Below are 144,179 nucleotides of genomic sequence, written 5' to 3'. Positions count from 1 at the left end.
ATTTTAACTTCTCTAGGGTAGGGGGCAGTATTTTGACGTCCAGAGGAAAGGGGTGCTCAAATTAAACTGCCTGCTACTCATGCTCAGAAGGTAGGATATGCATATTAGTAGTAGATTTGGATAGAAAACACTCTGAAGTTTCTAAAACTGTTTGAATGATGTCTGTGAGTATAACAGAACTCATATGGCAGGTAAAAACCTGAGAAAAATCCAACCAGGAAGTGTGGAAATCTGAGGCTTGTAGTTTTTCAAGTGATTCCCTATCCAGTATACAGTGACTTAGGGTTCATTTTGCACTTCCTAAGGCTTCCATTAGATGTCAACAGTCTTTAGAACGTTGTTTCATGCTTCTACTGTGAATATGGAGCGAACAAGAGGGTCTGGAAGTTGGTTGATGAGTGAGAAAATGACATGAGCTCAGAGGCGAGCGCTCACGTGACTAAGTCAAGTCAGTAAGGGGGATAGAGTTATGGTCAAGGACATGGTAGGCACTGAAGGCAGCAGCCCTAACTAGACCACCCCAGGCCATGATTGAACAGTTGATTCATAAACTTAGGGTCCCTAGAAACCTTAAGATGTCCTCCTTTACAATAAGAAATACTGTAGATAAAAAATATATATATGTTTTTTGGGGGGTTTCAAAATCTGAGTCGCTCTCTTTCATACCATTGCATTCCAATCTGAGGGCTACCTCATTATTCTCAATTTCATTGTCTTTAAATCTGATATTATAGGCCTCTGTGTGCAATTACACTGAAGAAAAAAATGGTGTTTCGTGGGACCAAAAATGAGCTCAAATAAAAATGTCAGAAAATGTCCATAAGCACAAAAACCTTATTTCTGTCAAATGTGGTGCACAAATCAAATCAAATGTAATTTGTCAGATGCGCCGAATACAACAGGTGTAGACCTTATCGTGAAATGGTTACTTACAAGCCCTTAACCAACAATGTAGTTTTAAGAAAATAGAGTTAAGAAAATATTTACTAAATAAATGAAAGAAAAAACAAAAATGGAATACAAAATAACAATAATGAGGCTATATATACAGTGGGTACCGGTACCGAGTCAATGTGCTAGGGTACAGGTTAGTTGAGGTAATTTGTACATGTAGGTAGGGTGTAACGCCCTGGCCATAGAGAGGTTTTTTTTTGTTCTTTATTTTGGTTAGGCCAGGGTGTTACATTGGGTGGGTGTTCTATGTTTTGTTTCTATGTTCTGTTTCTATATTTTTTGTATTTCTTTGTTTTGGGCCGTGTGTGGCTCCCAATCAGGCACAGCTGAAGTTCGTTGTTGTTGATTGGGAGTCACAACATAAGTGCATGTTTTTCCGTTGGGGTTTTGTGGGTAATTGTTTCTGTCATTGTGTTTCACCTGACAGGACTGTTTGGCTGTCAGTTTCTTGTTTTGTTTGTAGAGTGTTCTGTCTAGACGTTCCGCTAGCGGAACACCTGCTCCAATATCCAATGATAGGCGTGGCGCGAATTACAAATTCCTCAAAAATACAAAAACTTCAATTTTTCAAACATATGACTATTTCACAGCATTTTAAAGACAAGACTCTCCTTTATCTAACCACACTGTCCGATTTCAAAAAGGCTTTACAGCGAAAGCAAAACATTAGATTATGTCAGCAGAGTACCAAGCCAGAAATAATCAGACACCCATTTTTCAAGCTAGCATATAATGTCACAAAAACCCAGAAGACAGCTAAATGCAGCACTAACCTTTGATGATCTTCATCAGATGACACACCTAGGACATTATGTTATACAATACATGCATGTTTTGTTCAATCAAGTTCATATTTATATCAAAAAACAGCTTTTTACATTAGCATGTGACGTTCAGAACTAGCATACCCCCCGCAAACTTCCGGAGGAATTTGCTAACAATTTACTAAATTACTCACGATAAACGTTCACAAAAAGCAAAACAATTATTTTAAGAATTATAGATACAGAACTCCTCTATGCACTCGATATGTCCGATTTTAAAATAGCTTTTTGGTGAAAGCACATTTTGCAATATTCTAAGTACATAGCCCGGCATCACAGGGCTAGCTATTTAGACACCCGGCAAGTTTAGCCTTCACCAATATCAGATTTACTATTATAAAAGTTTGATTACCTTTTGTTGTCTTCGTCAGAATGCACTCCCAGGACTGCTACTTCAATAACAAATGTTGGTTTGGTCCAAAATAATCCATCGTTATATCCAAATTGCGGCGTTTTGTTCGTGCGTTCCAGACACTATCTGAAAGGGTAAATAAGGGTCGTGCGCATGGCGCAATTCGTGACAAAAAAAATCAAAATATTCCATTACCGTACTTCGAAGCATGTCAACCGCTGTTTAAAATCCATTTTTATGCCATTTTTCTCGTAAAAAAGCGATAATATTCCGACCGGGAATGTCCATTTAGCTAAACAGAGGAAAGTAAACAAAGCTTTCGGTCGACGCGGGCACGAGCCTGAGTCTCACAGTACTGTAACCAGCCACTACCCAAACGCGCTACTTTTTTTCAGCCAGAGCCTGCAAAGCCACGGTTCAGCTTTTTACCGCCTTCTGAGACCCTATGGCAGCCGTAGGAAGTGTCACGGGACAGCTAAGATCCTCACTCTTCAATAAACAGAGACAAGAAGAACGACACCTTGTCAGACAGGCCACTTCCTGCATGAAATCTTCTCAGGTTTTTGCCTGCCATATGAGTTCTGTTATACTCACAGACACCATTCAAACAGTTTTAGAAAATTTGGAGTGTTTTCTATCCAAAGCCAATAATTATATGCATATTCTAGTTACTGGGCAGGAGTAGTAACCAGATTAAATCGGGTACGTTTTTTATCCAGCCGTGAAAATACTGCCCCCTAGCCATAACAGGTTAATTAAATATGATGAACACTAACTCCGCTGTGTTTTGGTCCACTCTCTCTCACGGCAGTCGTTACAGAATTACCCACCACAAAAGGACCAAGCAGCGGAGGAAGGAGCAGCACCAGGAGAGCAGCATGATGGACTCATGGACGTGGGAACAAATACTGGACGGAGAGGGACCATGGACTCAGGCTGGGGATTATCGCCTCCCGCAGTGGGATATCGAAGTGGCGAGAGCGGAGAGGCGATGGTATGAGGAGAGAGAGCGCAACAGGCACGAAAGGCAGCCCCAAGATTCTTTTTGGGGGGGGTCACACGGGACAGTCGGCGGTGCCGAGGTCGGAACCAGAGCCAGTCGGGTTGACGTTGGAGGTGAGCGAAGGGTGGAAAGCAGAGACAGTGAAGGAGTTGATGGGGAGATTGGAGGAGAGAGAGAGATGAGAGACCTGCTGGTTTGGTGCATAAGGCACGGCATTCGCCCTACGGAGCGTGTCAGTGAATTGATGTCACCTGAGTCAGTTCTCAATACTCGTCCTGAGGTGCGTGCTGGCCGTCTGTTGAAGACTGTGCCTGTGCCCAGAAACAGGCCTCCTGCATGTCTTCCCAGCCCTGCACGTCCTGTGCCTACGCCCAGAAACAGGCCTCCTGTATGTCTTCCCATCCTGGTCAGTCCTGTGCCTCCTCCTAGGACCAGGCCACCAGTGGGTCTCCCCATCCTGGTCTGTCCTGTGCCTGCTCCACGGACTAGGCCTCCAGTGGGTCTCCCCATCCTGGTCTGTCCTGTGCCTGCTCCACGGACCAGGCCTCCAGTGGGTCTCCCCATCCTGGTTAAGCCTGTGCCACCTCCCAGGACTAGGCCTCCAGTGGGTCTGCCCATCCTGGTTAAGCCTGTGCCTCCTCCTCGGACCAGGCCTCCAGTGGGTCTCCCCATCCTGGTCTGTCCTGTGCCTGCTCCACGGACCAGGCCTCCAGTGGGTCTCCCCATCCTGGTCCGTCCAGTGCCACCTCCCAGGACTAGGCCTCCAGTGGGTCTCACCAGTCAGGAGCTGCCAGAGCCGCCCGCCAGTTCGGAGCTGCCAGAGTGGCCCGCCTGTTCGGAGCTGCCAGAGTGGCCCGCCTGTCCGGATCTGCCAGAGTGCCCCGCCAGTCCGGATCTGCCAGAGTGCCCCGCCAGTCCGGATCTGCCAGAGTGCCCCGCCAGTCCGGATCTGCCAGAGTGGCCCGCCGGTCCGGATCTGCCATCGCCGCCCGCCAGCCGGGCGCAGCCATCGCCGCCCGCCAGCCGGGCGCAGCCATCGCCGCCCGCCAGCCGGGCGCAGCCAGGGTCGTCCGCCAGCCGGGCGCAAATAGGGTCGCCCGCCAGCCGGGCGAAGTCAGGGTCGCCCACCAGACCTTCGGCGCGGCCAGGTGCGCCACCTAAGAGGGCGACGCCAAGGGTGGGGCAGAGGCCACGTCCCGCACCTGAGCCGCCGCCGTAAGAAGGCCCACCCGGACCCTCCTCTTCAGTGTCAGGTTTTGCGGCCGGAGTCCGCACCTTGGGGGGGGTACTGTAACGCCCTGGCCATAGAGAGGTTTTTTTTTGTTCTTTATTTTGTTTAGGCCAGGGTGTACATTGGGTGGGCGTTCTATGTTCTGTTTCTATGTTCTGTTTCTATGTTTTTGTATTTCTTTGTTTTGGGCCGTGTGTGGCTCCCAATCAGGCACAGCTGAAGTTCGTTGTTGTTGATTGGGAGTCACACATAACTGCATGTTTTTCCGTTGGGGTTTTGTGGGTAATTGTTTCTGTCATTGTGTTTCACCTGACAGGACTGTTTGGCTGTCAGTTTCTTGTTTTGTTTGTATAGTGTTCTGTCTTAATTAAATATGATGAACACTAACTCCGCTGCGTTTCGGTCCACTCTCTCTCACGGCAGTCGTTACATAGGGGTAAAGTAACTATGCATAGATAATAAACAGCGAGTAGCAGCAGCGTAAAAACAAAGGGGGGGGGGGATGCAATAGTCCAGGTAGCCATTTGGTTAATTGTTCAGAAGTCTTATGGCTTGGGGGTAGTAGCTGTTAACCTGTTAGGGCTAGGGGGCAGTATTTACACCGCCGGATAAAAAACGTACCAGATTTAATCTGGTTACTACTCCTGCCCAGTAACTAGAATATGCGTATAATTATTGGCTTTGGATAGAAAACACCCTAAAGTTTCTAAAACTGTTTGAATGGTGTCTGTGAGTATAACAGAACTCCTATGGCAGGCCAAAACCTGAGAAGATTTCATGCAGGAAGTGGCCTGTCTGAGAAGTAGTGTTTCATCTTGGCTCTTTTTATTGAAGACTCAGGATCTGTGCAATAACGTGACACTTCCTACGTCTTCCATAGGGTCTCAGAGCCCGGGAAAACGTTGAACGATATCGAGGCAGGCTCTGGCTGAAACACTTTATCGCTTTTGGCAAGTGGCCACTCAGAGTACTATGGGCTTAGGCGCGTGCCCGCTTCGACCGAATGCTTTCTTTTCCTTTGTCTGTTTATCTAAACGCAGATTCCCGGTCGGAATATTATCGCTTTTTTATGAGAAAAATGGCATAAAAATTGATTTTAAACAGCGGTTGACATGCTTCGAAGTACGGTACTGGAATATTTAGAATTCTTTTGTCACGAATTGCGCCATGCTCGTCACCCTTATTTAGCCTTTAGGATAGTGTCTAGAACGCACGAACAAAACGCCGCTGTTTGGATATAACGATGGATTATTTTGGACCAAACCAACATTTGTTATTGAAGTAGAAGTCCTGGGAGTGCATTCTGACGAAGACAACAAAGGTAATAACATTTTTCTTATAGTAAATCTGACTTTGATGAGTGCTAAACTTGCTGGGTGTCTAAATAGCTAGCCCTGTGATACCGGGCTTTCTACTGAGAATATTGCAAAATGTGCTTTCACCGAAAAGCTATTTTAAAATCGGACATATCGAGTGCATAGAGGAGTTCTGTATCTATAATTCTTAAAATAATTGTTATGCTTTTTGTGAACGTTTATCGTGAGTAATTTAGTAAATTCACCGGCAGTGTTCGGTGGGAATGCTAGTCACATGCTAGTCACATGCTAATGTAAAAAGCTGGTTTTTGATATAAATATGAACTTGATTGAACAAAACATGCATGTATTGTATAACATAATGTCCTAGGGTTGTCATCTGATGAAGATCATCAAAGGTTAGTGCTACATTTAGCTGTGGTTTGGGTTTATGTGACATTATATGCTAGCTTGAAAAATGGGTGTCTGATTATTTCTGGCTCGGTACTCTGCTGACATAATCTAATGTTTTGCTTTCGTTGTAAAGCCTTTTTGAAATCGGACAGTGTGGTTAGATTAACGAGAGTCTTATCTTTAAAATGGTGTAAAATAGTCATATTTTTGAAAAATTGAAGTAATATCATATCTAAGGTATTTGAATAACGCGCCACAGGATTCAACTGGCTGTTGAGTAGGTGGGACGCAAGCGTCCCACCTAGCCCATAGAGGTTATGATATCATCTAGTACGTTGAGCGTGGCTGAGGCGCACCCATGACCAGCTCGGAACCCAGATTGCATAGCGGAGAAGGTACGGTGGGATTCTAAATGGTCGGTGATCTGTTTGTTAACTTGGCCTTCGAAGACCTTAGAAAGGCAGGGTGGGATAGATATAGGTCTGTAACAATTTGTGTCTAGAGTGTCACCCCCTTTGAAGAGGGGGATGACCGCTGCAGGTTTCCAATCTTTGGGGATCTCAGATGATACGAAAGAGAGGTCGAACATGCTAGTAATAGGGGTTGCAACAATTGCAGCGGATAATTTTAGAAAGAGAGGGTCCAGATTGTCTAGCCCGGCTGATTTGAAGAGGTCCAGATTTTGCAGTTTTTTCAGAACATTAGCTATCTGAATTTGGGTGAAGGAGAAATTGGGAAGGCTTGGGCAAGTTGCTATAGGGGGCGCAGGGCTGTTGACTGGGGTAGGGGTAGCCAGGTGAAAAGCATGGCCAGCAGTAGAAAAATGCTCATTGAAATTCTCAATTATCGCGGATTTATCGGTTGTGACAGTGTTTCCTAGCCTCAGTGCAGTGGACAGCTGGGAGGAGGTGCTCTTATTCTCCATGGACTTTTCAGTGTTCCAGAGCTTTTTGGAGTTTGTGCTACAGGATGCAAATTTCTGTTTGAAAAAGATAGCCTTTGCTTTCCTATATGCCTGTGTACAGTAATTTGGTTCCTAACTTCCCTGAAAGTTGCATATCGCGGGGGCTATTCGATGCTAATGCAGTACGCCATAGGATGTTTTTGTGCTGGTCAAGGGCAGTCAGGTCTGGAGTGAACCAAGGGCTATATCTGTTCCTGGTTAAAAAATGTTTGAATGGGGCATGCTTATTTAAGATGGTGAGAAAGGCACTTTTAAAGAATAACCAGGCACCCTCTACTGATGGAATGAGGTCAATATCCTTCCAGGATATCCGGGCCAGGTCAATTAGAAAGGCCTGCTCGCTGAAGTGTTTTAGGGATTGTTTGACTGTGATGAGGGTTGGTCGTTTGACCGCAGAACCATTATTACATTTACATTTACATTTAATTCATTTAGCAGACGCTCTTATCCAGAGCGACTTACAAATTGGTGCATTCATTATGATATCCAGTGGAACAACCACTTTACAATAGTGCATCTAAATCTTTTAGGGGGGGGGGGTAGAAGGATTACTTTATCCTATCCCAGGTATTCCTTAAAGAGGTGGGGTTTCAGGTGTCTCCGGAAGGTGGTGATTGACTCCGCTGTCCTGGCGTCATGAGGGAGCTTGTTCCACCATAGGGGTGCCAGAGCAGCGAACAGTTTTGGCTGGGCTGAGCGGGAACTGTGCTTCCTCAGAGGTAGGGGGGCCAGCAGGCCAGAGGTGGATGAGCGCAGTGCCCTCGTTTGGGTGTAGGGACTGATCAGAGCCTGAAGGTACGGAGGTGCCGTTCCCCTCACGGCTCCGTAGGCAAGCACCATGGTCTTGTAGCGGATGCGAGCTTCAACTGGAAGCCAGTGGAGAGAGCGGAGGAGCGGGGTGACGTGAGAGAACTTGGGAAGGTTGAACACCAGACGGGCTGCGGCGTTCTGGATGAGTTGTAGGGGTTTAATGGCACAGGCAGGGAGCCCAGCCAAGAGCGAGATGCAGTAATCCAGACGGGAGATGACAAGTGCCTGGATTAGGACCTGCGCCGCTTCCTGTGTGAGGCAGGGTCGTACTCTGCGAATGTTGTAGAGCATGAACCTACAGGATCGGGTCACCGCCTTGATATTAGTGGAGAACGACAGGGTGTTGTCCAGGGTCACGCCAAGGTTCTTAGCACTCTGGGAGGAGGACACAATGGAGTTGTCAACCGTGATGGCGAGATCATGGAACGGGCAGTCCTTCCCCGGGAGGCTCCGTCTTGCCGAGGTTCAGCTTGAGGTTGTGATCCGTCATCCACACTGATATGTCTGCCAGACATGCAGAGATGCGATTCGCCACCTGGTTATCAGAAGGGGGAAAGGAGAATTGTGTGTCGTCTGCATAGCAATGATAGGAGAGACCATGTGAGGATATGACAGAGCCAAGTGACTTGGTGTATAGCGAGAATAGGAGAGGGCCTAGAACAGAGCCCTGGGGGACACCAGTGGTGAGAGCACGTGGTGCGGAGACAGATTCTCGCCACGCCACCTGGTAGGAGCGACCTGTCAGGTAGGACGCAATCCAAGCTTGGGCCGCGCCGGAGATGCCCAACTCGGAGAGGGTGGAGAGGAGGATCTGGTGGTTCACAGTATCAAAGGCAGCAGATAGGTCTAAAAGGATGAGAGCAGAGGAGAGAGAGTTAGCATTAGCAGTGCGGAGAGCCTCCGTGACACAGAGAAGAGCAGTCTCAGTTGAATGACCAGTCTTGAAGCCTGACTGATTGGGATCGAGAAGGTCATTCTGAGAGAGATAGCAAGATAGCTGGCCAAGGACGGCCGCTCAAGAGTTTTGGAGAGAAAAGAAAGAAGGGAAACTGGTCTGTAGTTGTTGACATTGGAGGGATCGAGTGTAGGTTTTTTGAGAAGTGGTGCAACTCTCGCTCTCTTGAGGACGGAAGGGACGTATCCAGTGGTCAAGGATGAGTTGATGAACGAGGTGAGATAAGGGAGAAGGTCTCCGGAAATGGTCTGGAGGAGAGAGGAGGGGATAGGGTCAAGCGGGCAGGTTGTTGGGCGGCCGGCCGTCACAAGTCGCAAGATTTCATCTGGAGAGAGAGGGGAGAATGAGGTCAAAGCATAGGGTAGGGCAATGTGAGCAGGACCAGTGGTAGAAAGTGGACCAGCGGTGTCGTTTGACTTAACAAACGAGGAGTGGATGTCGTCAACCTTCTTTTCAAAATGGTTGACGAAGTCATCCGCAGAGAGGGAGAAGCGGGGGGGAGGAGGATTCAGGAGGGAGGAGAAGGTGGCAAAGAGCTTCCTAGGGTTAGAGGCAGACGCTTGGAATTTAGAGTGGTAGAAATTGGCTTTAGCAGCAGAAACAGAAGAGGTAAATGTAGAGAGGAGGGAGTGAAAGGATGCCAGGTCCGCAGGGAGGCGAGTTTTCCTCCATTTCCGCTCAGCAGTGATCTGAGATCCTGGTTGAAGACAGCAGAGGTGTATTTGGAGGGCAGGTTGGTTAGGATGATATCTATGAGGGTCCCGTTTTTACGGATATTGGGTTGTACCTGGTAGGTTCATTGATCATTTGTGTGAGACGAAGGGCATCAAGCTTAGATTGTAGGATGGCCGGGGTGTTAACCTGTTAGGGCTAGGGGGCAGTATTTACACCGCCGGATAAAAAACGTACCCGATTTAATCTGGTTACCACTCCTACCCAGTAACTAGAATATGCATATACTTATTACATATGGATAGAAAACACCCTAAAGTTTCTAAAACTGTTTGAATGGTGTCTGTGAGTATAACAGAACTCATTTGGCAGGCAAAAACCTGAGAAGGTTTCATGCAGGAAGTGGCCTGTCTGACAAGGTGTCGTTCTTCTTGTCTCTGTTTATTGAAGAGTGAGGATTTTAGCTGTCCCGTGACACTTCCTACGGCTGCCATAGGCTCTCAGAAGGCGGCAAAACGCAGAATCGTGGCTTTGCAGGCTCTGGCTGAAAAAAAGTAGCGCGTTTGGGTAGTGGCTGGTTACAGTACTGTGAGACTCAGGCTCGTGCCCGCTTCGACCGAAAGCTGTGTTTTCTTTCCTCTGTTTAGCTAAATGGACATTCCCGGTCGGAATATTATCGCTTTTTTATGAGAAAAATGGCATAAAAATGGATTTTAAACAGCGGTTGACATGCTTCGAAGTACGGTAATGGAATATTTAGATTTTTTTTGTCACGAATTGTGCCATGCGCACGACCCTGATTTACCATTTCAGATAGTGTCTGGGACGCACGAACAAAACGCCGCTATTCGGATATAACGATGGATTATTTTGGACCAAACCAACATTTGTTATTGAAGTAGCAGTCCTGGGAGTGCATTCTGACGAAGACAACAAAAGGTAATCAAACTTTTATAATAGTAAATCTGATATTGGTGAAGGCTAAACTTGCCGGGTGTCTAAATAGCTAGCCCGTGATGCCTGGGCTATGTACTTAGAATATTGCAAAATGTGCTTTCACCAAAAAGCTATTTTAAAATCGGACATATCGAGTGCATAGAGGAGTTCTGTATCTATAATTCTTAAAATAATTGTTATGCTTTTTGTGAATGTTTATCGTGAGTAATTTAGTAAATTGTTAGCGAATTCCCCGGAAGTTTGCGGGGGGTATGCTAGTTCTGAATGTCACATGCTAATGTAAAAAGCTGGTTTTTTATATAAATATGAACTTGATTGAACAAAACATGCATGTATTGTATAACATAATGTCCTAGGGTTGTCATCTGATGAAGATCATCAAAGGTTAGTGCTGCATTTAGCTGTCTTCTGGGTTTTTGTGACATTATATGCTAGCTTGAAAAATGGGTGTCTGATTATTTCTGGCTTGGTACTCTGCTGACATAATCTAATGTTTTGCTTTCGTTGTAAAGCCTTTTTGAAATCGGACAGTGTGGTTAGATTACCGAGAGTCTTGTCTTTAAATAGCTGTAAAATAGTCATATGTTTGAGAAATTGAAGTAATAATCCATAGTTATATCCAAATAGCGGCGTTTTGTTCGTGCGTTCAAGACACTATCCGAAAGGGTAAATAAGGGTTACGAGCATGGCGCATTTCGTGACAAAAAAATTCTAAATATTCCATTACCGTACTTCGAAGCATGTCAACCGTTGTTTAAGGAGCCTTTTGGACCTAGACTTGGTGCTCCGGTACCACTTGCTGTGCGATAGCAGAGAGAACAGTCTCTGACTTGGGTGACTAGAGTCTTTGACATTTTTTGTGCCATCCTCTGACACAGCCTGGTATATAGGTCCTGGACGGCAGGAAGCTTGGCCCCAGTGATGTACTGGGCTGTACGCACTACCCTCTGTAGTGCCTTATGGTCGGATGCCGAGCAGTTGCCATACCAGAGGGTGATGCAACCGGTCAGGATGTTCTCGATGGTGCAGCTGCAGAACTTTTTGAGGATCTGGGGGCACATGCCAAATCTTTTCAGTCTCCTGAGGAGTAAAAGGTGTTGTTGTGTCCTCTTCACGACTTCCTTGGTGTGTTTGGACCATGATAGTTTGTTGGTGATGTGGACACCAAGGAACTTGAAACTCTTGACCGCCTCCACTACAGCCCCGTCGATGTGAATGGGGGCGTCCACGATCATCTTAGTCTTGCTCACGTTGAGGGAGAGGTTGTTGTACTGGCACAACACTGCCAGGTCTCTGACCTCCTCCCTATAGGCTGTCTCATCGTTGTCTGTGATCAGGCCTACCACTGTTGTGTCGTCAGCAAACTTAATGATTGTGTCGGAGTTGTGCTTGGCCACACAGTCTTGGGCAAACAGGGAGTACAGGAGGGGACTAAGAATGCACCCCTCAGGGGCCCCCATTTTGAGGATCAGCGTGACAAATGTACTGTTGCCTACCCTTACCACCTGGGGTCGGCCCGTCAGGAAGTCCAGGATCCAGTTGCAGAGGGAGGTGTTCAGTCCCAGGGTCCTTAGCTTAGTGATGAGCTTTGTGAGCACTATGGTGTTGAACGCTGACCTGTAGTCAATGAACAGCATTCTCACATAGGTGTTCCTTTTGTCCAGCTGAGAAATGGCAGTGTGGAGTGCAATTGAGATTGCGTCATCTATGGATCTGTTGGGGAGGTATGCGAATTGGAGTGGGTCTATGGCTTCTCGGGATGAGGGTGTTGATGTGAGCCATGACCAGAATTTCAAAGAAATGTGTCTACATCTCTATTAGTGAGCATTTCTCCTTTGCCAAGATAATCCATTCACCTGACAGGTGTGGCATATCAAGAAGCTGATTAAACAGCACAATCACTATACAGGTGCACCTTGTGCTGGAAACAATAAAAGCTACTCTAAAATGTGCAGTTTTGTCACACAACAGAATGCCACATATGTCTCAAGTGAGGGACCGTGCAATTGGCATGCTGACTGCAGGAATGTCCACCAGAGCTGTTGCCAGAGAATGAAATGTCCATTTTTCTAACATAAGCCGATGTTTTAGAAAATATTGCAGTACATCCAACCAGCCTCACAACCACAGACCACGTTTAACCATGGCAGAACCTCCACATCCGGCTTTTTAACCTGCGGGATCATCTGATGAAACTGGGTTTGCACAACCCAAGATTTTCTGCACAAACTGTCAGAAACCATCTCAGGGAAGCTCATCTGCATGCTCATCGTCCTCACCAGGGTCTTGATCTGACTGCAGTTCGGCGTCGTAACCGACTTCAGTGGGCAAATGCTCACCTTCGATGGCCACTGGCACGCTGGAGAAGTGTGCTCTTCATGGATGAATCGTGGTTTGAACTGTACCGGGCAGATGGCAGATAGCGTGTATGACGTTGTGTGGGCGAGCGGTTTACTGATGTCAACGCTGTGAACAGAGTGCCCCATGGTAGCGGGGGGTTATGTTACGGCAGGCATAAGCTACGGACAATGAACACAATTGCATTTTATCAATGTCAATTTGAATGCACAGAGATACCGTGACGAGATCCTGAGGCCCATTGTCATGCCATTCGTCCACCGCCATCACCTCATGTTTCATCATGATAATGCACAGCCCCATGCCTCAAGGATCTGTACACAACTCCTGGAAGCTAAAAATGTCTCAGTTCTTCCATGGCCTGCATACTCACCAGACATGTCACCCATTGAGCACGTTTGGGATGCTCTGGATTGACGTGTATGACAGCGTGTTCCAGTTCCCGTCAATATCCAGCAACTTTGCACAGCTTTTGAAGAGGAGTAGGACAACATTCCACAGGCCACAATCAACAGCCTGATCAACTATGTAAAGGAGTCGCGCTGCATTAGGCAAATTGTGGTCACACCAGATACTGACTCGTTTTCTAATCCACACCCCTACCTTTTTTTTTAAGTATCTTTAACCAACTTATGAATATCTGTATTCCCAGTCATGTGAAATCCATATTAGGCCCTAATGAATTTAATTCAATTGACTGATTTCCTTCCTGATTTGACTGAACTGTAACTCAGTAAAATCTTTGAAATTGTTGCATGTTGCGTTTATTTTTTTGTTTGTGTATTTTTAATAGTCTAAAGTAGGCTATAGTTTAGGTGCATTACACTTGACACTTGTATGTCGTGGAAACCAATATTGGTCTACTGTTATTAAGCTATATAAAACGACGGTTGTTGATGTGTTTGGATGCATTTGAGATACATTATTGTATGCTTGAATGTTGCACTAATAGGACCATAGGCCTACAGTACTGTAGCAGGAGGACATTTATTAATATTCTGTCTGGTGTTTTTAGCGTTTGAGCAAGCGACAGGGAGGATGATTTTGATAGCTGGCACTGGTCTGAATGATTTGACTGCCCCCGCATGGAGAGAAAGAGAACTGCGGGTTTTCAATTGTGCGCTACCCTATGGGACTCCCAATTATGGCCGGATGTGATACAGCCTGGATTCAAACCAGGGACTGTGGTGATGCCTCTTGCACTGAGATGTAGTGCCTTAGACCACTGCGCCACTCACACAAGGCTCATTTGAATTTCCTGATGCCCAGGAAAAAAAGTGCAACAAAAGAGTGAGCAAATTAAGATCCAACATCTGTAGGAAAGGTGGGGGTGGTGGGGGGGGTAGATCAAATCAAAGGAGCAGGTTGTCTAATAAAGATGCTATGAAACACACCAGATGCCCAGAGCCTGACTTCTAACATGGACACGTTACACAGCTCATATAAATTAAATAATGCCGGAGCAATTAGTGGCTGTGGAGCCAGGAGTGTGTGTTTGTGCATGGTGTTTGTGCATGGTGCGCACGTGTGTGTGAGAGAGAGAGAGAGAGAGAGAGAGAGAGAGAGAGAGAGAGAGAGAGAGTGTGTGTGCCAATCTGTGCATGTGAGTGTGTAGATGAAACAGCAGCTGGTGGATATAAATGCACATTTATTAGCATTTTCATTTGAGTTGGAAAAAAGGGAGGTCCTTCCTTGCTTCCTTCCTCTCTACTTGAGATTTCTCTAATGGTTTTTTTTTTCGAGAGGAGAAGAGTAAAAAAAGAGAGGCTGTAAAAATAGAGGAACGGGGGAGAGGATAGAAGAGAAAAGGAGAGGATAGGAGAGGAAAGGAAAGGAGAGGATAGGAGAGGAACAGGAGGAGAGGATAGGAGAGGAAAGGAGAGGATATGAGAGGAACGGGATGAGAGGATAGGAGAGGAAAGGAGAGGATAGGACAGAAGAGGAGAGGAGGAGTCATTCATCAGAGTTGATAATGGCTGTTGTCCAGCCAAGCAGAATAGATGGCGCTTTTTGGGAAGATGGGATTTTCTACCCACAAGTCTCTGGGGTCCTCTTCAGAGCCTAAACAATCAACACACACACGCACACACACACACACACAGTTTGTCTGTTCTCATTTGACCCATGATGAAGGATAAACCTATTAAGTATGCGTCATTAAAAGTACAATTATACTTGTTTCGCTTCTCTATTTGGAAAGTTAATGACACACGTAAAAACCCTACCAGGCCTGCTTGGATGATAAATCATTGTTGAATTCACTGAATAAGTCAAGTGTCTATCTCTTGCTTAGGATTGTCCTCAGAATTCCAGGAAACAGTGAGTCATAATCTGACAGAAGTATGTGTCAATGCAAGGGTGAAGTGGATTAGTCTATCTATGCACAATAGTTCAACAGTGTTAGCTAGCCTACTGAACAGTAGTATTTGGGGAATTATAGGGTCAACTCAGACACACTCTCAAATCACTTTCAAATCAAATCTTATTTGTCACATGCTTCGTAAACAACAGGTGTAGACTAACAGTGAAATGCAGAGATGCAGAGAAAAAAAGAGAAATAACAGAAAAATAAAAACACGAGGAATAAATACACAATGAGTAACGATGACCTGGCTATATACACAGGGTACCGAGTAGATGTGCAGGGATACAAGGTAATTGAGGTAGATACTGTATGTACAGGTGTTGGTTCCACTTTTCTGGGCTCCGTTATTTACTTAACAAATAAGGAACACTCAAAATGTGCATATATAAAATTAAGATATTTTAATTAGAATACAGCTGTAGACAGAAGTCAAAGATCAAACATCAGACATACAACTGATGTATCTCCTGAGTTCTGCCCCGAACAAAAGAAAGACAGGATCTTATATACAAAGATCACACCTTATCTGCCCTTGTTTCAGAGAAAAACAGACACTGTCTCTCTGTGTCTCGCTATCACCCTCAGTCCCTTTCTCACCTTCTCTCACAGACGCACTATACAGGGGTGCCACTTTCACTGGGGATGGGGGGGGGGGGGGGGGGGTAATGGCCACCCCACATTTGAAATTTCATTTTTGCCCCTCCTAGTTTTATTATTGCAATGTGATACAAAAAGCGGCAACGGTGTGCTTTAAACGGTCTTTGAACCACGCGGACGGTCTTAGAACCACACGGACAACACAGAGTAGGCTGACAAGCTGTGTGAACTGCGAAGGCAAAGCTTCTAGAAGGCTGGCTGGACCAGCATGGGAGAGTTGAGCATAGTTCAGTGTGTATGTGTTGTGCTCTTTCACCGAAGTTGTAAAAGCAAGTAGAGCAGAAACTGGCTACTCTTTAGTTGACTGATGTAGCTGGCAAGGTAACTGCTGTTTAACTTAACAGAAAAAACTAAACTAGTGTTTATTCACAATGCTGAGCTAGTATTGTAACTGACATGAAACGTTAACTAATGTTTCATCCCCTCTCGACTGAGGTGAATGAATAAGCTACACTAGCAAGTAGCTACCACAGCCAGGTCAGCTCTAGCCTCTAGTTATCTGTCAGAAAGAGATATGAGGTGGCAATTATTACTATCTAACAGCTGTTGTTTGTATGGAAATGTTTAGTAGCCTTTGTCCCGTTTCAGAAGTAAATGAACTTGGCTAGCTTTCGCCAGTTTATGTACCGTTAGAAAGAGAGCTGGCCAAAAGTTGGCTAATGTTAGCTATTATTTTTGCTTCAATCACACTAGACCTGAATCAAACGATGAAACCATCGGCCAAACGATTTAAGATTGATATTAAGACGTTTTTTTCAGTGTGAGTTTTATTACTCAGTATGTCAATGTAACGTTATTGATCTGTCAGTTTCCCCAGCTAACTCCCTTCTTTTCACACTTACGCAGTAATAAACCGCTCTAACGTTACAGGCTTCACTGTCATGGTGCACAGTATGGGTGATCAATATTTAGGCGTATTTCTAGGCAATGTAGTAAACTATAGCCTAATCATAGGCCTATTTAGGAAGTACATTTCCTTGGAAAGATAACTGCCCCATTCTTCTCCAACCATGCATAGTCTGTATGCTACTCCATTTAATTGAGATCACACGCAAACCTGATCTCGCAGGTATGGCTACTGAACTGGAAGCAGCAAGAATGATGACAGTGACACTTCGTTTTGCATAGTCCTATAGGATATAGGCAACCTTTTAGGAGGGACGATTTACAGTCAGAGACAAATAAATGGGTAATCATTACTTATTGAAAATGAAAAGGCTCAACGCTCGTTCACCATAGTAGCCTAACCTATGTGTGCGTTGTGCCTTTTCCTTTTCAATGATTGCAGTTTTGGATTGCACTTCGACTCACGTTGGTTGACAGCGCCCTTCCCTTCTTCCCATTTTCCGTGTTTATTTACAGACACTGTAGTAAACTACAGTCTAATCATATTTAAGGTAATTTCATATTCAAGTTAACTGCCACGTGATTCTCCACCCATGTAGGCAGCCTACTCTGTTTCAATGAGACCACACATACTAGGCGCACTTGAACTCTCACGCCAAACTAGGCGAGGTAGGCTACTGAAGTTGAGTGTATGAATAATGCGAAAAATACGTGATTTTAATACAATAGGTAGGCTAACGCATACAAAGCAAAAAGAGGACCTTTTCCAAATAATCTGTGGGACCAAAAAACATTTTCATCCCAAAGTCGTCTGTCTGACGACAGCTCCCACCCGCAGAATGAAAAATTCAGTGCAGTCAGTACACAACACTATGCTCATCATATTTGAACAGGATCAGATGGTGACAGTTGTCCCAGCAAGGTGAGACAGCCAGGGAAGCCCAGTCTATGGAGCTCAGATGAATTTTGCAGTATATTAACAATATCAGTGGATGATACAAAGATACAAAATCTTTGATGGGGAGACCTACAGTAGCTACAGGACAGCAGCTTAAACTTAAAGCTACAGTCTGGGATATTGGAGTAATGGTAATTTCAATTATTGAACCATTGATTATATTACTGGGTAAAATAACGTACACCAAGGTAATTCTTTATCATGCCTCATTTTAGGAGGATCAGACAGGGGTCTCAGCACTGTCAGGCAGACAGGGAAGACCCGTCTGTGACAGAGGTGAGGTGAAATTTTGCAGATACAACACTTTATTCTCTCTGTGCAGCAAACACTGGACAAGCCAGATGCTATTTTAAGGCAGTCTGACAAACCTCCAAAGTTGATTTCCAAACTGTATCAAGGGTTGATAGAGTCTTTTACAGGGCTCTAACTCCTCTGGCTCCACAATGACATAGGGTGCAGGCCAGACAGCAGGCTGTTAGTCAGCCTGCCTGCTTAGTGGAGTCTGCCACTTGCACAGTCAGTGTAGTCAGCTCAGCTATCCCTATTGAGACCGTGTCTGTGCCTTGATTTCTGATCATAATCTTGATGTGACTGGCCTGATTGAAACATGGCTCAAGTCTGATGAATTTACTGTGTTAAATGAGGCCTCTCATCCTGGTTACACTAGTGACCATATCCCCTGCGCAGCAAATTTCAATTCCCCCCCCAAAAATGACTGAATTTTTGTATTTTGAGCTTCTAGTCATGATATCTATGCAGCCTACTCAGTGTTTACAGGCCTCCTGGGCCATATACAGCGTTCCTCACAGATTTCCCTGAATTCCTATCGGACCTTGTAGTCATGGCAGATAATATTCCAATTTTTGGGGACTTTAAATATCAACTCAGTGGGTTTTGTCCAACATGTCTCCGAACCTACTCATTGCTACAGTCATACCCTGGATCTAGTTTTAATAAATATTGTGGATCTAAACGCCTTTTCTCATAATCCTGGACTATCGGACTACCATTTTATTACATTTGAAATCGCAACAAATAATCTGCTCAGACCCCAACCAAAGATCATCAAAAGCCGTGCAATAAATTTTCGGACAACCCAAAGATTCCTAGATGCCCTTCCAGACTCCCTCCACCTACCCAAGGACGTCAGAGTACAACAATCGGTGAACCACCTAACTGATGATCTTAATTTAACCTTGCGTAATACCATTGATGCAGTCGCACCCCAAAAGACAAAAACATTTGCCACAAGAAATGTACTCTCTGGTATACAGAAAATACCCGAGCGCTGAAGCAAGCTTCCAGAAAATTGGAACAGAAATGGGACTCCACCAAACTGGAAGTCTTCCAACTAGATTGGAAAGACAGTAACGTGCAATATCGAAGAGCCCTCACTGCTGCTCGATCATCCTATTTTTACAACCGAATTGAGGAGAATAAGAACAATCCCCCCCCAAAAAAATTTTATACGGTTGCAAAGCTAACTAAAAAGCAGCATTCAACAAGAGAGGATTGCTTTCACTTCAGCAGTGATAAATTCATGAACTTCTTCGATGAAAAGATCATGACCATTAGAAAGCAAATTACCGACTCCACTTTGAATCTCTGTATTTCTCCAAAGTTCAGTCGTCCTGAGTTTGCACAGAACTGCCAGGGGTCAATGGAGACACTCTTGACACATTCATGAAAATAGTCATGGCCTCTAAACCGTCAAGCTGCATACTGGACCCTATTTCAACTAAACTACTGAAAGAGCTACTTTCTGTGCTTGGCCCTCCTATGTTGAACATAATAAATGTCTCCCTATCCACCGGATGTGTACCAAACTCACTAAAAGTGTAAGTAATAAAGCCCCTCTTGAAAAGCCAAACCTTGACCCGGAAAATGTAAAAAACTATCTGCCTATATGAATCTCCCATTCCTCTCAAAAATTTTCGAAAAAGCTGTTGCACAGAAACTCACTGCCTTCCTGAAGACAAATAATATATACGAAATGCTTCAGTCTGGTTTTGACCCCATCATAGCACTGACACTGCACTCGTGAAGGTGGTAAATTACCTTTTATTGGCGTCAGACCAAGGCTCTGCATCTTTTCGCGTGCTCCTAGACCTTAGTGCTGCTTTTGACACCATCTATCACCACATTCTTTTGGAGAGATTAGAAACCATAATTGGTCTACATGGACAAGTTCTTGCCTGGTTTAGATCTTATATGTTGAAAATATATCAGTTCTTCTCTGTGGATTGTTTGTCCCCTGACAAATCAATTTTAAGTTTTGGCTTTCCTCAAGGTTCCGTTTTAGGACCACTATTGTTTTCATTATATATTCTACCTCTTGGTGATGTCATTCGGAAACACAATGTCAACTTTCTCTACTAAGCGGACGACACACAGCTGTACATTTCGATGAACATTGGTGAAGCCCCAAAATTGACTACCCTGGAAGCCTATGTTTCAGACATAAGGAAGTGGATGGCGGCACATGTTTTACTTTTAAACTTGGACAAAACAGAGATGCTTGTTCTAGGTCTCAAGAAACAAAGAGATCTACTGTTGGATCTGATAATTAATCTTGATGGTTATACAGTCGTCTCAAATAAACAAGTGAAAGACCTCGGAGTTACTCTGGACCCTGATCTCTCTTTTGACGAACATATCAAGAATATATCAAGGACAGGTTTTTTACATCTTCGTAACATTGCAAAAAACAGAAACTTTTTGTCAAAAAATGACAAAAAAGTGAATTCATGCTTTTGTCACTTCTAGATTAGACTACCACAATACCCTACTCTCCAGCTACCCAGATAAAGCACTAAATAAACTTCAGTTATTGCTAAACACGGTTGCTAGAATCCTGACTAGAACCCCAAAATTTGATCATATTACTCCAGTGCTAGCCTCTCTATATTGGCTTCCTGTTAAGGCTGGGGCTGATTTCAAGGTTTTACTGCTAACCTACGAAGCATTACATGGGCTTGCTCCTACCTATATCTCCGATTTGGTCCTGCCGTACATACCTACACGTACGCTACGGTCACAAGAAGCAGGTTTCCTTATTGTCCCTAGAATTTCTAAGCAAACAGCTGCAGGCAGGGCTTTCTCCTATAGAGCTCCATTTTTATGGAATGGTCTGCCTATCCATGTGAGAGAGGCAGACTCGGTCTCGACCTTTAAGTCCTTTGTGAAGACTCATCTATTCAGCAGGCCCTATGATTGAGTGTAGTCTGGCCCATGGGTGCGAAGGTGAATGGCAAGGCACTGGAGAGACTACCTTCCCTTGCTGTCTCTGCCTGGCTGGCTCCCCTCTCTCTTCTGGGATTTTGTGCCTCTGACCCTATCACGGGGGCTGAGTCACTGGCTGAGTGGCTGAGTCACTGGCTAAAAAGGGCTTTATAAATAAATGATTAATTTTCCTGATGACACGTGAGGAAGACCTGGTAGAAGCTATTGATGATGATGCATGGATACAGATATGTTTGAATGCCCAGTCATGTTCATATCATCTCAGACATAAATTACTGCAGTTGAAGACCATCCATAGAACGTACTATATATGTCTGTGAAAAGGAATTACATGCACTCAGAAATGTCATTCCTCTGCTGGAGGTGTAAAAAACAAAAGGGGACATATTTCCATATGTTATGGTCTTGTCGATGCTGGCTGCATTCTGGCAAAGAGTATGTTATTGTATCACAGATTCTCCCTTCTCCCTGTTTTTGTTTGCTTTGAAATATTGATACTGGAGACTTTTATCTGAAGAAACTGTGTAACCAAGCATTTATATCGGCTAAGCAATCCATTGCCATTAATTGGAAGGTTGGATATCCTCCCACAATGTCAAGGAATACAGTTGAAGTCGGAAGTTTACATACACCTTAGCCAAATACATTTAAACTCAGTTTTTCACAATTCCTGACATTTAATCAAAGTAAAATGTCCCTGTCTTAGGTCAGTTAGGATCTCCACTTTATTTTAAGAATGTGAAATGTCAGAATAATAGAGAGAATTATTTATTTCAGCTTTTATTTTCTTTCATCACATTCCCAGTGGGTCAGAAGTTTACATACACTCAATTAGTATTTGGTAGCATTGCCTTTAAATTGTTTAACTTGGGTCAAACGTTTCGGGTAGCCTTCCACAAGCTTCCCACAATAAGTTGGGGGAATTCTGGCCCACTCCTCTGGACAGAGCTGGTGTAACTAAGTCAGGTTTGTAGGCCTCCTTGCTCGCACACACTTTTTCAGTTCTGCCCAAAACGTTTCTATAGGATTGAGGTCAGGGCTTTGTGATGGCCACTCCAATACCTTGATTTTGTTGTCCTTAAGCCATTTTGCCACAACTTTGGAAGTATGTTTGGAGTCATTGTCCATTTGGAAGACCCATTTGCGACCAAGCTTTAACTTCGTGACTGATGTCTTGAGATGTTGCTTCAATATATCCACATAATTTACCATCTTCATGATACCATCTATTTTGTGAAGTGCACCAGTCCCTCCTGCAGGAAAGCACCCCCACAACATGATGCTACCACCCCCGTGCTTCACGGTTGGGATGGTGTTCTTCAGCTTGCAAGCCTCCCCCTTTTTCCTACAAACATAACGATGGTCATTATGGCCAAACAGTTCTATTTTTATTTCATCAGACCAGTGGACATTTCTCCAAAAAGTACAATCTTTGTCCCCAATGTGCATTTGCAAACCGTAGTCTGTCTTTTTTATGGCGGTTTTGGAGCAGTGGCTTCTTCCTTGCTGAGCGGCCTTTCAGGTTATGTCGATATAGGACTCATTTTACTGTGGATATCGATATTTTTGTACTTTTTTCCTCCATCATCTTCACAAGATCCTTTGCTGTTGTTCTGGGATTGATTTGCACTTTTCACACCAAATTACATTTATCTCTAGGAGACAGAACGTGTCTCCGTCCTGAGGGGTATGACAGCTACGTGGTCCCATGGTGTTTATACTTGCGTAATATTGTTTGTACAGATGAACGTGGTACCTTCAGGCATTTGGAAATTTCTCCCAAGGATGAACCAGACTTGTGGAGGTCTACCATTTTTTTCCGAGGTCTTGGCTGATTTATTTTGATTTTCCCATGATTTCAAGCAAAGAGGCACTGAGTTTGAAGGTAGGCCTTGAAATACATACACAGGTACACCTTCAGCTGACTGAAATGATGTCAATTAGCCTATCAGAAGCTTCTAAAGCCATGACATTTTTTTCAGGAATTTTCCAAGCTGTTTAAAGGTACAGTCAACTTAGTATATGTAAACTTTTGACCCACTGGAATTGTGATATAGTGAATTATAAGTGAAATAATCTGTCTGTAAACAATTGTTGGAAAAATTACTTGTGTCATGCACAAAGTAGACTATAGTTTGTTAACAAGAAATTTGTAGAGTGGTTGAAAAACAACTTTTAATGACTCCAACCTAAGTGTATGTAAACTTCCGACTTCAACTGTATATCACTGGATTTTATTTATTACAAGATTAAGGTTATACTGGGCAACTTTCATAAGGTCTGGATGCCTTATGAATACAGTAGGACTAAAGGAGTCTGTATTAAAAACATGCCCATGTCAGGAGAGATACCTATTTAGGCAATCCCTAGCTGCTGGGCTGCTCATTCCTGGACCTGAAGGTCTGCTGTCCTGTGGGTTGTCACTCTGGCCTTGGCCTAACACACCCAAAACCAAAAATGAATGTTTCACTAAGATCCTAAAGCTGAGTGGTGTGTGTTGGGTTGGGGTACTGCAGGGTGGTAGACCCCTAGAGACAGGGCGGGGCGACCCAGCTATATTGTGTGTAAGTAAAAATAACTTTACATTACTATTAGTCCTATGAGATTAATTAAATAGAGGATTTTATGTTTCTGTGTGTTAATGTATATTTTATGTGTATGTGTTTTATTTTGTTTTGTTGTTTTGTTTCCAAACCTTTCCCTTGGGAATATATATTTTTTAATGCAGGCAGCTTGGGCTGGCTGGTCGGTCTGGCTGAAAATGTATATAGAGGATGTTTTAACAAAGACAATCAAAAGTCTTTTTTTTTTATGTTTAGGCTGTTGGTTGAAGGTGCAACACAATATTATTATTATTATTGAATTACCTTTGATCTAGTTCAGTCTTATTAATCACTTAAACATATTGAATAATGATCTCTTACCTAGCTTGATGACTGTGGCTTTTTTGCTTACTTTTTGTTCTAAATAGAGACGGCATATTGGATTGTGTAAAAATGCAGTAAATTTGCTTAAAATGCCTCAAAAAATGATGGAGCAGGACCCCCAGAGCCCTCGCCAGGCTATGTCCCCCCACTACTAAAACTAAAGTGGCACCCCTGGCATAATAGAACTGAGCTGCAAGGATACTCTCTATGTTTCCAGCTGTACCTACTATAAGCAGACAGCATCAGCTCAGTAGTGGCCAAGCTTCTGGAGTGACTTCTCTCAGAACATATCTCTATCGTTATACATCATTCATATTACCATGTACGATGAATAAACGTCTTATAGACTCACTCGCAAGTTTTATTCAGATTGATTCAGACCGAGTTTCAGTCAACTTGAACACTTAAAACGAATTGTGAAACGGAATGCACAACGAGTCTGATTTTCTATGCAGTTGTAATAAACATGATGTATCTTTTGATCGCGAATATTCGCTATTAAATGTTGTGGCCTATTCCTCTGCCTCAAAGTATTGCTTTATTATTTTAATATCTTCTCAACGTAGCAGCCAGTGTCCCATCCAACCCTAAACCCTCCCCGCATCAGATACTAGACAGATTCTTCCATTATAGGGGATTACCCTCTAGTATTATTGATTTCATTCACCCTATTCCATCGTATGCTATGATAATGGATAATGAAATGAAAAACACAATACAAAGATATGCACACCTTATAAATCCCGGAGTGTCTCTTGGGACTCAACAATCAATCAACACAGACTACACCCCGAATGTGAAGTACTCTCTCTCTCTCTCTCTCTCTCTCTCTGTTTTTCTTTCCCTCTCGGCGTCTCTTCTCTTTATTGGAGTACTGCAGAGGCACCGCTGCATCGTGCATCGTGTAGGAGAGGGGGAGAAAAAAAAGAAAAGAGAAATAGCACTCCTTGCGCGGTCACTAACTACCTCCGTTTCTGCGTCGCGAGGGAAACCAGGAAATATCCGCCGGAAAAAGCACACAGCTGGCTCCATGCGCTGTTTTACCGAACTGTCCATCTTCTGTAGTCTGTGAGTATAGTTGTTTTCCTCTCTTTATACTTAAATTTGACTTCAACTCTTTGATGCAAACCCCGTGTATTGTGAGTGGCCTATCCCAGTGATTCCTTTTATCTTTGCCAGGTTTACAGTTGGCTAAATGTAGATTTGAAATGTGTATCAAACCGTAGTGGGTACACCTCTGCGTTAGATTATCTCATCAATAGCTCGAAATAGGCTAGTTATTGTTATGTATGGTAAGACATGAATGGAATAAGACGTTCACATATTTTGGGAAAACTTTTAAAAGGTATGTCACGTTTCTAAACTTCAAACAGTGTAGTTTGTCATCCGCTGTGTCCTCGGTGTAATTCAGCAGCTGTCGCTGTTGGAGAGGGACACTTTGATCTGCTGAGATCACAACACCGTACATGAATTATCACACATTTAGCTGTATTAATGTAGGCTACTCTAGGCTACAAGATGCTTAATTTATTTAAATTGAATCGATATAGTTATGCTGTTTAAACTCTAACGTTTTTGCAGAAAGGTAATTGACTAATTAACGAATTCACACTCTCTTTCATTCTAATAAACAACATTTTGGACTGAAGGATAATGAAATAAAAAAAACACAATACAAAGATATTTACACCTTATAAGTCCCTGAGCGTCTCTTGGGACTCGTCAATCAATCAACACACACATTACAACGAATTTGTATCTCTCTCGCTCTCTCTCAAACGGCCCCCTACCCCTCATTTCAAGCCTACTCACACACACACACACACACACACACACACACACACACACACACACACACACACACACACACACACACACGCACACACGCACGCACACACACACACACACACACACACACACACACACACACACACACACACACACACACACACACACACACATACATTATGCATAAAGAGAACAGATCCATCTACAGTAGTACTGGGCAAAGAGAGACTATCTTAACATATCATACTGTACTTATTGTAAATTCGTAACATATTGTACTAATTGCAATTCATAACATATAGGAAATACAGGAGCATGTGCCTTGGGTTAAGTGCCTTGCTCAAGGGCACATTGACCGTTTTTTCAACTGGGCTCAGAGATGCGAACGCGCTTAAACCACTAAGCTACCTGCCACCGAGTCGTCTGTAGATATGAGAGCAGTTAGAGGATAGAGGAGGATGGAGGTTTGATTCCCGTCCACAATGTCAGGACAAGCCCTAGAATCTCATTACAGAACGCGACTTTCGCCAAAAGGCCGGCCGGTGATTGATGTCCTTCCTGGCCGGGTTCTCTGTGACCAAGCAGCGCAGCAGCGCAGCCCCTCACGAGCCGGTAGAACCGCGGTAGTAAAGGGGGAACCCGTGGTGCGTGAAACGACCAGCAGAGAGAGGGGGGTGTGTAGAACGAGAGGGAGACAGAGAAAAGAAGAGGAAGAGAGAAAGAAGGAGAGAAAGAACACTCAAGACAGTCTCTCTTTGCCCAGTACTACTATCTCTGCTTCCATTGTTAGTGCTGAACATACACAACATCCCGCTGTCTCTCTTTGTACTGTAACATTGGCGATGTGTCCGTTTGATGGAGACCGACACTAAACAGTTGAAACAGTTAATTATGGGAGCTTGAGCAGGACTGAACGTGGGCGTATTGACATTTCCCTGGCTCAGCTATACATCGAGGGCATGTGTCCCAAATGGCACCCCTTTCCCTATAGTGCGCTCCTTTTGACAGGAATCCCCCATGGGCCTTGGGAATAGGGAATAGGGTGCCATTTGGGACAGACGGTTGTAGAACGTTATCTGGCTAGCAGACAGACATCTACCTTAATTAACTCAGTGTTGACTGTAAATTGGAATAGAGGTATGTCACCGTTGGAATAGAGTGTATCAACTCATGGATAGATTGTTCCATTGATTATAGTAGTCACATTTAATGTAATTCGGGTCTTTCTATAAACTAGGGGACCAGTGAAGAATTCCAATGCTGGACAACTTGTTACAGCAGAAGTAATTCATAATGATCTGTAACTGTGTTTAATGTCATTACATCAAGATATAAGGGGGAACATACCTATATTCCATAAAATTCACGAGTTGATTTAAAACCTATGTCTAACCCTTTATCATGGTTGGTGTCTTGACGGATTTTGTCGAAAATCGTGTGACATAAAACATGATTTTTCTGTCTTTGCATTTACGGTGGAGTAAGTTGTCGCTATATCATATATTAACCATTAATGAGTTACATTTTATATTGAATTTCAACCCTGTAAGAATACTGGATCTAGATGTCAAACATCTCAGAAACGCAGTGTAACTATGTAACATTTAATGTATTATGTTACTGGGTGAAAACAGTTTTTCATGGGCATACAAATCCAAAATAATAAGTGCGATTGCAAAATCGAATGCTTCTAACCGAAAGAGTCATATTACCTTGATAATTAAAACCTAATTCGATACAGTCATTAACGTGGTTGATCAATAATTATGTATAATACTTGTTGGATGCACACTTGGTGTTGAGCTGCAATTATGCTGTGATAATTTCACACGTCATCATCTGATCCAGGAAGGAACGTTAAAGCCAGAAACAGCTGTTGTGATAGCGCATGCAACGCTACAGCAGCCCAAGTGCTGAAAAAAAGGTGTTCACTTGGAATGTCCAGAATATTTTGGTGTCTCATTTATTAAACAGGTGAAGACAGTTGTGAATGGATTCACGTTGGATCTAATATCCCTAGTGAATTGTTGATAATCTGTTTTCTGCTTGATTTACAGCAAGGTCTCATTAGATTTAACAGAGAAAGCATCAAGGTAATGAGTTCACGTTTTCATATGTTTTTAGCCCTGGGATTGAACACAAGTCTGTAGGATAGATTATTGCGCAACGCTATTCCTATTCATTATTCTGGATATAATGACAACACATTACATCGCCTAGTGGGCTTCTTCACACTATCATCTGGTAATGAAATAACATGACGAATACATTTTGTTTTCCATGTTAGACCTGCAATTTTAAACAATACGGGGCTTGAAGGATCCTACTTGAATTTGAATTTGGAGCTCCGAAATTCAAGTAGCAATAGGCCTTCCTTGAAATTCAGACATTTCCTCAATTTGGTTCTTGAAAAGTACTTGTAATTATTGTAGCCAATTTCTAAGTTCTCCTGCTACCTTATAATTATCCGTGATTTCATTTTTTATACGTGTATTGTGAGAGATGTGACCAGTTTCGGGTTGTTTCCCGCCGCTTCAATTGACGGGTGTTGTTGCGCGAATCTGTTGCGGTAAAACCACGTGCGGTTATTATGACGATGACAATATTTAATGCTGGCTTCAACTTGGCTTCTCATACAAATCCTCCTGTTACAAAAGGAACCTGGTTTTTGGTCGTTTTCTCATTATAAAAACAGATGGTGAGATTAATGCTACCGCTATTCATGGATTTATTATGTGTGCCTGCGTTGGCCACATAGGCTACAGAAAACCGGCATGCATTCATTCACTCATTCAATTAATTTAGTCAGGCAAGTACACATTATTCTCACATATTTTAGGTAAATAATAATAATTATAAAATTAATGCATTGACAAGGCCTAAACAATTAATTGTTCTGAAAGTGTGTTAATGGCCTACTTATTTATTTATTTGTACACTTTTCGCATGATTTTTGTTGGGGGGGAGGGGGGGGGGTTCTATATTAAGCCCTATATGTACACACATCTAAATTATGGCATTTTAGTCATTTAGCAGACGCTCTTATTGAGATCGTTTTACAGGAGCAATTAAGGTGAAGTGCATTGCTCAAGGGCACATAGATAGATTTTTCACCTAGTCGGCTCGGGGATTCAAACCAGCAACCTTTCGGTTACTGGCCCAATGCTCTTATCCACCAGGCTAACTGCTAACACTGAGGTCTTTGAAAATATAATGAAGTGCTTGAGAAAGTCCCTGAATGGCCTTGAATTTGACTTGCCAATGTCTGTATCAACCTTGCTTATAGGATGTATTGTCCTAGGCCGATGCTGAAATTGGAGTTATGGGTCAATTTGCATATATTCCTCTATTCCTGAAGCTGCATAAAAATCATTTTTATTTTTGTTTCAAACTATTTAGAAATGTTGAGCCCAATGTCACACATTGGCCCCATTATTGATGGAAAGACCCAATTCCTTTTGGATACTTATATGTTATGGTCTTTATGTCAGAATTGGTACTTACATGGAACACCGACTGCGAGCCAGGCCTAATCGCCCAAACATCAGTGCCCGACCTCACTAATGCTCTTGTGGCTGAATGGAAGCAAGTCCCCGCAGCAATGTTCCAACATCTAGTGGAAAGCCTTCCCAGAAGAGTGGAGGCTGTTATAGCAGCAAAGGGGGGGACCAACTCCATATTAATACTCATGATTTTGGAATGAGATGTTCGACGAGCAGGTGTCCATGTAGTGCTTGTGATAGTCATTGCTAAATAACACACACACACGCACACACACACACACGCACGCACGCACACACACACACACACACACACACACACACACACACACGCACGCACGCACGCACACGCACACACACACAGTCCTCAAGTGCCTCTATGAAACCAGTTTGATCTCCTACAGCTGTTGTGCAGTCATCCCCAGCAGCCAGTCAACCCACACAGCCATCCATCACCATATTACTGCACGCAGCCAGGCAGCTTGGTGGGTGTGCGTGCGTGCCCACGTGTGTGTCCTGAGACTATGACAGCTTTCGTGCAGTGTGTGTGTGTGACTCCATAAATACATAATTGAGTCCCAGTGTAATGAATGGTTGTTATACTGCCCTTTGTCTTTAGCAGTCAGTAACCAATCACCAGACAACGCTATGTGGAGTACAGTAGGGAGACACATGAGATGCCGCAATATGACATCACTGAGACTATGACGCCATAGCCCCAAGAGAGACAGAGCAGTGAATTTACACATCACTTTTTTCAGCCAGTACTTTTTCACCTCACCTCTGGACCAATCATTGAAAAAAAAAATATATATATATATTTATATATAGTTTTCTTGTTTTTTATTTCTATTTTCCAAATGATGCAGGATGATTAAGAACAAGCCTGTACTGTAACCTTTGATGCCCCTGAGAGGTAGAGTTTTGGGCTTGTCTGGGATGAGATGATGAAAGGGGGAGTGAGAGCATGGGGAAACCACGTCTGGTGCTACTGCAGTATCCTGCAGCTACCGAGACAAGAGGACGAGTGTCGTTCCTTCTTCAAACATCCTTATAAGGAAACATCGCCACCCTGCACAGACACACATTCACTCCCTGAGGAATACCTAGGTAGTGTTCAGAAAGCACGAAAAACAGGAGGAAACGGGGTTTTTTTAAACGGAGAAGGTACTACATGTATCTGAACAGTTCTCTCCAATCAGAATACAGATTTTTATTTTAAAATGTTTTCTGTTTGCAACCCTGGTTGGATATGGAAAGCTGCATGTTAGTCATTGAGCAGACACTCTTATCCAGAGTGACATAGAGGAGCAATTAGGTTTAAGTTTGTATTTTTATTCAGTTTTTCATTTTATCCCCCCCATCTCCTACAAAATGGGAAAAATCTCCCACCCTCTTTGATTCACTGTGTGTGTGCATGTGCGCGTGCGTGTCCGTGCGTACGTGTGCATGTGTGTGCGTTCGTGCATGCACGTGTGTGTGTGATTAATGAAGGTGGCTGGGTGGCGTCAGCGGGCCATGACAGCCCCACTAGGAGGAAATCATTTGTCCCCCTCAGCAGGCTCCTGATTCCAGCCAGCAGGAAATGTGCTGATTGCTTAAAACACATCTTGAGGCTGCGGTGGCTATATTAACCCCAATCACTGCACTAGGCACAGCAGCTACGCAGGGAGAGAGACGTGGAAAGGCATTTGACTCTGGATCTGAAATTGGAAGGGTAAAGTGTGGTGTGTGTGTGTGTGTGTGTGTGTGTGTGTGTGTGTGTGTGTGTGTGTGTGTGTGTGTGTGTGTGTGTGTGTGTGTGTGTGTGTGTGATTTTCTGTTCACACCTGCGTCAGTGTGTGTTTATACTGATGTTCCATATAAATCCATAGTGTGTTATCTGTGAAGCTCAAGGTGCATAGTGGTGATTTATAAATGTCAGCATTAATGACCATTAGCATATTAACTGTATGTAGGAAGGAATGGATCCACCATCATACGTAATGAAATGTCAACAGACAGACATACAAGGCCTTTAAGTCCCAGATTGCCTGTATGAAGATGACTTTGAAGCGTTTTTACACTGTAGAGAGAGCGAGAGCGAGAGAGAGAGAGAGAGAGAGAGGGAGGGAGAGGGAGAGAAGGGGAGAGGGAGAAAGAAGGACAGTGTGGTAAAGTGAAAAGTCTTTCAGTCAACCTTTACTAAAACATTTCACAGGCATTCCTATTCCACAGTCTACATTCCACCCCTACCTTGGCTGCTTGGTTATCCCATCCCCACCGGTATTCATACCCCGTTTTGTAAAAGGTGTGCCTAAATTAGTCAGGCAGAGTTGATCAGCTATTCCCTCATCCTTCCCCCCTGGGTGCAAAACCTCAGCCTCCAGTGTGATCTTGGTCTGTTGTCCTGGTCTGACCCCCACTGAGCCGTCAGACACTGTGTTAGGGAAGCAGGAGTACTGTAATTGATTTTAGGGAACTTGTCTAACATCCCAAATGATACACTGTTCCCTATATAGTGCAGTACCTTTCGCCATGTAGAGAATAGGGAGCCATTTAGGACGCAGCCTTCGAGACGGCTCTCTCCTCTCTAGATGGGCCAGATGAACAGGAAGTAGAGATATCTTTGTGCTTGTTGTCTTGGTGGTACATTATTGTTGTATGTTTATGGTTTGTTGCATTGTGGTTGAGGTATTTTACTTTTTTTATTGGACTGGGTTGATTGGTGCAGTGAAGTAGAAAGATACACCGTATAACGTGGTTGTGTGAACACACATCACATACTATACTCATACAGTACACATGCTGCATGGGCACACACACACACACACACACGCATAGACTGCAGTTGAGGAACAATGGGGGAAGTAATTATGCTTTGAAAGTTAATAAACTTGTAACCCCACTTGTTTTGAATGTTTTGGTACACCCTGCTTGAGAGCTCTTCTTTGTCTACTCCCACTCAGCATTGCTCTTACGCCTTAATCCCACCCATCTCTTTAAGGATTCACATGTGAGGTCATGTGCTAAACAGGGTGAGTAAGGTAGTGTAGTAAACAACCAAAGATTTCAAGACTAAACGTGGTGAAAATAGTAGCCTACAATAAAGAAAAACCCAAGGTTAAAAAAAATATTTATCTAGTCTTAATCTGACTTTGATGCAGGCCATGTTGTTCTTCACATTACCTTCTCTGGTAAACACACACTATTATCAAATGAAATCCAAGTCTGTTTGTCACATGCACAGGAAACAGAAGGTGTAAACAGTACAGTGAAACGGTTACTTGCATATTTCCATAGTAACAATATCAAAAATAGAAAGTGTCCAGATAAAAAAAACTATAACAAAAAGTGTCAATTCCAGTAGACAAAGAACTAAATAATATACAGTATGTACAAGAACAATATCAATAATGATATCAGTGATACTGGTGATAGATGAGGTAGTTACAGTACATGCATACTATCAGGGCTAAAGTGGCTGAGCAGCAGGATGAAAAAAACTATAGCAGCGGCAACGTTATGGTGTGTGTGTGTGTTAGGAGAGAGTCATGTGAATGTGCATAGAAATGGGTCCATCCGCACCACGCATAAACAAGGGAATCTATATTCGGAGAGCCTGTTTCTGTTCTGCCTTTGACTTAGGTCAATGTCTGTGCCCTCTTCATCACCAAACTTCCTGATCTTCTCAAAGAGCTACATTTGTCTAGTCGTGTCCAGTCCAGGTGGTGCTTGTACAGGCAGACCATCTATGGGAGGAAGGACATCAACGTTTTGCAGCAGCTGAAACCTGGTACCGACAGTCTGAACGCTCCTTGACAACACCAGGCTCCAGAGCATCAAAGCTGTAAAACAGTAAAATAGACATAAAACATTTACAACACAATACAACTTTAACATAACATCAGTTCACCTCTCAAGTTTAGATAATAAACGAATAACCTCATACAATGCAATGAAAATTATATTCACCTGAAGTGCTGGTACTGCTGTGGCGGTGGCCTGAGGTACGGAGTCAGGTATTGTTGCCAGCCATAGCTTTCCACCAGCACCGTACCATCCTCCAGTCCAACCAGCTGTGGGATGTTGACAGTGCTGTCCTTCACCACATCAGAAATTTCTGACAAAGTGTTCACTCTGGTCTTTCCGAAGCGGTGCTAGATGAGGCCGAAGCACCAGTTGGGGGCAAACTTGTTGTGGCCTGTGATCAGGAAGTGAATGTCCAGACTGTGATGGAGCTTGTGCATGGTCTGCCAGGCACAATACCAGAGTAAAAACTTGTTCTTGTTAAAAAGTATATGGGACCTGGCTGCAAAAATAAGTAGGAACAAAAGTAAAATAATAGGGTCAGAAGGATTGTGCACCTGCAAACAACAACAAAAGAACATTAGAGAAATGAAAATTCATTGTCACATCCCTGTCGGTCTGTCTTTACACAGGTCAGTGGAGACACGTGCCTGCTTCCCATTTATATACACAGTGCATTCAGGAAAGTATGCAGACCCCTTGACTTTAACAACATTTTGTTACGTTACAACCTTATTCTAAAATGATGAAAAAAAATACAAATCTCAGCAATCTACACAAAATATCCCATAATGACCAGGCAAAAATCGTTTTGGGGATTTTTTGCAATTTATAAAAATAAAAAAAAACAGAAATACATTATTTACATAAGTATTCAGACCCTTTGCTATAAGACACAAAATTGAGCTCAGGTGCATCCTGTTTCTATTGATCATCCTAGAGATGTTTCTACAACTTGATTGGAGTCCGCCTGTGGTAAATTCAATTGATTGGACATTATTTGGAAAGGCACAGACCTGTCTATATAAGGTCCCACAGTTGACAGTGCATGTCAGAGCAAAAACCAAGCCATGAGGTTGAAGGAGTTGTCCTTAAAGCTCTGAGACAAGATTGTGTCGATGCACAGATCTGGGAATGGTACCAAAACATTTCTGCAGCATTGAAGGTCCCCAAGAACACCGTGGCCTTCATTATGCTTAAATGGAAGAAGTTTGGAACCACCAAGACTCTTCATAGAGCTGACTGCCCGGCCAAACTGAGCAATCGGAGGAGAAGGGCCTTGGTCAGAGAGTTGACCAAGAACACTCTGATAGAGCTTGAGAATTCCTCTGGGAGAACCTTCCAGAAGGACAACTATCTCTGCTGCGCTCTACCAATCAGGCCTTTATGGTAAAGTGGCCAGACGGAAGCCATTCCTCAGTAAACGGCATATGACAGCCCACTTGGAGTTTGCCAAAAGGCACACAAAGACTCTAAAACCATAAGAAATAAGATTCTCTGTTCTGATGAAACCAAGATTGAACTCTTTGGCCTGAATGCCAAGCGTTACATCTGGAGGAAACCTGGCAACATCCCTACGGTGAAACATGGTGGTGACAGCATCATGCAGTGGGGATGTTTTTCAGCAGCAGGGACTGGGAGACTAGTCAGGATAGAAAGGAAATATGAATGGAGCAAAGTACATAGAGTTCCTTGATGAAAACCTGCTCCAGAGCGCTCAGGACCTCAGACTGGCGCAAAGGTTCACCTTCCAACAGGACAACGACGCTAAGCACACAGCCAAGACGATACAAGAGTGGCTTCGGGACAAGCCTCTGAATGGCCTTGAGTGGCCCAGCCAGTGGTGAAAAAAAAAATAAATAAATAAAGAGCCAGGACTTGAACCTGATCGAACATCTCTGGAGAGACCTGAAAATTGCTCTGCAGCGACGCCCCAGATCACTACACAGATCATACACATAACTTTAGCTAGCAAGCCAGCCAGCTAACGTTAGCTAGCTAGCTAACAGTAGCCTTTAACTTGCAATGAACAACTTTGACAAAATTAGAAACGTATAATATCTGAAAATGTATTTTGACCCTTGCCCATATATATGGATGAATGCTTCTCCCTCTCTGTCATGGATGCCATGGTTGCCCTTATTTGGAAGATGTAATCCAGAGATAGGTGTTTTATACAACAGCCTTCTGCGTTCTCTTTTCGACTCCCTCTGCATTTGCAATCAAACGCTGATTCCACTGGGCATTCCACTGATTTCGAAACATGGTCAACTTCTTCTGTGACAACAGCACTGTTGTTTGCCATGTCTTCCTCATCACTGCCATTAGAAGAATCTACAATGTTTTTGCCTAGATCATGAATTTCCTCATCGTCTGATTCATTTTCAGTCAGATAGAATAAGCATGGCACGATCGTCCTCCAGAAAATAATCCATCACAACTTTTCCCCACTGATCTTTGTCAATAGGGCCTGCTAAATTCAGGGCAGCAATGTTGTTGAGAGCATTAGAAACACTTTTGAAGCTCTCCATGATATCTTTCAAAAAAGCTGCAGTAGCAAGGATTATCTACACATACTGAGCAGCTTACATTATAGACAGAAGCCTGCTACATGGCCAATCTGAACTCATCTCTCGGAATGTCCAGCCCATCCATTATCTCAGCCAATCATGGCTGGCGGGAAGGTTCCTTTCTTTATCCGTGGTGAAACCAACTAGGCTCGTAATTTCACCATTTTATTCGTATTTACAGATGGCATGCACGTTTGTTATTAAGGCACATGAAAGTTCACATGTTCCAGAAAGCATTTCCGCCTAAAAACACATTTTGATAAAAAAAAAAAAAAACGTTTACCTCTAAATGTCTCTCCTCTGGGCTGGCGTCCTGGTGAGACTGAGACAAAGTGAAAATCGACCAGCACTCACCTGCGTTTTATCGGTAAATGTCCAGTCACTCAAGAATATGATGGATGAGCTTCGTTCGAGAGTCTCCTATCAAAGAGACTTGAAAAGCTGCAACATTAAATGCCTTGCAGAAACTTCGCTGGCTGAATCTATGATCATAGAACTCAGTGGTTTCTCCATGCAGGGGCATGATCAGACGACAGTAGCCTCGGGCAAGTCCAAAGGGAGAGGGGTGAGCCTCTTCATAAACAACAACTGGTGCACTGTTTCCAGTATGAAGGAAATCCCTAGGTTTTGCTCACCTGATACAGAATAAGCTGCAGACCTTTTTATCTACCAAAACAGTTCTCATCTGTAATTACCATGGCTGTCTACATCCCTCCACAAGCCAACACCACTTTGGCAAACAACAAACTGTATGAGGCCATAAACAAATAAGAAACCGCAAACCCAGGGGCAGCATTTCTGGTGGACGGAGACTTTAAAGCAGGCAGACTTAAAACCGGTCTACCTCACTTCTACCAACACGTCTCCTCCGCCATTAGGGTTGCTAAAACTCTAGACCATGTTTATTCTACCCACAGAAACGCATACAGAACTAGGGATGTTAACAGTTAAACGTTAATCCATTAGCCGACAAAAATACATTTGACCGGTCATGCTTATCGGTCTATAGGTTAATTTGCATAATTTTGAGGAATTCAATTGGCTCGTGTATTTTTCCATTAGTGGTCATGTATCTTATCACACGCACACAGCATACAGAGCCTGGTTTGAGGAGCAGAATGGCCTATCACCTGTCAGACAGCACGAGAGCAGTTCCTCAAAAAGCTGGTACTGGAGTGAAACATGCTTTTATAAGCCCAGTCATTGCGCAACCAATAATTCTAAATGCAATCACGTGTTAAATGTTTTGATGGCCACACGATTCATGTGCTAAAACGGTTTTGATAGTCTCGATTAAAAATAGCTACCATTTTATTTCTCAATCTCAACTCGTAATTAAAGCACGTCTCCCATTCGCCATTCAAGTGCATAGGTTGCTTTCAATGGTAGCCATGATATCAATGCGTTACCCACCACTTTACAATGTGAGTTTGAGGGATTAAAATGGCCCGAAAGTTGCTAAGCCATAGACTGTTCACTCTGCTACCATCCAGCAAACGGTACCGAAACATCGGTTCTCAGACTAACATGCTCCGAGACAGCTTCTACCCCACAGCTATAAGACTGCTAAATAGCCATAACACTGCTATACAGTTAATTAACTGGGTCATTAAGACTGCATTGACCCTATCTTGCATTTACCCTATGCACACTCACAAGACTATTATACACACTATATAGGCACTCACTCAGACACATTACACTGACACACTTACAAAAAAAACACACATACACAATCATACACATACACTTTAACACTCATCATTTGCTGCTGCTACTCTGTACTTTATTTTATTCTTATTATTATCTATCCTGATGGCTAGTAACTTTACCCTGCCTTCATGTACATGTCTACCTCAAATATCTCGTACCTCTGCACATTGATCTGGGCATCCTTGGGAAGGGCTCAAAAACAAGCATTTCACAGTAACGTCTACACCCGTTGTATTCGGCGCATGTGACATATAAAATGTAATTACATCTTTGATTTAATGGTGAAGCAGGATGGAACACACATGCTCAGACAGAATACACAAACTCTAGACCAGTCTAGAGACGGAACACAGAAACTAGATGGAATGTACAGTATAGGACTAGATGGATCAGACCTAACCGGAACTCCTAGACCCCCAAACAGATCACATGGGTGTCTCAGACCCATTCCAGTCAGAGAGTGTATGGAATGGATCCACTTTTATTTAGCCCCTTCTCTCTGTCCCTTGTTTCCGCCTTTTACGTTCATTTCCTTCCATTGACGTCACAGACAGATTCCCTGATAAGGTTGAGGAAGAGTTCTAGCTAGTACACTGAAGTCCTCAAGGCTTCCTCACTAAATCTCTGCAGAGAACCTGACTTTAGGGACTGACACTGAGATGGGACATTAAACCTGAACACTGCTGGACCGGAAATTAAGCAAATGTATCTCTCTCCACAGAAAGATGAGCTGTGACCAGACCTAAAGACAGCGTGGATGGTGATCTCTCCTACTGGAACTCAGCTGTCTTCACCTCTCAACCGTGTGACTGCTCCCATCCCACTGCCATAGAGATCTGCTCTCCCTCACACCAGCAGCAGCAGCAAGCTATCCTAGCCAACACTAGTATCATTTGAACCATCACCCAACTTACTGTGATTTGCTGCAACTGAGTTGCCCTGTTGTAACTTACATCAGAAGAAAGTAAGAAAGTAAGCTAACGTAAGATACTTTCAAATTTTCTCTCACACTTAGGTCAGCTTTTTTGGCAGTTCTTTTTGCCAGTGAGCATTGGCTCCCAACTGACCTAGCTGCTTCGATAAAGGGCAAATAAAGACAGGTAGATAGAATCAGAGTCAGCAAGATGGATGAGTCGTACAACAACAGGACGTCACTGGTGAAGGGCGCCAAGGACATCGCCAAGGAGGCCAAACGCCATGCCGCTAAGAAGGTCAGCAAGGTCGTCAACCGCGCCGCGGACGAGTACTCCTCCCAACGCAACTACAGCCAGTTCCATAACGAGGACGACGACGATGATGACGGCCGCTACGCCTACACGCAGCCCGACGGCAACGACCACTTCCCCGGTGGTCTTACTGCCAAAGACGAAGACGGGGAAGACTACGCCAGTGACGCCACGGAGGGTCACGATGATGAAGATGAGATCTATGAGGGGGAGTATCAGGGGGTGCCTGCTGACGGGAAGCCTAGGGACGGGCATGATTCTCTGGGTCAACTTGTGTCAGACAGCATGAGGGACCGTAAGGACCTGGAGCAGGAGAGGCAGGCGGACGAGGAGGAGCTGGCCCAGCAGTATGAGCTGATCATGCAGGAGTGTGGCCACGGCAGGTTCCAGTGGCAGCTGTTCTTCGTGCTGGGCATGGCGCTGATGTCTGATGGAGTGGAGGTGTTCGTGGTGGGGTTCGTCCTGCCCAGCGCCGAGCTGGACATGTGTGTCCCCAACTCTGGAGCAGGGTGGCTAGGTAAGGTGTGTGTGTGTGTGTGTGTGTGTGTGTGTGTGTGTGTGTGTGTGTGTGTGTGTGTGTGTGTGTGTGTGTGTGTTTGTGTGTGTGTGTGTGTGTGTGTGCACGTGTGTGTGTGTGTGTGTGTGTGTGTGTGTGTGTGTGTGTGTGTGTGTGTGTGTTATATATCTGGGAAATTATTTTTGATGATATATTGTATCATGTCATTTTGACAATAGAGCAATATTATTTTTGCGCAAGTTGGCTGTACCTGTACCAAAACTCCAGAATTGTCCTTTGATAGCATGTTCTCCATGTTCTTTTTCAATAGGGAGCCAATTTGATTTCAGCACTTTTATTTCCATGACTGATCAAAACTCGTTTTCTCATGGCTCTCTCTTCTCCCTCTGCAGCAGACATACAGTGCATTCGGAATGTATTCAGAACCCTTGACTTTTTCTACATTTTTGTTACACTACAGCCTTATTCCAAAAAGGATGAAATAGATATTTTCCCTCATCAAATTACACACAATACCCATAATGACAAAGCAAAACAAGCTTGGCACACCTGTATTTGGGGAGTTTCTCCCATTCTTCTCTGCAGAGCGTTGCTGCACAGCTATTTTCAGGTCTCTCTAGAGATGTTCGATCAGGTTCGATCAAGTCCGGGCTCTGTCTGGGCCACTCAAGGACGTTCAGAGGCTTGTCCCAAGGCATCTTCTGTGTTGTTTTGGCTGTGTGGTTAGGGTCGTTGTCCTGTTGGAAGGTGAACCATTGCCCCAGTTTGAGGTCCTGAGCACTCTGGAGCAGGTTTTCATCAAGGATCTCTGTACTTTGCTCTGTTCATCTTTCCCTCGATCCTGTCTAGTCTCCCAGTCCCTGCCGCTGAAAAACATCCCCTCAGCATGTTGCTGCCACCACCACGCTTCACCTTAGGGATGGTGCCAGGTTTCTTCCAGATTTGACACTTGGCATTCAGGCCAAAGAGTTCAATCTTGGTTTCATCAGAACAGAGAATCTTGTTTCTCATGATCTGAGAGGTTTTTGGGTGCCTTTTGGCAAACTCCAAGCGGGCTATCATGTGCCTTTCACTGAGGAGTGGCTTCCGTCTGGCCACTCTACCATAAAGGCCTGATTGGTGGAGTGCTCCAGAGATGGATGTCCTTCTGGAAGGTTCTCCCATCTCCACAGAGGAACTCTGGAGCTCTGTCAGAGTGACCATAGGGTTCTTGGACACCTCCCTGATCAAGAACCTTTTCCCCCGATTGCTCAGTTTGGCCAGGCGGCCAGCTCTAGGAAGAGTCTTGGTGGTTCCAAACTTCTTCCATTTAAGAATGATGGAGGCCACTGTGTTCTTGGGGACCTCCAGATCTGTGCCTCGACACAATCCTGTCTCGGAGCTCTACAGACAATTCCTTCGATCTCATGGCTTGGTTTTTGCTCTGACACCTTATATAGAATGTTATGTGCCTTTCCAAATCATGTCCAATCAATAGAATTTACCATAGGTGGACTCCAATCAAGTTGCAGAAACATCTCAAGGATGATCAATGGGAACAGGATGCACCTGTGCTCAATTTCGAGTCTCGTTGCAAAGGGTCTGAATAAGGTATTTCTGTTTTTTAAGTTGAATAAATCTGAAAACCTGTTTTCGCTTTGTCATTATGGCGTATTGTGTGTAGATTTATGATAGAAAAATGTATTTAATCAATTTTAGAATAAGCATGTAACGTAACAAAATGTGGGAAAAGTCAAGGGGTCTGAATACTTTCCAAATGCACTCAATGGTGAGCAATATGTTTGGAATATCGAATCACAATTAAATCACAGTATCGAATCAAAATACATGTAGAATCGTGATAATCGTGAGAATCGCAATACATATCGTATCGGCCTAAGTATCGTGATAATATCATATCTTGAGGTACCTGGCAATTCCCAGCCCTAGTAGAAACAGGGGCAGTGAGGACATTGGATGCCATTTACAACTGTATTCTCATGGCGTTCGAGCATGCTGTGTAATCATGCCACCTATGGGACGCCGTTTTGGTCTTTGCGTGTCAAGTGACTGCAGTTTCTACTGGTCATTGTTTTCAGGCTGGATGTATTGGTGCTAGCTAGGTACCAAGCTAAAGCTAGCTACCACAGAAGTTGCGGTCAAACAAATAATGCCTTATTACCATCACGGTATTGTAAACACATCGTTCGTGGCCAGTGTGTGCTTGTTTGCAGACTTTTTTGTACAGCTTTGACAGTGCTACTGATAGTGGTGGCGCTTGGCTTACACGTGCAAATTCATCACACACAACATTCTAATAGAATTGTGTTATTTGACGTGTCAAATTAAAAGCTTATTTAACGCGTCAAATAGTGTTATTTGACATGTATCTTTTTTTTAACATGTAAAGACCCAAATGGCGTTCCATACCCACCAGCTATTTGTATACCTGAGTAAGAGGTGTTTCCTTTCCTTCCGCGCTAGGGAGCAGTGTGTATGTTGTTAGTGTCTACAGAACTATGAATTCCAAGGCCACATAAACCCAGATGCAGTTAACATGTCATCTTCCTCATCATCCTATCTGAGGTAACGGTGACTCACTCTAAAGAAACAGAGAAACCCCCCACTGCGCACACCAATTCATCACCAAGTAATTTCAAAGAGGATAATTGGGTAATATTTGTTTGAAATTCAGGGGGCAGGTGGTCAGAATGAAAAACACTTCTTTACTTTTATTTTATTTTTGAGCACAGCCCTATTTATTTCTGCAGCAACACACTCACTCACCCAACCTGACAGGGCTTGAGAGGAAATGCAGAGAAGAATGGGCGAAACTCCCCAAATACAGGTGTGCCAAAACATATAATAATACTTTTTAAAAAAAAGAACACAATAAAATAGCAGTAATGAGGCTATATATACAGGGGGTACCGGTACCGAGTCAATGTGCGGGGGTACAGGTTAGTTGAGGTAATTTGTACATGTAGGTATGGTTAAAGTGACCATACATCGATAATAAACAGCAGGTAGCAGCAGTGTAAAAACAAAAGGGGGTGTCAATGCAAATAGTCCAAGTGGCCATTTGATTAATTGTTCAGCAGTCTTATGGCTTGGGGGTAGAAGCTGTTAAGGAACCTTTTTGACCTGGCACCACACTGCCAAGTCTCTGACCTCCTCCCTATAGACTGTCTCATCATTGTCTGTGATCAGGCCTACCACCATTGTCTCGTCAGCAAACTTAATGATGGTGTTGGAGTCGTGCTTGGCCACGCAGTGGTGGGTGAACAGGGAGTATAGGAGGAGACTAAGCACACACCGCTGAGGTGCCCCCGTGTTGAGGATCAGCGTGGCAGATGTGTTGTTGCCTACCTTTAACACCTGGGGGCGGCCCGTCAGGAAGTCCAGGATCCAGTTGCAGAGGGAGGTGTTTAGTCCCAGGGTCCTTAGCTTAGTGATGAGCTTCGTGAGCACTATGGTGTTGAATGCTGAGCTGTAGTCAATGAACAGCATTCTCACATAGGTGTTCCTTTTGTCCAGGTGGGAAAGGGCAGTATGGAGTGCGATTGACATTGTATCATCTATGTATCTGTTGGGACGGTATACAAATTGGAGGGGGTCTAGGGTTTCCGGGATGATGGGGTTGATGTGAGCCATTACCAGCCTTTCAAAGCACTTCCTGGCTACAGGCGTGAGTGCAACGAGGCGATAGTCATTTAGGCAGGTTACCTTCCTTTTCTTGGGCACAGGGACTATGGTGTCTGCTTGAAACATGTAGGTATTACAGACTCGGTCAGGGAGAGGTTGAAAATATCAGTGAAGACACTTGCCAGTTAGTCCGTGCATGCTCTGAGTACACCTCCTGGTAATCCGTCTGGCCCCACAGCCTTGTGAATGTTGACTTGCTTAAAGGTCTTGCTCACATCGGCTATGGAGAGCTTGATCACAGAGTCTTCCGGAACAGCTGGTGCTCTCATGCATGCTTCAGTGTCGCTTGCCTCGAAGTGAGCATAAAAGGCATTATGCCCGTCTGGTAGGCTCGCTTCACTGGGCAGCTCTCAGCTGAGTTTCCCTTTGTAGTTCGTAATAGTTTGTAAGCCCTGCCACATCCGACGAGCGTCAGAGCCGGTGTAGTAGGAATTAATCCTAGTCCTGTATTGACGCTTTGCCCGTTTGATGCTTTGTCTGAGGGCATAGCGGGATTTCTTATAAACATCCGGATTAGTGTCCCACTCCTTGAAAGCGGCTTTTAGCTCAGTGCGGATGTTGCCTGTAATCCATGGCTTCTGGTTGGGATATGTATGTACGGTCACTGTGGGGACGACGTCATCGATGCACTTATTGATGAAGCCAGTGACTGAGGTGGTATACTCCTCAATGCCATCGGATGAATCCTAGAACATATTCCAGTCTGTGCTAGCAAAACAGTCCTGTAGCATAGCATCCGCGTCATCTGACCACTTCCGTATTGAGCGAGTAAGCTACTTCCTGCTTTAGATTTTTGCTTGAAAGTAGGAATCAGGAGGATAGAATTATGGTCAGATTTGCCAAATGGAGAGTGAGGAAGAGCTTTGTACGCATCTCTGTGTGTCGAGTAAAAGTGGTCTATGTTTTTTTCCCTCTGGTTCCACATGTGAAATGCTGGTAGAAATGAGGTAAAATAGATTTAAGTTTTCCTGCATTATGGTCCCCGGCCACTAGGAGCACCGCTTCTGGATGAGCATTTCCTTTTTAGCTTATGACCTTACACAGCTCGTTGAGTGCGTTCTTAGTGCCAGCATCGGTTTGCGGTGGTAAATAGATGGCTACAAAAAATATAGATGAAAACACTCCTGGTTGATAGTGTGGTCAACAGCTTATCTTATGGTACTCTACCTCAGGCAAGCAATACCTCAAGACTACCTTAATATTAGACATCATGCATCATCTGTTATTGACAAATAGACACACACTCCCACCTCTTGTTTTACCGGACGTAGCTGTTCTGTCCTGTCGATGCACGGAAAACCCAGTGAACTGTTTGTTATCCATGTCGTCGTTCAGCCACGACACTGTGAGACATAAAATATTACAGTTTTTAATGTCCCGTTGGTAGGATAGTCTCGAATGGAGCTCATTCAATTTGTTCTCCAGTGATTGCACGTTGGCCAATAGAACGGATTGTAGAGGTTTGTTACCCACTCACCGATGAATTCTCACAAGGCACCCTGATCTGCGCCCCCTGTATTTCCTTATTTTCTTCACGCGAATGACGGGGATTTGGGCCTTGTCCGGGAGCAACATTAAATCCTTCGCGTCAGACTCATTAAAGAAAAAATATTTGTCCAGTTCCAGGTGAGTAATCGCTGTCCAGAAGCTCTTTTCAGTCATAAGAGACGGTAGCATCAATATTATGTACAAAATGAGTTACAAACAATGCGAAAAAACACACAAAATAGCACAATTGGTTAAACAGCAGCCATCCACACTTTTCTGGACAATAATCACGATGAGATAAATCAAGTTCTTGACCTCAGCTGAATCTGGTAATGAATGGTGTGGCTATTGAACAAGTTGTGGAGACTAAATTACTTGGTGTTACCTTAGATTGTAAACTGTCATGGTCAAAACATATAGATTATATGGTTGTAAAGATGGGGAGAGGTCTGTCTGTAATAAATAGATTCTGTGCTTTTTTGACACCACACACAAGTGCTGTAAAGAAAGCTGCAGCTGGCCCAGAACAGAGCTGAACGTCTTGCTCTTCATTGTAATCAGAGGGCTAATATTAATACTACGCATGCCAATCTCTCTTGGCTAAGAGTTGAGGAAAGACTGACTCCGTCACTTCTTGTTTTTATAAGAAATATTAATGTGTTGGAAATTCCAAATTGTTTGCATATTCAACTTACACACAGCTCTGACACACACGCTTACCCCACCAGACATGCCACCAGGGGTATTTTCAGTCTCCAGGTCCAGAACAAATTCAAGGAAATGTACAGTATTATACAGAGCCATGAGTGCATGGAACTCCCTTCCATCTTTTATAGCGCAAGTAAACAGCAAACCTGGTTCCAAAATACAAATAAAGCAACACCTCACGGTGCAACACCTTTCCACCTTGTGACCTACTTGTTGTGTGTATGTACTGACATGTATGTATAACTGATAGATGCACACACACTCTACATGTTAACGTTTTTAAATGTATGCAAATTGTAAAGTTTTTCATCTGTAATGTTGGACCCCAGTAAGACTAACTGTCGCCATTGGAGTTGGCCATGGATGTGTTACTCATTTTACGTTTGTAAGAGAGCCTTAACTTTAGGCTATTTGCTTCATTACGAAAGTAATATAGAATTGTGTTTGGTTGACAACTCAACCAAATACCAACATTTAAAGTAGATGTATCTACTGCATGAATAGTTCCATCTGAGCCACTGGCTTAATCCCATATTTTTACTTGTATATTTGGTTGAGTTGGAGACGTGAATCCAACATATCATTTATTAACATGTCGACAAGTTAATAGGCTATTTATTGTATTTGTCACGCCCTGACCATAGAGAGCCATTGTTTTTCTATGGTGTAGTAGGTCAGGGCGTGAGTAGGGTGTGATCTAGTATATCTATGTCTATGTTGTGTTCTAGTTTCTTTTTCTATTTTGGGGTTTTGTATGATTCCCAATTAGAGGCAGCTGGTAATCGTTGTCTCTAATTGGGGATCATATTTAAGTAGTTATTTTTTCCACCTGTGTTTGTGGGATCTTGTTTCTGTGTAGTTGCCTATGAGCACTGCTTGAGCGTCACGTATCGTCTATTCTTTGTTGTTTTGTGCGTTTCACTTAAATAAAATATGTGGAACCCAGATCACGCTGCACGTTGGTCCGAGTATGCTTCCAGTTCGTACGACGAGCGTGACAGTATTTGAAATGAGATAATGAATTGTGTTTGGTTGTCAAACCAACCAAATATCAACATTTGAAGGAGATGGATCTTCTGCTTGGCTAGTTTAATTCCAGTTTGTCTACAAATGAGTAATTGTTAAGTTGGATTCACGTATCCATCTGAACCAAAAATCTAAGTTAAAGAACAGGACTAAATCAAATCAAACTTTTAATGTACTTTAAATGAAATTTGATTTGATTTAAAAAAAAAAGTTTTATTTGATTTAGTCGTAGGGCGGCAGGTAGCCTAGCGGTTAAGAGCGTTGGACCAGTAACTGAAAGGTTGCTGGTTCAAATCCTAGAGCCGACTAGATGGAATATCTATCAATGTACCTTTGAGCAAGGCACTTAATCATAATTACTCCTGTAAGTTGCTCTGAATAAGAGTGTCTGCTAAATGTAGTCAGTCCTGTTCTTTAACTTAGATTTTGGGTTGAGATGGAGATGGGAATCTAACATAATTATTAATTTGTAGACAAACTGGAATTAAAGTTATTAAATTAAAGACACTAAATATCATACGTTTTTAACCAACCAGACCTTGAAACAGATGGCTGACCCACTCATTAGGCAACACCAACAACAACACATAAAACCTCACATAATTCTGCCCCAAAACAATGACAATTTCTCTCAACCAGTGGCATAAGGGCTTTTTACATGAGCGTTGATGCTGTCCTGTGATAAGCAGTGCCCACTTTGTTGTATCACAGATCTGGGGAAGGGTACCAAAACAATTCTCTATCATTGAAGGTCCCCAAGAGCCTCCATCATTCTTAAATGGAAGAAGTTTGGAACCACCAAGACTCTTCCTAGAGCTGGCCGCCCGGCCAAACTGAGCAATCGGGGGAGAAGGGCCTTGGTCAGGGAGGTGACCAAGAACCCAATGGTCACTCTGACAGATCTCCATAGTTCCTCTGTGGAGATGGGAGAACCTTCCAGAAGGACAACCCTCTCTGTAGCACTCCACCAATCAGGCCTTTATGGTAGAGTGGCCAGAGAAATCTTTAATGAAAACCTGCTCCAGAGCACTCAGGACCTCAGACTGGGATGAAGGTTCACCTTCCTACAGGATAATGACCCTAAGCACACAGCCAAGACAATACAGGAGTGGCTTCCGGACTTGAACCCCATCGAACATCTCTGGAGAGACCTGAAAATAGTTGTGCAGAGACGCTCCCCATCCAACCTGACAGAGCTTGAGAGGATCTGCAGAGAAGAATGGGAGAAACTCCTCAAATACATGTGTGCCAAGCTTGTAGGGTCATACCCAAGAAGACTCGAGGCTGTAATCACTGCCAAAGGTGCTTCAACAAAGTACTGAGTAAAGGGTCTGAATACCTATGTAAATGTTATATTTCAGTTTCTAAACTTATTTTTGCTTTGTCATAATGGGGTATTGTGTGTAGATTGATCTGGATGTTTTTCCCAATCCATTTTAGAACAAGACTGTAACGTAACAAAATGTGGAAAAAGTCAAGGCGTCTGAATACTTTCCGAATGCACTGTAAATCATGTAGCAGATATAGGATATGGTAGAAAGACTATGTGGCCTTTTCTGTAGCCTACAGGCTGGAGATAAAATGTATGAAAATGCAATGAGATGGACACTTTTTATATCATGCAGGTTTCTCCGATTAAATAGCTTAACCTAAGACACTTTTTACGTCATGCAGGTTTCTCTGATCAAATAGCCTAACCTAAGACACTTTTTTAATCAAATAGCTTAACCTAAATGCCACCCAATAAACAACATATCTTAAAAACAGGACAGGTCAAAGTAAAATGGACAATATGGAATGAACAATCACAACTGTTGTCCAGGAGTTTCACCCCTTGTCATGATCATTGGTTTCAAGTTTGTATCTGTACATTTTTGACAAGCTGATAATAGCGAAAAAGAAAATACTTTTTCATTTCCCGCTGTGTAAACACATTGCAAATAGGCTCACAATAACTCCTGATAAAGTTGGGTAGCTGATATTCAGAGCTTCAATAGCCAAATTGATAAGTCAGGACGAACAAAGCCAATGCAACAGCCTGTTTTACAAATGGTGGGCCTACCACATGGATGGGAATTCATAAAATTCCGTTGTGGGCCAACATGGTAGGCTACACCCCAGTAAGCAAGAGGCGACGTCTTTTGGACGTCTTTTTTTTGTGTTTTATAAACGGCAGGCTTACCACATACTGTAGATGGGCATTCATAACATTCAATTTCACCTCAGTAAGCATGGACTGACGCCAATGCCTTTTTAATGTATTTTTTTGGTGCAGTTCGGACCAGCCTTGATATCCACATCCATGGACATTGGTTTTTGGTCCGGTCCAGACCAAATCTGAAACAATTATAGACGTCTATGTTTGGTTCAGATTTTGTTCGTTCTGGACAGCCTTGATTTGGCCCCAAAAATAATTATTTTCAATTTTGATTCAGAACCAAATATAAACATGATTTCAACATCCGGAAAATACATATTTTTAACGTCTGGAAAATACCTATTTTTAACATCCGGAAAATTCATATTTTCAATTTTCATTCCGAACTGAAAATGAACCTGATTTCAACGTCCGCAAAGTACGTATTTTCAACGTTCGGAAAAGATGCCTTTTCACCTTTCATTCAGAACCTAAATTGAACCTCAACGTCTTTTCAGTCTTTTAGACATCTTTCCAACATCATCTTTCTTAATGGGACTATTCTAGTTTTGCAGGGGAGCATTTTTTGGTCTCACCTAGGGCTGCAGAATGGCAAGGACCGGCCCTGGGCCTATTTATTGTCTATTTTTTTAATGAATCCTGGGTTGAATTGAAACAATAGCTGTTGATGACTTTGCAAATGCTATATAGTCTTAAATAGCATCATTGATGATATATGAGTGATAAAGTATGGGTACGTTTAATTTACTCTGTTAAACCTACCCTTTGGAATGACTTTGATAGCAACAGTAAATATATTTAGTGGAGATCTCTCAACATTTATTCTCATGATTGCACATTGTCAGAGACAAGTATCATAGCTAAGCAGGGCTGGGATTGGTTATAACCCTGGATGGGAGAGCAAGAAATTGCTCTAGATTGATCAATTTAGCGTTGAAGATCTGGTGATACATTAAAGGTATTAATTCAACATATTTTATCCAAGATTTGTCTATGTTAAAATGTGGTTACCATGATTTTATTTTTTGTTTTTTTATTTCACCTTTATTTAACCAGGTAAGCTAGTTGAGAACAAGTTCTCATTTACAACTGCGACCTGGCCAAGATAAAGCAAAGCAGTGCGACACAAACAACAACACAGAGTTACACATGGAATAAACAAGCGTACAGTCAAATAACACAATCGAAAAAAAGAAAGTCTATATACAGTGTGTGCAAATGTCATGAGGAGGTAAGGCAATAAATAGGCCATAGTAGCGAAGTAATTACAATTTAGCAAATTTAACACTGGAGTGATAGATGAGATGATGACATAATCCTGTGGTTGAAATTCCACTCTCACAACAGCAGTTGATAATTCTTTCAAATCCAAGGTTTCCACTTAGATTTCACGTCACAATACGTTGACAAAAATTCTAACAGTTTGTGCTGAGATACAGAGGAACTGGTGCCTTAACCAGACCTCTTCAATTGCAGACCAAACTCTTTAGGTGCGGTGTGTGTGTGTGTGTGTGTGTGTGTGTGTGTGTGTGTGTGTGTGTGTGTGTGTGTGTGTGTGTGTGTGTGTGTGTGTGTGTGTGTAGAGGCCTTGGGGCCCTGAAATAGCCCTCTGGTACAGTGTAGGTCTTATAGCCCAGCCTCATCATGGCTCTATATGAAGGTCATCCACACTGTTAGTGGAGAAGGGCTCCTAATTGACTGTCTGGTTTAGGAGAGAGAGGGAGAGATAGGTAAACAGAGCGAGAGAGAGAGAGCGAGAGAGAGAGATAGGGGTCGGGAGAGAGAAGTCAGAGAGGGAGACAGTCAGAGAGAGGGAGGGAGAGAGAGAGAGAGAGAGAGAGAGAGAGAGGGAAGACAGGATAAAAATGATAAAAAGAGTCACACAGACTTTCGACCAGGCCCAGCGCAGGCCAGTGGTCTCACTCCAAGGGTACTTTTTACTAAGCGTTTGCTCTCTAGCATTTCCGATTCAGACAAGTGTTATAGTTCTGCAATGGCTGGCCAGAGACAAAGAGAGGCATGATTGACTCCAATGAGAAAACACTTCAGCTTTTCTTTTCCCTGCTTTCATTCATTGTCTCTATCCATTCCCACCCCTCTCTCTTTGTGCTACCTCCCACCCTTCATCCCTTTTATCTCTTCCTCTTCCTCTTTTTATTCCATGTCCTCTTCATTACATCCCCCTCTCTCTCCCTCCCTCTCTGTGTCTCACTGCTATTAGGTGATTGTGAGGGTGAGATATTACTGTGAGGTAGTATAATCTCTACGGTATTGTGTTTCTTTCTGCAGTTTAGCCATGCTTAGCTGGCTCAGTTAAACCCGCTTGACTGAGGAGAACAGAGAGGAGGAGGAGGAGCGAGCAGGAGACTACGGTTGAGCCTACCTCCCTACAAAACACTCTGACACACTTCACATCTCTCCTCCTCTCCTCCTGTCTTCACTCCGTCAGTCCTCCTCTCCCTCCAACTATCTTCTCTGTGTTCTGTTGAAGGTTTGACTCGGGGTCAGTGGATAGACACAGCAGGGGTCAACAGAGCATGATTGGAGATTTGTGTGTCTGTGTGTGCATGTGTCTGCGTGCGCGTGTCTGTGTGTGTGTGTGTGTTAATCAACACAATGGGGTGATAAATTGGCTGAACTCGAGCCTGAGGTCAACTAATTAAAGCATACAGGGATAAAGCACCAACGCTGTGCGTGTGTGTGTGTGTGTGTGTGTGTGTGTGTGTGTGTGTGTGTGTGTGTGTGTGTGTGTGTGTGTGTGTGTGTGTGTGTGTGTCGTTGTGGGTGTGTGCAATGGATGGGTTAAGCTGAAAAAACTGACAGACACAAACCAGCTCACAGTCTGATGTCAAGTGTTCTGTCCACCCTGGCCTGCCCCCTGCTGTCAGTAGACTAGTGAAAACTGGGGGCTGCAGGCAGGCAGGAGGCAGGAGGCAGGATGCTAATACAAGTGTCTGCCTCAACATGATAATGGACTGCTTTGTTTCCTGACAGGCCTCCTGTCTCTGTGTATGTGTGCGTGCGTGCGTGCGTGTGAATGTGAGTGTAATACTGGCATTTTCTCAAATGAATCAGAATCAAAAGACACAGAACCAAAATATAAATGCAACATGTAAATTGTTGGTCCCATGTTTCATGAGCTGAAATAAAACATCAAAAAATGTTTCCATACGCACAGAAAGCTTATTTTTCTAAAATTTTGTGCACAAATTTGTTTACATCGCTGTCAGTGAGCATTTCTCCTTTGCCAAGATAATCCATCCACCTGACATGTGTGGCATATCAAGAAGCTGATTAAACAGCATGATCATTACAGAGGTGCACCTTGTGCTGGGGACAATAAAAGGCCACTCCAAAATGTGCAGTTTTGTCCTACAACACAATGCCACAGATGTCTCCAGTTTTGGGGGAGAGTGCAATTGGCATGCTGACTGCAGGAATGTCCACCAGAGCTGTTGCCAGAGAATTTAATGTAAATGTTCACACCATAAGTGGTTTTAGAGAATTTGGCAGTACGTCCAACCGGCCTCACAACCGCAGACCACTTGTAACCACGCCAGCCCAGGACCACCACATCCGGCTTCTTCACCTGCGGGATCATCTGAGACCAGCCAACTGGACAGCTGATGAAACAGTGGGTTTGCACAACCGAAGAACAAACAAACTGTTGCACAAACAAACTGTCAGAAACCGTCTCAGGGGCTGTCCATCTGCATGCTCGACTTCCTCACCAGGGTCTTGACCTGACTGCAGTTCGGCGTGGTAACCAACTTCAGTGGGCAAGTGCTCATCTTCGGTGGCCACTGGCACACTGGAGAAGTGTGCTCTTCACGGATTAATCCCAGTTTCAACTCTTCTGGGCAGATGGCAGACAGCGTGTATGGCGTCATGTGGGCGAGCGGTTTGCTGATGTCAATGCTGTGAACAGAGTGCGTCATGGTGGCGGTGAGGTTATGGTATGGGCAGGCATAAACTACGGACAACAAACATAATATAATTTTATCGATGGCAATTTGAATGCACAGAGATACCATGATGAGATCCTGAGGCCCATTGCCATGCCATTCATCCACCGCCATCACCTAATGTTTTAGCATGATAATGCACAGCCCAAATGTCGCAAGGATCTATATACAATTCCTGGAAGCTGAAAATGTCCCAGTTTTTCCATGGCCTGCATACTCACCAGACATGTCACCCATTGAGCATGTTTGGGATGCTCTGGATCGACGTGTACGACAGCGTGTTCCAGTTCCCGCCAATATCCAGAAACTTCGGACAGCCATTGAAGAGGAATGGGACAACATTCCACAGGCCACAATCAATAGGCTGATCAACGCTATGTCGAGCTGCATGAGGCAAATGGTGGTCACACAAGATACTGACTGGTTTTCTGATCCACGTCACTACCTTTTTTTAAGCTATATTCTGTATTCCCAGTCATGTGAAATCCATTGATTAGGGCCTCATTTATTTATTTAAATTTTCCTTATGTGAACTGTAACTCAGTCTTTGAATTTGTGGCATGATGCGCTTATATTTTTGTTCGGTGTCATTTAGAACAGTTGTAAGATGATATAACTGTATTCCTTCTCTTCACCATTCTAATATTCCTTGTAATAGATGCTCTCAGACAGACCTGTCAATCAAACATCAACCTCAGTGGATTCCCTGAATCTGGGGGGAATCCCTAAAGAGCCCCCGGAATGTACCCAATGTTCCAGTTCCGGAATTACTCAGCTGTTTCTCTCTGTTGTCGCCCTTCTCTCCTCTTCTCCACTCCTCCTCTCTCATCCTCTCCTCCTTTCCTTTTATCCTCTCATCCGTGCTGAGAGTGTAGTGGCGAGGAGTGTAGCATGGACGGGGAATTATGCTTACACATAAGAGCTAATTACCATAGAGACAAACCCACCGCGCCGCTCCCCGCTTGACGCTTACTGCTCCCGTCTCGTCTGGCGGAGATAGCAGCAGCAGTAGCAGCAGCTAAAGTTGAGTTAGTGAAGTATTCCCTCTGGGTCGGAGGCAGAGCTGCACACTGTACCGTTGGAGAGGAGAGAAAAGATAGACAGTCTGCAGAAATATCTCTCTAAAGTCTATGATTAGTTTCTAATTCAGTTGGACTAAATGCAGCTTTATTTGATGAATGCTTATTACTACGCAGTCATTTGTAATGGAAGTCAACTCCGGGAAACTGTGTTAGATGTGAGGGTTTTGATTTGATTAGATTTGTTTAGGATCTCTTTTAGTCCTCATTTGGACTAATCTTCCAGGATTCCTTAAACATTAAAATACAATTTAAATTACGATCACATTTTCACATATAACACACTGTTACAAACAGACATAATACACGGACATATTGACCAGATAAATACTCTAACAATCTGAAAAGATAGATTGATTCCTTCATCTACCGTAGTCCTGCACAACCTTCCAATGAATTATATTTAAATGGTTTTAAAGTATTATTTGAATTTATATATTGAAAGGTTTCTGGTTTTCTCAGATAAATTATTAAATTTCTTTATTAATTTGAATTGAAATTTTATTTTGCCTATTTTTCTTTACTGTCTGGATAACACAGATGGTGGACAATCTATTCCTAGTATTTACTGAATGACTGTCTCTTACTAACTGAATACTGTTATGAATAGAGTTTGGCTGTTTTAAATGGTGTATATTAGGAAATAAAATAAGCATGTCTTTTTTCAATTATCTTGTTGATTGATGACCAACCAAGAGCATTCTGCATGACTACAACAGAAGAACCATATCTCCACCATCAAACAATCCTTGCTGCTTTGTTCTGTACTATCTGCATCCTCCTAATTTAACTTGCTGATGCATTTTCCCAGACCACAGAACAATAGTTCACCTGACTCCCAATTAATGCTTTGAGACGACCATGATAAGCAGTTGTCTAGCTGCAATCCTAGTAGTTTGGTTTCTGCCACTTCCTCAAGTTGTACTCCCCCCCCCCCCCCCCCCAAGCTTAAATGTATCCCATGCTGTGTTGGCCTTTCCTGGTGGAACAGGCCAACATAACCTTGGTTTTCATGGTGTTCAAAACAAATTTGTTCCGGCAAACCCACTCCCTGATATTTCACAGATCTACTTGTAGAGCTTTCTGTACCTGTTGAACCGATTGTATTGCTGTATGAATTGTAGTATCATCTGCAAATATAGTAGCTTGAGCTTCAAGGTCGTTGGTATACTAAGTAAAGAAGTGGCCCAAGGCAGCTCGCTGCAGCATGTCAGTTAGATATGACTGTACCCAATTCAATGATGCCTCCTTAAAACCATAATGCATTCATTTTGTCAAAATGATTTTATGATCCACTAAATCAAACGCTGCACTAAAATCTAAAAATAGTACACCCACAAACCTGCCATTATCCATAACATTGAGCCACTGGTCAGTCATGTCAACCAATGCAGTGGTAGTAGAATGGTTTGTGCGATAAGCATGATGATTGGCTGTGATCAGATCCTTTTTCTCCATGTACTCCTATATTTGTCTACTCACAATACCCTCCAATATCTTACTGAGTGAAGGGAGTAGACTGATTGGTCGACTATTGGCAGGAGTAATGGATTCTTTGCTGTCATTCAGGATCGGACACAGTTTAGCATGCTTCCAAACATTTGGAAATGTCCGCTTTTCCAGTGACCAATTAAATATGTATTTCAGTGGAGTTGCAATCTGGGGAGCAGCATAGTGAAGTAAAACAATGTCCATAAGATCATAACATGTAGATTTACCATTGGGTAATGACTTCAATAGGTTTAACACCTCCTCTAACACCTCCTCTGACGCCATTTGTAGACTAAAAGAGCAGGGTTTTTGCTCATAATATGATCATCAATCCATTGGACAATAGCTTGTTTGGAGGAATGGGTGTTCACATTATCGCTCAGTAAATACATTTTCTTTGTCAAAAAATCTGCAAAATGATTGGTAATATCAGCTGGTTATGTTATTGTTCTCCCATCAACCTCCACACTAGATGGACATGATAAATAGATGTACCAAGTAAGCCCTTAACTGTATTCTATACCTTTTTTTGAATAGTTTTTACAACAATAAAAGCATTTTTGTAAAAAAGAAATGTCTTATGATTTAGTTTAACTGCATAATTGCGTAGTGTTCTATAATTCTGTTAACCAATTTCTAGTTTAGATTTGGCTGCTAAGACATTTTTCCATATTTCTTTGAGAAAATGCCTCACCCAGTTCATCATCAGTCCATGGAGATGGACAATCCTCAACTGTCCTCTTTCTTACTGGGGCATGATGGTCCATTACCTCAGTGAGCAAATCAATAAAACATTCTGTAGCGTGATTTAAATCATCCTCTAGATAAATCAGCTCCCAGGGTACAGCAGCCAAATCATTTTGAAATAGCTCATGATTAAATGTCTTAACATTTCTCTTGACCACAATCCTTGGGGGTTTATTTGGAACCTTGGTGTTCATGGTTATGGTCACAATATTATGGTCTGTCCAGCCCACTGGCATTGATCTGGCTTTTAAGCATGGCAAAGGTATATTACAGGAGATCAGATCAATGCACGTGTCCGAACGGTGACCTAACTTAGTTGATGATCTAGTAGTATCATTAACCTGTTGTTTCAAACCACAACTCTCGGCATATCTTATCAATGTAGTTCTATTTGAATTATTATGATCCTTCCAATTGATATTAAAATCATTCAAGATAAATACATTTCTGTTACTACCTGTGGCCTGGTCAAACTAAGTGCATAAGTCATCCAGATAGGACACCTTAGAGCTAGGAGGTCTGTACACACATCTTACCAATATGGCTGCCTCTATTTGACATACATTAAGGTCACCCCTCCTTTTAAAAGGTATATGATTCTGAATGTACAGAGCTACACCCCCACCATTCCTATTCCTGTCCTGATATAGTTGAATTAAAATAGCCAGGCAGTTACTCTAGAGTCCTGATATAGTTGGATTAGAATAGCCAGGGAGTTAATCTAGAGTCCTGATATAGTTGGATTAGAATAGCCAGGGAGTTACTCTAGAGTCCTTATATAGTTGGATTAGAATAGCCAGGGAGTTAATCTAGAGTCCTGATATAGTTGGATTAGAATAGCCAGGGAGTTACTCTAGAGTCCCAATATAGTTGGATTAGAATAGCCAGGGAGTTACTCTAGAGTCCCAATATAGTTGCCCGTTGATGTAAAGTTTATCCATCACCAAGGAGACTCGTTGGTTCAGGCAACGCTTTTCTTTCATGATGGGATTCAGTTTTTTTCTCCTTTTCATTGATCTCCGTGGGGAAGTGATCATTCATTCCAAAATGTTTCTGAGTTCTCTGCCCCTGCTCTTCGCCATTTCCTTATTCTATGGACTCTGGAGAAAGTGACATTACGCACAACGTCAGTGGGCAGTTTCAGTTGAGTTGACCTAAAGTCTCGGATGGTGTCCTCACAGCTTCTGCTGTTGTCATTCTCCAGTATCCCTGAAAAGATTAGATTGTCCCACATTGATCGACACTGTACATCAAGCAAGGTTTCTTTAAGATGTTTGTTCTCCCTTTGCACCACCTCCACCTTGCCATGAAGAGTCTACAGTACCTTTCAGCTCTGTGATCTCTTTCCTTAGATCATCAATCTGACATTGGCTGAATTCTAGACAGGCACATAATGCATTGATGTCCTCTCGTAGTATATCCAATATATCAAGTTTGGCAAGCCTTTCATTGATGGATTTCAGCAAGTCAATATCCATATCCGTAAACCTCTCCCCACTCTCCTGATTTGCTGTCTTAGACTCTAGTTCCGATTCAACTCTGAGATTTTTGATTGGACAAAACTCTTAAGAAAGCAAAGCAACTCTGGATCATTCATGCTGTTGGGTGGAGATAAATACTGTACATGTGTGGGTAAGGGGTACAGACTGGGGTGTCACTGTGGGAAAGTCTCAAATGACAACCTATTTTGTCCCAGGAATAAGGAATATAGGGTATCATTTGGGATGCAGTCTGAGGTTCTACTACACCCTGACCCCTGGTTGAACCCTACAGGAAATCCACTCTTCTGGAAGAGGTTGTTTACTATGCTCTCCCCCCTCTCCTCCAATTCACTTTTCCCACCTCCTCACCCCAACCTCCCCCTCCCCACCCCTTTATGACTGATACCAGCCCAGCTGTGGGGAGTCATAAAGTAAATGAGGTGTTGTTAGCCGATACCATGGACTGTTTCTCTGCATTGCTCCCGAGTGGCACAGCGGTCTAAGGCACTGCATCTCAGTGCTAGAGGCGTCAATACAGACTCTGGTTTGATTCCAGGCTGTATCACAACCGACCGTGATTGGGAGTCCCATACGGCGGCGCACAATTGGCCCAGCGTCGTCCGGGTTAGGGTTTGGCCGGGGTAGGCCATCATTGTAAATAAGAATTTGTTCTTAACTGATTTGCCTAGTTAAATAAAAAAAACAGAGAGGGGCTGGGCTCTGGGCTTCCTGGCAGCGATGGGGCACAGCATCTGTGAACGATCGCCTCTCCCCATAAACACACATTAGCATTTTTATTAGCATATCTAGACTCTGGCTGAGTGAAGTGGATTATTTACTACCCCCCACCCGCCTCCATTTCCCAGTGTCCAAAGGGACTGGAAAAGAGATCACACTTACTTCCTGTGGAAAAACAAACTTATCTGAAAGTGTATAGGTCAGTCAACGCTCGCTTATCAAATGCTGTGGCCAGAACATAGTACTGTTGAAATTCAGTTAATGTTTTGGCTTCCATAGTGAGGTTCAGTTAGTGTTGAGGCTTCCATAGTGAGGTTCAGTTAGTGTTGAGACTTCCATAGTGAGGTTCAGTTAGTGTTTAGTTAGTGTGTTGAGGTTTCCATAGTGAGGTTCAGTTAGTGTTGAGGTTTCCATAGTGAGGTTCAGTTAGTGTTGAGGCTTCCATAGTGAGGTTCAGTTAGTGTTGAGATTTCCATAGTGAGGTTCAGTTAGTGTTGAGTCTTCCATAGTGAGGTTCAGTAAGTGTTGAGGCTTCAATAGTGAGGTTCAGTTAGTGTTTAGGCTTCCATAGTGACGTTCAGTTAGTGTTGAGGCTTCCATAGTGAGGTTCAGTTAGTGTTGAGTCTTCCATAGTGAGGTTCAGTAAGTGTTGAGGTTTCCATAGTGAGGTTCAGTTAGTGTTTAGGTTTCCATAGTGACGTTCAGTTAGTGTTGAGGCTTCCATAGTGACGTTCAGTTAGTGTTGAGGCTTCCATAGTGAGATTCAGTTAGTGTTGAGGCTTTCATTGTGAGGTTCAGTTAGTGTTCAGTTAGTGTGTTCAGGTTTCCATAGTGAGGTTCAGTTAGTGTTGAGGTTTCCATAGTGAGGTTCAGTTAGTGTTGAATCTTCCATAGTGAGGTTCAGTTAGTGTTAGTGTTGAGGCTTCCATAGTGAGGTTCAGTTCGTGTTGAGGTTTCCATAGTGAGGTTCAGTTAGTGTTGAATCTTCCATAGTGAGGTTCAGTTAGTGTTAGTGTTGAGGCTTCCATAGTGAGGTTCAGTTCGTGTTGAGGTTTCCATAGTGAGATTCAGTGAGTGTTGAGGCTTACATAGTGAGGTTCAGTTAGTGTTGAGACTTCCATAGTGAGGTTCAGTTAGTGTTTAGGCTTCCATAGTGAGGTTCAGTAAGTGTTTAGGCTTCCATAGTGAGGTTCAGTTACTGTTGAGGCTTCCATAGTGAGGTTCAGTTAGTGTTTAGGCTTCCATAGTGAGGTTCAGTTACTGTTGAGGCTTCCATAGTGAGGTTCAGTTAGTGTTCAGTTAGTGTGTTTAGGCTTCCATAGTGAGGTTCAGTTAGTGTTGAGGCTCCCATAGTGAGGTTCAGTTAGTGTTGAGGCTTCCATAGTGAGGTTCAGTTAGTGTTCAGTTAGTGTGTTTAGGCTTCCATAGTGAGGTTCAGTTAGTGTTGAGGCTTCCATAGTGAGGTTCAGTTAGTGTTGAGGCTTCCATAGTGAGGTTCAGTACGTGTTGAGTCTTTCATAGTGAGGTTCAGTTATTTGTTGAGTCTTCCATAGTGAGGTTCAGTTAGTGTTGAGGCTTCCATAGTGAGGTTCAGTTCGTGTTGAGGCTTCCATAGTGAGGTTCAGTTAGTGTTGAGGCTTCCATAGTGAGGTTCAGTTAGTGTTGAGGCTTCCATAGTGAGGTTCAGTTAGTGGTGTAGCTTCATGGCTGCCTCTGTGTTCTTTATTAGGTTTGTCTGTCTGCAGGTCCCCAGGCAAATCAGATCGATTGGATCTCTGTGACCCCTCAGTGGTTTATCAATGACTGGGAAATGACAAGCCTGGTTAAATCACATCACTCTTTCTGCTCTGGACTCTACTAATACAGTCAGACATGCAGCGATACTGATACAGTTGCTGTGTGTGAGACACACCGGCTTCTCTGTGTGTGACTGTGTGTGTGTCCTCCCTAGTCAGCAGTTTGCCTGAAAAGCCATTTTGGTCCAGATGGTTCAGATCATTTTCAAGTGCTGCAAATCTAGAAGTGTCAAGTAAAACGTTAACACAAATTACATTTCAAAAAAAAATTCTCTCTCCTTTTATCCAACCTAATTCTCTTCCCGCTCTTCCTGCCCCTCTCTCCCTCCCCCTCTTCTCTCTCCCGCTCTCTTTTTCTATCTTTCATTCTCTTTTTTTCTTTCGATTTCGCTCCTCTCCCTCTCCCTCCTCTCTGCAGGCAGCATAGTGTACCTGGGGATGATGATTGGGGCATTCTTCTGGGGTGGTCTGTCAGACAAGGTGGGCCGTAAACAGTGTCTGCTTATCGCTATGTCGGTCAACGGCTTCTTCTCCTTCCTCTCCTCCTTCGTCCAGGGGTACGGCATGTTTCTCTTCTGCCGCATGCTCTCCGGCTTCGGGTGAGTGTTGTCGGATTTGTTCTGTTCTATTCTATTCTATTCCACTATTCTAAAATACTCTACTCTTCTCTACTGTACTCTACTCTGTTGTGTTCTTTTCTATTCCATTCTACTATACTATACTATAATATACACTGTTCTATTATAATATACTATTCTATACTATACTATACTATACTATACTATAATATACACTGTTCTATTCTACTCTACTCTACTCTACTCTACTCTACTCTACTCTACTCTACTCTACTCTACTATACTATATTATACTATACTATACTATACACGGTTCTATTCCACTAGACTATACTATACTATACTACACTGTACTATACTATACTATACTATACTATACTATACTATACACTGTTCTATTCTATTCAACTATATTATACTATACTATACTATACTATACTATACTATACTATACTATACACGGTTCTATTCCACTATACTATACTATACTACACTGTACTATACTACACTACACTACACTATACTATACTATACTATACTATACTATACTATACTATACTATACTATACTATACTATACACTATTCTATTCTATTCAACTATACTATACTATACTATACTATACTATACTATACACTGTTCTATTCTATTCAACTATACTATACTACACTACACTACACTACACTACACTATACTATACTATACTATACTATACTATACTATACACTGTTCTATTCTATTCTACTATATTATACTATAATATACACTGTTCTATTCTATTCTACTCTATTACAGTCCTTTATAATGTGGCTTCCCACTGTCTTGAAAAACAGTTCATTTTCCTTCGCTCTTCCAGAACACCATTAAGTTCTACTAAATTGTTCCTGAACACTCTCCATCACTAATAGTCTTCCATGATGACATTGTGTTCTACTTGGTTGAGAGTTAGTGGTCTCTCACTCAATATCTCGCTATATCTCTGTATCTCTCTATATCTCTATATCTCTCTATTTCTCTATATCTCTATATCTCTCTATATCTCTATATCTCTCTAAATCTCTATATCTCTCTATATCTCTATATCTCTCTCTAAATCTTTATCTCTCTATGTCTCTCTATATCTCTATATATTGCTGTATCTCTCTCTATATCTCCATATCTCTCTACAGTATATCTCTCTAAATCTCTATCTCTCTATATCTCTATATTCTCAATATCTCTCTCTCTATTGCGCTGTATCTCTCTCTACATCTCTATCTCTTTATCTCTCTAAATCTCTCTGTATCTCTCTGTATCTCTATATCTCTCTATCTCTATCTATCTCTCTCAATCTCTTTATCTCTCTCTATATCTCTCTATCTCTCTATATCTTCATGTCTCTCTCTATATCTATATCTCTAGAGAGCTATCTAGAGATAGCTCTCTAGATAGCTCTATATCTCTGTCTCTCTCTCTAGCTCTCTATATTGCTCTATCTCTCTCCAGCACAGAAAAAAAAAAAAAAAAAAACATGTATGAAATGTATGCATTCACTACTGTAAGTCGCTCTGGATAAGAGCGTCTGCTAAATGACTCAAATGTAAATGTAAATGTAAATCTCTATCTCTCTATGTCTTTCTATCTCTCTCTATATCTGTCTATATCTCTATCTTTCTATAACTCTATCTCCCTATATCTCTCTATATCTCTATATCTCTCTAAATCTATCTCTCTAAATCTAATTCTATAAATCTATCTATCTATCTATCTCTCTAAATCTATATATCTATCTCTCTATCTATCTCTCTATACCTCTCTATATGTCTCTATATGTCTGTATCGCTCTAAATCTCTCTAAATCTCTATCTCTCTAAATCTCTCTGTATCTCTCTATCTCTCTATCTCATTCTATATCTCTATATCGCTATATCTCTCTGTCTCTCTCTCTCTTTATCTCTCTATATATCTATATCTCTCTATATCTTCCTGTCTCTAGCTCTCTATATCTCTCAATCGCTCTAAATCTCTATCTCTCTCTATTTCTCTATATATTCTCAAAACCTCTATCTCTATATCTCTCTGTCTCTCTCTATCTCTTTTTCTCTCTATATATCTCTATCTCCCTATGTCTCTATCTCTCTCTATAGCTCTATATAGCTCTATATCTCTCTCTAGCTCTCTCTCTCTAAATCTCTATCTCTCTCTATTCTCTATATATTTCTCTAAATCTCTATCTCTCTGTCTTTCTATCTCTCTCTATATCTGTCTATCTCTCTCTATCTTTCTATGACTCTATCTCCCTATATCTCTCTATATATCTATATATCTCTCTATATATCTCTCTATATATCAATCTCCCTGCCTCTACACTCTTAGAAAAAAAGGTGATATCTAATACCTGAAAGGGTCCTTCGGCTGTCCCCACAGGAGAACCCTTTTTGGTTCCAAGTAGAACTCTTTTGAGGTCCATGTAGAACCCTTTCCATAGAGGTTTCTAACTGGAACCTGTTACCAAAAAGGGTTATACCTGGAACCAAAAACAGTTCTCCTACGGGGACAGCCGCAGAACCTTTTTGGAATCCGTTTCTCTAAGAGTGTAGTCCTCCAAAGTCAGAGAACAGGACAGGGGGTTATTCTAACTGTCTGGCATCAGCCCATCCCCTGAGTGGGAAACACAAATGTTAGCTAAACATTCACAGCCGACTAAATGTCCTTAAGTTTCTGTTTTATGACTGATTCAAAGTCGGTTCATAGGTCACAAGATGTATCAGACTTTGACAGTGGAAAGAAAACGTTTTTGTTGTTGTTGTCCTTCGTAAATAAATAAAAAACATTGCTAACATGCATTGGTCAAAACTGAAGTCACATTGTCAAAACTCTTCACACAGCCAGCGAAACAGAAGTGTATGTGGACCAAACTGTAAATCCTTTTTCACTGCTTTCACACAAAATGCATTCAATGACCACATTCTCCGAAATCCATGAACTCTTCTCATTCATACTTCACCACCTGCAAAACGATATATGCAGCACATGTTTTCAAATGCTAACACACTGTTTCCAAAACTGTTAAAAACACATTCAAAACAGAATGATGGCAAATGTCGTGCATTTCTGCAGTAACCAGATTGAAACATATAGAAAATCTCAGGAGAATATTGAATCATTCTGAACACAGCTGATTGCAATTTCAGCTAAAAGCCCACCCAAGTGTCCTGTTTTAAGTCTCGTTACCATACAGACAAAAGAGGACGGCTTCGGAATGGTTTAGTTTGGAAACATGGATCAAGGAAGACAGGTTGGTGGGGAAAGAAGAGTGGCAGGGAGAGGGAGAATGCGTGGAGGACAAAGGAGAGCAAGAGAGGTGGTCACTGATGAGATAAGGGCCACAATTATTGACCATGTTGTAAACCATCGTCTCTCTTTGAGAGGCCAGTTTAAGGGTGCAACCAAATCTGCAGCGTTCAACAGTTGCATCAATAGTATGAATTTTCTGGCAAAACAACAGGTGAGATGTGCATCCTTCAATGATAATTGAACTACATATTACAGTACAATATGTTCACATTTTTACATGTACTGACATTTTGAAATATATGGTTTTGTGTTTTTCAGTAGGATCCAAAGGTTGCCTCCCACAGGAGGGAGAGGCAGAATATTATCAGGTGTGCAGGAAATTGCCATTGTTGACATGGTAGTTGGCAACAATAAAATAAAACTGGGGGAAATTCGGGACAGAGTGCTGGCAGACAATATCACTTTTTGGAATGTGAATATGGTCAGCACAATGACAATTGCCAGAGTCCTAGAGAAACATAAAATAAGGATGAAGCAGTTGTACACTGTACCCTTTGAGAGAAACTGTGAACTTGTGAAAGAACTCCCGTATCAATATGTCCAGGTAAGATGTGTGTTCAATAACCAAACAGGCTACATACACAGCTATGCATAATGTAAAGTACTGGAAAACTGTGGATTTTCTGTATTTTAGAGAGTAATTGAGATGGAAGACAGGAAAACTGCACATACATTCATCTTTGTGGATGAAGCTGGATTCAACCTGGCAAAAACACGCCGCAGGGGAAGAAATGTGATTGGACAGAGAGCAACCGTGGATGTCCCAGGCCAGAGAGGAGCTAACATCACAATGAGTGCAGCACTGTCCAATGATGGTTTGCTGTTACACAAACCACTCATTGGCCCCTACAATACAGACAGGCTCTCTTTCTTTTCTGGATGACCTGCATAATCGACTTGTGCCAGCGGAGGAGAGAGGGGCAAGAAACTCCCCTACCTTCGTTGTGGTGTGGGATAATGTGGCATTCCACCGCTCTGCTGCAGTCACCGACTGGCTTGCTGCACATCCCAGGATGTAAGAACTATTCCTGCCTCCATACTCCCACTTCCTAAACCCCATAGAGGAGTTTTTCTCCTCATGGAGGTGGAAGGTTTATGACCACCCTCCACATGACCAGATGTCCTTACTGGATGCCATGAATGCGGGGTGTGGAGACACTTCTCCTGAAGACTGCCAGGGTTAGATTAGACATTCCAGAAGATACTTTCCATGATGCATTGCCAGAGAAGACATAAGATGTGATGTTGATGAGAACTTGTGGCCAAATGCAGGGGAGAGGGAGAACTAGAACCCTCACAGCACTGTACAGTATGAGTGATTATACTATACATGTTGATAAGAACTAGAACCCTCACAGTACTGTACAGTATGAGTGATTATACTATACATGTTGATAAGAACTAGAACCCTCACAGTACTGTACCGTATGAGTGATTATACTATACATGTTGATGAGAACTAGAACCCTCACAGTACTGTACAGTATGAGTGATTATACTATACATGTTGATGAGAACTACAACCCTCACAGTACTGTACAGTATGAGTGATTATACTATACATGATGAGAACTACAACCCTCACAGTACTGTACAGTATGAGTGATTATACTATACATGTTGATGAGAACTACAACCCTCACAGTACTGTACAGTATGAGTGATTATACTATACATGTTGATGAGAACTACAACCCTCACAGTACTGTACAGTATGAGTGATTATACTATACATGTTGATGAGAACTAGAACCCTCACAGTACTGTACAGTATGAGTGATTATACTATACATGTTGATGAGAACTACAACCCTCACAGTACTGTACAGTATGAGTGATTATACTATACATGTTGATTTGTAATTATTATTGCAAAACTGGAATTTCAGGAATTCGTTTTCTGTTTCAACTTTTTATTTTTCACAAGTAAATTACTGTGTGCAAAGATCTAGAACAAATAAAGGCTATTGAAGCAAATTGCTGCATTTCTGATTCATTCTTGTTACATATACTTTAGTACAGTCAAAGTGATAAGGTGTTATTCTTATTCTATAATGAAATACTGATTTATGTGAAAAATCATTCAAACTTCAAAGATAAGTTCATCATTTATGTATTGCTACCTGTTAGTGTGTTTTAGGTCAGTGTGATATGAGTGATGCATGCTTTCCGAGTGAGAATTGTTGCCAGTGTTATGGTCGAACAAGATTATTTTGAGACATCTTGTAAGGGCTGTCTTCAGGAATGGACCAGAATGCAGCGGAGTTAGTATTCATCTTTCAATTTAATTAGAAAGAACACTATAACAAACAAAACAAGGAACCTGACAGCCAACAGTCCTGTCAGGTGCAAACACACTAAACAAGAAACAATTACCCACAAACCCCAGTGACAAACAACTCCTACATATGTGACTCCCAATCAGGAACAACGATTCCCAGCTGTTCCTGATCAGGAGTCACAAGACACACACCAGACTGCCACGTCCTGTTCCCCAAACTACTACACCAGCTCCATCTGCTGGTCAGGACGTGACAGTACCCCCCCCCCCTCAAGGTGCAGACCCCGGAATGCACCTAACCACAACAACAAAAAACCACCAACAAACAAAATCCCCAACAAAACCCTAAAACAGTAACCCTAAACAATAAGGGAGGGAAGGGAGGATGGCTGCCGTCAACGACGGCACTGTGCTACACCCTCCCTCCCCAACCCACCTATCCTGGAGGCGGCTCAGGCTCTGGCCGTTCCAGGCAGTCTGGGCAGTCTGGCAGCTCGGGGCAGTCTGGGCAGTCCGGCAGCTCGGGGCAGTCTGGCCACTCCGGCAGCTCGGGGCAGTCTGGCCACTCCGGCAGCTCGGGGCAGTCTGGCCACTCCGGCAGCTCGGGGCAGTCTGGCCACTCCGGCAGCTCGGGGCAGTCTGGCCACTCCGGCAGCTCGGGGCAGTCTGGCCACTCCGGCAGCTCGGGGCAGTCTGGCCACTCCGGCAGCTCGGGGCAGTCTGGCCACTCCGGCAGCTCGGGGCAGTCTGGCCACTCCGGCAGCTCGGGGCAGTCTGGCCACTCCGGCAGCTCGGGGCAGTCTGGCCACTCCGGCAGTTCGGGGCAGTCTGGCCACTCCGGCAGTTCGGGGCAGTCTGGCCACTCCGGCAGTTCGGGGCAGTCTGGCCACTCCGGCAGTTCAGGGCAGTCTGGCCACTCCGGCAGTTCAGCGCAGTCTGGCCACTCCGGCAGTTCAGCGCAGTCTGGCCACTCCGGCAGTTCAGCGCAGTCTGGCCACTCCGGCAGTTCAGCGCAGTCTGGCCACTCCGGCAGTTCAGCGCAGTCTGGCCACTCCGGCAGTTCAGCGCAGTCTGGCCACTCCGGCAGTTCAGCGCAGTCTGACCTCTCTGGCGACTGTTGACTGGCGGGCAGCTCTGATGACGACTGTTGACTGGCGGGCAGCTCTGATGACGACTGTTGACTGGCGGGCAGCTCTGATGACGACTGTTGACTGGCGGGCAGCTCTGATGACGACTGTTGACTGGCGGGCAGCTCTGATGACGACTGTTGACTGGCGGGCAGCTCTGATGACGACTGTTGACTGGCAGGCAGCTCTGATGACGACTGTTGACTGGCGGGCAGCTCTGATGACGACTGTTGACTGGCGGGGCTGGGTTGACACACTAGACTCCTGATGCGCGGGGCTGGTATAGGATGTGCCAGCCCGGAGACACGCACCTCCATGCTAGTGCGTCTGGCGGGAAACACCGGACCGAAATGGCGCGCTGGCGGTCTTGATTGTAGGGTTGGCATCACCCCTTCCGGCTCGATGCTCCCCTTGCCCTGGCACCTGCGGGGCGCTGGTACTGGGCGAACTGGGCTGTGCGTCCGTATCGGCGAGATGGTGCATACCACAGCGTAACATGGCGCCCTCCACCTCAATTGCACCTCCCTGTAGTCACGGGTAGCTGGCTTACGGCTCTTCCCTGGCCTGGCCAAGCTACCCGTGTGCCCCCCCCAAAAAAAATCTTGGGGCTGCCTCTCGGGTTTCCTAGCCAACCGTGTTCCAGTGTAACGTTCCCGATGGTTCCTCTGTCCAGCTGCCTCCACTCTCCTGAGTGCCTCCACCTGTTCCCATGGGAGGCGATCCCTTCCGGCCAGGATCTCTTCCCAGGTGTAGACTCCCTTGCCGTCCAGGACGTCCTCCCATGTCCATTCCTCCCTTTTTCTCTCCTGTCGCTGCTCCTTCCTCTTCCGCTGCTTGGTCCTTGTGACAAACAACTCCTACATATGTGACTCCCAATCAGGAACAATGATTCCCAGCTGTTCCTGATCAGGAGTCACAAGACACACACCAGACTGCCACGTCCTGACCCCCAAACTACTACACCAGCTCCATCTGCTGGTCAGGACGTGACACATCTTTGAAGAGTTTTGGTGGTTTGAGTGATGTTTGGAGGTGAGATTAGCTGTTTGGCCAAGATGCATGTTGGTAATGCAGACTGTGTGAAGAGTTTTGGAAAAAGTGGCTTCAGTATTGACCGATGCTTGTTAGCAATTGAAGAAAATTGTAAACAAGAAAATCGAGACATTGATACTACATAGACTTTTGAAAAATGAGAAAATGTCTGCAAAAAGATGAATAACCAGATGATGTATAGAGACGTTGACAGAATATATGCCCTTTGCTCTTAGCTAATACACTCTCTGCACGATTAGCTGGTGATTGTTGCACATGATTATTCATAGCCTGTCCTGGCTCTCCGGTGGGTTTACATTAAAAGTAACTGTAATTGAATCTGAAACAGCCTGTTTTAACCTCAGGGGATTCATAAATCATAGGACTGTTTCTAAAGCAGGGTTTCACTTGGACAGAGCAACACAAAAGATTTACACTCAGCTGTGTGTGTGTGTGTGTGTGTGTGTGTGTGTGTGTGTGTGTGTGTGTGTGTGTGTGTGTGTGTGTGTGTGTGTGTGTGTGTGTGTGTGTGTGTGTGTGTGTAAGCGTGTGTGTGTGTAAGCGTGTGTGTTTTGTGTGCACGAGTGTGTTCGTGCGTGTGTATCATAGACTTCACCTTACTGCAGCTCCACTCTACCAGACCTACTTAGCGTCAACATGTTCTATCTAATACAATACCTGTCTTTTATTTCCATGTCGATTTAAAGACTCTTCTCTCCTCATCTCTTCAATAGCCACCAGTGGGTGGTTTCCACTACTTGTCAGAGGAATGGTATCTACTACCATTTGCCTAGAATTGCTACACTTACAGGTAGCTTATACTCACTTCCACTCTGTTCTCAATAAGACAGAGAAGAAAGAAAAAGTAACTTTCAGGTTTACAAGACAAGTATCCATTTTGTTCCCTTCCCAAACAAACCCATCAATAGAGACCCTAACAAAAAAAGCAGCAGAAATTGACAGATAAGCAGTGGTGGAAAAAGTACCCAATGATACTTGAGAAAAAAATCGATATATACCTTAATAGAAAATGACTCACGTAAAAGTGAGTCACCCAGTAAAATACTACTTGAGTAAAAGTATTTGGTTTTAAATATACTTGAGTATCAAAAGTAAATGTAATTGCAAAAATATTGTCATGGTAATTATTCTAATCAAAAGAGAGACTTTTAGATTTCTTCAAAACAATTATTTCATTACTGCAGTAATGGAGCTTGTCAACGACCCACCCGTAGGTGATTCGTGGAGAGCCCAACCTCCAGGACTAAGCCACAGCATTTTATAGCAAAGTCCATCATCCTGGATGTTCATGACAAACAACTGATGTGTGGAATGGGTCAAAAGGTTAGGATTTGTATGAAAGAAATCTGCTGTATCTGCTGTGAAGACTGTTCTCAATGTAAGGAAACCAGGGTTTGACCCCCCAAAATGAGGTTCCTCTCAACCCGAGCCATCTCTCCCTGGTACCTTCCATTACACAAACATCAATTCAACATGCTTCAAGAGGGCCAGGTTGTTCCCAAGAAAGCTAAGGTAACTGAGCTAAATGACTATCTCCCCGTAGCACTCACTTCCGTCATCATGAAGTGCTTTGAGAGACTAGTCAAGGACCATATCACCTCCACCCTACCTGACACCCTAGACTCACTCCAATTTGCTTACCGCCCCAATAGGTCCACAGACGTCGCAATCACACTGCACACTGCCCTAACCCATCTGGACAAGAGGAATACCTATGTAAGAATGCTGTTCATCGACTACAGCACAGCATTTAACATAATAGTACCCTCCAAACTCGTCATAAAGCTCGAGACCCTGGGTCTCGACCCGGCCCTGTGCAACTGGGTCCTGGACTTCCTGACGGGCCGCCCCCAGGTGGTGAGGGTAGGAAACAACATCTCCACCCCGCTGATCCTCAACACTGGGTCCCCACAAGGGTGCGTTCTCAGCCATCGCCTGTACTCCCTGTTCACCCATGACTGCATGGCCATGCATGCCTCCAACTCAATCATCAAATTGTGTGGTGTCAGGAAAATAACCTCACACTCAATGTCAACAAAACAAAGGAGATTATTGTGGACTTCAGGAAACAGCAGAGGGAGCACCCCCCTATCCACATCGATGGGACAGTAGTGGAGAAGGTAGAAAGTTTTAAGTTCCTCGGCGTACACATCACGGACAAACTGAAAAGGCCTACCCACACAGACAGCGTGGTGAAGAAGGCGCAGCAGCTCCTCTTCAACCTAAGGAGGCTGAAGAAATTCGGCTCGTCACCAAAACACTCACAAACTTTTACAGATGCACAATCAAGATCATCCTGTCGGGCTGTATCACTGCCTGGTACGGCAACTGCTCCGCCCACAACTGTAAGGCTCTCCAGAGGGTAGTGAGGTCTGCACAACGCATCACTGGGGGCAAACTACCTGCCCTCCAGGACACCTACACCACCTAATGTCACAGGAAGGCCAAAAAGATCATCAAGGACAACAACCACCCGAGCCATTGCCTGTTCACCCCGCTATCATCCAGAAGGCGAGGTCAGTACAGGTGCATCGAAGCTGGAACCGAGAGACTGAAAAACAGCTTCTATCTCAAGGCCATCAGACTGTTAAACAGCCATCACTAACATTGAGTGGCTGCTGCCAACATACTGACTCAATCTCTAGCCATTTTAATAATTAAAAATTGGATGTAATAAATCTATCACTAGCCACTTTAAACAATGCCACTTTATATAATGTTGACATATCTTACATTTCTCATCTCATATGTATACCATCTACTGCATCTTGCCTATGCCGTTCGGGCCATCGCTCATCCATATATTTTTATGTACATATTCTTATTCATTCCTTTACACTTGTGTGTACAAGGTAGTTGTTGTGAAATGGTTAGATTACTTGTTAGATATTACTGCATGGTTAGAACTAGAAGCACAAGCATTTCGCTACACTTGCATTAACATCTGCTAACCATGTGTATGTGACCAATAACATTTGATTTGATTTGAATTGCACGCTCAGTCAGACTGGAGTCATCTTCCTCACATTAATGGAATGTGGCTCCTTAGGTTTATCACCTAAGGCATCATAAATCAGTTGCCAGAGGTAAATCTCAGAAGCTCCTCCCAGTTCACACAGACGCAATAGAGTTCTAAGAACCCTATTCTGTTGCATAAAACAACCATTTGATGCAATAACAGTATTATAACATAATCTTGTAATTTCACCACCACAATATACTTAAGTATCAAATGTCAAAGTAAAATTATAAATCATTTAAAATGTATTATATTAAGCAAACCAGACTCAACTATTTATTTTATTTTTTATACACTCCGACACACAGACATAATTTACAAACAAAGCATTTGTGTTTAGTGAGTCCTCCAGATCAGAGGCAGTAGAGATGCCAGGGATGTTCTCTTGATAAGTACGTAAATTGGACCATTTTCCTGTCCTGCTAAGCATTCAAAATGTAACAAGTACTTTTGGGTATCATGTATGGAGTAAAATGGACATTATTTTCTTTAGGAATGTAGTGAAGTAAAAGTAAAAGTTGTTAAAAATATGAATAGTAAAGTAAAGTACAGATACCCCAGAAAACAACTTAAGTAGTACTTTACAGTAGTTTTATCTAAGTACTTTACACCTCTGTGGATAAATAGTAATCTATTAATAGTTTGATGTCTATCATACTGTGTTGCATATGGGACCAGATGAAAGGCTGTTTGGCTACTAACTGCTGGTTCCTCTGATGGCCTATTGATTTTGTCATCCACCAGATCTCGCTCTCTCTCTCTATCTCTGTCTGTGTAACAGTATAGTTTCCGTCCCTCTCCTCGCCCCACCTGGGCTCGAACCAGGGACCCTCTGCACACATCTACAACAGTCACCCTCGAAGCATTGTTACCCATCGCTCCACAAAAGCGGCGAACAACTACTTCAAGGTCTCAGAGCGAGTGATGTCACCGATTGAAACACTATTATCGTGCACCACCGCTAACTAGCTAGCCATTTCACATCGGTTACATCTGTCTGTCTGTCTCTCTAACTCTTTATTTCTCTTGTTCTGTCTTTCTGTTTCTCTCTCCAGACTCAGTCCCATTACGTTAGATGAGAGCAGCCATGTTTCCCGAACTGCTCACACAAACACACATACAACACCAATGACCGGACAAAAAGGACAAAAGGGGCACTCCAAAAATGGATCCTAGGTTTCGCAGTTAATTTGTCCATGTAGTGCTGACTATATTTCCCATGTCCCCATGCAGGATTGGTGGGGCTGTGCCCATCGTGTTCCCCTACTTTGCTGAGTTCCTGGCGAGGGAGAAGAGAGGAGAGCACCTGAGCTGGCTCTGCATGTTCTGGATGATAGGAGGGATCTACGCCTCGGCCATGGCCTGGCTCATCATACCACACTACGGTGAGTGACTGACAGCCCTGTCCTCCTATCAGGTGCAGGATTATCTGAGTGACTCACTTAGTTCACCAATAATAACCGTTCTACGGAAAGTTACATTTGTCACGTGATTGACATAAGCAACTTAGGCCTGAACGGGCTGCAACCCGTATCCTAGAATGGACAAGTATATTTAACAGCAACCAAAGCGAGAGAAGAGGGAAGAAAGAGAGAAAGAGAGGGGATCTGAGAAAGAAAGGACGAAATAGAGGAGAGAGGGCCAACAGTTAGAAAAGAGAAGGAGAGACGGAGAGGAATGCATAGAGGAAAGGGAAGGAAAGAAAAAGCAGGAGGGAGGGAGAGCTGGATAAGTGAAGATGATTTATGTGGGCGGTGTCAGAGATATTTAAAGGGTGAAGGAAAAACAGAGAGAGGGAGGGAGGGACGGAGGGTGATCGATAAAGAAAAGCAGAGTGGGAGAGACAGGGGGAGAGAGAGAGAGAAGGGACGAGGGAGAACGTGAACAGGAAAAAGAGAGACTGGTGAAGGGAGAGAAAAGGAGAGCAAATGAAGGATAGAGACGAAGGAGGGGTGATTGAAGAGGTGTGGTGAATGCATGGGGGTGTATGCAATGTGGTGGGTGTGGGTGTAGGCAGGTGTAGAATTATCAGTGAAGTCATTGATTTACTATAAAAGACTGTTGAGTGCAGAAGATAAAAAAGCACTCATAAAACACACGACATGTCTTCACACACACACACACACACACGCACCACACACCGTTAACACCTTTGTCTCTCTGTGTGAAGCAGCCGTGTGTGTGTGTGTGTGTGTGTGTGTGTGTGTGTGTGTGTGTGTGTGTGTGTGTGTGCGTGCGTGCGTGCGTGCGTGCGTGCGTGTGTGTGTGTCATAGGTTCCGCCGCAGTGGACTCTTCATTGACTGCTGCTGGCCAGAGGCTGCAGGACTCCTCTTCCTGGAAAACCTCAGTGTCTGTGTGTGTATGTGTGTTTTCGTGTGTGTGTTTGCTGAATTAAGTTGAGGGGCGTGGCGTACCCTCACAGCCGTAATGTTTTGTATGTGAAGTGTGTCTGTGAGGAGCTGTGCATGTCTGTGGTTACTGTATACTGTACACTCGATTTGCAAATCTAATCAAGGTTTATTTGTCATGTACACAGATTAGCAGATGTTAAAGGACTAGTTCACTATTTTACAACATGATGTTAGATGGTTCCTGAGCCTGAAGGTAGTTTATGGGCAAGGAGAAACTGTAATCCATGGTTCAGTTTTCTCTAAAGTGACGGTGGGCATGTTATCTTAAAAATATATATAATTTCCAAACCACCTGAAGTCAACTCCATATTTGGTTTGATGATACCTAAAGGTGATTTAGCCTTTTTTTAATTTATTTTTTATTTTTTTAGATGTACCCAGTGGCCAACAGTGGGAAAAGGTGGAGCGAGATGGATTTTGCCCGACATTCTGCAAATGTTCTCATCAATGAAACATTTGATCTCAATACAGTTTTCTATTCCCAAAACTAGCATATGTTATGAACAGAGTGGACTAAGCTTTGTAGAATAGCATTTTTTAGAAAGAGTGCAAGGGCGAATTGGGTTATTGCACATACGTACATCACAGAGTAGGTGTTCCAAAGACAAAAATATGGGAATACATGCTAGAATGTGGCAATATGATCTCGCTAGCTTGTGCTTGGCTCTGCCCACCTCTTTGCTTGTTCTGCCCGCTATGATTAATTTGCTCCGATAGGAAATGACAGGCTGTGGTCTATCTTGGGTTGGTAATAAAAATCTTTGACCAAAGCCAGCACAGTATCTGGATCTTCCCCTTTTCCTTTTCAATTGCAGTTTCAAGATAAGCAGCACTCAAAGGGTCAGTGTTCACCCTAGTGAAAAGGTAGCTAGTGCCCTTAATGCCAAAGAGGAGAAAAGTGCAGGACAAAGATTTTTGGTGGGAGTGCAGCGGACTGTAAGCTACACTGTACAATTCATAATAAACAGGTACTATGTAGTCAGATTGCTAGCTATACCTATTACCAGAGTGTAAATCATTAATTTAGCTTATAAAAGTACAATTGAATTCATGTTAATAAGTTAACACCACCATTGTTAAGGCTGGGCTTAAAGTGAGTGAGAGAGAGCAATATAGTGAGAGAGAGAGAGAGAGAGAGCACCGTCCGTGTTGAAGCAGGGAGAGGATGAACAGGTTATCAGGTGAGAATTTGAGTTATAAACCGCCATCAGTTCATTTCCTCATCTTTACTGACAGTAGCCCAAGTAAGTGCTAGAACAAAACAGTTGTTGCCTGCATTCTGATTTCATTTGGATTTCATGGCAGGGGTCAGAGACAGTCAGTAGAGGGAGATCCCTGCCCATGTTGAGGCACTGGGAGAGGACTCAGGTCATCAGGTGAGAATTTGTCATTTGAGTTACATGGCAGTCTGGTAAAGCATGTTGCACAGCAATTTACGTTGCACGCAGGATTGGAACTATGAGTTCAACTCCTCATCTTTGCTGACTCTAGCCCAAGTGCTGTAACAAATGTTGTTGCCTGCATTTGGATTTCATTTGGTTGTCATGGAGGTTGAAGACGTGGCTGCGCTCAACAATGACACAAAGCAGATAAACTGGTTACCAACGTAATTACAACAGTAAAAAGTCATTTTTGGTCATACCTGTGGTATACGGTCTGATATACCCCAGCTTTCAGCCAATCAGCATTCAGGGCTCGAACCACCCGGTTTATAATGACTGTTATTGATTGTGTATGTTTGGTGAATGACAATGAGCTTCTTCTATGTATTTTTGAAGTCTATTGCTTGAGCATTACGCCATACGCTTGATCCATATTAAAGAGCTATACACTATATATACAAAAGTATGTGGACACCCCTTCAAATTATGGATTCGGCTATTTCAGCCACACCCGTTGCTGACAGGTGTATAAAATCAAGCACAACGCCATGCAATCTCCATAGACAAACATTGGCAGTAGAATGGCCTTACTGAAGAGCTCAGTGACTTTCAATGTGGCACTGTCATAGGATGCCACCTTTCCAACAAGTCAGTTCGTCAAATTTCTGCCCTGCTAGAGCTGCCCCTGTCAACTGTAAGTGCTGTTATTGTGAAGTGGAAACGTCTAGGAGAAACAACGGTTCAGCTGCAAGGGGTAGGCCACACAAGCTCACAGAACAGGACCGCTGAGTGCTGAAGCACCTAGCACGTAAAAATCGTCTGTCCTCATTTGCAAAACTCCACACTGCCTCTGGAAGTAACGTCAGCACAAGAACTGTTCATCGGGAACTTCATGAAATGGGTTTCCATGGTTAAGCAGCCGCACACAAGCCTAAGATTGCCATGTGCAAAGTCAAGTGTTGGCTGAAGTTATGTAAAGCTTGCCGCCATTGAACTCTGGAGCAGTGGAAACGCTGGAGTAAATCTGGGTTTGTCAGATGACAGGAGAACGCTACCTGCTCGAATGCATAGTGCCAACTGTAAAGTTTGGTGGAGGAGGAATAATGGTCTGGGGCTGTTTTTCATGGTTTGAGCTAGGTCGCCTTGTTCCAGTGAAGGGAAATCTTAACGTCACAGCATACAATGACATTCTAGACGATTCTGCGCTTCCAACTTTCAAATCAAATCAAATGTTATTGGTCACATACACATTGTTAGCAGATGTTATTGCGAGTGTAGCGAAATGCTTATGCTTCTAGATCCGACAGTGCAGCAGTATCTAACAGGTAATATGTAACAATTCCACAACAAAACCTAATTCACACAATCTAGTAAAGGAATGGGATAAGAATATATAAGTATAAAATATATGGATGAGCAGTGACAGAGCGGCGCAATAGATAGTAAAGAATAGAAAGTGAAGGATACAGTATACAGTATATACATATGAGATGAGTAATGCAAGATATGTAAACATTCTTAAAGTGGCACTATTAAAGTGACTAGTGTCCCATTTATTAAAGTGGCCAATGATATCAAGTCTGTAGGTAGGCAGCCGCCTCTGTGCTAGTGATGGCTGTTTAACAATCTGATGGCCTTGAGATAGAAGCTGTTTTTCAATCTCTCTGTCCCAGCTTTGATGCACCTGTACTGACCTCGCCTTCTGGATGGAAGCGGGGTAAACAGGTAGTGGCTCGGGTGGTTTTTGTCCTTGATGATCTTTTTTGCCTTCCTGTGACATCGGGTGTTGTAGGTGTCCTGGAGGGCAGGTCGTTTGCCCCTGTTGATGCGTTGTGCAGACCGCACCACTCTCTGGGGAGCCCTGTGGTTGTGGGCGGTGCAGTTGCCGTACCAGGCGGTGATACAGCCCGACAGGATGCTCTCAAATGTGCACCTGTAAAAGTTAGTGAGGGTTTTCGTTGACTAGACTTCTTCACCACACTATCTGTGTGCATGGACCATTTCAGTTTGTCGGTGATATGTACACCGAGGAACTTAAAACCTTTAATCTTCTCCACTGCTGTCCCATCGATGTGGACAGGGGATTGCTCCCTTTGCTGTTTCCTGAAGTCCATGATCATTTATTTTGTTTTGCTGACATTGAGTGAGAGGATATTTTCCTGACACCACACTCCAAGGGCCCTCACCTCCCTGTAGGCTGTTTCGTCATTGTTGGTAATCAAGCCTACCACTGTAGTGTCGTCTGCAAACTTGATGATTGAGTTGGAGGCGTGCATGGCCACGCAGTTGTGGGTGAACAGGGAGTACAGGAGGGGGCTGAGAACGCAGCCTTGTGGGGCCCCAGTGTTGAGGATGAGCGGAGTGGAGATGGTGTTTCCTACCTTCACCACCTGGGGTTGGCCCGTCAGGAAGTCCAGGACCCAGTTGCACAGGGCAAGGTCGAGACCCAGGGTCTCAAGCTTAATGATGAGTTTGGAGGGTACTATGGTGTTGAATGCTGAGCTGTAGTCAATGAACAGCATTCTTACATACTGTAGGTATTCCTCTTGTCCAGATGGCATAGGGCAGTGTGCAGAGTGATGGCGTGGGTCTAGGGTGACAGGTAAGGTAGAGGTGATATGATGCTTAACTAGCCTCTCAAAGCACTTCATGATGACAGAACTGAGTGCTACTGGGCGGTAGTCATTTACTGTAGTTCCGTTACCTTTGCTGTCTTGGGAACAGGAACAATCCTGGCCATCTTGAAGCATGTGGGGACAGCAGACTGGGATAGGGATTGATTGAATATGTCCGTAAACACACCATGCTCTGAGGAAGCGGCTAGGGATGCCGTGTGGGCCGGCAGCCTTGTGAGGGTTAACAGGTTTAAATGTTTTACTCACATCGGCCACGGAGAAGGAGAGCACACAGTCTTTGGTAGTGGGCCGTGTCGGTGGAACTGTATTCTCCTCAAAGCGCTCAAAGAAGTTGTTTAATTTGTCTGGGAGCAAGATGTCGATGTCTGCGACGGGGCTGGTTTTCCCTTTGTAATCTGTGATTGTCTGTAGACCCTGCCACATACGTCTTGTGTTTGAGCCGTTGAATTGCAACTCCACTTTGTCTCTATACTGACGCTTTGCTTGTTTGATTGCCTTACGGAGAGAATAACTACACTGTTTGTATTTGGCCATGTTTCCAGTTGCCTTACCATGATTAAATGTGGTGGTACGTGCTTTCAGTTTTGCGCAAATGCTGCCATCAATCCATGGTTTCTATTTAGGGAAGGTTGTAATAGTCACAGTCCGTACAACACGTATACACTTCCTTATAAACTCGCTCACTGGGTCAGTGTATACGTCAATGTTATTGTCTGAGGCTACCCGGAACATATCCCAGTCCATGTGATCGAAGCAATCTTGAAGCGCGGAATCCGATTGGTCAGACCAGCGCTGGATAGACCTAAGCACGGGCGCTTCCTGTTTTAGTTTCTGCCTATAGAAGGGGAGCAACAAGATGGAGTCATGGTCAGATTTGCCAAAGGGAAGGTGGGGGAGGGCCTTGTATGCATCGCGGAAGTTCGAGTATCAGTGGTTGAGCATGTTACTCGCTCGTGTACTGCAATCGATATGCTGATACAATTTGAGAACAAGGCTACCTAAATTCTATGTCCCTAGCTAGCCATGTCTCCGTGAAACGGAGTATGTTACAATCCCAGATAACTCTTTGGAAAGCAACTCTTGCCCTAATTTTGTTGACTTTGTTAACTAGGGACTGGACATTAGCGAGTAATATACTCGGAAGTGGTGGGTGGTGTGCGCTTTGTGGCAATAGTTTGGGGAAGGCCCTTACCTGTTTCAGCATGACAATGCCCCCGTGCACAAAGCGAGGTCCATACAGAAATTGTTTGGCGACCTCAACCCCATCAAAATCCTTTGGGATGAATTGGAACGCTGACTGCGAGCCAAGCCTAATCGCCCAGCATCAGTGCCCGACCTCACTAATGCTCTTGTGGCTGAATGGAGTGGAGAGAGGAAGCTGTCATAGCAGCAAAGGGAGGACACTCCATATGAATGCCCATGATTTTATAATGAGATGTTCGACGAGCAGGTGTCCACATACTTTTGGTCATGTAGTGTAGTTTGACTGTCACTGAATTATTTGATGAATTAACACTGCAATTAAATTGTGTAACCAAGTAAGACGTTTGTGTACTCAGATTCCCTCAACTCCTTTTAAGTTAATTGGTTATAAGAAATGAGTTATTCAAGACCATGTACTAGCCAAGCATAATGATGGGTACATAAATAGAATATTAGGTTTTAACATGTAAATGTAGTTAAATAAGGGTTGTGGTGGTGACTTTCTGAACTGTTAAGAGTAAGAACACAGTTTAAAGTAATATAGAAAAATATTGGCGTTGTGATTGTAGTATATTGACCAATTTATCATCATCATTTTTTTATGTATTATCACTTCAAAATTAATCAGCTTTTTAATGTTTTTTTTGTGGGGAATGGGAGATCTGGCTGCATACCGCCTGATCCCCCTAGAGCGGTGTTGACAACGGAAACCCATTGACCGTAATCCCCCCAAAGTCCAACACAAAGTTACGCCCTTGAAATGAACCATAGATTACAGTTTCTCCTGGCCTGTAGACTACTTTCAGGGCGAGGAACCTTCTAACATCAAGTTGTAAAATAGTGAACTACTCCTTTAAAGCAGATACAGCGAAATGCTTGTGTTTCTAGCTCCAGCTGTACAGTAAATGTCTAACAGTGCAATACTAATACAAACAATATACAGTACCAGTCAAAAGTTTGGACACACCTACTCATTCAAGGGTTTTTCTTTATTTGTACTATTTTCTACATTGTATAATAATAGTGAAGACTTTAAAACTATGGAATAACACATATGGAATCATGTAGTAACCAGAAAAGTATTAAACAATTCAACATATATTTTATATTTGAGATTCTTCAAAGTAACCACCCTTTGCCCAGATGACAGCTTTGCACACTCTTGGCAAAGATCAAATAAAATGTCAATAGAATAAAGTTGCATAAATGATAATCTAATACAGAAACGATTTTGTGTCTACCCATGTGTTTGTGTCAACAGGAAGTGTGTCTGCGTGTGTGAGAGTTTCTGCATGCCTCTGTGTTTTTGTGTATTTGCATGGGTGTTTATGTCGTGACGCAATGTTCCCTCTAAACTGCGTGTGTGCGCTTGTGCGCAGCTCCCCTGGGACTGCCGTGCAGAATACATTTTCCCCATTAGTTAACACTATCAACTTTTCCCTTTACTGTGGGAATTGTGATCAAATCAATGCAATATTAGCCAATTTCAGTGCAACATACCGAAACAAAACGAACTATGCAAGAGATTTTGATGTAGGCAGAACACATCGGAGTAGGATTATATTGCATTGACAGGCACGACTCAGGCCCTTACTCCACACAGACCAGTGCACCACAACCAATCAGAGCTGCAGTTGGCCTATATCCAAATAGACCATTGCCATAAATGGATCTGTGCCATTTACTTTGAACTGGACTGTGTTTACAGCTTGAGCGGTCGTGAGTAGATGCGCTTGCTTTGAGATCAAAACAAGAGTTGCATGTAGCCACGTGCACATTTGTTCATATCCTTTGCTAGTTAGTGAGGTCTTAGACCAGTTATAGATCATTTGTAGTCAGCAGTGGGGTTGTGATTGCTTCCTACAAGAGCACAAAATGGCTGCATTTCTAGACATGAAAAGATAGTCATGTAAAGAGCTTTTTGTTTTGTTTTAAAAGGCCAATGTTGTGTTTTGAGACAGGCTTGAAAAAGCTAAGTAGCCAATAGGCAGAGGGTAGCATAATTTGCCTGATTCTCTGTTATAATGCTATGGGAATAATGATGCATTTTTTTGTTTTGTAAAGTGGTTTCTTGCGTCAAACAACACAATAACATTTCAGTCACCTCCTTGTCTAAAGGACAAGTGGATTAACAGGTTAATGTCAAGTCCTGCATGTTTTTTCAAAGTCTCATGGATTGTAGGCCTACATTGAACACCCCACATTGGCTACTACTGTAGGCTAAATGATAGAACAACTATTTCCATGATAAAATGCATTTTCTCCATTGTTTTTTATGTTAGACCACTCTGGTACAGGTCTACATTATGATCAAATAGCCACAGTAGCCTACCTGACCACTGTTAAAACTAACTTAAGGGTCTCCCAAGTGGCGCAGCAATATAAGGCACTGCATCGCAGTGCTAGAGGCGTCACTACAGACCTGGATTCGATCCCAGGCAGTGTCAGAACCGGACGTGATCGGAGTCCCATAGGGCGGCACACAATTGGCCCAGCGTCGTCCGGGTTATGGGAGGGTTTGGCCGGGCGTGCTTTACTTGGCTCATCGCGCTCTAGCGACTCCTTGTGGTGGGCCGGGCGTTTGCAGGCTGACCTCGGTTGTCAGTTGAACAGTGTTTCTTCTGACACATTGGTGCAGCTGGCTTCCGGGTTAAGTGGGCGGGTGTTAAGAAGCGCAGTTTGGCGGGTCATGTTTAGGAGGACGTATGATCCGGCCTTCACCTCCCGAGCCCGTTGGGGAGTTGCAGCGATGAGACAAGATCGAAATTTGGGAGAAAAAGGAGGTAAAAAAATGAATAATAATAATAATAATAACAAAGCGGGTACAGCCTCAGTGTTCACAGTAAGCGTGCGCTGGAAGTTGCACAGAATTTTCACAACGTACAAGTTTGCGCTCAGCAGACCTGAAATTTGCTCAGTGATTTAACATTGGTCGTGGGCAATGCGCAGAGACCAAGGATACTGCAGGTGTGTATGTGTGTGTGGTGTGACATTGCGTTATTCTGCATAGCGTAGCTCAATAAATCTTGCTGTGTGTGTGTGTTCGCGCGGATGCCTGTATGTGTGCATATGTGTGTGTGAGTCAGTCAGCCATACCCTCCAGTTCATTATAATTCTCCTAATGAGATTTGTACTGGTAGAGTCTAACGCATCCCCATGGGACACACACACACACACACACACACACACACACACACACACACACCACCAACAACCCTCCAACAGACATGATTTGGTTTACAATGCTGTTTGTGGATTTGGTTTACAATACTGTGATATCACCATAACTCCCCCTTACACTTCTGGTATCTCCCTGACATAACCATAGAAATATAATCCATGGATTGATTTACTTACTTAATAGAATAAATGGATAACATTTTGATGGTTTCTATTCTATTCTATGACAGCTCTGTGGCTTTCTCCCTCCACCCCAGGGGCAAGCCAGAATACCACCCATACACTGACTGTAAAATCACCAACCGTCTGCTTGCTGTGTGTCTTTATTTTGGGTTTGTTCAGGGGATTCTGAAGATGTACTTTATGTACTGTCGGCCTACATTCCTTCCTGTAAGAAAGAGAATAATAGATACAGAGAAGAAAAGACAGAGAGGAATCAAAGAAAAAGAAAGGAAGAGAGAGAGAGAGAGAGAGAGACAGAGAGAGAGAGAGAGAGAGAGAGAGAGACAGAGAGCGAGAGAGAGCGAGAGAGAGCGAGAGAGAGAGAGAGAGAGAGAGAGAGAGAGAGAGAAGGTAGTGTGTGCAGTGGTTGCTAACTGAGGCTGTTGCCTGAGTTCTTGCTTTGCTGTCCTCAGAGATTGCTGCATCAATTAGTCTCACTGAATGCCTCCAATAAGAATTGAACCCAACGCTTTGTCTATCTCTCTCCTTCTCCCTCTCTCTTTCTCTCCCGTTCTCTTCACCATATGGTGTTCTTCAGCCTCTAGTCATTCTCATCACCATCAACACGCTGCATCTCATGTGGAAAATAGAAGTGTGTGTCTCCTCATAAGAGACAATGATGAAACAGGTTGATGATTTAAGGGTGCTTGGAGGCACTTTAAGATTTTAACATCATATTAGGCATGGAATTTGTATTTCTGTGCTAACTTTGCTTGTATCTGATTGATGGTTTCTGTTTGTGTGTGCAGGTTGGAGTTTCAGTATGGGCTCGGCTTACCAGTTCCACAGTTGGAGAGTGTTTGTGGTGGTGTGTGCTCTGCCCTGTGTGTGTGCTGTTGTAGCACTCACCTTCATACCTGAGAGCCCACGCTTTTTCCTAGAGGTAAGGAGTGTGTGTGTGTGTGTGTGTGTGTGTGTGTGTGTGTGTGTGTGTGTGTGGGGGGGTAACCCTCCTCTCTGTGTATAGATGGGTAAGCATGATGAGGCCTGGATGGTGCTGAAACAGATCCACGACACCAACATGAGGGCCCGCGGAGAACCAGAGAAAGTCTTTACTGTGAGTATACAGTAACTCTCTCTCTCTCGCTTGCTCGCACTCTTCTCTCTGTCTGTCTGTCTGTCTGTCTGTCTGTCTGTCTGTCTGTCTGTCTGTCTGTCTGTCTGCCTGCTTGCCTGCCTCTGTGTCTGTCTGTCTGTCTGTTTGTCGGTCTCTCTTTCGCTCACTCTCTCAAACTCTCTCTCTCTCTCAATTCAATTCAATAGCTTTATTGGCATGGGAAACATATGTTTACATTGGCAAAGCAAGTGAAGTAGAAAATAAACAAAAATTTAATAAATAATAAAGATTTACTGTAAACATTACACTCACAGAAGTTTCAAAACAATAAAGACATTTCAAATGTCATATTATGTCTATATACAGTGTTATAACGATGTGCAAATAGTTAAAGTACAAAAGGGAACATAAATGTGGGTTATATTTATAATGGTGTTTGTTCTTCCCTGGTTGCCATTTTCTTGTGGCACCAGGTCACAAATCTTGCTGCTGTGATGGCACACTGTGGTATTTCACCCAGTAGATAAAATTGGTTTTGTTTTCAAATTCTTTGTGGATCTGTGTAATCTGAGGGAAATATGTGTCTGTAATATGTTCATACATTTGGCAGGAGGTTAGGAAGTGCAGCTCAGTTTCCACCTCAGTTTGTGGGCAGTGTGCACATAGCGTGTCTTCTCTTGAGAGCCAGGTCTGCCTACGGTGGCCTTTCTCAATAGCAAGGCTATGCTCACTGAGTCTGTACACTGTCCTTAAGTTTGGGTCAGTCACAGTGGTCAGGTATTCTGCCACTGTGTGCTCTCTGTTTAGGGCCAAATAGCATTCTAGTTTGCTCTGTTTTTTGTTAATTCTTTCCAATGTGTCAAGTAATTATCTCTTTGTTTTCTCATGATTTGGTTGGGTCTAATTGTGTTCTCTATCTATCTATCTATCTATCTATCTATCTATCTATCTATCTATCTATCTATCTATCTATCTATCTATCTATCTATCTATCTATCTATCTATCTATCTATCTATCTATCTATCTATCTATCTATCACAAACACACACACACATTGACTGTGTCTACCCCTGTACTGTAGGTGAACAGGATAAAGCTTCCTAAGCATCTGGATGAGTTGGTAGAGATGCAGTCAGACTCAGCCAACCCTGTGGCCAAAGTCCTCTTCAGGATCAGGACCGAACTCAGAGGGGTAGGAGTCCGATTCCCAGATGATATGAAAGCATTGTGATGAATGAATGTATCACTCTCTCCCTGTTTCCATCTCTCTCTCTCTCTCTCTCTCTCTCATTTACTCTGTTTAGATCTGGTTAACGTTCATGAAATGTTTCAACTACCCGGTCAGAGACAACACCATCAAACTGGCCATCGTGTGGTTCACACTGTCTTTTGGGTAAGATTGTCCTCTCAACTCCACTCTGTTTAGTAAATGAAGGTGTTGAAGTGTTGCTCTTTTCTCAGCAGTACTTATCCCAGTTATCGGTCTGTCCCAGCTGAGTCTGTGTGTTCATAATGAAGTGTTTGACTCTGAGGTATAGCCAGTGTCTCTCTGATGTCCCTGTGATAAATGCTAACACGCTAACATGGAAAGAGATCGCCCATCTATACTGAACAAAAATATGAATGCAACATGCAGGATTTCCAAGATTTTACTGAGTTACAGTTCATAGAAGTAAATCAGTCAATTTAAATAAATGTATTAGGTCCTAATCTATGGATTTCACATGACTGGGCAGGGCACAGCCATGGGTGGGCCTGGGAGGGCATAGGCCCACCCACTGGGGAGTCAGGCCCAGCCAATCGGAATGAGTCTTTCCCCAGAAAAGAAAGAAGTACTCCTCAGCATACATTGCACTACTTTTCAAATGAACAACGTTGAAACAAAACAAGCTACGATGATGTCATTTCCTACGTGCAGGTACTACGGCCTATCAGTGTGGTTCCCTGATGTCATCCATCACCTTCAGTCTGATGAGTACGCCTCCAGAGTGAAGACTCACAACAACGAACGTATAGAAGACTTTACTTTTAACTTCACCCTGGAGAACCAGATACACACCAACGGAGTGTTCGTCAACGACAGGTACTGTGTCAGCACGCACACACACACACACACACACACACACACACACACACACACACACACACACACACACACACACACACACACACACACACACACACACATCAATGGAGTCCTCATCAATGACAGGTATTGTAACCAACAGACTCTCTTAAAGAGACTGTCTTTAATGTGTTAAACAGGCTATTTAAAAAAAAACAGTTTCTCCAATGATAATATATTTAAAGTAGCCTATCTCGTTCCATGTTTGCAGTGTGATCCGTCATTCCCGTAAACAACACACCGTTCCTTTATCTGCACCGCCTCCAGGAAATTAAAAAACATAATCTCTCTCCCTCGCCTCCTCCCTACCATTCCTTCTCTGTCTCTCTCTTTCTCCCTCCCTCTCTCTTTCTCTCCCTCTCACTCCTCTCTCCTCCTCTCACTCCTTCGCCTCTCTTCCTCTCTCTCTATCTCTCTCTATGGAAAGGTTATTATTGCCTCTTTCAGAGGCCAGGGGAGACACCTCAATGTATATTTGTAGTATGCTTCTCCTCTGTACCTTATCTAGGAATACAACATGACACAACACACATATATATTAGATTAGATGAGAGGCAGTATTGTAATACAGTAGCTGTGGGGGAGGATAAGAGACAGGCATGCTGGGATATATCCGACACACAATATCACAGGACCATGTTGACGTACTACACCGCTTACATTAGAAACCATGGTTACCGTAGAACGGAAAACAATCTATTAGAGCTGTAATACGTGAGAGATGAACTTTGTTCATCTCAACACCGCGCGCGTGTGTTCGTGTGTGCGTGTGTGTGCGTGTGTGTGTGCGTGTGTGTGTGTGTGCACTTTGTGTTTTTTTTGTGCATCAACAATACTGGCGTTGCGTCTCTGTTTTGTAAAGTCTTTAATCAGTCCAGTCCAGCCCAGTCCAGTTCAACACGTCTCCTTATCTGGCATATAGGCCAGGCTTGGCTCCTAGTTAGTGGTCTCACACCGCTGGCTGCTGGAGAGGATATCATAAATCGTTTATTTGCCTGATTATAATCTCAGCTCCTCGGCTTTGTGTGGGTAGACCATAAATAAGTGTTGAAGGTGTAATGGAGTTGTTTTTCTTTTCTGCATTCTTCTTTTATTATTTTATTATTTTCTTCTCCTCTCCTCCTCTCCTTCTGTCCTAATCTCATATCCGGCTCGCTAGGTTCATCAGCATGAAGTTGAAGTCCGTCACCTTCGTAGACTCCACGTTTCAGAACTGTTACTTTGATGACGTGTCAACAGTAGGCTCGTTATTCAAGAACTGCAGCTTCGTAGAAGCCTTCTTTTATAACACAGGTGAGAGTCGACACACACGCACTTGGTTATTTACTTGAAATGTAACTCACGTCTCTTCCTCACAGCAACCATGTTATAGATGAGGTGTCCCCCTGCCTAGCCTCTCCTAAATCCCTATTACGCTTCGGACATAACTCTCTTCCTCTCCTCTCTCTATATTTCTCTGCTCTCTCTCTCTCTGCTCCCCCTCTCTCTATTCTCTCTTTCTTTCTGCTCTCACTGTCTCTGCTCTCTCGCTCTCTCTGCTCTCTCTCTCTCTCTCTCTCTCTCTCTGACACCTCATTCTCTGTATTGTGCCAGAGACAGGTTGTAGAGGAGAGTGAAGAGTGGGTTCAGGCAGTTATAACTTTTCCTTTGAATTTTCCCCTGCTGAGATTGCCTCTTTGCTTCCTGTTCATTGTGCTTGACAAAGAAACCGAGCCGTGTGCACCACCTACAATAGTATTGCAATGATCGTTACACACACATAGGCTCCTGCAGCATTAAGTTCAGTTCAATCTGATAGACAGAGTGTCACGCTCGTCGATAAAGATGGACCAAGGCGCAGCGTGAGTTGAGTTCCACATCTTTTATTAAAGTGAAACTAAGAAAACAACAAACGTGAAATCGTAGTGTTCAACACACTAACACAAAACAATATCCCACTGTCACGTCCTGGCCAGTATAAGGGTTAATTGTCATTGTAGTTTGGTCAGGACGTGGCAGAGGGTATTTGTTTTATGTGGTTCGGGGTGGTGTTTTGGTAAAAGGGCATTTGATTTAGTATTTCCGGGTTTTTGGTTATATTCTCTATGTTTATGTATTTCTATGTGGAGTCTAGTGAGTGTGTTTCTATGGTTGATTAATTGGGGTTGGGACTCTCAATTGAAGGCAGGTGTTTTCTCTTTGCCTTTGATTGAGAGTCCCATATATTAGGGTGTGTTTGTGTTTGTCATTGGTGGGAGATTGTTTCTTGTCTAGCGTATGTGAGCCTGAGAAGACTGTCTATATCGTGAGTTCCTTTTGTTATTTTGGTGTTCATTTTGAATTTATTAAACGTCAAGATGAGCATACACATACCTGTTGCGTTTTGGTCTCATCACTACGACAACTGTGACAGAATCTCCCACCAAACCAGGACCAAGCAGCAGAGGAAGGAGCAGAGGGATTTTGAATTGGACAAACGGGAGAGATGGACATGGGAGCAAGTTATGGCCGGAGAGGGCCCATGGAGAATGGCTGGTAAGGACCGGGAACGCTTCCGAGGAACACGACTGGCGTTGAAGCACGAGAGGCACCCCCAATACATTTTTTTGGGGGGGCCACACGGGTAGTTTGGCTAGGCCAAGGCAGAGCCAGAAGCCAGCTACCCGTGGTTATATGGAGGAGCGTATGAGGTGGAGGGCGCCATGTTTCGCTGAAGAGCGCACTATCTCACCCATACGCACGCACAGTCCGGTGCGCGTTATTCCAGCCCCTCGCAGGTGCCGTGCTAGAGTGGGCATCCAGCCTGGTAGGAGGATGCCTGCGCAGCGCATATGGTCGCTGGTACGCCTCCGAGGACCAGGCTACCCAACTCCCGCTCTACGCACGGCTACCATCAGGCCCCTGCACAGCCCAGTCCGCCCTGTACAAGCACCCCGCTCGTACAGGGCTACTAGTTCCATCCAGCCAGGACGGGTTGTGCAGGAGGTAAGATCAAGACCGCCTGTGCGCCTCCATAGCCCGGTGTTTCCAGTTCCTGTCTCTCGTGCGGACCCGGAAGTGCGTCAGCCCAGTCCGACTCGTCCTGTTCCCGCTCCCCGCACTAGCCTGGAGGTACATGTTCCCAGTCTGGTACGTCCAGTACCAGCACCACGCACCAGGCTTCAAGTGCGTCATCCCAGTCCGACGTCGCCAGGGCTGCCCGTCAGTCAAGAGTCGCCAGAGCTGCCTCTCAGTCAGGAGTCGCCAGAGCTGCCTGTCAGTCAGGAGTCGCCAGAGCCGCCCGTCAGTCAGGAGTCGCCAGAGCCGCCCGTCAGTCAGGAGTCGCCAGAGCCGCCCGTCAGTCAGGAGTCGCCAGAGCCGCCCGACTGCCCGGAGATGCCAGAGCGGCCAGACTGCCCGGAGATGCCAGAGCGGCCAGACTGCCCGGAGATGCCAGAGCGGCCAGACTGCCCGGAGATGCCAGAGCGGCCAGACAGCCCGGAGATGCCAGAGCGGCCAGACTGCCCGGAGATGCCAGAGCGGCCAGACTGCCCGGAGATGCCAGAGCGGCCAGACTGCCCGGAGATGCCAGGGTGGCCAGACTGCCCGGAGATGCCAGAGTGGCCAGACTGCCCGGAGATGCCAGAGTGGTCAGACTGCCCGGAGATGCCAGAGTGGCCAGACTGCCCGGCGATGCCAGAGTGGCCAGACTGCCCGGAGCTGCCAGACTGCCCCATCGGCCAGGATGAGCCAGAGTGGCCCATCGGCCCAGAGTCTGCCGATTACGAAGAACCAAGGGAGTCGAGCAGCAACCCTGAACTGAGTAAGCCTGACAATCCAGAACTTAAAATGATTAACTGTTCAATTAATGAGTCTGTATACAGGGTGAAGAAGAGGAGGTCTGCCCAGGATCCAGAGCAAGGGGAGTCTGCCTACGGTCCGAGGCTGATCGGGGTCGGCAATCTGGAGGACAATAGGCCGGAGCCTGAACCACCACCTGCATAGGTGGGTTGGGGAGGGGGGTGTAGCACAAGTGCCGTCGGTGACGGCAGCCACCCTCCCTTCCCTCCCTTTACTTTAGGGGGATTTTTGTTGTTGTTTGGGGTTTTTGTTTTTCTTGAGGTGCTTCCGGGGTTAGCACCTTTAGGGGGGGGGGGGGGGGGGGTACTGTCACGTCCTGGCCAGTATAAGGGTTAATTGTCATTGTAGTTTGGTCAGGACGTGGCAGAGGGTATTTGTTTTATGTGGTTCGGGTGGTGTTTTGGTAAAAGGGCGTTTGATTTAGTATTTCCGGGTTTTTGGTTTATGGTCTATGTTTATGTATTTCTATGTGGAGTATAGTTTAATGTGGTTGATTAATTGGGGTTGGGACTCTCAATTGAAGGCAGGTGTTTTCTCTTTGCCTTTGATTGAGAGTCCCATATATTAGGGTGTGTTTGTGTTTGTCATTGGTGGGAGATTGTTTCTTGTCTAGCGTATGTGAGCCTGAGAAGACTGTCTATATCGTGAGTTCGTTTTGTTATTTTGGTGTTCATTTTGAATTTATTAAAAGTCAAGATGAGCATACACATACCTGCTGCGTTTTGGTCTCATCACTACGACAACCCTGACACCCACCAAGCAGGTGGGAACAGGGAACGAGGCAACGAACATCAGTTGCCTCTAATTGGGAACCATACTAAGAGCACCAACATAGAAATAAAAAGACTAGAACACCCCCTAGTCACGCCCTGACCTACAACACCACAAAGAACCAAGGGCTCTCCATGGTCAGGGCGTGACACAGAGGGTCACCAAATTAAACATTCTGCTCTAAAGTTAAGGCAAGGAAAGATATCCTTTCTAAATTGGCTTGGCTTCACACAGACCAATTCACGTTGTAATGTCATCTCAATGTACACTTGGTTAAACGCTCCCAGTTCTTGGTTAACGCTATCTTAAAATACTGTTTATGACATACAGTACCAGTCAAAAGTTTGGACACAGCTACTCATTCAAGGGTTTTTCTTTATTTTTACTATTTTCTACATTGTAGAATAACCGTGAAGACATCAAACTATGAAATGACACATATGGAATCATGTAGTAACCAAAAAAGAGTTCAACAAATCAAAATATATTTTAGATTTTAGATACTTCAAAGTAGCCACCCTTTGCCTTGATGGCAGCTTTGCACACTCTTGGCATTCTTTCAACCAGCTTCACCTGGAATGCTTTTCCAGGTCTTGAAGGAGTTCCCAGATATGCTGAGCACTTGTTGGCTGCTTTTCCTTGGGTTGAGGTTGGGGGATTGTGGAGGCCAGGTCATCTGATGCAGCACTCCATCACTCTCCTACTTGGTCAAATAGCCCTTCCACAGCCTGGCGGTGTGTTTTGAAAAACAAATGATAGTCCCAGAATGCTGCAGAATGCTGTGGTAGCCATGCTGGTTAAGTGTGCCTTGAATTCTAAATAAATCACTGACAGTGTCACCAGAAAAGCATCCCGACACCATCACACCTCCTCCTCCATACTTCACGGTGGGAACCACACATGCGGAGATCATCCGTTCACATACTCTGCGTCTAACAAAGACACGGAGGTTGGACCCAAAAATCTCAAATTTGAACTCATCAGACCAAATGTCCATTGCTCGTGTTTCTTGGCCCAAGCAAGTCTCTTCTTCTTATTGGTGTCCTTTAGTAGTGAAGGCCTGATTCACGCATTCTCCTCTGAACAGTTGATGTTGAGATGTGTCCGTTATTTGAACTCTGTGAAGCATTTATTTGTGCTACAATTTCTGAGTCTGGTAACTCTAATGAACTTATCCTCTGCAGCAGAGGTAACTCTGGGTCTTCCTTTCCTGTGGCGGTCCTCATGAGAGGCAGTTTCATCATCGCGCTTGATGGTTTTTGCGACTGCACTTGAAGAAACGTTCAAAGTTCTTGAATTGTTCCGGAATGACTGACATTCATGTCTTAAAGTAATGATGGACTGTCATTTCTCTTTGCTTATTTGAGCTGTTCTCTCCATAATATGGTCTTGGTCTTTTACCAAATAGGGCTATCTTCTGTATACCCCCCTACCTTGTCACAACACAATTGATTGGCTGAAACGCATTAAGAAGGAAAGAAATTCCACAAATTAACTTTTAACAAGGCACACCTGTAAATTGAAATGCATTCCAGGTGACTACCTCATGAAGCTGGTTGAGAGAATGCCAAGAGTGTACAAAGCTTTCATCAGCAAAGGGTGGCTACTTTGAAGAATCTCAAATATAAAATATATTTTGATTTGTTTAACACTTTTTTGATTACTACATGATTCCACATGTGTTATTTCATAGTTTTGATGTCTTCATTATTATTCTACAATGTAGAAAATAGTAAAAAATAAAGAAAAACCCTTGAATGAGTAGGTGTGTCCAAACTTTTGACTGGTACTGTATGTTATATCATCGTTATGACTGTTACGAAGTCTTCTGAAGTAAGGTTCAGGTAGAGTGCAATTTAATTATAAGAGCACCTGACTAATGGTTGAACCCGACGACACCTCCAGGACACCAAGTGTTTCTGAGGGAGTAGTGAATTTGGGGGACTGTAAACAGTCACGGTGCAGTTCAGCTGATTCAGGTTTAGAAACAGTTCCCCTTCAGCCTTTAGGAAACAGCTGAACATGAAAACAGTTTGGGCGTGTCAGCTTGGTGCAAAAGCCACATGGGAAATGTAGTCTTACTGCCTCTAGCAGTGACACTCCTCCTGGGAGCAGAGACCAAAGAGAGAGGAATGGGGGAGGGAGGCTGTGGTAATGGAGGGAGAGGGGAGAGAGAAAAAGGGAGTGAGAGATGAAGAGAGAGAGGTAAAGAGAGGGCAGAGTGTTTGCTGCCTTTGTCTCTTTAATGTATATTAATAGTTTTCCGATCAGAGTTACGTAGTTATCCCTAAAAGACCTGGGATGTTTTTGCTGATGGACCATGTTTTTGACCCACCTCCCACCCCCTGTTCACCCTTCCCTTCATCAAGATAAGTTACTGAGACAAAGAGGCAGGGTGATACCATTTGTGAATGATAGGGGGAAACATGAGTTAATAAAGGACTTATAGGCCTACTGACTTTCCTTATGATAAGGGGATACCTAGTCAGTTGTACAACTGAAATGTGTCTTCCGCATTTAACTCAACCCGTTTGAATCAGAGAGGTGCGGAGGGCTGCCTTAATTGACATCCATGTCTTCAGCATCCGGGGAACTGTGGGTTAACTGCCTTGTTCACGGGCAGAACGACAGATTTTTACCTTGTCAGCTCGGGGATTCGATCCAGCAACCTTTCAGTTACTGGCCCAACGCTCCTACCCGCCAGGCTACCTGCCACGGGTTCAACCACAGCAACAAAATCCACCTGCCAGACAAAAAGCACAGAAAGGAGTCAAATTAGTACTCTTCATTCTCTGTTCGTCTCCATGTCTTTCTCTCCAGATATTGACGATACTAAGCTGGTTGGGTCGAGGGTAATCAACAGTTCATTTCATCACAACAAAACGGGCTGTCAGATGACTTTCGACGACGACTACAGCGCCTACTGGGTCTACTTTGTCAACTTCCTGGGGACGCTCGCCGTGTTGCCCGGCAACATAGTCTCCGCCCTCCTGATGGACAAAATAGGGCGCCTGAGCATGCTGGGTAGGACTGTTTCAATTGTACACATTTTTGAAAGTATGTCTTTGGAACTCAGATAGAGTTTCAATTGCATGACTACCCCACTGGAGTTTGACATTGCTGTGAAATGAAGCAAAACAATCATCACCAAAAAGAGTATGTATTTGTAATGTGTTACCAAATGACATCTCGTGTTTTTGTGATCTTGAGTGTAATAGCATGTTTTGTCCTCCAGGGGGCTCCATGGTGCTGTCAGGCATTAGCTGTTTCTTTCTGTGGTTTGGTACCAGCGAGTCTATGATGATCTTCATGCTGTGTCTCTATAACGGCCTCAGCATATCAGCCTGGAACTCCCTGGATGTAGTCACTGCTGAGCTTTACCCTACAGACAGGAGGTGGATAGATCGCGCACGCACACGCGCACACGCTCACGCACACACACACACACACACGCACACGCACACGCACACACACCACACACACACACACACACACACACACACACACACACCCTGACTCTCTCCTCCTCTCCTCCTCTCCAGGGGTACAGGCTTTGGCTTCTGTAATGCCATGTGTAAGCTGGCAGCGGTGCTGGGGAACCTGATCTTCGGCTCTCTGGTTGGCATCACTAAGGCCATCCCCATCCTGCTGGCTTCGACTGTACTGGTGGGAGGAGGACTGGTGGGGCTACGGCTGCCTGACACACGCGGCAATGTCCTGATGTAGAACTACACATACCCAGCAGCCTTCACTCATGTGCTGGTTAGACTTTTGTTGAACATGCTGTCATAAGGACTACATATCTGGGCTGGTATTCAAGTATGCTATCTGGCCAGCTTCATGCTTAGCCAATTAGCTAAGCTAAACAATAGTACACGCCGTAACAGCACACAGTCGGTTGTCATAAAGACATGTAGTGTCTTTGTTTTACGACAGTGTTATGTAGGCCTTATTACAGCATGTTCAAATAAGGTAATAGAGAAACACCAATGGTTGCCCTACACAGGCGCCACACGGAATACACGTGTGTAAAAGGCTTTACCACCAATCACTCACTGTACTCTGTCTTTAGTTCAGATTTTACTGTAAAATATGGGCATTCATTCATTTGTTTGCTTGTTTATTTATTAATTTGTCTATCAATAATGTAATAATGTTATTTATTGTGTCGCTGCTGTGCTATCTTGTACTTCAAACCAAAAGGCCAAAAAGTGCTGTACACTTCAGAGTGGGGCGGGATTTCTCCTTTCAAAATAGTCAATTATTCATGATGTATGTTCAAGCCTTTTGCACCCCCAGCTCCAATTGCAAGAAAAACATTGCCATAGTAAAATAGAAATAGTAAGAAATAGCTTTTAGTGTCGTCAAAAGTTACAGCAAATTCAGCAGCTACATTTCTAAAGAAAACTGTGTGTGTGTGTGTGTGTGTGTGTGTGTGTGTGTGTGTGTGTTGTGGGACAGCTTAGGGCTTTGTTCTCTGTTGCTGTGGGTCTCTGTCAAAAGGAATTTATTCAGTAAGAAACCTCTGAGCTGCTAGCGATAGCTTCTTCCCCGTTTCTTTGTATCTGTTTAACTCTTTCTTTGTCTTTATCTGTATCCCTACCGCTCTCTCTCTCTCTCTCTCTCTCTCTCTCTCTCTCTCTCTCTCTCTCTCTCTCTCTCTCTCTCTCTCTCTCTCTCTCTCTCTCTCTCTCTCTCTCTCTCTCTCTCTCTCTCTCTCTCTCTCTCTCTCTCTCTCTCTCTCTCTCTCTCTCTCTCTCTCTCTCTCTCTCTCTCTCTCTCTCTCTCTCTCTCGTTGTCTCTCTCTCTCCTTACCTTGCTCTCTCTGTTTCTTTCTGTTGTGATTCTCTCTCCATCCCTCTATCTTTCTCTCTCTCTCTGCCATGCTGCTTGTCTCATACGGTAGCTTATCCTCTACAAAACTCGATGGCCTTTCTCAAATGTCGTGCCTCGTTCCCTACAACCTTTCTTATGGAACTCGCTCTAGTATGTAGTTCTTCTCTTCTTCGCTCTAGTGTGTGTGTGTGTGTGTGTGTGTGTGTGTGTGTGTGTGTGTGTGTGTGTGTGTGTGTGTGTGTGTGTGTGTGTGTGCGGGTGTGTGTGTCTGCGGGTGTGTGTGTTTGCGGGTGTGTGTGTGTCTGCGGGTGTGTGTGATATATAGGCAATCTCCTGTGAGCTAGCTTGTCAGTTTCACCATCTTGGTATGTGACCTAATTTAAATCCATAAACAGAAAAGTAATATCTGCTTATGCGTGTTTAGGTTATTTGTTGCTGAGTTGATATAACATTAAACTATGTGTTTAAGCAGAAAGCAGGTGGATTTTAACGGGATGATATATGAAAAAGCCATTGTAACAGCCTGGTCTCATAGACTAGACCTAACATGGTAAACGTAAATCCGGGACACTCAAATTAGTATGATATGTTGATTTGATATGATATGTCACGTTTGGTAGGGTTACATAAGACCGATGGTTACTTAAGGCAAAAACTAAAGTAGGGTGGTTGATCGGGGTGGATGGGTTGCGTATAACACAAACATCTAGAAACCCAAAGGTTGCGAGTTTGAATCTCATTACGGACAACTTTAGCTAATTAGCAACTTTTCAACGACATACTATTTTTTAGCTACTTCGCAATTCTTTTGCATGTTAGCTAACCCTTCCAGTAACCCTAAGCTTATGTCACGCCCTGTTTCTGTTCTGTTCTATTTCACCTGTCCTTGTGCTTGTCTCCACCCCACTCCAGGTGTTGCTCATCTTCCCTATTATCCCCTGTATATTTATACCTGTGTTCTCGTCTTGTTCGTTCAAGCTTATAAGCGTTTTTTCCTGTCAGCTCCTATCGTTTCCCAGCCTCTCTTTGCTAAATCAAATCAAATCAAATTGTATTGCTCGCATACACATGGTTAGCAGATGTTAATGCGAGTGTAGCGAAATGCTTGTGCTTCTAGTTCTGACCGTGCAGTAATATCTAACAACGACCATGCTAAATCAAATCAAATCAAATGTATTTATATAGCCCTTCTTACATCAGCTGATATCTCAAAGTGCTGTACAGAAACCCAGCCTAAAACCCCAAACAGCAAGCAATGCAGGTGTAGAAGCACGGTGGCTAGGAAAAACTCCCTAGAAAGGCCAAAACCTAGGAAGAAACCTAGAGAGGAACCAGGCTATCAGGGGTGGCCAGTCTTACATTTACATTACATTTAAGTCATTTAGCAGACGCTCTTATCCAGAGCGACTTACAAAATGGTGCATTCACCTTATGATATCCAGTGGAACAACCACTTTACAATAGTGCATCTAAATCTTTTAAGGGGGGGGGGGGGGGTTAGAAGGATTACTTTATCCTATCCTAGGTATTCCTTAAAGAGGTGGGGTTTCAGGTGTCTCTGGAAGGTGGTGATTGACTCCGCTGTCCTGGCGTCGTGAGGGAGCTTGTTCCACCATTGGGGTGACAGAGCAGCGAACAGTTTTGACTGGGCTGAGCGGGAACTGTGCTTCCTCAGAGGTAGGGGGGCCAGCAGGCCAGTGGTGGATGAACGCAGTGCCCTTGTTTGGGTGTAGGGCCTGATCAGAGCCTGAAGGTATGGAGGTGCCGTTCCCTTCACAGCTCCGTAGGCAATCACCATGGTCTTGTAGCGGATGCGAGCTTCAACTGGAAGCCAGTGGAGAGAGCGGAGGAGCGGGGTGACGTGAGAGAACTTGGGAAGGTTGAACACCAGACGGACTGCGGCGTTCTGGATGAGTTGTAGGGGTTTAATGGCACAGGCAGGGAGCCCAGCCAACAGCGAGTTGCAGTAATCCAGACGGGAGATGACAAGTGCCTGGATTAGGACCTGCGCCGCTTCCTGTGTGAGGCAGGGTCGTACTCTGCAAATGTTGTAGAGCATGAACCTACAGGATCGGGTCACCGCCTTGATGTTAGTGGAGAACGACAGGGTGTTGTCCAGGATCACGCCAAGGTTTTTAGCACTCTGGGAGGAGGACACAAGGGAGTTGTCAACCGTGATGGCGAGATCATGGAACGGGCAGTCCTTCCCCGGGAGGAAGAGCAGCTCCGTCTTGCCGAGGTTCAGCTTGAGCTGGTGATCCGTCATCCACACTGATATGTCTGACAGACATGCAGAGATGCGATTCGCCGCCTGGTTATCAGAAGGGGGAAAGGAGAAGATTAATTGTGTGTCGTCTGCATAGCAATGATAGGAGAGACCATGTGAGGATATGACAGAGCCAAGTGACTTGGTGTATAGCGAGAATAGGAGAGGGCCTAGAACAGAGCCCTGGGGGACACCAGTGGTGAGAGCGCATGGTGCGGAGACAGATTCTCGCCACGCCACCTGGTAGGAGCGACCTGTCAGGTAGGACGCAATCCAAGCGTGGGCCGCGCCGGAGATGCCCAACTCGGAGAGGGTGGAGAGGAGGATCTGATGGTTCACAGTATCAAAGGCAGCAGATAGGTCTAGAAGGATGAGAGCAGAGGAGAGAGTCTTCTTCTGGCTGTGCCGGGTGGAGATTATAACACACATGGCCAAGATGTTCAAATGTTCATAAATGACCAGCATGGTCAAATAATAATAATCATAGTAGTTGTCGAGGGTGCAACAAGTCAGTAACACAAGATTAAGTGTCAGTTGGCTTTTTCATAGCCGATCTTTGAGAGTATCTCTACCACTCCTGCTGCCTCTAGAGAGTTGAAAACAGCAGGTCTGGGACAGGTAGCACGTCCGGTGAACAGGTCAGGGTTCCAGCAGGTCTGGGACAGCAGGTCTGGGACAGGTAGCACGTCCGGTGAACAGGTCAGGGTTCCATAGCTGCAGGCAGAACAGTTGGAACTGGAGCAGCAGCACAGCCAGGTGAACTGGGGACAGCAAGGAGTCATCAAGCCAGGTAGTCCTGAGGCATGGTCCTAGGGCTCAGGTCCTCGGAGAGAGAGAAAGAAAGAAAGAGAGAAAGAGAGAATTAGAGAGAGCATATTTAAATTCACACAGGACACCGGAAAAGACTAGAGAAATACCCCAGATGTGACAGACTGACCCTAGCCCCCCGACACATAAACTACTGCAGCATAAATACTGGAGGCTGAGACAGGAGGGGTCAGGAGACACTGTGGCCCCATCCGATGAAACCCCCAGACAGGGCCAAACAGGTAGGATATAACCCCACCCACTTTGCCAAAGCACAGCCCCCACACCACTGGAGGGATATCTCCAACCACCAACATACCATCCCGGGACAAGGCCGAGTATAGCCCACAAAGATCTCCGCCACGGCACAACCCAAGGGGGGGCGCCAACCCAGACAGGAAGACCACGTCAGTGACTCAACCCACTCAAGTGACGCACCCCTCCCAGGGACGGCATGGAAGAACATCAGTAAGCCAGTGACTCAGCCCCTGTAATAGGGGTAGAGGCAGAGAATCCCAGTGGAATCCCATCCCATGCTAGTCCTCCCGGTTTTGACCATTGCCTGTCCTGACCCTGTACCCGCCCTCCTGACCTCTCTGCCTGACCCTGAGTCCGCCTGCCGTTCTGTACCCTTGCCTTACCCTGGATTCTCAACCCCTGCCTACCTTGACCTGTCTTTGTCTGCCTCTGTTGCCACAATAAGCAGTGTAACTTCGATAGTTTGCATCTGGGTCTTACCTTGATCCCTGATACCTTAAACCCTTTAACCTAACCCCTAAACTTAACCCTGACACCCAAACCTAACTCCTAGTCTAGCTAATATTAGCCAGCTAGCTATAATTCGTAAAATATCATATGAAATGGGTGATGGTCATCCACAAATGAATACATACCATACGAAACGGAACATAGTGTTTTCAGATTTACGTACAGAATAATACGAAATGCTCTGAGACCAGGTTGATTGTAAACGTAGCCTGAGTTTTAACAAAGGTACATATTGCTGCTACCCTCAGTGCTACGGGTCTGACGTGACAAGTTAGGTGATAAGATACGTTCTTTAGTCAGCCTAGGTGCCATAGTTTTACTATGTTACAAAATATTGATTCTGTAAGGACAGAATCCAAACTAGAGAAGCGTCAATGAAGGATTCCGGCTTGTCATGTTAAAGGGATATTTCACCCATTTTACTTGTTTACATGGATTACTTTCTAGGTATCCATACGATTATCTAAATGAATAGTTTGTGGGGGAACTGCAGGAGTATATTGGCATTATTGCAGTGCATGCTTTTGCTTTTGACCAGGAATGGATAGTTTGCGTAGATGTACAATATGTGTGTGCATGTGTGTGTGTATGATATCGGGTGTGTGCGTATGTGTTTATTATAATGTATACATTCAAAAGTTTAAAGTTTTCCAACGATGGGTTGGGGTCAATATTGATGAGTTGATTTGACTCACTGAAGTGTCTGATTGGTTTGTTAATGAGTTTCTGTGTCTGTCAGCTCGTTCAACTGCATAATTTGCAGCCATCTATCCCTCCTCATATCACTCTGTGTGAAACAAACTCTAAGGCCCAGATTCAATCAGATCAAGCGTTAACTGGCAGCATCCAATCTGTGAGCAGCTGCTCTTTTGCGATCATTGTCACAAAGAGTTGGAAGTTCAGAACGAGAAAGTATAGGCTATACAGAAATAATGATGCTCAGAATGAAAAACGACGAAATCAAAATGAGGATTTCTGTCAGCCTAATTGACGTGTAGATTACATCTCAAATTCCTGTGTTCCAACTTGTAAACAAGGCTACATAGGATTTATGTTAATACGTCTCCTTGCAGCCAATGGCAGTGTCCGCTTTAGGTATAATGCTTTAGGTATAATGCTTGTGGTTGTGCTTGCGGATTTGACAGCTCTAACGCAGTTCCGACTCCGCCAAAACAACCGCTATGCGGATCTGATTGAATAGATCCCTAAAACTACACCTCTCTTAAAATATGAAACTTTGCATGTGTGCTACTAAAGTATTTCTGTTGCTGTGCAGTTTTTGTGTCTCTGCTTACAGGGATGTAGTGGTAAAAAAATATATAAAGGTGGCTATACGTTGAATGTCGGCCGAGATGACAGGCGTAGAGGATCAAGTAACGTAAGCACTAATGCTAACCATGCTAATTGGTAATAGCCAGGTGTGCTAACAATATAACATTTTTTTTACGTTGGTTTCCGCTCCACTACATCCCTGCTGCTGTTCTTCTGTGGAGGAGCTGCTATGTTAATCTGGGTCAAAGGGGAATGTATCATTCTGGTGCGGTCCTTGTTGTCAGGTTGTTCTGTGGGCAGGTGTCCGTCCTTTCTTCTGAGTTGACTTCTGGGTAGTTGTGACAGGCATGCCAGTGGTGAGATGACTGTACTATACGTAGCTACAGACATGCTATAGACCAGGACTATTCAACTCCAGGCCCTCCAGGTCCCTCCACAGTACTGCTAGGTTTCTCTTCTCCCCTTCTCTCTCCCTCTTCTCACCGATCATTCAATAATTCAAGTTTATCTGTACTTTTTCCAAAAACATTTGTGCTTTCCAGTAACCCAGTCTAGACCCTGAAAGAACAAGCATGCATTTGATTGGCCAGAGAATCCACTGACCAAGTCTGAATCAGTCCCTGATCAGAGGGGAGGGATGAAAACCAGCAGTGCTGCAGTTACTAGTCCTTTAGGCCCAGGTTGGAATAGCCCTGCTATAGACAATACATAGATAGAGGTGTGTTAAACCATTTACTAAATACCTGTCCTTGATGTAATTTATCTTGATGAGGGAACGTTAACATGTGCAATGTCTAAAGTCTAAAGAGGTAGGTTCTACTGGGATCTACATGTATTCAATAAAGGCTTACATTATCTAACAACCATGGTACTTGTATTACAGACTTTACCTTGGTGTCATTTATCAAGATGGACAAAGGGTGGAGCTGTTCATTCAGAGTGTGTGTGTGTGTGTGTGTGTGTGTGTGTGTGTGTGTGTGTGTTACAACTGTTTTGGCTTAGAGTTATAGGGCTAATGTGTTCTTCTGTTGCGCAGGGGACCCAGTTTGACCATAACTGAAGGTTGCTGAGTATCTCACAGTTGTACAATAACATCATAAACTGGTTGTTCATAATCAGTAGGTAAGCAATTTCCAATAACACCCTTCATGTTATCTACAGGCTACTGTGTGTGTGTGTGTGTGTGGGGGGGGGGGGGGGGGGGGGGTCCTTTATCTGGTTCCTTTGAGAACCCTGTTACTACTACAGTCACTACTACTAATATTACTAAGTAGTATTACTAATACTACTACTGCAGCATTCTAGTTTCAAAGATCAGTGACAACAACAAGAGCACCAACTCAATTGAGGATCAACTTTGCTCTTTCTGCTACACATTATATAAGCTTTACAAGCATCCTATGGCAATAAACTGGACTGAATGTTGCTGAATTGCTCACAGTTGCACATCAACCACAATAGGATCATATGATGATGTAATAGCTAAGTAAATTATTTGTACTGATGACACCCTTCATTCGATCTACACTTCACTACTTGACTTACAGAGTGAGAGGGGGGGAGTACCTGAGAAGAGAAGTACCTGAGAAGAGAAGTACCTAAGTAAAGGTGAAAGTGGAAATTTCCTGTACAGGTCAAGAGAGTGTTCAGTAAAAATGTTGAATACATACTGTGCATTCGGAAAGTATTCAGACCCCTTGACTTTTTCCACAATTTGTTACGTTACAGCCTTATTCTAAAATGGATTAAATATTTGTTTCGCCTCATCAATCTACACACAAAACCCCATAATTACAAAGCCAAATCAGGTTTGAAGGTCCCCAAGAACACAGTGGCCTCCATCACACTTACATGAAAGAAATTTGGAATCACCAAGACTCTTCCTAGAGCTGGCTGCCCGGCCAAACTGAGCAATCGGGGGAGAAGGGCCTTGGTCAGGGAGGTGGCCAAGAACCCGATGGTCACTCTGACAGAGCTCCAGAGTTCCTCTGTGGAGATGAGAGAACCTTCCAGAAGGACAACCATCTCTGCAGCACTCCATCAATCAAGCCTTTATGGTAGAGTGGCCAGGTGGAAGCCACTCCTCAGTAAAAGGCACATGACAGCCCACTTGGAGTTTGCCAAAAGGCACCTCAAGGACTCTCAGACCATAAAAAACAAGATTCTCTGGTCTGATGTAACCAAGATTGAACTGTTTGGCCTGAATGGAGAAAACCTGGCACCATCCCTACGGTGAAGCATGGTGTTGGCACAATCATGCTGTGGGGATGTTTTTCAGCGTCAGGGACTGGGAGACTAGTCAGGATCAGGGGAAAGAGGGAAAGAGCAAATTACAGAGAGATCCTTGATGAAAACCTGCTCCAAAGTGCTCAGGACCTCAGACTGGGGCGAAGGGTCACCTTCCAACAGGACAATGATCCTAAGCACACAGCCAAGACAACACAGGAGTGGCCTTGGTTAAAGTCTCTGAATGTCCTAGAGTGGCCCAGCCAGTGCCCGGACTTGAACCCAATGGAAAATCTCTGGAGAGACCTGAAAATAGCTGTGCAGCGACACTCTCCATCCAACCTGACCGAGCTTGAGAGGATCTGCAGAGAAGAATAGGAGAAACTCCACAAATACAGGTGTGCCAAGCTTGTAGCATCATACCGAAGAAGACTTGAGGCTGCAATCGCTCCCAAAGATGCTTCAACAAAGTACTGAGTAAAAGGTCTGAATACTTATTTTGATGTGATATTTCCGTTTTATATTTTTAATGCATTTGCAAACATTTCTAAAAAACTGTTTTTGCTTTGTCATTATGGGATATTGTATGTATATTAAAAATGAGGGGAAAAAACAACTGAATCTATTTTAGAATAAGGCTGTAACGTAACGTGGAAGAAGTGAAGGGGTCTGAAAACGTTCCGAATGCACTGTATGTCTGTACATACTCAAGTACAGTATGTTTTTCATGAATAGTGGGTCATTATAATCTGAAGTGGAGGACGTGAAGACCATTAAAGGTAAGAGGAGATCAGTGTATTTCACTTTCCAATCCAGACACAACAGGGAGGACTGAACAAAGAATCTTGTTTGTGTCGTCTGTATTTGAGAGAAAAAGAATGAGAGCACTCTTGTTTGAAAACAATGAGTGGAGGAAAGAGGAAGAGATGTTTGTGTTTGCCTGACAGAGAGACAATCTGATGAATAGTTGTTGGAATGATGCAAACACAAAAGTTTTATTGCAGGGAAGATGGCATAGCTCAGGAGACATAGAACCACTAATAGTAACTCACTATGATATAATTAACCCCTGTGCGGCGACATCCAGCGAAAAATCCTATCGCCATTAGCATAACAAAATGTAATAAAAAAAAGTTTTCAATTTTTTTTTCAAATTATATCGTTTTATAGATACACCTCTCCTGAATCGAACCACGTTGTCCGATTTCAAAAAGGCTTTACAGCAAAAGCAAAACATTAGATTATGTTAGAGGAGTATATCGTAAAAGTAGCCACATAGCCATTTTCCGACCAACCACATGCATCACAAATTACCAAAAAACAGCTAAATGCAGCAGTAACCTTTGACAATCTTCATCAGATGACACACCTAGGACATCATGTTACACAATACATGCATTCTTTTGTTCGATAAAGTTCATATGTATATATAAAAACAGCATTTTACATCGGTGCGTAACGTTGACTAACTATTTTCCCTCAAATGCATCCGATGAAACAGCGCTACAATTTACTAAATTACTATTCGAAAACATTTTTAAAATGTAATATTGTCATTCTAAGATTTATAGATGAATATCTCTTGAAAGCACCTGTAATGCCAGATTTAAAATTAACTTTACTGGGTAATCACACTTTGCGATAAAAGGGGATGCGATACTCAGAACAATAGGCTAGCAATAGCAATAGGCTAGCCATCTTGGAACAATCGCATATCACATCTAGTCTTGTATACTATTGTCAATAATCCCTTACCTTTGATTATCTTCATCCTTAGGCACTTCCAGGATTCCCAGGTCCACAACAAATGTATTTTCGTTCGAAAAAGTTCATCCTTTATGTTCCATTAGCTTGTTGTTGTTAGCGCGTTCTGAAGGCTGAACCAAAAGTTCCGACGTGCGCGGGGCTACTCTTTCAACAAAATGCATTTTTTTCTTATTTAGGTTCGTTCAAACATGTCAAACGTTGTATAACATAAATCTGTAGGGCCTTTTTAAACGAGAGCTCCAATAAGATGCGAGGGGGACGATTGCATTGTGTTTCAAAATGTTTCGAAAGGGGAGGGTAACCAGGGGCGCCGGCGTCATAATGGTGATGGCCCTCTCCGTGTGACCACGTTCCACATCGTGTCATTCTGTCAGTTTTCACAGTAGGAGACTCAAATCACTTTGTAAAGACTGGGGACATCTAGTGGAAGCAATAGGAAGTGCTCAATGAACCATAGCTCACGGTGTGATTAATAGGCAACGTGATGAAGTTGAGTTCGCAATTCAGAATTCCACTTCCTGTTTCGATCTGTCTCGGGGTTTTGACTGCCATATGAGTTCTGTTATACTCACAGACACCATTCAAACAGTTTTAGAAACTTTAGGGTGTTTTCTATCCACAAGTATTAATTATATGCATATCCTAGCTTCTGAGTTTGAGTAGTAGGCCGTTTAAAATGGGCACGAATCTTTTTCAAAATGCGCTGTGGCGCCCCCTATCCTAGGCGACCGTCAAGTTAAGCAATAAGGCCCGAGGCGGTGTGGTATATGGCCCTTTCCCATCTGGACAAAATGAACACCTAAGAGAGAATGCTGTTCATTGACTACAGCTCAGCGTTTAACACAAAGCTTCTAAGCTAAGCACCCTGGGACTAAACACCTCCCTCTGCAACTGGATCCTGGACTTCCTGACGCGCCGCCCCCAGGTGGTTGGGTTAGGCAACAACACATCTGCCACGCTGAACTTCAACAAGGGGGCCCCTCAGGGGTGCGTGCTTAGTCTCCTCCTGTACTCCCTGTTCACCCACGACTGCGTGTCCAAGCACGACTCCAACACCATCATTAAGTTTGCTGACGACACAACGGTCACTGACAACGATGAGACAGCCTATAGGGAGGAGGTCAGAGACCTGGCAGTGTGGTGCCAGGACAACAATGTCTTCCTCAACGTGAGCAAGACAAAGGAGATGATCGTGGACTACAGCAAAAGGAGTGATGTACATGTCCCCATTCACATCGGCGAGGCTGTAGTGGAGCGAGTTGAGAATTTCAAGGTCCTTGTTGTCCACATCACCAACAAACTATCATGGTCCTAACAAACCAAGAAAGTCGTGTAGATGGCACGACAACACCTATTCCCCCTCAGGAGACTGAAAAGATTTGGCATGGGTCCCTAGATCCTCAAAAAGTTCTACAGCTGCACCATCGAGAGCATCCTGACCGGTTGCATCACCGCCTGGTATGGTAACTGCTCGGCATCCGACCGTAAGGCGCTACAGAGGGTAGTGCTTACGGCCCAGTACATCTCTGGGGCCAAGCTTCCTGACATCCAGGACCTATATACTAGGCGGTGTCAAAGGAAGGCCCAAAAAATTGTCAAAGACTCCAGTCACCCAAGTCATAGATTGTTCTCTCTCCTACAGCACGGCAAGCGGTAGCGGAGCGCCAAGTCTAGGACCAAAAGGCTCCTTAACAGCTTCTACCCCAATCCATAAGACGTCTGAACATTTAATCAAATGGCCACCCGGACTATTTGCATTGACCCCCCCCACCCCCACAGCTCCTCGCTGTTCATTATTTATGCATAGTTACTTTACCCCTCCCTATATGTACGAATTACCTCGACAAACTTGTACCACCGCACATTGACTCGGTACCCCCTGTATATAGCCTCATTATTGTTATTTTTTGCGTTACTTTTTTATTTTTTACTTTAATTTATTTAATAAATATTTTCTTAATTCTATTTTCTTAAAACGGCATTGTTGGTTAAGGGCTTGTAAGTAAGCATTTCACGGTAAGGTATACACCTGTTTTATTCGGCGCAAATTTGAGTTGATTTGATTCTTTGGGGCATTCTACAAGGTGATGGAAATGTCCCACAGTGATGTTGGTCCATGCTGACGCGATGGCATCACACAGTTGCTGCAGATTGGATGACCATACATTCATGATGCGAACAGACCGTTCTATAGTATCTCATCCCAAAGATGTTCTATTGGGTTGAGGTCTGGGGACTGTGGAAGCCACTCAAGTAAACAGAACTCGCTGTCATGTTCTAGGCTATGTTTTTCCACTCCTCAATTGTCCAGTGTTGGTGATCGCGTGCCCAATGGACCCGCTTCTTCTTGTTTTTAGCTCATAGGAGTGGAACCCGGTGTGGTCGTCTGCTGCAATAGCCCATCCGTAACAAGGATCGATGAGTTGTGCGTTTCGAGATGCCGTTCTGCACACCACCGGTGTTTTGCACCATTATGTCTGTTTGTGGCCCACCTCTTAGCTTGCACGATTCTTGCCATTCTCCTTCGGCCTCTCATCAACGAGCTTTTTTCACCCACAGGACTGCCACTGACTGGATGTTTTTTGTTTGTCGCACCATTCTTGGTAAAACCCTAGAAACTGTTATGCAGGAAAAGCCCAGGAGGTCGGCCGTTTCTGAGATACTGGAACCGGCGCGCCTGACACCGACGATCATATCACACTCAAAGTAGCTTAGGTCACTAGTTTTGCCCATTCTAATGTTCACTCGAACAGTAACTGAATGCCTCGATGCCTGCCTGCTTTATATAACAAGCCATGGCCACGTGACTCACTGTCTGTAGGAATGTTCCATTTTCTGTAACGGGGTGGTGTACCTTATAAACTGGCCTTTGAGTGTAGTTTGTGGTGATATTTCTTTGCACATATACACTGAGTGTACAAAACATTAGAAAGACCTTCCTAATATTGAGTTGCAACCTCTTTTGCCCTTAGAACAACCTCAATTAGTCAGAGCATGGACTCTACAAGATTTCGAAAGCGTTCCACAGGGATGCTGGCCCATGTTGATTCTAATGCTTTCTTTCCACATGTATGTCAAGTTGGCTGGATGTCCTTTGGGTGGTGGTCCATTATTGAAAAAACCCAGCAGCATTGCAATTCTTGACACAAACCGGTGTGCCTGGCCCCTACTACCATACCCCGTTCAAAGGCTCTTAACATGCCCATTCCCCTCTGAATGGCACACATACAAAATCTGTCTAAATTGTCGCAAGGCTTAAAAACCCTTCTTTAACCTGTCTCTTCCTCTTCAGCTACACTGACTGAAGTGGATTTAAGTGACATCAATAAGTGATCATAGCTTTCAACGGGATTCACCTGGTCAGTCTATGTCATGGAAAAAGCAGGTGTTCCTAATGTTTTGTACAGTCAGTGTATGTGTTTATAAGCTCAGGAGTTGATAGTCTGTTTATATACTTAAAATAGTCTGGAGGAGAGAGGATATGTTCAGGGAACATGATTGATCTCCTTCAGTTTGACAGTAACTAATTAATGAATGATAATGAAATCAGCTGACTGTTGATTGTCAGAGTGGCTGGATGCAGATATACAGTAGCTGGTTGGTTTAACTGATTCAATCAGATTGTGAAAGTGTCTTTATGAATGAATTAATTAATTCATTAATTAATATCAGTGTTGTGTTCAAGACCAACTAAAGCGAGAACGATTCAAGACCGGAGCAAATCCAGTCCAATTCAAGACCATGATTGTAATTTTGTCAAATCCCCACCATAATAAGTGTTCAAAATGTCCAGTATTTCTGTGTTCATATATCAGAACAACATGTGGATTCTTTAGACATTGAAAATTGTGAAAAAATGCATGCTGAGGAAAATAGAGCCACTCTACAAATTATTACTAACCCAAATACAGCAGGGAAAAATGGGCCTTCGATGCCTTCAGAGAAGGACTAAGGATTTATAAAATAATGATTATAATAATATAATTTTCAAAGATTCTCTGATTTAATCTAATCAGGTTTGTTCTCTGCTGGTCTCTGGAGAGATAAATCTAGCCAATCTGCCGTTGGCTAGGCCATCAGAAGCTAGATAAAGGCATCTGCCTTTCAAATGTATTCGGGCAACATTTTGGAGTGACAGTGGAATCGACCAATCACATTTTGAGTTAATGAGTGGGACCGTTTTTACAAAATGTATGGTAACTTCTGCTTTCTTGAAGGCCAACAGGTCACTGCGAAATAGCAAGCAGGAGTTTTCCCACGGTCTAGCTAGCTAGCTTTTGTTATCAAAGAGGATGTTGTTGCTAATTTGTTAGCTTCTCCCTTTTCAAGAATAACTTTCAACAAGAAGTTAAGTTTCAAATTATCATTATCTGGTTAGTGGAACTGTTTTTTTATTGCAATGCACTTGCTGTTGTTAGCCGTCTCTTTGAAAATAACTTGTGTGTGAAACACTGTTGCATTTAAAGTGGAACTGACAGCATTTTAGTGACCCCTTAGATATGTTAATTTTCACGTTTCCTAAATTCTTAGAATGTTTACACCACCCGATGTCACAGGAAGGCCAAAAAGTTCATCAATGACAACAACCACCCAAGCCACTGCCTGTTCACCCTGCTATCATCCAGAAGGCGAGGTCAGTACAGGTGCATCAAAGCTGGGACCGAGAGACTGAAAAACAGCTTCTATCTCAAGGCCATCAGACTGTTAATCAGCCATCACTAACATTGAGTGGCTGCTGCCAACATACTGACTCAAATCTCTAGCTACTTTAATAATTACAAATTGGGATGTAATAAATGTATAACTAGTCACTTTAAACAATGCCACTTTATATAATGTTTACATACCCTACATTACTCATCACATATGTATGTACTGTACTCTATACCATTTACTGCATCTTGCCTATGCCGTTCGGCCATCGCTCATCTCTATATTTCTATGTACATATTCTTATTCATTCCTTTACGCTTGTGTGTATGAGGTAGCTATTGTGAAATTGTTAGATTACTTGTTAGATATTACTGCATGGTTAGAACTAGAAGCACAAGCATTTCGCTACACTTGCATTAACATCTGCTAACCATGTGTATGTGACCAATAACATTTGATTTGATTTGATTACACATAGAGTGTTCTTGACTAACTATAACTTCTTTTTGGCCTACATTTACTAACCCCGGTCATATTCAGCAGGTGTTTCACATTCGTAAATTCATCAGTTGTTCTGCACTCTGGCACACTCAGATGAGTGCTCTGAAATCGGAGGAGATAGCCAGAGTAAATCTGCGAATGCAAGAGATGCTAACTGTATAACAGTCGTTCAAGTTCTTGCTCGCTAACCAAGTTACACCTGTTTTTAGTCACCGAAGAACGATATGAGGGGAAAAAGTCAGTCGCTCATCCACTCTTCCAATGGCATGACATGACATCCTCCTAGCAGCTAGCGCTCTAGCTAACGTTTGGCTCCGTGTTTTTAGCTTGGTACATAAATAGATACAATAGCCTATTACCCACGTTATGACTGACTTGTGATCATTGCCTTTGATAGTTTGATTAAATTGACATTCCCAGCCTCAGTTACGTTTGTTCGTTTTTGTCCCGAATATTTAGTAGTTGAAACTGAAACAGTGCAGAAAACAATGTACCAGACCAGCTGTGATTTACAACCTGATAGACATATGTTTTAGACTACCAAGAAATGTATTGGTGAATTATATGAATCATGCATTGAATTGCATCCATATTTTCTGACAACAATGCCTTAGTGTGCCTTGGGGGGGCAGGTAGCCTAGTGGTTAGAGCATTGGGCCAGTAACCAGAAATTTGCTAGATCGAATCCCTGAGCTGACAATATAAAAATCTGTTTTTCTGCCCACTGTTCCTAGGCCATCATTGTAAAAAGAAATTTGTTCTTAACTGACTTGCCTAGTTAAATAAAAGTGTACATCATGGAATGTTGAGTCAAATAGAACCTATGTTTAAAACATCTTATGCAGTTTGCTTTGTAGCATAAACTGGGAATTTGTTTTTTTATTAGTTTTCATATAGATTTTTCTGATTTTCACTCTCAATATCCCTTTTTTTATAGACCATATTTTGTTTAAAATTTTTAAAGTCCACAACAATGCTTAAACCACATCAATTTGATTGGATGGGCCTGTCGGGGCCTGTCTCCCCAGTGAGTAAGCCTCTGTCCCTCTACGCCCCTGATGCAAACAGGCATGATGACAATTGCGCATCACAAATAGCCTACTAACCAACACACTAAATAGCCTACTAACACAACACACTAAACTTTTTCAATGCGTGGTTTGCATACCCATTGCTGCCTTGGTTACCATTTACTGGTAGATATCATAAGTTGAAACGTCTTTCCTACCCTACCGGCTACAGATGTCACTCTTTTGTGAGCTGCTCCATGCCAAAACCAGCTGAGAGCTGCACACTTGCAGCCTGCAGATGATATTCCGCTGAAACTAGGTTATTTTGTGGATCACATGTAAAAATATACATATATTTCATGTGCTTGTGATTATGTAGGCTATTCTGTGAATGGTTTCTCCATTGTACTACATAATTGATAAGTCGTATACCTCCACTACACTACTTTGATTTACATCAATAGGGATTAAGAAGTGAGTATAATCAATGCCCACTGAAAAATAACTGGGTATACGTCTCATACCTGCATATACCCTCCACAACACCACTGGCCCTTTGTGTTTTACTAAAAGTGCACTCTGCTACATGAGTGGGCTGGTATTACGGATGCTGTCCCTTCAGAATCACCAACCTGTCACACACTGAAGGCCTAAAGGGTTGCCACTGTGCAAACATGTCTATAATCAGGGGCACAACTTTCACTGGGGACGGCAAAAATTGCATCCCACCCCCCCAGAGTTTTGTCATTGGAATGTGATACAAAACGAGGCAACGGTGTGCTTAGAACCATGTCGGGTAGGCTGTTTGGAGTGTTTATCCGTCTGGATATACATACAGTTGAAGTCGGAAGTTTACATACACTGGAGTCATTAAAACTCGTTTTTCAACCACTCCACAAATTTATTGTTAAAAACTATAGTTTTGGCAGGTCGGTTAGGACATCTACTTTGTGCATGACACAAGTAATTTTTCCAACAATTGTTAACAGACAGATTATTTCACTTATAATTCACTGTATCACAATTCCAGTGGGTCAGAAGTTTACATACACTAAGTTAACTGTGCCTTTAATCAGCTTGGAAAATTCCAGAAAATGATAATGGATAATTGACATAATTTGAGTCAATTGGAGATGTACCTGTGGATGTATTTCAAGGCCTACCTTCAAACTCAGTGCCTTTTTGCTTGACATCATGGGAAAATCAAAAGAAATCAGCCAAGACCCCAGAAAAAATTGTAGACCTCCACAAGTCTGGTTCATCCTTGGGAGCAATTTCCAAATGCCTGAAAGTACCATGTTCATCTGTACAAACAATTGTACGCAAGTATAAACACCATGGGACCACGTAGCCATCATACCGCTCAGGAAGGAGTCTCAGCTGAAATAAATCCTTCTCTCTACTATTATTCTGACATTTCACGTTCTTAAAATAAAGTGGTGATCCTAACTGACCTAAGACAGTGACTTTTTTTCTAGGATTAAATGTCAGGAATTGTGAAAAACTGAGTTGAAATGTATTTGGCTAAGGTGTATGTAAACTTCCGACTTCAACTGTACTTCAACTGTATGTATATATATACATACAGTTGAAGTCAGATGTTTACATAACCCTCCACTTCGAAAACCAAAGTTGCGCCCCTGTCTATAATAGATATAAAGGCTGTCAAGATATTATATATAGTGTATATATTTGCCCTGCGAAGCGGTTTTACGCGCTGACTGAATGGAAGCTGATCTTTTAGTTTTTTACTCGGCTGGTCTCGGGAAGAAAGTCAAGACCGAGTACAACAACGAGACATTCATTATGTGGTCTCGAGACTGAGACCGGTCTGGAGTACTACAACACTGATTAATATTATTATATTTTGCCAAATCAATAACTTCAAATTTGTCATTACTCCAAATGTCAAAGTGGAGAGCAAAATGAGTGTCAAGAAGTTGAATTCTGGTCAACAAATTAATTAGTATATTAGTGTAGTTTTTAGAGATGAGAGGGAGAACATTAGAAGAGAAAAACAGTCTGTATCTTCGTAGGAATACAAATGAATGAATGAATGAATTGCTGACTGGGTGGATGAATGACTGAATAGTAAATGACCAGTTCAGGCAGTCAGCAATAAATTGATCCTAAATGTTAATTGCTCTCTCTCCCGCAGCATTGAAGCTGGGAAGAAGAAGAAGCATTCAGACATTCAGCAGTAAAAAATAATCTCGAGGACAAAGACAGACTACTGCAGGTCCTCAGAAAGAAAGAAAGAAAGAAAGAAAGAAAGAAAGAAAGAAAGAAAGAAAGAAAGAAAGAAAGAAAGAAAGAAAGAAAGAAAGAAAGAAAGAAAGAAAGAAAGAAAGAAAGAAAGAAGAGAGAGAGAGAGTAGAGAGCGCACACTTAAATTCACACAGGACACCGGATAAGGCAGGAGAAATACTCCAGACATAACAGACTGACCCTAGCCCCCCGACACATAAACTATTGCAGCATAAATACTGGAGGCTGGGTTTTGCTAGGGCGTTATTTTCAACCAACAACTATCAGGAAGTAACAAGGGTCACATTGTCACGGTTTGTCACACTTTAACACCTGTACAATATGATACAAAACACAGGTAAAAAAAGATGTCTAAGATGGCCAGAAGATGGCAGTGTTAAATCCTTTGAAGAGATGGCATTGTTATTTCTCTCTTGACCTGTGTAACTACACAGAATGATGCGAGACGTTAGCTTTATTCATACAAGACATAACCAGAAAGACAGCAGCTGTAAGAGTATGGAGGAACAACATTCCACACAGATTCTATCAGCCCACTGACCTGATTAGAGAGACCTACCCCCTTTAATTAACACACTTGACAGAAAATACCAACACAGTGAGAGAGAGCGATGTAGATACATTTGCATCTTTGCTCAATTTTTGAATGAAGTCCTGAAGTGGCGTCGATATATTGACAACATTTTTTTTGCACATGGGGAGGAACAGGAAAAGAGCTGTCAGACTTTATGGCATCACTCAACAACATTGACCCCAATCTCAAATTCACTATTGAATGTGACACTAAACGTGTTTATTACCTCAATATGTGGATTGAGAAATCAAATGGAACCCTGTTTACAACTCTGTATAGAAAAGAAACGGGCAGAAATACTCTATTACAGGGGGACAGCTTCCATCCTGAGCCATTAAAAAGAGGACTTCCAAGAAGCCAGTTTTTCAGACTGCACCGTTGTTGTGCCGAAAAGCTCCCCCCTGCCAGAATTCCCCCCCCCCCCCCCCCCCCCCCTTCGCGTGAATGCACACACACTCAATTCTTCATTGCTGAAACTTGCTTGCTAGTTGAGATTTCTGATCACGTTAGGCTGCGTTTCATTTTATTTTTATGTCGGTTTGATCGCGGGGAGGCACTACTAATGTCTGCAGTTTTCGGTTTGGTTTCGGTTTCGGCTATTTGTTTCAAGTGTATCAGTCTATAAATAAATCTCTTTGCCAAAATTTGTCATCTTTCCCATGTCTTATTCGACTAGTATTTTTTAAAGTGTAATAATAATAATTCAGCCATAGTTGTTCTGAAATGTTTATTGCTTGCCTACATTTTACTCCCTCCTCTATGTTTAATATAACACACATACACACATATGGGATTGAGGTCAGTAACTGAGCTCCTATACTCTGCCCAGAGCCCAGAGACAGGAGAAGGCTCAGTCCACTTTCTGAAGGCTTTAGACAGCCAATGGAAGCCTTAGAAAGTGCAACGTAACAGCACAGATACTGTAGTTTCGAAAGGGACTAGAAAGAAGAACTACAATTCTCAGATCCTACACTTCCTGGTTGACTTTTTCTCAGGTTTTTGCCTGTCATATGAGTTCTGTTATACTCACAGACACCATTCAAACAGTTTTAGAAACTTCAGAGTGTTTTCTATCCAAATCTACTAATAATATGCATATTCTCGTTTCTGGGCAAGAGTAGTAACCAGTTTAAATCGGGTACGTTTTTTCATTCGGACGTGAAAATACTGCCCCTATCCTTAAGCAATTTTGCCTCAACTTTGGAAGTATGCTTGGGGTCATTGTCCATTTGGAAGACCCATTTGCGACCAAGCTTTAACTTCCTAACTGATGTCTTGAGATGTTGCTTCAATATATCCACATCATTTTCATCCCTCATGATGCCATCTATCTTGTGAAGTGCACCAGTCCCTCCTGCAGCAAAGCACACCCACAACATGATGCTGCCACCCCCATGCTTCACGGTTGGGATGGTGTTCTTCGGCTTGCAAGCGTCCCTCTTTTTCCTCCAAACATAACGATAGTTGTTATGACCAAACAGTTATATTTTTGTTTCATCAGAGCAGAGGACATTTCTCCAAAAAGTACGATCTTTGTCCCCATGTGCAGTTGCAAACCGAAGTCTGGCTTTTTGATGGCGGTTTTGGAGCAATGGCTTCCTCCTTGCTGAGCAGCCTTTCAGGTTATGTCGATATAGGACTTGTTTTACAGTGGATATAGATACTTTTGTACCTGTTTCCTCTAGCATCTTAACAAGGTCCTTTGCAGTTGTTCTGGGATTGATTTGCACTTTTCGCACCAAAGTACGTTCATCTCTAGGAGACAGAATGCGTCTCCTTCCTGAGCGGTATGATGGCTGCGTGGTCGCATGGTGTTTATACTTGCCTACTATAGTTTGTACAGACGAACGTGGTACCTTCAGGCATTTGGAAGTTGCTCCCAAGGATGAACCAGACTTGTGGAGGTCTCCTATTTTTTTCTGGGGTCTTAGCTGATTTCTTTTGATTTTCCCATGATGTCAAGCAAAGAGGCACTGAGTTTGAAGGTAGGCCTTGAAATACATCCACAGGTACACCTCCAATTGACTCAAATGATATCAATTACCATATCAGAAGCTTCTAAAGCCATGCCATCATTTTCTGGAATTTTTGTCAGGTTTGTATGTAAACTTCTGACCCACTGGAATTGTGATACAGTGAATTATAAGTGAAATAATCTGTCTGTAAACAATTGTTGGAAAAATGACTTGTGTCATGCACAAAGTAGACGTCCTAACCGACCTGGCAAAACTATAGTATGTTAACAAGAAATTTGTGGAGTTGTTAAAAAACGAGTTTTAATGACTCCAACCTAAGTGTATGTAAACGTCCGACTTCAACTGTACATTAATTATTCATTTCGGTTGCCTATCCTGATGTGAAGTTTGTTCTATAGAAAGTATTTGACTCTGATGTGTGCCACAGAAAGTATTTGGGGGGGGGGGGGGGGGGGGGGGGATTTCGGCAGGGCTATTTTCTTGCCTGCCGAAATTCTGTTATCTTCTGTTATCTTGTGTTCTGTGATTACAGGTTTAGTTTGTACGCTGCCAGTTCTGCAATTGTGATGAGATTGATTGAAGTTCAAGTGATTTTAAACAGGCTACTAACGTAGGGTTTCCACCACTTCTGAATTCGCCAGACGAAGTTCCACCCCCATTTATTTTCCACGGGAGAACGCGGAGCAATGCGCAGGGGATTGTAGGAAGGTGAGCTGCGCGACAGAAACAAAAATCATAAGGTAAATTTTACTAGACACTCTTATCCAGAAACAACTTACAGTAATGAATGCATACATTTTTTTTTTAAATTCAGACTAGCCCCCCGTGGGAATCGAACCCACAACCCTGGCGTTGCAAACACCATGCTTTACCAACTGAGCCACAGGGAAGACGTGGAGGAGGATGGCATGGAGGAGGATTTCAGAGATTGTTGGTGTTGATGTTGGGTGAAGAGAGATTTGCAAAACAATGTCTGCTTGTGCTGCTAGCTAGCTATGAACATCAAACAACCTCAACCCCCAAACTGTGATCAAAGCCACCGTTTGTGAATGTGTTGAGTATTGTGATTTTGTGGTTTTTACTCATCAAAGGATAGAAATCACCAGTAGCACGCATTACAACTGACTAGGTATCCCCCTTTCCCTTTTATAACATTGTAAATGATAAACTTACCCATGACTTTCTCATGTAATATGCTACCAATTGGATTATGGTATCTTAACATTATGATTCCAATATATAATAGCTTGTGGTTCTTTCATTGTACTTGTATCATGACATTGATGATTATAAGTAACTTCCTGTGAAATACACAGGCCTACATTCATGTGAATGGGTCATTTGGTTAAATTGTGGCTTTGCAAATCTATCTTTACCCACCAACAACACCAACATCTCTGCATTCCTCTTCCATGCCATTTGACCTTCTGATTTTGTCTCTGTGTTCTGAAATCATTCTCGGCAAATAAATGAGGTGGAATTACAATGCTCCCCATGCCAACCCCTAGTTAAATAAAGGTTAAATAAATAAATAAACGCTCCCCACGCTAGCTAACTAACATGCATCTCATTAGCTTACACACAGTGGCCTGCTGTAGCAAGCCAGCTAGCTAATAGTACAATACTCTTCCTAGAGTTGGCTGCCTGGCCAAACTGAGCAATCGGGGGAGAAGGGCCTTGATCTGGGAGGTGAGCAAGAACCCGATGGTCACTCTGATAGAGCTCCAAAGTTCCTCTGTGGAGATGAGAGAACCTTCTAGAAGGACAACCATCTCTACAGCACTCCACCAATCAGACGGAAGACGGAAGCCAATCCTTAGTAAAGGGCACATGACAGCCTGCTTGGAGGTTGCTAAAAGACACCTAAAGACTCTCAGACCATGAGAAACGAGATTCTCTGGTATGAAGAAAACCAAGATTGAAATATTTGGCCTGAATGCCAAGCGTCAAGTCTGGAGGAAACCTGGCACCATCCCTACAGTGAAGCATGGTGGTGGCAGCATCATGCTATGGAGATGTTTTTCAGCAGCAGGGACTGGGAGACTAGTCAGGATCGAGGGAAAGATGAACGGAACAAAGTACAGAGAGGTCCTAGATGAAAACCTGCTCCAGAGCGCTCAGTACCTCAGACTGGGGCAAAGGTTCACCTTCCAACAGGACCACGACTCTAAGCACACAGCCAAGACAACGCAGGAGTGGCTTCGGAACACATCTCTGAATGTCCTTGAGTGGCCCAGTCAGAGCCCGGACTTGAACCCGTTCGAACATCAGTGGAGAGACCTGAAAATAGCTGTGCAGCAATGCTCCCCATTCAATCTGACAGAGCTTGAGAGGATCTGCAGAGAAGAATGGGAGAAACTCCCCAAATACAGGTGTGCCAAGCTTGTAGCGTCATACCCAAGAAGACTCGAGGCTGTAATTGCTGCCAAAGGTGCTTCAACACAGTACTGAGTAAAGGGTCTGAATACTTAAGTAAATGTAATATTTCAGTGTTTTATTTTTATACATTTGCAAACATTTCTTAAAACCTGTTTATGCTTTGTCATTTTGGGGTATCGTGTGTAGATTAATGAGGAACAAAAACAATTTAATCAATTTTAGAATAAGGCTGTAACCTGAATACTTTCCGAAGGCACTGCAAAGGGTTATGTTTGGGGCAAATCCAATACAACCCATTACCGAGTAGCACACTCTATATTTTCAAGCATAGTGGTGGCTGCATCATGTTATGGGTATGCGTGTAATCGTTAAGCTCCATCTATGGAATGGAGCTAAGCACAAGCAAAATCCTAGAGAAATTCCTGGTTCAGTCTTCTTTCCACCAGACACTGGGAGATGAATTCACCTTTCAGCAGAACAAAAACCTAGGCCAAAACTACACTGGAGTTGTTTACTAAGAAGACAGTGAATTTCCCTGAGCGGCCGAGGTACAGTTTTGACTTAAATCTGCTTGAAAATCAAATGGCAAGACCTGAAAATGGTTGTCTAGCAATGATCAACAACCAATTTGACAGATCTTGAAGAATTCTGAAAAGGATAATGGGCAAATGTTGCACAATCCAGGTGTGGAATGCTCTCAGAGACTTACCCAGAAAGACTCACAGCTATAATCGCTGCCAAGGTGAATCTAACATTTATTGACCTAGGGGGTTGAATACTTATTAAATCAAGATATACTAGTGTTTTATTTTCATGAATGTATTACAAATGTTAGAATTTTTCTTCCATATTGACATTACAGCGTATTTTGTGTAGATCTTTGTAACACAACAAAATGTGGAAAAAGTAAAGAGGTGTGAATACTTTCTGAAGGCACTGTATTTACATTTGAAATACATTCTGTAATATATGTTGTCATGTATACATTATTTGGCCAAATGTAAATATTTCACATGTATCCTTAAAAGAAATCGAATAGGTTTTTTAAGGAAACAACACATACAATAGACATATATAGGCCTGTGCACACACACACACACACACACACACACACACACACACACACAAACACGCATACAGAATTCCAGTCCAGTCTACTCAGAACACAGAGTCCCAGTATTGATACAGTAGTTGGCGTTCCTCTCTCTGTTTGTGGTTGGAAGGGTCCCGTTTAGGACTTGCCAACAACAAATTGCCAATTGACTCATTCATCCCCTTTCCTCTCCCCTGTAACTACTCCCCAGGTCGTTGCTGTAAATGAGTATGTGTTCTCAGTCAATTTACCTGGTAAAATCAGGGTTAAAAAAAGAAAAAAAGAGTCACACACAGATCTAAACCGATTTCACATATGAAACTGGATCTGAGAAGAGATGAGAAATCTCACTGAGATCCATAACTGTCTCAAACCCTGATCCAGTTTCTGGCCTTATCTTCCGATAGTCAGTCACATATTCACAGTTGAGTTCTAGATTGAAGTGGCTGACACAAATTTAGGCCTGATGTTGCGGTCCAACTTCTAATCCAGGTTACGTCAAATTCAGGTGGGGATGCTCATGGTCTTCCCCTTGAAGCTCGTGGAATAAATGTGGATTATTTTGTTCATCTGATCCGGATTAAGAATCAGGTGGAGATGCTCAGAGTCTTCCCCTTGAGGGTCATGAAGTGGAGTTTGGATCCGGCTGATTTGGACATAAGGAGGAAGAGGAATGGGTCCAGGCAGGCATGCAGACAGCACAGACACACTGCCACGTTGAAGTAGCCGTAGAAGCTGTCCTCCTTGTCCGCCAACAGACGCACATAATGCAGGAAGTGGAGGGTCCCGGCGGGGCCGAAACATGCCACGAAAATCACAAACACCAGCGAGCTAGCCTTGACATAGAGCGCCCAGTCGTGGTGTGAGTGGTTGAGTTCTCGGACTATCCGTGCATAACACACAGCCGTGACCACCAGCGGGACTAGTAGACCCAGAAAGGTCAGGCCCAGCTTGTAGTAGAGCAGAGGAGCATGGGAGCTGTAGTCCAGTGGAAGAACATCATGGCAAGTGGTGAGGCCAAGCTGAGGGAGGTGGTAGCTCTGCCGGACCAGGAGCTCGGGTATGACAGCCGCCCCAAACACCCCCCAAACAACCACGCTGGCCCAGGCGGTATAGGCCCTCTTAGGGAGGCTCTTGTAGAGAAACGGGCGCACCACGGCCAGGTAGCGTTTGACGCTAATACAGGCTAGCGTGTGTGCCGAGCAGTACAGGTTGCCGTAGAAACAGGCTGTGACGATGCGGCAGGCAGTCTCGCTGAACACCCAGTGGTTGCCGTGGAGATGGTAGTGGGCCTTGAAAACGAGGGAGAGGAGGAGGAAGAGGTCGGAGACGGCCAGGCTGCAGTAGAGGATGGCCGACGACACCCTCCTGACTTCGGTGACCACGGCGGACAAGATGGCGACGTTGGCCGGGATCCCCACGACAATGGCCAGCATGTAAAAACCGGGGATGACCCACCTGCTCAGGGGGCCGGCGAGGTACGCCACTGTGTCATATCTTAGCAACCACAGCGCCGGAGGGGTAGGAGCAGAGGAAGTGGGGAGGCCAGAATAATGGGGTGCTTGTTGTGTCTGTGTCTGTTGGCTGGCATTAGGGAGAGAGACAGACTTTAACTGTATGATTGTTCCTTTAAATGTTCTGGGAATTTGAGTGATGTTCCACTTGGATTTCTTGGCCCTTTTCCCTGGGGAAGTACACGAAGGGGGGGACACATTAGGATTTGGTAACCATAACAACTCACACTGAAACTACAGGCTATTCAAAACAGCTTTTGTTGTTTGTTTTTCACGTATGTATTCATTTATTTGGTTAACGGTGTTCATTTCCATAGGGATACATAACAAGTGACAGTAAATAATTGAAAGAGAGAAATATGCAGGAAACAAAACACTATGCTTTTGGTTTTCTAATATCCTAAAGCATACAGTCAATTTAGTAAAGTTAAGGTATTTTGACATGTAATGACTTAGTTTAACAACTATGGAAATGAGAAGAGCTGCTAAAATGGAATGGCCTCAGCGGTTAGTCAAAGGTGTGGTTTTCACTGAAACATGCTGGAACACACGACCAGAATGTGAGTCAGGAGAGATAGAGAAACCTCTATCTGTACAAGGTAAATTAATCAAATCTTACACAATGCTTCAGTGATTCACATAACTACTGTGTAAAGATATGCAAGTTATTGCAACAAAAAAAGGATTTCATAGTGCTAAACATTTATTCAATTCTACAAAACAACTTCTTATAAATCAAACTTGATAAATCCCACAGTTGGCAAAAAAAAGTGAACAAACATCTGTACTAAACATTTCTTAAATTATTAGATGAGCATTTTAGTTTCGAAGTCTTTCAAGAATTATTACTTTTTGATCAAATGTTATCAATAATGTGTTGTTGTCTTTACCTTTGGATTGAAATGTCACATCCAGCAAAAGAAAAGAAACCAATAAAAATAGCAAAAGTTTCCCCATTGCCAGAGTTTGTCTGAATAGTCCTTTGAAATAATAAACTTTAACTATCAACAATATAGGGAGATCTCTCTTGATGTCCGGGTAGATCACATCTGTCAGGAAGTCTCTCTGTACTTCTGTCAAGATTTTCTCAGTGAGTTAAACCAGAGAGAGGAAGGCGGAGCAATAGGCTGTAGAAAAGTATTTGGCTAAGCTATGTCATCCTGGCAGCACACAGACAACCTGCCACTACCTGTTTGAGCCTAAAGAGCTCTTTTGAAGACATTGCATTTCTAACATACAGTACCAGTCAAAAGTTTGGATACACCTAGTGAAGAATAGTGAAGAAATCATAACTATGAAATAACACATATGGAATAATGTAGTAACTGAAAAAGTGTTAAACAAGTCAAAATATAATTTATATTTAGATTCTTCAAAGTAGCCACCCTTTGCCTTGATGACAGCTTTGCACACTCTTGGCATTCTCTCAACCAGCTTCACCTGGAATGCTTTTCCAACAGTCTTAAAGGAATTTCCACATATACTGAGAACTTGTTCGCTGCTTTTCCTTCACTCTGCGGTCCAACTCATCCCAAACCATCTCAAGTGGGTTGAGGTCGGATGATTGTGGAGGCCAGGTCATCTGATGCAGCACTCCATCACTCTTCTTCTTGGTCAAATAGCCCTTACACAGCCTGGAGGTGTTTTGGGTCATTGTCCTGTTGAAAAAGAAATGATAGTCGTAATAAGCGCAAACCAGATGGGATGGCATATCGCTGCAGAATACTGTGGTAGCCATGCTGGTTAAGTGTGCCTTGAATTCTAAATAAATCACAGACAGTGTCACCAGCAAAGCACCCCCACACCATCACACTTCCTTCTCCATGCTTTAAAGTGTGAACCACACATGCGGAAATCATCCGTTCACCTACTCTGCGTCTCACAAAGACACTGCGGTTGGAAGCAAAAATCTCAAATTTGGACTCATCACACCAAAGGACAGATTTCCACCGGTCTAATGTCCATTGCTCTTGTTTCTTGGACCAAGAAAGTCTCTTCTTCTTATTGGTGTCCTTTAGTAGTGGTTTCTTTGCAGCAATTCGACCATGAAGGCCTGATTCACGCAGTCTCCTCTGAACAGTTGATGTTGAGATGTGTCTGTTACTTGAACTCTGTGAAGCATTTATTTGGGCTGCAATTTCTGAGGCTGGTAACTCTAATGAACTTATCCTCTGCAGCAGAGGTAACTCTAACTCTCCTTTCCTGTGGCGGTCCTCATGAGAGCCAGTTTCATCATAGCTCTTGATGGTTTTTGCGACTGCACTTGAAGAAACTTTCAAAGTTCTGGATTGTCTGACGTTCATGTCTTAAAGTTATGATGGACTGTCGTTTCTCTTTGCTTATTTGAGCTGTTCTTTCCATAATATGGACTTGGTATTTTACCAAATAGGGCTGGCTATCTTCTGTATACCACCCCTACCTTGTCACAACACAACTGATTGGCTCAAACACTTTAAGAAGGAAAGAAAATCCACTAATGAACTTTTAACAAGGCACACCTGTTAATGGAATTGCATTCCAGGTGACTACCTCATGAAGCTGGTTGAGAAGAGAGAAGGCTTGGAGTGTGCAAAGCTGTCGTAAAGGCAAATGGTGGCGACGTTGAAGAATCTCAAATATAAAATTGATTTTGATTTGTTTAACCTCTCTAGGGTATGTGGGACGAAATCATCCCACCTAGTCAACAGCCAGTGGAATCGAGTGGCGCGATATTCAAATACCTTAGAAATGCTATTACTTCAATTTCTCAAACATATGACTATTTTACACCATTTTAAAGACAAGACTCTCATTAATCTAACCACATTGTCCGATTTCAAAAAGGCTTTACAACGAAAGCAAAACATTAGATTATGTCAGGAGAGTACCCAGCCAGAAATAATCACACACCCATTTTTCAAGCTAGCATATAATGTCACAAAAGCCAAAACCACAGCTAAATGCAGCACTAACCTTTGATGATCTTCATCAGATGACACTCCTAGGACATTATGTTATACAATACATGCATGTTTTGTTCAATCAAGTTAATATTTATATCAAAAAACAGCTTTTTACATTAGCATGTGACGTTCAGAACTAGCAAACATACCGAAAACTTCCGGTGAATTTACTAAATTACTCACGATAAACGTTCACAAAAAACATAACAATTATTTAAAGAATTATAGATACAGAACTTCTTTATGCAATCGCGGTGTCAGATATTAAAATAGCTTTTCGGCAAAAGCACATTTTGCAATATTCTGAGTAGATAGCTCGCCATCACAGCCTAGCTAATTTGACACCCACCAAGTTTGGCGTTCACTAAACTCAGAATTACTATAAGAAAAATTGGATTACCTTTGCTGTTCTTCGTCAGAATGCACTCCCAGGACTTCTACTTCATCCACAAATGTTGTTTTGGTTCAAAATAATCCATAGTTATGTTCAAATATCCTCTGTTTTGTTCTTGCGTTCAAGACACTATTCGAAGGGTGACGCGCGGACGCGTATCGTGACAAAAAAAATCAAAATATTCCATTACCGTACTTCGAAGCATGTCAAACGCTGTTTAAAATCAATTTTTATGCGATTTTTCTCGTAAAATAGCGATAATATTCCAACCGGGAGACGTCTTTTTCGTTCAAAGACTGAAAATGTAAAATGGCCTCTTCACTAGCACGTGCGCACCCGTCTCATTGTTCTCAGATCGACCACTATCCAAATGCGCTACTGTTTTTCAGCCATGGGCTGCAAAGTCATCCTTCAACGTTCTGGCGCCTTCTGAGAGCCTATGGGAGCCTTAGAAAGTGTCACGTTACAGCAGAGATCCTCTGTTTTCGATAAAGAGAGTATAGAAGGCCAAGAAATGGTCAGAGAGGGCACTTCCTGTACAGAATCTTCTCAGGTTTTGGCCTGCCATATGAGTTCTGTTATACTCACAGACACCATTCAAACAGTTTTAGAAACTTTAGGGTGTTTTCTATCCAAATCAAACAATTATATGCATATTCTAGTTTCTGGGCAGTAGTAATAACCAGATTAAATCGGGTACGTTTTTTATCCGGATGTGAAAATACTGCCCCCTACCCTAGAGAGGTTAACACTTTTTTTGGTTACTACATGATTCCATATGTGTTATTTCATAGTTTTGATGTCTTCACTATTATTCTACAATGTAGAAAATTGTCAAAAAATAAAGAAAACCCCTTGAATGAGTAGGTGTGTCCAAACTTTTGACTGGCACTGTACTTTCATTGCAGTAGAGTACTTCAAACATCTTTGGGCTATCAAGTTAATGCTGCCAGCCTAATTTTCTGCTGCTGAAGAACTAGTCTCGCAACATCCACAATAAGCAAACACCACCCATTAGTGGTAACCAGTCAATCCCTGTCATGTGTCGTTTAGAAAACATTCTTTTGCCTGGAGTTGTGCCATCCTCTCAGTGAAGCTTTATTGATGGGAATGACGTTTACACCTGCTAAAGGAGCAGGACTATGACACTTTTTATAGATCAGATAAACAAAAAGGGTGGTTAAGAGAACTACTCTATTGGTGTACTGATCAAGTCACTTGAGCTATTTAGTCAAACAGAAAGTAACACTCCAGTAAACTTCCATTTGATGTATGATCTTATCTTAGTAACAATACTTCTAATACTGATTCATAAACAGTGAAATATATGACGTGGTAAAATGACACACATTTCTGTCTGTTTCCTGTTTGTCAGTGAGGCCCTTCAGTGACTTTTTCAGCCAGTACAGGGGACTGCAGAACGAGGAAGGAAATGCCTGTCTGAAGCTGATAAGCTAGTCCGAACAAGAGCCTTTCTACTCATATTTTACATATCTTTACACGTCATCTTCACATATCTTCTGAGGGAACTGTTGCCTACAGAACAAAGCGTTTTGCTAACAAAAAGCCCCCTGCTCTAACTGTAGGAGGCAATTAGACAAAACCAATCATATTTTTACAGATCACCAAAATAGAAGTCTAGAATAAGCCCCCTGATCTAAAGTGTTGTATTTATTTTTTTATTTAGCATTTTTGTTATTTCGATCAGGCTCCAGCAGCTCCAAGGTGTGACCCTGTGGCACGTCTTGTTGTGTCTGTGCCTCTGACACACAGGATGCTAGCTGACAGGAAAGAGATGAGTGTATTCTAATCATGTCTGAATGATCCTACCAGAGACCCAAACCACGCGGTCCTGTAGACATTTCTGAGACGAATGATTCTCACATGTTACAGACAGGGAATAAATGCAATATTTTGGGTGAATACTGTAGGACATGGTGGTGTAATTGATATATGACTGGATTGGGTGAATACTGTAGGACATGGTGGTGTAATTGATATATGACTGGATTGGGTGAATACTGTAGGACATGGTGGTGTAATTGATATATGACTGGATTGGGTGAATACTGTAGGACATGGTGGTGTAATTGATATATGACTGGATTGGGTGAATACTGTAGGACATGGTGGTGTAATTGATATATGACTGGATTGGGTGAATACTGTAGGACATGGTGGTGTAATTGATATATGACTGGATTGGGTGAATACTGTAGGACATGGTGTAATTGATATATGACTGGATTGGGTGAATACTGTAGGACATGGTGGTGTAATTGATATATGACTGGATTGGGTGAATACTGTAGGACATGGTGGTGTAATTGATATACTGTATAATTGGAGGACTACAGTGACTCTTGGCGTTTCCCTGACAATATAGGGTGTAGGGGGTGAGTCCCAAAGACCCTCCCCATTATTGATTAAGGGGACCTTAAGGTTCATATGTTTTGCTGCAAATATTGTCTGATTGCTAATTTCACCAATAAACCAATGATTGACAAGGAACAAGGAACCTACCCCGACAAGGGCTAGTCATTAACAACGCACATGTTTTTAACACCCATGATTCTTGCCATGCGTTAAAAACATGAATGCTTTTAGTGCTCCCATAATACAATATAACGTATTATGTTATGTTACAGCAGTGCTGGGCACTCTTGGCCTGGTACATTCTGTAATACGACCCCGAAGTAAGTAATCAACAAAGATTAAGCAGAAGAATCCACAGGTTCTCTTTTCTCTGCCTTCCTCATTTGACCACTAAGGCCTGTCAGATCAGATTGTATTACAGCCTCTCTGGTCCTGATGACATTCTGTTAGTCTGTATATTACTATTGTCTGGGGAGTTTTGCTATTTACCATTTAGTCAGTTATCTGATGTTGATTTAGGTTTTATTATGTTATTACACAACATGGCATGGATTATGTAGCATTGCTATTCACATCATCAATGCATTGATTGGTTCACTGAGGTTTATAAGTGTCTATTGCATTAATCTGTATATTAATTGGACTGCGTTTTCGTAGAGATATGACTGGGTTTGGCATGGCTTGATTTTAAGGAAACAGCTAAGTATGTCCAACAGAGGGCAGTGTTGCCCAATTGGCTTTTTATTAGGGCTGACTACAAACTGGAAGCTGCTTCAATGATGCACCATCCATGTTGGTCAGCACTGTGTCTCTTTCAGTGGCAGACATAATTGGTCAATTTGGATGTTTTCCCAGTGCTACCCCATTCCTGGTAGTCTAGCTGGTCATTATGTGCCTGTTATATAAATGTATTTAGATCTGGGCTGCATCACAAGCCAGGAGAGTTATCCCCTGGAAGGATCCCTAGCCAACTAAAGTATGCCAGGGAGCTAAACCCTCTGGCATAGGTGACAGCATTAGTGCAGAAACTGGTTCTATCACAGCTGTCCAAGTGTCTGAGCTCTGTAGAGGGCAGTGAACAAGGACAGAACTATCTATAGGGAACAGCTTTCTGGAATGGAACGCAGCACTGGCCTCATGCCATAGAGTTAACCCCTGTGCTCTGTGTTGTCATGGTCAGTTTCCTGCCTTCTCCCTTAGCAAGAATGAGCTGGTGTTAGTGGTGAATCAGTTAGTGGTCTTCTGAGCAATGTGACCCAAACACAGGGTACTGTTTTAAAGTCTAGCTGCACCTTCAGTGGAAAGAACAGAATATGACGTAACACACACATGCAAGCACCACACACAAACTTAAACCCATAACTGAATATATAACATTACTGTGATAAATGCAACACATTTTGGGACCGTTCCACCTCAATGAAAATCCTAATGTTTCCCTAATAAGTAAAGCATGAGGCAGTTGAAAGTGAGAGAGTGTGCATTGCTACTGTAGTAGTAATGTGAGTGAGTGTGTGTGTTCTTGTTTGAACCCAGGGTGTGTGGTTCTGAGTTTTCACTGCCTTCTCACTGTCCCAGGGTAAATTATCCATGCTTCCCCTCTCCCTCCCACACACACTCCTATTCCATCGCCCCACACACACACATATAACCTTTCCCTCAGCCCTCACACAGCACCCATGAATAGTCCCCCATACAGCCAGGACTAGCTCAACATGATCTGATAGATGAGGATTCACTGATGATTTACAACATTAAAGTACAGGTGCAGGAAACTGCTTAAACATGTCTCTATTATTTCAGTTTTTTAGGAGTTTGTAAAGTGTTAATATTTCAATAATTTCACTGTAAATTGTGCAATTGTACAAGGATTTCTTGAACATATGTCTTTCTATAAGGGCACAAGGCGAGACCCAGATGCAGACACAGGAGGCAGATGGTTGGGGACTTAGATGTTTACTCATTCAAAAAGGGGTAGGCAGGAGAATGGTCGTGTACAGGCAAAAAGTCAAAACCAGTTTTGAGTCCAGTAAGTACCGAAGGGCAGGTAGGCTCGAGGTCAAGGCAGGCAGTCAGGCAGGCGGGAATGGAGTCCAGAAAACAGGCAAGGGTCAAAACCGGGAGGACTAGCAAAAGAGAATATAAAAAGGAGTACAGGGAAAAAAACACGCTGGTTGACTTGATAAACATACAAGACGAACTGGCACAGAGAGACAGGAAACACAGGGATATATACACCGGGGAAAATAAGCGACACCTGGAGGGGGTGGAGACAATAACAAGGACAGGTGAAACAGATCAGGTTGTGACACTTTCTCTCTCTCTAATTCTGGATAGCAATCTTTGTGAATATCTGCCTTCCTCTATCATCAGAGGAGTGTTCAGGTCAGATTGCTGTAAACCACTCAGGCCCGATGCAGTGCAGACAGACAGTAGTTGTTCAGTACTGTAACTTCAGCAACATTTTAGGATTGGTTGAACTGGCCTTTACACCTAATTTCCTATCTCTGGCTGAAAAATGTCATGTGATCTCCGGGAAATAGCGGAAACCCAAACCCATGAAACAAAGACACCACCCTAAACACACACACACACACACCACACACACACACACACACACACACACACACACACACACACACACACACACACACACACACACACACACACACACACACACACACACACACACACACACAGAGAGAGAGAGAGAGAAAGAAGACAGTCTGTCTGTGCAGAAAGCTCTGTCTGGATAAACTAGCATCATATTTAATCTGCCTCTCTAGACAGGAAGGACATTAACAGATAACACCAGATGGACCCTGGTGCTGCTGTAGGTCAAAGTTTGACTATCCAGCCTCTTCCGTAAAGAACCATGTTTTTCTTACATGTTTACTTTGTAACTGTCTGTCTCCTACTACCTTTTCCCAGCAGTAGTGGCAGTTATCATGAAAATGTCAGATCTGAGAATCCTTAACCAAACTGGAAGGCAGAACCCACCTACTGTTACTCAATTATAAGCCATCACTATGAGTTAATTGCGAACCAGATTCCCGGTAGTGTGTCTAGGGTCACAGTTACGTTCTGGTACAGTGACTTTATTGCAAACACCGCTTGATTATTTCCTTGCCTTGTGTGGCTGGGAATGGTTTGATAAATAAAAAAAAATAGGACAACTATTTTGTGTATGCCACAGATAACGACCATAAGACGTCAAATATTTCAACGTTGTTGTGCGTTTCTGGCCAGTTGCCCTCATAGAGCATTTTTGTTATTTCCTTACTACGCTGAGAAATAATCATTTGCTTACATTCTGTTCAATCCTTCAGACTGAAGTTGGCAACGAGACTTTCAGTAACTCCACAGCGAAAATAAGATGAGCACAACTTTGTCACACTGAGACAACATCAGAAATTCTTACCCAGAGTGCATACACTTTTATACTGGTCCGCCATGGGAATCGAACCTACAACCCTGGAGTTGCTAGTGCCATGCTCTACCAACTAAGCCACACGGGAGCCATATGAGACAGCTTTGTATATAACGTACAGAAAGACCAAGGTTAAGGCTTATCCTTCCACAGCTACTTCAGTAGTGGACTCATGCCTTCACGGTCAGACTGTTACGTAACTCCCTCCCCCCCCCAAAAAAAACAAATTAGAAGAAAGGCGAAAGAGAGAGTTGTGGTACTTCGTAATCAAAGGCTACGTTCCAATGTACTGTACTAGCATACCACTTTAAGACATCCCCAGTACATTGCTCCATTTTAAGAGCCACTAGGTCTACTATGGATATTGGAAAACAGCCTTGCCACGCCTCCAAAGCCGAATAGACTTCTATAAACAACATCAGGGTAACCACTAACCAGAGTCTAAGTAAAAGTTACGCAAGTGACTTAGTCACTTATTAACTCTGATATAATCAATGAAGTCATCTGTGGATGTGGATTAGATGGACTGGATAGAGAGTGGACTCTGACCTATGGATAGAGTGGGGGCTTATGTTACCCTACAAGGAGAATTTAGTCATATCCAGTGCAGGGTGTGCTGCAGCGCAGTCAGATACAGCATCTCAAATAAAAATGTATCTGTCACATACACAGTTTACAGCCGGTATGAGAGGAAATGCGCTAGCTCCCTCAACAAGGCAGTAACAATAAAAACAATAACATTAATAAAAAGAGTAAAACATAGCAAGTAATAGAAGTAATAAGAGCGGTAGTATGCATAATAATAGCCTGTATTAGGCAACACTGTATTTACAATATAAAGTGAGCAGTGACCTTGGTCACGCAGTTGAATAAATAGTATATAATAGAACAGCAGCATTGACTGTCTGTGTGTGCAGTATGTGTGTGTGAGTTCTGAGTGTGTGTGTGTGTTTATGAGTGGTTGTGTGTAAGTGTTGGTTGTGTGGGTAGTCAGAACATGATACATTGGCAATTTTGTAGGGCAATATTGCCAAGCCATGTTGCTGGCAACAGAGTGGGGCATGAGACACTGGATCAATGATGAGCATTGATGAGCATTGATGAGCATTGATGAGCAGCGATGAGCAGCGATGAGCAGCGATGAGCAGCGATGAGCAGCGATGAGCAGTGAGCAACAAGGACATGAATAATAGATTTCATATGAATCAAATCAAACTTTATTTGTCACATGCGCCGAATACAACAGGTGTAGACCTTACCGTGAGAGAGTTGCTTACTTACAAGCCCTTAACCAACAATGCTTTAAGATGTTTTTAAGAAAAAAAAGTGTTAAGTAAAAAAATCGAAAATATAAGTAACAAATAATTAAACAGCAGCAGTAAAATAACACTAGCGAAGCTATATACAGGGGGTACCGGTACAGAGTCAATGTGCGGGGGCACAGGTTAATCGAGGTAATTGAGGTAATATGTACATGTAGGTAGAGTTAAAGTGACTATGCATACAGTGAGGGAAAAAAGTATTTGATCCCCTGCTGATTTTGTACGTTTGCCCACTGACAAAGAAATTATCAGTCTATAATTTTAATGGTAGGTTTATTTGAACAGTGAGAGACAGAATAACAACAAAAAAATCCAGAAAAACGCATGTCAAAAATGTTATAAAATGATTTGTATTTTAATGAGGGAAATAAGTATTTGACCCCTCTGCAAAACATGACTTAGTACTTCGTGGCAAAACCCTTGTTGGCAATCACAGAGGTCAGACATTTCTTGTAGTTGGCCACCAGGTTTGCACACATCTCAGGAGGGATTTTGTCCCACTCCTCTTTGCAGATCTTCTCCAAGTCATTCTCCAAGATTTCGAGGCTGATGTTTGGCAACTCGAACCTTCAGCTCCCTCCACAGATTTTCTATGGGATTAAGGTCTGGAGACTGGCTAGGCCACTCCAGGACCTTAATATGCTTCTTCTTGAACCACTCCTTTGTTGCCTTGGCCATGTGTTTTGGGTCATTGTCATGCTGGAATACCCATCCACGACCCATTTTCAATGCCCTGGCTGAGGGAAGGAGGTTCTCACCCGAGATTTGACAGTACATAGCCCCGTCCATCATCCCTTTGATGCGGTAAAGTTGTCCTGTCCCCTTAGCAGAAAAACACCCCCAAAGCATAATGTTTCCACCTCCATGTTTGATGGTGGGGATGGTGTTCTTGGGGTCATAGGCAGCATTCCTCCTCCTCCAAACACGGCGAGTTGATGCCAAAGAGCTCCATTTTGGTCTCATCTGACCACAACACTTTCACCCAGTTGTCCTCTGAATCATTCAGATGTTCATTGACAAACTTCGGATGGGCATGTATATGTCCTTTCTTGAGCAGGGGGACCTTGCGGGCGCTGCAGGATTTCAGTCCTTCATGGTGTAGTGTGTTACCAATTGTTTTCTTGGTGACTATGGTCCCAGCTGCCTTGAGATCATTGACAAGATCCTCCCGTGTAGTTCTAGGCTGATTCCTCACCGTTCTCATGATCATTGCAACTCCACGAGGTGAGATCTTGCATGGAGCCCCAGGCCGAGGGAGATTGACAGTTCTTCTGTGTTTCTTCCATTTGCGAATAATCGCACCAACTGTTGTCACCTTCTCACCAAGCTTCTTGGCGATGGTCTTGTAGCCCATTCCAGCCTTGTGTAGGTCTACAATCTTGTCCCTGACATCCATGGAGAGCTCTTTGGTCTTGGCCATGGTGGAGAGTTTGGAATCTGATTGATTGCTTCTGTGGACAGGTGACTTTTATACAGGTAACAAACTGAGATTAGGAGCACTCCCTTTAAGAGTGTGCTCCTAATCTCAGCTCGTTACCTGTATAAAAGACACCTGGGAGCCAGAAATCTTTCTGATTGAGAGGGGGTCAAATACTTATTTCCCTCATTAAAATGCAAATCAATTTATAACATTCTGCATTTTTTTGTTGTTATTCTGTCTCTCACTGTTCAAATAAACCTACCATTAAAATTATAGACTGATCATTTCTTTGTCAGTGGAAAAACTTACAAAATCAGCAGAGGATCAAGTACTTTTTTCCTTCACTGTAGATAATAAACAGAGAGTAGCAGCAGCGTAAAAGAGGGGTCTGGGTAGCCATTTGATTAGCTGTTCAGGAGTCTTACGGCTTGGGAGAATCTGTTAAGAAGCCTTTTGGACCTAGACTTGGTGCTTCGGTACCGCTTGCCGTGCAGTAGCAGAGAGAACAGTCTATGACTAGGGTGGCAGGAGTCTTTGAAAATGTTTAGGGCCTTCCTCTGACACTGCCTAGTATGGAGGTCCTGGATGGCAGAAAGCTTGGCCCCAGTGATGTACTGGGCCGTACGCACTACCCTCTGTAGTGCCTTGTGGTTGGAGGCCGAGCAGTTGCCATACCAGGCAATGATGCAACCAGTCAGGATGCTGTCGATGGTGCAGCTGTAGAACCTTTTGAGGATCTGAGGACCCATGCCAAATCTTTTCAGTCTCCTGAGGGGGAAAAGGCTTTGTCCTGTCCTCTTCGTGACTGTCTTAGGATGTTTGGACCATGATAGTTTGTTGGTGATGTGGACACCAAGGAACTTGAAGCTCTCAACCTGCTCCACTGCAGCCCTGTCAATGAGAAGGGGGGCACGTGTAACAGTGTAGGTTCCGTCCCTCTCTTCGCCCCAACCTGAGCTTGAACCAGGGACCCTTGCACACGTCAACAACTGACACCCACGAAGCATCGTTACCCATCGCGCCACAGTTTAGTCATTTAGCAGACGCTCTTATCCAGAGCGACTTAGAGTAGTGAATACATACATTTCATGCATTTTTTTTGTACTGGCCCCCCGTGGGAATCGAACCCACAACCTTGGCGTTGCACACACCATGCTGGCATTACAAACACCATGCTCTGCCAACTGAGCCACAGGTTGTGGGCTCAGTTGGGCCACAAAAGCCGCGGCCCTTGCAACGCAAGGGGAACAACTACTTAAGGTCGCAGAGCGAGTGACGTCACCGATTGAACCGCTATTAGCGCGCACCACCGCTAACTAACTAGCCATTTCACATCGGTTACACATGCTCGGTTCTCCTTTTCCTGTAGTCCACAATCATCTCCTTTGACTCGATCATCATTGTTGGTGATCAGGCCTACTACTGTTGTGTCATCAGAAAACTTGATGATGGTGTTGGAGTCATGCCTGGCCATGCAGTCATGAGTGAACAGGGAGTACAGGAGGGGACTGAGCATGCACCCCTGAGGGGCCCCCTTGTTGAGGATCAGCATGGCGGATGTGTTGTTACCTACACAACTCTTACCACCTGGGGGCGGCCCGTCAGGTAGTCCAGGATCCAGTTGCAGAGGGAGGAGTTTAGTCCCAGGGTCCTTAGCTTAGTGATGAGCTTGATGTTGAACGCTGAACTGTAGTCAATGAATAGCATTCTCACATAGGTGTTCCTTTGTCCAGGTGGGAAAGGGCAGTGTTGAGTGCAATAGAGATTGCATCATCTGTGGATCTGTTGGGGCGGTATGCAAATTGGAGTGGGTCTAGTGTTTCTGGGATAATGGTGTTGATGTGAGCCATGACCAGCCCATGACCAGCCTTTCAAAGCACTTCATGGCTACAGACGTGAGTGCTACCAGTCAGTAGTCATTTAGGCAGGTTACCTTAGTGTTCTTGGGGACAGGGACTATGGTGGTCTGCTTAAAACATGTTGGTATTACAGAGTCAGTCAGGGACAGGTTCAAAATGTCAGTGAAGACACTTGCCAGTTGGTCAGCGCACGCTCGGAGTACACCTCCTGGTAATTTACCTGTTTAAAGGTCTTACTCACATCGGCTATGGAGAGCATGATCACACAGTCTTCCGGAACAGCTGATGCTCTCATGCATGCTTCAGTGTTACTTGCCTCAAAGTGAGTACAGACGTAATTTAGCTCATCTGGTAGGCTCGTGTCACTGGGCAGCTTGTGGCTGTGCTCCCGTTGTAGTCTGTAATAGTTTGCAAGCCCTGCCACATCTGATGAGTGTCGGAGCCGGTGTAGACGATTCAATCTTAGTCCTGTATTGACGCTTTACTTGTTTGATGGTTCGTCGGAGGGCATAGCGGGATTTCTTATCAGCTTCTGGGTTAGAGTCCTGCTCCTTGAAAGTGGCAGCTCTACCCTTTAGCTCAGTGTGGATGTTGCCTGTAATCCATGGCTTCTGGTTGAGATATGTACGTACGGTCACTGTGGGGATGATGTCATCGATGCACTTATTGATGAAGCCAGTGACTGATGTGGTGTACTCCTCAATGCTTTCGGAAGAATCCCGGAACATATTCCGATCTGTGCTAGCAAAACAGTCCTGTAGCTTAGCATGTGCTTCATCTGACCACGTTCTTATTGACCTACTTTAGTTTTTGCTTGTAAGCAGGAATCAGGAGGATAGAATTATGATCAGATTTACCAAATGGAGGGTGGGAGAGATTTGTACGCGTTTCTGTGTGTGGAGTAAAGTTGGTCTAGCGTTTTTTTCCCCCTCTGGTTGCACATTTAACATGTTGGTAGAAATTAGGTAAAATGGATTTGAGTTTCCCTGCATTAAAGTCCCCGGCCACTATGAGCACTGCCTCTGGATGAGCGTTTTCCTGTTTGCTTATGGCCGTATACAGCTCATTGAGTGCGGTCTTAGTGCCAGCATCGGTTTGTGGTGGTAAATAGACAGCTACGAAAAATACAGATAAACTCTCTTAGTAAATAGTTTTATCTACAGCTTATGATGAGATACTCTACCTCAGGCGAGCAAAACGCTGAGACTTCCTTAGATTTCATGCACCAGCTGTTGTTTACAAATATACATAGACCGTCACCCCTTGTCTTGCCAGAGGCCGCTGTTCTATCCTGCCGAAAAGCTTAAAACCTGTCAGCTTTATGTTATTCATGTCGTCGTTCAACCACGACTCGTGAAACATAAGATATTACAGTTTTTAATGTCCCATTGGTAGGATATACGTGATCGTAGTTCGTCTATTTTATTATCGATTGATTGTACGTTGGCTAATAGGACCGATGGTAAAGGTAGATTACCCTCTCAGCGACGGATCCTTACAAGGCACCCGGACCGTCGTCCACGATACCTCGGTCTCTTTCTCCTGCGAATGACGGGGATGAGGGCCTTGTCGGGTGTCTGAAGTAAATCCTTCCCGTCCGATTCATTGAAGAAAAAGTATTCCTCCAGTACGGGGTGAGTAATTGTTGTACGGGGTGAGTAATCGCTGTCCTGATATTTAGAAGCTCTTTTCGGTCATAAGACACGGTGGCAGAAACATTATGTACAAAATAAGTTACAAATAAAGCGAAAAAACATACACAATAGCACAATTGGTTACGGGATCGTAAAACGGCAGCCATTTCCTTCGGCGGCATTCTTTATACAGTGAGTATACGAAACATTAAGACCACCTTCTCTATGATATAGACTGACCAGGCGAATCCATGTGAAAGATATGATCCCTTATTGATGGCACTTGTTGAATCCACTTCAATCAGTGTAGATGAAAGGGAGGAGACCGGTTAAATAAGGATGTTTAAGCCTTGAGACAATTCAGACATGGATTATATACAGTATGTGTGCCATTCAGAGGGTGAATGGGCAAGACAAAATATTGAATTGCCTTTGAACAGGGTTCAGTAGTAGGTGCCAGGCACACCGGTTTGTGTCAAGAACTGCCACGCTGCTGAGTTTTTCACACTCAACAGTTTCCCATGTGTATCAAGAATGGTCCACCACCCAAAGGACAACATGGGCCAACATCCCTGTGGAACGCTTTTGACACCTTGTAAAGTCTATGCCCCGACAAATTGAGGCTGTTCTAAGGGCAAAAGCGGGGGTGCAACTAAATATTAGGAAAGTGTTCCTAATGTTTGGTATACTCAGTGTATATCAACTGAAAACTCAATTTCCACATTTATTTAAGAATATCCTATAGCTTTTTGTTGCCTGTTGACTGTCACATCTGTATGGAATTTATCAGCTAACAAACAAGCAACAAACAGGTGTTTCCCCTACCCTGGGGATCCACTCAACCTACTTCCAGTCAAGTCAATGACAACGCAGACAAAAGGAAAACTAGATTTTAGGTAGTGTAAATGGTATTCATCAAGCTAGCCCACTAGTAAATCATACAAAAAGCAATATAAAATGAGAAACGAAATGTAGCCTGTTTGTCCCATTGATGTAACATGCATGGGTTGCTGTTAGCGTGCTAATCAATTGGAACATTTCCAAATATTTTGGAACAGCAGCCTGTTCACATGACCAATATCTGTCCTCTGATTGGAGGATTCCTACAAATTGCCCACTAAGTGGAGCTGCCGATCAAGATCCCCCAGATAATAAAAAGTTGCTCATTTTCAATAAACACAACATGTAGCGCTGAAATTAAAGATCCCAGAATTGTTCTATACACACAAAATGCTTATTTCTCTCAAAATATGTGCACAAATTTGTTTACATCCCTGTTAGTAAACATTTTCCCTTTGCCAAAATAATCCCTCCACCTGACAGGAGTGGCATATCAAGAAGCTGATTAAACCGCATTTTCATTACACAGGTGCACCTTGATGGACAATAAAAGGCCACTCTAAAATGTGCAGTTTTGTACACTGTAATAAAGCCTTTTTGTAGGGATAACTCATTCTGATTGACAGGCCTAACTCCCCAGTGGGTGGGCCTTTGACCTCCCAGGCCCACCCATGGCTGCGCTTCTGCCCAGTCATGTGAAATGAATAGATTATGGCCTAATTAATTTATTTCAATTTACTAATTTCTTTATATGAACTGTAACTCAATAAATCATTGAAATTGTCGCATGTTGCATTCAAATTTTTGTTCAGTATAGTTGCCAGTGTTTCATGGCCTTTAGGTGCAGATAGTCTATGAGGCCCTATTCCCACTACGAGAGATGAAGGAGAGTCTAAGGAGCGGAGTGCCGAAAGAGATTTCTACTTTTCAATTCACATTAAATCCTTGCCTTAACTTTCGTTATGGCTGGCAAAGCAACATTCTTGGCCTGCAGCTCAAATTGATGATAACTTTTACAGTAGACCCTACTAGCCAGTAAGCACAAACTATACTAACAATCCAATAAACTTTTCTTTTAAAACATATTACAATAATGCAACTTTTTCTCATCAATTAACATTAAATTAGCTGACTATACACAGCTAACTCCTTAGCTAGCTAGCTAACAGACAACATGCTTCATGATCAAGTAATGTTAGCATATCAATAATGAACATTGACCCCTCCCATTCGAATATAAAAGTACAATAACGTTATCATACATTTCCATTCATATTATAATATAGCAAGGCTACACAGCTAAGTAATGTTAGCAAGGCTACACAGCTAAGTAATGCTAGCTAGCTAGCTAGCTAAATAAAACAAAATAATGTCTGCATCTTTCTCACATCAACATACTGGCTATTAGCTGAATGCTGACGTTTAGCTGAACCATAGCTAGATTAGAGCGCTTAGGCTTACACTACCTTAGAACAAACCTGGCTTTATTTTGTCAATATCATGGAAGTGATTAGGCCTATATGTAATAGGCTGTTACTACAATTTCAGGTAAAAACAAAATAAAGTATCAAAAATAAGGAAAATGTATGTACATTTCAGCTGTTCCAAAAACATTGCTCTGTTATTGCATGTTTTACTGTAGTGTAAGGGTGTTGGCTCAATGTTTACACTGCCCTGCAGGGGGGTAACTGTCAGGCGAGTGTCCTCCAGAGGCAGTGTCCTCTCCAGTGGTAAACCATGACTTTAGGACCTAGGCCTTCAGAAGAACCAAATATATTCCAATATGTTGTATCAAACTAAAAAAATCTATAAACGTTACAGAAAACATAGCTTCACTTAATGCGCCCAACATTATATTGTAATGACCCGGCTGGGTCATAAAGGAAAAAGAGACGGACTCTAGGTGTGCAGGTCAGAACACAGGTTTATTCCTAAACTGGGCTATTGTTCAGGCCACAGCCCACGCCGCTAAATGCCGAATGTACACAACTATACCAAGTCTAATTAATGTTTACTCCCATAGGAACAGATCAAGGCCCCGAACAGAAAGAGAGAGAAGATGAGACAGTAATCCCTATTTATCATTTCCAAATCCCGCGGGATTACCCATCATACCCCCCCAACCTTTCCCTCTGTCCTGACATATTTAACCCCTGCTAGTAGCCATGAGAACCATAACACACCCACAAACACAGAACACAATACCGGGTCGTTAGCCCCTAGGGTTACACAACAAAATCCTTAAAACGACCCGGAGGTCGCATCAGTCTCTTGGGCCTCCCCGTGGCTCTCACCGGTGAACCCCCAGAACACTCATCTGCCCCAATGTCATTTCCAGCGCCCTCCGAAGAAGCAGCCCCCATCCCAGGCTCAGGTTGCGCTAGAGTCTCCTCGTTAGACTGTTCCCGTGGGCTCACATCAGAGACCTCACTCCCATTTCCTACCGTTTTCCTCCCTCTGTAGGGTGCCAATCGGTCCCGGTGGACCACCACCTTCCTGCTCCGTGGGGGGACCTCCACCCGGTACGTCACCTCCCCCACTCTCTCTATCACCAGACACGGCCCCACCCATGCACTGTCCAGCTTTGGGCACCGCCCCTTCTTGCGCGTGGGGTTGTGAAGCCACACACATTCTCCCACTCCAAAGTGCCTCCCCCTAGCGCGCGAGTCGTAGTGGCGCTTTTGGCGCACCCCTGCGTTCTCGAGTTGCTCTCTTGCGAAGGTGTGAGCCGCTTCTAACCGGTTCTGCAGACGACACACATAGTTCGGGCCAGGCAAAACCCCGTCGTCATTATCAGGAGGGTGGCCAAACGTCAGTTCGGCTGGGGTGCGCAACTCACGACCTAACATTAGTAGCGCTTGGGAGCACGCAGTCGATTCTTGAACAGCCGACCTACATGCCATAACAATAAACGGTAAGTGGGTGTCCCAATCTCTCTGGTGTTTTGAGGTAACGATGGCCAGCTGCTGTGCTAACGTTCTGTTAAATCTTTCCACCAGCCCATCACTCTGGGGGTGAAGCGGAGTAGTGCGCGTCTTCTCCGCGCCTAACCGTCTACACAACTCTGAGAACACCCGTGACTCGAAGTTTCTCCCCTGGTCGCTGTGAATAGACTGTGGCACCCCAAACCGACTGATTATTCCCCCCACCAACGCATCAGCTACTGTGTCTGCCTCCTGGTCTGGGAGAGCGTAAGCCTCCGGCCACTTGGTGAAGTAGTCCATAGCGGTTAGAATCCACCTGTTACCTCTGTCTGTGGTTGGAAACGGCCCCACTATGTCTACCCCCAGTCTCTCCATGGGCTCCCCTACTGGGAATTGTTGTAGGAGGGCGTGTGACTGACCTGGAGGTCCTTTTTTAGCAGCACACTCGTCGCACTGCCTACAAAAGTCCTCAACATCCCTCCTGTGCCTGGCCCAATAGAAGCCTTTACGCATGCGCTTTAACGTTTTGGAGACCCCAAAATGCCCTGCGCCAACTCCCCCATGAAGCTGCTGTAACACGCTCCCCTGCAGCCTTTTGGGCACCACTACCTGCCACGTAATTTCTCCAGTCGCTGGCTTTTTCCACCCCCTCTGGAGCACTCCCTCAGCCACTCTAAGGACTGTGAATTTAGCCCACAGTCCCTTGGTGACTGGTGATAGAGGGGCTACTTCCCCCCACGGCGGTCGTCTTCTCTCTTCCACCCACCGCAGCACAGGACGCAGCTCTGCGTCCTCCTCCTGGCGACGCCTCCACTCCCCAACGTCCACAGCCTCAAGCTCCCGGCACTCTGTCACACTCAGCTGACTCACCGTGGCGGTGACTCCCTCCTCCCTGCACAGTTCTCTCTCTCGCTCCACCCGTTTGGCGCAGTACCCACAGCCATCCTCAGCACACGGGCGGCGGGACAAGGCGTCTGCATTGCTGTGGCGAAGGCCGGCTCTGTGCTCCACCTGGAAGTCGTAGGGTTGCAGCTCCTCCAGCCAGCGGGCAATCTGACCCTCTGGCTCCTTGAAGGAGAGAAGCCACTGCAGGGCGGAGTGATCCGTCCGGACCACAAACGGCAGGCCCCCCAGGTAGTACTTGAAATGGCGTACTGCTGCCACGACAGCCAAAAGCTCTCTCCTTGTCACGCAGTAGCGTTTTTCAGCCTTATCAAAAGTCCTGCTGTAATAAGCTACTACGTGTTCCCCATCAGGACCACGCTGAGCCAGCACAGCCCCCAAACCCTCATTGCTTGCGTCGGTGTCCAGGATGAACGGACGGTTCGGGTCTGGTGAGGCCAGGACAGGGGCCTCCATCAGGGCACTTTTGAGAGCCTCAAACGCCCGCTGGTGCTCTTCGGTCCACTGAAAAACAGTGTCCTCCTTGAGAAGGTGGTTCAACGGAGCCGCTACCCCCGCAAACCCCTTCACAAACCTACGATAGTAGGATGCCAGCCCCAGGAAGCTCTTAACCTCTTTTTTTCCCCCTGGAACTGGCCACCCCCTCACAGCCTCTACTTTGTCTGGCATCGTGCTGATGCCCTCACCACCCAGCTGATGCCCCAGGAACGCCACCTCCCTTTGCATGAAATGGCACTTTCCCGGATGTAATTTTAGCCCCGCCCCCGAGATCCTCTCTAACACTCGCCTAAGTGCCCCCAGTGCCCCCTCAAACGATGTGCCGTGCACCAATATGTCGTCTAGGTACACAACACACTCGTCTCTCGGAACCCCCGCCAGCACTCTGTCCATGAGCCTCTCAAAGGTGGCAGGAGCATTACAGAGCCCGAAGCACAGCACCTTGAACTGCCAATGGCCCCTATCTGTGGAGAAGGCCGTTTTTTCACGTGCCCCTGGCGAGAGGGGCACCTGCCAGTAGCCACTGCGCAGATCAAGGGAGGAGAACCACGAGGACCCTCTCACGTGGTCTAGCGACTCATCAATCCTCGGTAGGGGATAAGAGTCTTTAGTGGTGACAGAATTTAGGCCCCTGTAGTCAACAAAAAACCTAAGTTTACCCCCTTTCTTAGGCACCATGACGACCGGCGCGGACCATGGGCTATCTGATGGCTCAATGAAATCAGCCCGCAACATGTCAACAATAGCTGTGTCTGCTGCTTCCCTCCTGGCAAGGGGAATACGACGGGGCCGAATTTTAATGGGTCGGGCGTCCCCAGTGTCTATTTCATGCTGAACTAGGTGCGTTTGTCCTACCTCATCTTCCCCCCAAGCGAAGCTATCTTTAAAGTCCAACAGCAGCTGCTTTAACTGTCTCTGTTGTCTGTCATCCAGACCCTGACAGTTCTTCAGCCACACAGCCTCGACGGCGTCGATAGCTTCCTCCTTCCCCCCGTCGGGTTGATGGGGTGAAGGAGCCAGTGTGTTTTGGGCTACTGAGCTGCCTGTGCTTGCACCATGATGGGGAGTGAAGGCCGTCGCCGCCGGAGACAGCTGCTGGAATGGCACAACGACCAAGGGAGCAGCCGGGATGACCGGTGGAGTTTCTGCAAGCTTGGAGGAAGACGGAGGGACAGCCCTGCCCCCTGCTGGCTCTCCCGAAGGCGACATTCCCACTGTGGGCCCCCCCGACAGCCTCAAAGTGCCCGACGCTAAGTCCAACTGAGCCCCACAGTTTTTCAAAAAGTCCATTCCCAGTATACAGGGGTCCTGCACCGCTGCTACCCACGCCAGACACCCCACAGTTCTCCCCCCCACAGTCACAGATAGCTGACACTTCCCTAACATGGGGGCTAGCTCCCCCGTGACAGTCCGTAGCTGGACAAGGGTCGGCTCCACCCGCACCCCAACAGGTAGTATGTCTGGTCTCACCAGGGTTACTGTAGAGCCCGTGTCGACCAGGGCCAAACATTCCACCCCCTCTACCTTGACGATGACATTGCAGAAGTCCCCAACGGTGGTACGTCCCACCACAACTACCGGACTAGGAAACACGGCGGCAGCTACACCCTGGGGGAGCAGGTCCCCACCCTCTTGTCTGCGCTGCTGGGTACCTCTTTTGCTTACAGTGGGTTTGGGGGCGGGGGGGTGGGTCCGCGCTGCCCCCTGCGCGAGAACCCGCCGTCGTTTCCCTGGTGACGGGGGAATCTGCCACACTCCCGCTGAATGTGGCCAGGCTGGCCACAACCCCAGCAGACAATAGGAGTTGAGCTGACACTGCGACGCTGCCTGGAGCCCCTCTCCATGACAAGCGAAGCAGTCTTGACTAGCCCGCCCAACTCGTCGACCCTCTCTGGTTTCGTGACCCCTGGCACTCCAGCCACCACTGCTCTCACCTCTGGTTGACTGGCGACTTCCACTCTCACTCCCTCACCCCAGATCAGCTCCCTCTTCCTAGCTATCTCCACTGCAGCCCGCAGAGATGGTGGGTCCGCCATCTGAACATGCTTACCCAGTTCGGTGGAAGAGAGCGCTCTAATAAAACTGTCCCGTGCCAGCTCGTCTTGCACCCCAATCGGCATAGTTGCATAAGCCCGCCTGGTCAGGCTCAGAATACCACTTGCCAACGCCTTTAATGATTCCCCCTGAAGTCTCTTTTTGTTACTCAGTTCAATCCGCAGCATGTTGGGCTGCGCGTCGCTGCCGAAACGACCCTCCAATGCCTCCACTATCGCACCGTAGTCGCCCCTCTCGTCCGGGGCTAGCGTTAACAGGCATTCCGACGCCTCCTCTGTCAGGCTCAGGGCAAGCTGTAACGCTTTCGTCTCGTCAGACCACCTCCCGGCTCTAGCCAACAACTCGAATTGAGTGAAAAAAACTTCCCATTTACCTTGTCCATTGAACTTTGGCAGTTTAGCCGCTACCATGGCTAATGGCAATAGGCCGCTGCCATCTCTGTTTACATAAGCAGGCCCCGCCATTTCCGCACCTGGTGACGTCGATATCCCCGTCGCCGTGACGTCTGCTCTCGAGCGGCGTGAAGGAAAACCCGCCAGTTCTGCCATCTTGCTGACTGACAATTTAACTCCCGCCTTGTGGCCCTCCAGTTCTTCTACGGCAGTCGCCGCCCGACCCTCCCGACCGGGTACCCCCGAGCCCACAACGGACACATTGTCCGACTCTTCCTTAATTTTCCGCCTCGCCCCAAGCATCATGACCGTAGATCCGAGTCACGCTAAAGCTAACCCAGCCTATACTAAACAGCTAACTCGCCTAGTCTTGGTCCCGTAGTTCGAAAGCACTTCTGACGCCAATGTAATGACCCGGCTGGGTCATAAAGGAAAAAGAGACGGACTCTAGGTGTGCAGGTCAGAACACAGGTTTATTCCTAAACTGGGCTATTGTTCAGGCCACAGCCCACGCCGCTAAATGCCGAATGTACACAACTATACCAAGTCTAATTAATGTTTACTCCCATAGGAACAGATCAAGGCCCCGAACAGAAAGAGAGAGAAGATGAGACAGTAATCCCTATTTATCATTTCCAAATCCCGCGGGATTACCCATCATACCCCCCCAACCTTTCCCTCTGTCCTGACATATTTAACCCCTGCTAGTAGCCATGAGAACCATAACACACCCACAAACACAGAACACAATACCGGGTCGTTACAATATATTCTGTAGTGGGACCATTCTAGTTCTAGCATAGATAGAACAATAAGACATATTTAACCGGATGTATAAATGTGAAGCATCCGGTTGGCGGTTCCACTCACTACCAAATATGGTGATGAGAGGAAGCCCAGTGGCCGACAGTGGGAGAAGATTGAGCGAGATAGATTTTGGACGACATTCTGCTAATTTTCTCATCGATGAAACATTTTCTCTCCATACAGTTTTCTGTTTCCAAAACTATAATCTGTAACAAACGGAGTACACTCGACATACCTAACTGTTTATAGAGATGACTTTGTTTAGGACCATGTGCACTAAGTAGTGGGCGTTTTCCTAATGAACAACGTCATGCTCATTCAGTAGGGCACAAATGGTCCTCATCCTCATCTTGAAGGTAGTGTAACAGTGTAGGTTCCATCCCTCTCTTCGCCCCAACCCGGGCTCGAACCAGGGACCCTTGCACACATCAACAACTGACACCCCACGAAGCATCGGCCCTTGCAACTTCAAGTCTCAGAGCGAGTGAAGTCACTGATTGAAACGCTATTAGCGCGCACCACCGCTAACTAACTAGCCATTTCACATCGGTTATACTCACCCCCCTTTGACCTCCTCCTTTTCCGAAGCAACCAATGATCCGGGTGAACAGCATCAATGTAACAGTGTAGGTTCCGTCCCTCTCTTCGCCCCAACCTGGGCTCGAACCTGGGACCCTTGCACACATCAACAACTGTTACCCATCGCGCCACAAAAGCCGCGGCCCTTGCAACGCAAGGGGAAACCCTACTTCAAGTCTCAGAGCGAGTGACGTCACTGATTGAAATGCTATTAGCGCGCAACACCGCTAACTAACTAGCCATTTCACATCGGTTACAGTAGCTAGCTAGCCTGTCCCCCGTAGATAGAGCTAGCTAGCCCATTCACAACTCACAAAAAAAACATTAAAAACGTGACCTGAGCCTGCCTGTCTGCCGTTCTGTACCTCTTGACACTGCCCTGGATTACTGACCTCTGCCTGCCCTGACCCTGCCTGCCGTTCTGTACCTCTTGACACTGCCCTG

General features: G+C 44.0%; 2 protein-coding genes and 1 non-coding gene across 3 annotated transcripts; 1 reads left to right on the top strand and 2 right to left on the bottom strand.

Moving 5' to 3' along the window:
• Positions 1-24,609: 24,609 nt before the first annotated feature.
• On the top strand, positions 24,610-93,609 carry LOC106563032 (synaptic vesicle glycoprotein 2C). The gene is made up of 13 exons (XM_014128239.3): positions 24,610-24,853; positions 37,867-38,888; positions 59,668-59,848; positions 71,876-72,027; positions 82,427-82,560; positions 82,645-82,734; positions 83,817-83,927; positions 84,040-84,128; positions 84,654-84,818; positions 86,020-86,153; positions 92,271-92,474; positions 92,686-92,845; positions 92,993-93,609. The coding sequence occupies exons 2-13, from the start codon at positions 38,270-38,272 to the stop codon at positions 93,174-93,176; spliced, it is 2,223 nt and encodes a 740-aa protein (XP_013983714.1). The 5' UTR covers positions 24,610-24,853; positions 37,867-38,269; the 3' UTR covers positions 93,177-93,609.
• A 23,238-nt stretch (positions 93,610-116,847) lies between these two features.
• Positions 116,848-120,435, bottom strand: LOC106563033 (proteinase-activated receptor 3). The gene is made up of 2 exons (XM_014128240.3): positions 120,251-120,435; positions 116,848-119,530 (listed from the first exon to the last, which is right to left on the bottom strand). Exons 1-2 carry the CDS (start codon positions 120,315-120,317, stop codon positions 118,434-118,436), a joined length of 1,164 nt encoding a protein of 387 aa, XP_013983715.2. The 5' UTR covers positions 120,318-120,435; the 3' UTR covers positions 116,848-118,433.
• Positions 120,436-132,350: 11,915 nt separating this feature from the next.
• Positions 132,351-132,448, bottom strand: trnat-ugu (transfer RNA threonine (anticodon UGU)). Its single transcript has 2 exons — positions 132,407-132,448; positions 132,351-132,386 (listed from the first exon to the last, which is right to left on the bottom strand). It is a non-coding gene; the product is annotated as a tRNA-Thr (tRNA).
• Between the last annotated feature and the right edge of the window lie 11,731 nt (positions 132,449-144,179).

The sequence above is a fragment of the Salmo salar genome, chromosome 11, assembly GCF_965601325.2.
Source record: "Salmo salar chromosome 11, fSalSal1, whole genome shotgun sequence".
NCBI classification, from domain to species: domain Eukaryota; kingdom Metazoa; phylum Chordata; class Actinopteri; order Salmoniformes; family Salmonidae; genus Salmo; species Salmo salar.
Note: the sequence above shows the minus strand (reverse complement) of the source record. Positions and strands in the feature narration are given on the sequence as shown.

Excerpts from the sequence above, each read along its gene's own strand:
- LOC106563032 (XM_014128239.3), top strand. The coding sequence starts at position 38,270 with ATGGATGAGTCGTACAACAACAGGACGTCACTGGTGAAGGGCGCCAAG. Across the intron at positions 38,889-59,667 it reads CTCTGGAGCAGGGTGGCTAG|GCAGCATAGTGTACCTGGGG; the intron begins GTAAGGTGTGTG and ends TCCTCTCTGCAG. Across the intron at positions 59,849-71,875 it reads CGCATGCTCTCCGGCTTCGG|GATTGGTGGGGCTGTGCCCA; the intron begins GTGAGTGTTGTC and ends GTCCCCATGCAG.
- LOC106563033 (XM_014128240.3), bottom strand. The coding sequence starts at position 120,317 with ATGGGGAAACTTTTGCTATTTTTATTGGTTTCTTTTCTTTTGCTGGAT. Across the intron at positions 119,531-120,250 it reads TGTGACATTTCAATCCAAAG|GGAAAAGGGCCAAGAAATCC; the intron begins GTAAAGACAACA and ends GTACTTCCCCAG.